At 38.2% G+C, this 135,666-nt stretch overlaps 2 protein-coding genes across 2 annotated transcripts; one reads left to right on the forward strand and one right to left on the reverse strand.

The window, feature by feature from the left end:
- The first annotated feature begins 7,329 nt into the window (after positions 1-7,329).
- On the forward strand, positions 7,330-10,566 carry LOC106656583. The gene is made up of 4 exons (XM_014377639.1): positions 7,330-7,534; positions 7,860-8,489; positions 8,549-9,388; positions 9,542-10,566. Exons 1-4 carry the CDS (start codon positions 7,330-7,332, stop codon positions 10,564-10,566), a joined length of 2,700 nt encoding a protein of 899 aa, XP_014233125.1.
- Positions 10,567-24,131: 13,565 nt separating this feature from the next.
- On the reverse strand, positions 24,132-116,583 carry LOC106656582 (RING finger protein 207-like). The gene is made up of 9 exons (XM_023462918.1): positions 116,525-116,583; positions 92,684-92,915; positions 82,803-82,951; positions 67,361-67,746; positions 66,562-66,984; positions 52,313-52,654; positions 31,884-32,118; positions 26,915-27,205; positions 24,132-24,694 (listed from the first exon to the last, which is right to left on the reverse strand). The coding sequence occupies exons 2-9, from the start codon at positions 92,896-92,898 to the stop codon at positions 24,132-24,134; spliced, it is 2,604 nt and encodes an 867-aa protein (XP_023318686.1). The 5' UTR covers positions 92,899-92,915; positions 116,525-116,583.
- Positions 116,584-135,666: the final 19,083 nt, after the last annotated feature.

A 135,666-nucleotide genomic window follows, 5' to 3' on the forward strand; every position in this document is an offset into this window, starting at 1 on the left:
TACAACACAGCACAGTGAGTAAACATGATTGTTTTTGGCCAAGTGAAAAAGTTTTGCGTACATTATTCAATTTATTCATACCTACCGGAATCATTCATTATTATAATAATTACGATATGAGTAAATCACATGAAATTTTAATATTTGTGTCAACCCCACAATATTCGTACGTAAACCTAAAAATTACCATTCCTTGCATTGTTTATCTGAAGTTTTAACCTTTTTCTTTTCTTGAGAACAACTTCCAGTGGGATCCAAGCTGGAATTTATATAAAAAAAATGCATTTTACGACGTTTTCTATTCTATATTATATAATATGAGATAAAGTGCAAGATGTACACAAAATTTGTTGGCAGTACTTAATATCTGTTTTAAAATCCGATTAATACCGGTTTTTTATTATATAGGTAGATCCCGCAGATACAGAAAAGCATAAAGCAGATGTTACAAAAAAATACACGATTTCAACCTTTATTTGACACACTTCCCTGGTATAGCGTTCTTGACACACTGGGGTTTTCTGAACCCTAACGAAAAAATCCTTATGAAAACCGATCTATTGAATATTTTTGCCTGAAATTTTGTTTACAAGTTTCTTATATCTTGATTTTGAAAACTGTATACCGTTGGTACTGATATATTAACAGTAAATATGTTTAAAAATACGAAATATCTAAAAAAGTCGAAAAAACGACTAAAATTGATTAAAATGTCTAACTTTTTTAATTTTTGATAAAAATGGCTAAAAATTTAGGGGAATTATCTTTAGATATACCACTTTAAGAAAAAAATAGTTACATATGCTACATTCCAAAAAAGGTATTTATTCCAGAGAATGAAAAATCAAATTTCTCGAAAAATCCCATATGTTATGATGTATACCAATAAACAATGTTTTTTTTTATATGGAGTAAACAGAATAAGTTACATATTTTAAAGTCAAGTTATTAAAAAGTTTTAACAATGATAATAATAATAATAATAATAAAAGTTCAGTTCCTTGAACAATCGTTGCATAGGATGAACAACCTTTCCTACTTTTTCTGTCCTCCTTTCTGGTGCAACTCACACATCGTTGGGGCGCCTCCAGGTCTACATTTATTAAACTGTTAGATCCTTTAACACCCTTATTTCAAATACCTGCAATCCCAAGCCGTATATCCAGTTGCAGTGTAACGGTAGCGTACCGTCTCTCTAAATACGGTTTTGCCAGGAAAAGATGCAACTTTTCAAGGCATTCAATATCAGTTACTTTGTAACTTTTGTTATCATTTTTTAACTTGCATGCGTACAAAATTCTTGCGTTGACAATCGCTTGGTCCAAAATACCAAAGAAATATCGCATGGGCCACCTGTTGGTTCTTCCAGCCGTAGTATATGAATGACAAAACTTGTCAAATGTGTCTGTACCTCCTTTATTCAAATTATATTATCTCACTATGTCTGGTTTTTCATCTGTTATATTTCTTATTTGCATGTGAGATGATTCAATGAGGACAACTTTATTACTTTTTTTTTGGAGCGAAAGAAAGAAGAGTTAACTCATTTGTATGAGCAAACTTCGAAGCACGATTACTGTTGTAAATAGGTTCACAAACCAACCGAAAATAGTACTCTGGTAATTGGTATTGCTTCATCTCTTTCCGTTATCTCAGACTTTTGGCTAAAGATGGAACTGCATTTATCATGTATGCAGTTTTGGCATCATTTAGACTAATAATTTTTAGTCCATACTTGTCTGGCTTATCCTTCATGTACACTCTAAAAAGACAACGTCCCCGGAAACTTAACTGCTCGTCAACAGTACATTGGTTGCTTGGCGTATAATTAGATTTACAATTTTTAATAAAAATATCCCAAAACGAACGAATCGCAGCAAATCGATCATTTTTGTTTCTCGTTTCACTATCATCAAAACGTAAACATTTGGTCAAAAAAGTGAACCGACTTCTCGGAAACATACATCTATAGAATGTTATGCCATTTTTCTCATCCCATAATCGATTGTCGTTAAGCGAAGTAGACTTTCACAGACCAGTATAATAAAGCAATCCAATGAAGGCCTTTATTTCGATCTCGTCCGTGTGATGATGATATTATTCTATTCTATCTTCGACGACAAGTTCCAAAGACTCTTGCTCAATTTTTTGGTTGGTATTTTGTACTAGAATATCTATCATATTTCCATCAAACAGACAACTCCAAAACTCTTCAATCGTACACGCATGTTCAGCGTCACCAGCTGGGCCAGGAACTATTTCAGGCAAAATTTCAGATAAACGATCTAAAAAAAATAATAGACGATAAATTTCTATTTACTTTTAGTGTCCATTTACGAAGTGTAATATACATCACGTAGTATAGCAAGAATCGTATAGAAATAATAAATGTATAAATAAACAAAAAGAAGGAGGGGATATGTTACAATACCTGATCTTCGAGAAGACATAGTTGTATCCCAGTGGAAGCCATTTTTTCCCTGTACCTTGGTTATCGGCCGTCTTCGTGCACGAGAATTGTTTAGGCGTTTGTTAAGACTAACGCCTTCCATTTCGACATCATTGTCTTCCTCACCTGCTGAAAAAGCTTCACTATCATTAGAGCTTGAGGCATCATCAGGTTGCTCAAAAACTTCCTCGCCAGACTCTTTATTTTCGAGCAGTTCTTCGATTATTCGGCGAGGTCGTAAATTATAAGCCATCTGAAATACGGATAAAACATCACACATTGACGAAAAAAAAATTAGACACTTGAAAAACAATATTTTTACTTGAAAATTTTAATTTTTACGTTAAAAATAACCGGAAATAAACTCATAAAAATCCCTTACTTTCAAACGTACTTGTCACACTGGGGTACAGGCGAGACCACTCAACTTCACTTGACAGTTGAAACGAGAATAACGGTCTAAGACTTTCTCCCATAGCCTGAAATCAAAGTAGTACCTTCGAATCAAATCCAGATGGCACGCCAGGTCAGAATTTTTAGATTTAGATACTTTAAATAAACATAGAAAAAGCGTGGGGTACATCGAACCCCAGTGTATCAAATAAAGGTTAAAGTGATCTATACCAAATACAAAATAACCCCGACATTTTGTATTGTTGTTTGTGGTACATCGTTGGATTTGATAAAAAAATCCTACATTGCTATAAATGATTTCACTTATGAATTTGTAGGCAGTAAATCAGGGTTTTCGGCTGTAGAAGCGTGCTATAAATTAGCAACTGTCCTTAAAAAAGATTTCCCTGCTGCTGCAACTCTTGTGTGGCAGTTTGTAGAATAATACTTTTTTAATAAAACTCCGAAGATGAGTGTATATAATTCGATAAGTACTTTTGTATCGAAACTTGATAAACATATTGTAAAACCACCAAAAATTCGGAAGGTTGCAGCGAAGTCCAGAAAAAAAAAAGCCACTTGATTAAAATTTTTCTATAAGTTCATTACCTAGCTTATAATTAGATTATACGTTGATAGTTTATAGCTTGTTTATAGCATAAGAAAAGTTGTGATAATTATTAATTTTTTTCATATTTAATTGTTTGTAAAATTTCTCATCTCTAACGATATGGATTTTTTAATAAAATATGCAGATATGAACGAAAACACCTTTTTAAATGAAACAATAAAACTGACCTTATTTTTGTATAATCAAGAAATGATACCCTGTAATGTTATAGATCAAATTATTCGAACTTTCAATAACTGGATAAGCAAAGTATATGTTCCTCTATTGAAAAGCAAAGTTACGGACATTGTTCAGAACAGTACCTCTAAAATTGATGATAATTTTATAGGTAATTTGAGTGTAATCCTATCAGAAAATAAGTCTCCACTTCAAAACTTTCTATTAAAGTATCAGAGATTTAAAATGTATTCGAAAAATAAATATTATTAAAGATCATGAGAATGTTAAAGTCGGTGAGCAAAGTTCAATGGATGATTCATCATCGAAAGTACTGACTGAAGAGAAAAAAATTGCACATATTCCCTTAGAGAATTCGTTGAAAGTTTTTTTGAAGTTGACAGAAGTTTTTGAAAAAAGTATGGCTTATATTGAAACGTTGAGAAAGGAAACAAAAGTAATATCAAACGTTATGCAAGGAAGTTTGTGGAAGACAAAATATGAAAATTTAAATAAACCAAACATGACATTACCTCTTGTTGAATTTTTTGATGACTTTGAGCCAGGGAACGGTCTTGGATCTCATGCTGGAGAACAAAAATTAGGTGGAATTTATATGTCTATGCCCTTTCTTCCCTTCAGTTCGTAATTGAAGAACATTCTTGTGTCATCAGTTTTTTACTCCAAGTACAGAGAATGTTTCGGCAACGTAGTTTTTTCAGCCGAAATTAGAGATTTGAATACTCTGTCAAGGAAAGGCTTAAGTCTTCAGATTAATGATAAAGTTCAAAAAGTATTTTTTGCATCTGTTCTCATAACAGGTGATAATTTGGGCTTAAATAGTAGCTGTGGTTTCAATCAAGGTTTTAATTCACTGAAAGGTTATTGGTGTAGATCGTGCAGAGCTACTAGAGAGGAGGCTCGATAACTTACCGAAGAAATTCCGGAACTTTTACGAAGTGAGTTAAATTATGAAGAAGATTTAGGTAATACAACCGGAGGAATAAAGTAAAAGTGTGTATTTAACGAAATAGACAATTTTCACATTGCTACAAATCAAATAGTCGATATTATGCACGATTTTTGCTGAATCAATCAATATCAAAAATCCTGACGGTTTTAATAATTGTTGAAAAAAAAATTCCTCTTTCAAAAGTAAATGAGAGAATAGAAAATGTTGACTACTGTGGTATTGAAAACTCGAACAAACCTCGGCCAATAAGTATTGAAGTAGCTGATAAAGTTGCTGTATCAATATTAGGTACACATACAAAAATAAAACTAAAACAATCGGCATCACAAATGCTTTGTCTTGCCCGCTATTTAGGTCTTATGATAAGAGACTTAATACCAGATGATAAAAAATGTTGTGAACTGTACATTATTTTGCGAAAAATAATCGGAATCGTTACATCGCCAAGAATAGTTGAATCAGAAACGTATCTACTCAAAGACTACATCAAGAAGCACCATGAGTTATATATCAAGCTATTTAAATATTTAAAGCCTAAGCTCCACTTTGCTACTCATATTCCAAGATTGTTACTTAAAATTGGACCAGTCATTCATTTTTGGGGCATGCCTTTCGAAAGGAAGCACACAGAACTCAAGGACATTGTAACTAGCATGAATTCACGACTTCTACGTCGGTCAATCTTCCTACGTCAATTTGTACTAGAATAAAATTATCATTACGTTTTAAAAAAGAAACATATGTTGACAATCAACAAGATTATATTGAAGATGAAAATCATGCTATAGTAAATGATAAAGTTTTCCAAGTAGGAACAATTTTTTTCAATGGCATCGACGAAGAAGACGGAATAGCACAATCTCCAAGCTCAGTAACATTGTAAAATTAGAGGACAAATTGTATTTTATGGTACAAAATTTAAAAACCATAAGGTTCGATGATTTTTATCATGGCTACATAATAGCTAGTGAGCCTATATCTGAACAATATGTGGAAGCAAATTTTTTTTCCGATTTTAAGATACCCTGCATTCATGATAAGAAAAATAACAAATTATTTGTATCTACAAGATACGATATGTAAATCGAACCGCTAGCTGTAAAATATAAAATAATAGGTCTTTTTCATGAAACGAAAATATTTTACAATATTTGTGTGAATTAATATCGTTTCGTTTTATTAGATTATTTAATTCTCCGTTCAACCCTTGAAAGTAAGTTGAAGAATTTGTATATACTTTTGATTAAATGCAATACGCATAACACTATCGCTATATACGTAACATACTTTATTGAATTTTTATTTATTTATTATACTTCATTTATATATGCGGCATTATTACCATATACACAAAGCGTGTAAACGATAATAATCAGAATCTTACGCTACGATCAATCATATTTGTCACATGCATACACAGAGCGTAGCTTCACGGTCCGACGTTCGAAATCAGACGCTACGACCAGTCGGACTTGCCACGAGCTCACACAGATCGTAGCCTAACAATCCGACGTTCGCAGTCTGAGGCTACGATTCGTCGTAGTCTCCGCTCGCGTACATTGAACGTAGCATCTCGCTACGCCTCTCGTAATCTCACACCTCGTCATAGCTGAATCTGAGACTTCGAAAAGTAATCGTAGCCGTGGGTTACGTACACGCGCAGACCATACTTACGATTTTTCTTCCGGTGTGTATGTTAGGCTCTGTATTAGAGTTGTAACAACTGCATCAACGACACCGTCGATACATTTTTTTACGTGATTAATGTATTCCTGTCACCCTCCCCACCGCATCAGTATCTAGAACACACAACACAAATGTTAATTTGAACATGGCGCACTAATTATTTGTTTTTCACAATACTATCACTGAATAATTTGTTGTTAAACTTGAAGTACGACGCCACGACTTTTCTGCTACACGTCAAAATTCACAGTTATGATAGTTTATTTATGTTTACGTTGTTTTTTTTACATTTCAGATCATAACCGTGAGTTTTGACGTGTAGCAGAGAAGTCGTACTTAAAATTTAGCAAAAAATTATTCAGTAATAGTGTTACGAAAAACAAATTATTAGTACGCTATGTTAAAATTAACTTTTGCGTTAGTGTGTTTTAGATGCTGATGCGGTCAGAAGGGTGACAGGAATGCATCAGCCACGTAAAAAGTTGTATCGACGGTGTTGTTGATGCAGTGCTCGTGGAGTAAGTTGACATTTTTTATGAGATCTCAAAATACTTCTTGCATATTTCACGAATAAAACATTGTTGCGCAATCATTATACTAATGCATAGTTGTATTAAAAACGATTATTTTCCATCTGTTCTTATACCCGATCGGCTGTTGCTTTCATTCCGACTTGCATTCCTTGAGTGCACTAACGAATTGAGAGAAAGAAGATGGAAAAATATTAATTATGAATGGCCGAAATTCACCGTGAGTTCAGGAAGTCACAACGAAGAATCCAAGATTGATTTTTATTTATTGATATATATGTGGCATTACACTTCGTGCTTCGCTCGAAGAGATTATACATATACTTGTAGCTTCCTGAGCTGCTCACCAGAGTTCACAACGCAATTTGATTTCTAAAATAACCGCCGACACGGGGCGCCCTGCGCCTCCTTGCCCGTGGGCCGTGCCGTATCCTCTCATACTTTTTTGCGTTGTCACTGGATTCACATCGTGCAACATAACCGCGAAATAATGAAAAGACCGGGTGAAAAAATGAGTCTACAGGAACTGAAGAGGAGGAGAAGAGAATTAGACGACCTTATACAAGAACAAACGAGTCAATCCGACTCGGACTCACAAGAGGACGATGAGGACTCGGATTCGTCATCTTCACTTGAAGACCCTGTCGAAGCTCATAAGAAAGATACACCAGAGGAGGAGGATAAGATGGATGATGCAACACCGAAAGTGTCTCTAGGTACGTACAAGAGTAGACAAACAGGCCTTGACCTGCTTACGCAGGACAGTAAGGAGATGCATAAAATGCTGAAAATAAGAAATATAAATATTTTGGCGATAGATTGAGACAGCGAGCTAGTGTAATCACGCAGCCGCCTCGTATATAATCGAAATCGCAAATATCTCATGTTAACAAAGAAATGAGCTAGTGTGCTCGCACAGCCATTCTCTAAGCAAGAGATTATAACCTGCACATACTGCGGCGTAAAAATAGACGCATATAAGAAAACGCGCTCGTGCACTCACACAGCCGTTTAATCGAATTATAAATGTATATGTTGCAGATCCACCTAAACAGGATAATAATACGGTCAAGGAGAAGCCGTTAAAAAAAGAACTAAAATTAGCACTAGGCGATGATCCAAATGAATCAAAAGCTCTGAGAAGCTCTATTCATTCTGACGTATTGAGAAGCCTAAAATTTTACGCAACAAAAGGACTCCCTGAAACTGAGTGTAGCGAGCTAACCTACAAATATGAAATCCCTGATGCATTCAAAACTCCAAAGCTTAATCCTCAAATCAAAGCCAGGATGAATGAAAAGGTGATAAAAAAAGATACATATAGAGCTGACGCGCAAGACTTGACAGCTGAGGCATTAACTGCATTAAGCGCAGCAATAACCATGGTAAACGACGCAGATGAAGATGGACTAGATCAAAATACATTCCTTGAAAGATTAATGGATGCTGCAAAGTTGCTTGCACAAGCACAGTACAAGCAATCACAGTCCCGACGTGCTTGTATCATACCAATTATCGAGTCCAAGAGCATCAGGGAGATTCTAAAGAAATCCAACATTGATTCTTACCTGTTTGGATTAGATCTTGATAAAGAAGTTAAGGCCATGAAGGAGTCTGACGCCTTATTCGATCACAAAAAATCGTCAACCAAGAACCAGGGAAACTTCAGGCGCCCGTTCGAACCCAGGCCAAATTCGAACACACAGGGCAATTCACATACAGGCGAACAGGGCAGACAACGGCTATTTTTCAGAGGGTCAGGCACACGCTTCCAGAGACGAGCTTACCAAAACCAAGGCCGGGGCAGAACACCAAGGAAATAATCCAAATAAATGATGTAGGTATTAATATTGGTGGTCGCTTGGCCTCTTTTTATGATAGTTGGAATAAAATTTCCAATAGCTCTTTTATTAATCAGTGTGTGAAAGGATACAAAATTCCTTTTAAGAAGGAGCCTCATCAGACAGGCTTTAAAAATAGATTAATAAAAGATGAAACAGAAAAGCAACACATAAGAAGGGCTATTCAAAAATTAGTGGAAAAAGGAGCTGTAGTGAAAACTCATAAAGAGAAAGCCCTTTTTCTCTCCAATTACTTTGTGGTACCAAAGCCAGATGGTACGTTTAGGTTTATACTAAACCTAAAAAATTTAAATAAGTTCATCAAAACCCAGCACTTCAAACTAGAAGATTTAAAGACAGCAGTCAGTTTAATTGGACCAAATGATCATATGCTGTCAATAGACATGAAGGACGCATACCTGACTGTGCCAATTTGTGAGTCTGATCAGAAGTATCTGTGTTTTAACTTTGATAAACAGTTTTACAAGTTCTCATCCCTTCCTTTTGGACTTTCTACTAGTCCATATGTATTTACAAAAATTATGAAACCAATTATGCAGAGGTTAAGGAGTATGGGTTATCTCTCAGTTATATATCTGGATGATATACTTTGCATTGGCAAGACATATGACGAATGTGCCAAGAACGCAAGTGAAACCATTAAATTACTGGAGAGTCTAGGTTTTGTCATCAACAATAAGAAAACAGGCTGTATTCCAAGTACCAGATGTAAGTACTTAGGTGTCATCATTGACTCTGTCGAAGGAACCCTTGAATTGACTCGTAACAGGAAGATGAATATTATCTCATACATAGAACAGATCTCACTTATGAGAAAAATAGATATTCTATCCTTTGCAAAAATTATTGGTTAACTTACAGCTGCCTGTGTTGCTGTACAATATGGATGGTTATACACTAGGGTGCTCGAAAGAAAGAAAATTCAGGCCCTTAGAAGCTCGGCAGGATCGTACAAGGGTCACATAATAATTTGCAATAAAATCAAGATGGAATTTCGGTGGTGGAAAGATAACCTCATGACAGCTAAGAAAATCTTCAGATATAGACCAACAGTTAAAGTTATATTTACAGATGCATCAGATGTAGGCTGGGGAGCCACGGATGGAAAAAATAAAATATGTGGCATCTGGAATAGTGTTCAATCAACATACCACATAAATTATAAAGAGTTGCTTACTGTACTATATGCTATTGAAAGTTTTACAGAGCAACTCAGATCCTCGCGAATAATCCTAAGAGTTGATAACTCAACAGCAATCGCTTACATAAATAGAATGGGAGGAGTAAGGTTTAAAAAATTCAATGACTTAGCAAGGAGAATATGGCAACATGCAGAAAAACGTGATAATTGGCTTACAGCCTCCTTTATACCATCTAAAGAAAATACAGAAGCAGACAGCCTGTCTAGATTGTCTAACTTGGATGCTGAATGGGAAATCTCAGACAGAGCTTTTTCTAAAATTAGTCAAACATTTGGGAAACCCGAGATCGACCTTTTTGCCACAGCCTCGAATAAAAAGTGCCTCAAATACGTCTCAAGGTTCCCTGATAAAAAAGCAACACAAATAGATGCTTTTTCATTTTCATGGAAAAACTTATTTTTTTATGCCTTCCCACCATTTGTATTGATAACACGTACCCTTGCAAAGATCAGTCAAGAAAAAGCTCGTGGCATTGTATTAGTGCCAGTCTGGAGGAACCAGACATGGTTTCCTCTCTTAACACAGATGACTGAAGGAGAACCTATAATCTTCCCACCAAATAAAAATTTATTATTTTCTGTCTGCAGGAAAAAACATCATCCCAGGTACAGGACTCTCTACATGATGGCAACAATAGTATCAGGAAGGCCTTTGAAAATGAAAAATTATCACAAGACTCCCTAGATATCATTTTATCTTCCTTAAGTAAGAGTACGACGAATCATTACAAGTCATCGATTGAAAAGTGGATCAGATTCACTAAAGCACACAACATAGATCCGTATAGCCCTTATCCTGCACAAGCAATAGCCTTTTTAACAATAAGATTTAATGAGGGTCTTTCCTACAGTGCACTTAATACCGATAGAAGTGCGATATCATTAATATCAAACAATGATATTGGTACAGACAAATTAATTAAGAGATTTATGAAAGGATGCTATCGAAAGAGACCACCAGCGCCTTGATACACCTCGACCTGGGACGTTCAAACAGTATTTAAGTATATAGAATCAATGGAAGAAAATCAAAGTCTATCCCTAGAACAATTATCTTATAAAACATTAATACTATTAGCTCTGGCTACCGCACAAAGAATGCAGACCTTCTCAAAAATTAAGATCAAAGACATTCATTCAACGGAAGACAAGATAATTATTCTTATTACAGAAATCATAAAAACGTCCAGGCCAGGTGCAAGTCAGCCAAAGCTGATCTTACCCAAATTTGAGGCAAGGCCTAAATTATGCGTGTTTGAATGCCTTAAAGAATATCTGAAAAGAACCGAAAATTTAAGAGAGGATAAAGAATACTTATTTATATCCTTAAAAAAACCACGAGTATCGGTAGGGTCTCAGACCTTAGCAAGATGGACAAAAAAGATGCTCAAGGTGTCTGGTATTGATACAGGAATATTTAAAGCACACTCAACTAGACACGCATCGACATCAGCAGCATACGATAAGGGTATATATATAGAAACCATTAAAAATACGGCAGGATGGTCAGAGAGGTCCAGGGTTTTTGCCAAGTATTATAAAAGATCAATAAATAAAAAGGATGAAAACACATTCATGATAAATGTTATGAATAAGTAATGTATTTTTTTATGTAAGTAAGATAATAAAGTATTATATTCAGATAAATCATTCAGCCTCCGGCTTTAATTAAAAAAAAAAAAAAAAAAAAAAAAAGACTCTGAATATCTACAAGTATATGTATAATCTCGAGAGCGAAGCACGAAGTGTAATTAAAGATCTTACGAACTTACCTGTAAGTGAAGTGCGATCCTAATTACACGAAGGCTTCGCTCGAAGAGATTATACTCCCGCCCATAAATTTTCCCATTCCCAAACAAATCTTTTCTTTTTATTTTTTTAAATTCAATACTCAAAAAGTATGAGAGGATACGGCACGGCCCACGGGCAAGGAGGCGCAGGGCGCCCCGTGTCGGCGGTTATTTTAGAAATCAAATTGCGTTGTGAACTCTGGTGAGCAGCTCAGGAAGCTACAAGTATATGTATAATCTCTTCGAGCGAAGCCTTCGTGTAATTAGGATCGCACTTCACTTACAGGTAAGTTCGTACGATCTTTAATTTCACATCAACTCTCTCAGTGCCACACACCGTGGCATTATTTAGTCGAATCGCTAAATTTGTAACTAGCTGTAAAAGTACATGAATCCTATAGGATTCATGTAGGAATTTCACAGGATCTTTTTTCAAGGGTTAAAAACATCTACAGGAAACTTTTTCAAGGGTTAAAAACATTACTGGCACTATGTAAAAACATTTCCTGCGATAAAAAAAGGGAGTCAAAAAATGATTGTCTTACTTGACAGATGACTGCCTACATGTTGTTGATATCAAGTTGTTTATTCATGAATGATAACATGTTGAATTGATTGTATCAGACTTGGAAAAACTTTAAACTAAGAAAAATTTTAATTTAAAATTGTTTTTATTTAAAAACATGTCTTGCTTACTTATAACAAAAATGACGTTTAAATCAAATAATTAGGATTTTCTTCATTGATTTATAATTGTTATTGATTGTCATAATCAGTTTTTAAGTAAAATAAAAAAAAGTAGATTGGTTAAATGAAAGAAAGCTCCATAAAAAATTAATTAGTTCTGCTTTTTTGATAGTATAGACTCTGTTGATTATTTTTCCTTATTTGTGAACGAGTTTCTTGTACTGCTGCTACTAGTGTTCGAACAGCTTCTTCATGACCTTCAAAACTATCGGCTTTTTTTATATTACTTAAGATGTCAGTATTGAGCGTTGAACGGTTTTTTTTCTTTTTTGAACGTGGAAATGTTTCCCATGATTTGATTTTTTTTAATTTTTGTGGAAATTTTTTGCCTAATGATGTATGATCATAGTGTAAATTAAAATTCGATTGTGAACTAGAGACATCATAATTCATCAAATTTGGAAAATCGCTTTCCGAAGCGTTGGTACTTATACTATCACAACTCAATCTCCTGTTAATGTCTGGTTTAATCATTAACATTTTGTGAGAATCATAAAATATGTCTTCCGAGTCACTTGTAGGAATGATATCTAAATTCATGGATTTGAGTTTTGTCTTGACATCTTTTTTTATTGTGGAATTCATTTGCAAAGATAGTTTATTGTTCAATTCCCTCATTTTATACAAATCGGAATTTTTTCTAAATTCACTATTTTCACCTGTAAAAATAAATAAAAGTTATTATTCAGATTGAAGAATTGAATTATTATTATTCATCTGAAATTGTTTCTGGCTTCTATGTCAATATACGAAAAAATATATGCAGCAATCCATTGAAGGTTATCCGAGTCGAATTTTATCAACAACAAAAAAAATAAAATAAAGAGATTAGAACAATTAAACACGACTAACAAGAAGAAACTTTAAAAATTTTAAATCTTTACAAAAATTTTTTAGGTCTTCTGATACGTAATGATGAAGCTCTCTACGCTCAGCTAGATCTATTGGGCTCAAAGGTTAAAAGGGGGCTGACTTATTTTCAATTTTTCTATTTACAGTATTAGGTTGTAAAAATGGAAAAAGTTATTTTTTGGATGACAGACATATCAGCCTTTTACAATACCTGCTAGATCCATAAAATAGCTAGATACATTGATACAAGGCCATAGATCTTCTTCGCTAAGTATTTGACACATCTAAGCTACCTATCGTAGAATGCCAAGTGTTTGCATGACTCAATTTAGTCCTATAAGCCCTTTTTTCTTTTCGATAGTGTGACGGAGCACAAGCCGTCAGTAAGCGAGTCGAGCACTCGCAGAAAATGCGTCGCGCCGAGACTGCCGCACGCGCGTATGTATGAGTGAGTGCGTGTGTGTCTCCCTTCTCTCGCGCGTTTTCAGGTAGATGATAAGCAGTGGCTCGTCGGACTGATGATGTGAAGCCAGGAGCGTGGCCCAGTATCAACACGTGCGAGAAGGACAGAAAAGAGCCGAGCAGACACCGGGCGAATTCCTTTCGCTACGAGGCAGGGAGATTAGAATACGCTGGCGAGTGAGGAGGCCACGCGAAAAGCCGAGTGATAGGAAGACGCAGGAAAACGCGAGCGAGTGCGTGAAGCTGAAATTGCGGAAGTGATTGCTGAAGTTGTCGTTGTGACGCGGGTGAGCAAGTGCCCGTTAGTGCCCGTGTGGAATTGGATACACGAGTCAGATCGGAGCCCAGGTGGGCAGGGCGTCTTGGAGCAGACTCGCCCGATCGGGCAGCCAGAATCGCAAGAGTGAGGTGCGCAGAGCCCGAAAGAGGACTGGAAGGCTGAACGAAGACAACACACGTTGAGGTACAACGAAGCCCGGACGCGGGCAGCAGTAGTAGTTGGGCCAAGAAGACTACACCCAGAGCATCGACAAGAGGTCATCAGTGCAGCAGCGAGGCGCCGAAGAACTTGGGGGTAATTGTAAGGTATTTCTAAGCCGTTGGTCGGCGAGGCTGCCGGGCCGCCCGTGTGTGTGTGTGTGTGTGAGCAAGTGTGTTAGTGTAAGTGAGGCCACGCGAGTGTCGTAGCGACGACACTGGGCCGATAGTAACGTGCGAGCAAGTCTCGGCCCTCGTGGGCGATCGGAAAGTGCCTAACGCGTGCGTAAGCGGCTACGGGGCCGTATCGTAAGCCGAAGATTGTAATTCGCGTATTATTTGTTATCGTTTGCCCTCGTGGGCCTTAAATAAAGATAAATCAATTAATCGTAAAGGAACGCGTGTCAATTCATTTCGCTTGACCTATTCGAGAATTTCAGGTATCAGAACTAAGCGAAGGAAGGTGAGTGAACGGGCTCACGGCTCGCCCGTGCTGGTGACGGGCCCAATATCCCCTCTGAGACTCGAGTCAGGTAAAGTGGGCCCCCATAAATAAAGTGCACGGCAGTCGAGCTGAATTACCGACCCGGGGTAGGCTGTCCGTCGCAATAGAAAAATGGTTATGATCGCAAACAAAATTTAGACATAATATAAACTTTAATTACTTTTAGATACAATTAAGTAAACTTTTATATTAAAAATTATCCAAAATGAATAAAATATTCTATTTTGAAAACATAATGAGTAGATATTAATTAGCTTTAATTGATTCATGAATTTTTTATTCATTTTAATTTTTATATTACACCGTCATGATTTCACTGTAATTTAGTATTGATGGCAGTGAACATATTCAGAAATGAAAAAACACACCACCACGTTTGTTCACCAATGTTATGTTGGAGGACGTTTTATCAAGCTTAGACCGCAGATACAATGAGATTTGTAAAAATTCAAAGATACCCTTTGCGGAGGTCATAGAGTGTACGAAGTTCTTGTTTAACAACGTGTATTTTTCGTTTAATGGAGAGTATTACAAGCAGATCGCCGGCTCTCCGATGGGATCTAATATCAGTCCTTTCTCTGATTTGGTTTTTGCTGATTTGGAGTCGGAGTGCTGGAGAAGACTGAAAGATGAATTTGACATCGTTCCGTTGTTTTCGTACAGATATGTCGACGATGGTTTCGCATGTGTACACATCAATCATGTTGACACCATTTTGAAGATCTTTAATGAACAAAATACACATATCAAGTTCACACATGAAGTTGAAACCGAAAATCATCTGAACTTCTTAGACGTGCAATTCATTAGGATTGGATCACGTATTGTCACCAACTGGTACAGAAAAGATATAGCGTCACAACGAACAGTGAATTTTAATTCTAACCACCCGAGAAATCTTAAAATTAACACGGTGTACAATCTGGTAGACAGAGCCTTAATGCTCTCAGATAAAAGATTTCATACAAGTAATTTACATGTGGTTCGTGACATCTTGCGTAAGAATTCATATCCCGATCACTTCATCGATAGATTTGTGGAAAAAAGAAGAATAAGCATACGTTGTAGAAATAATCTACGATCTGTGAACGGGCTGGATTCTCGTGATAAGAGTCGCTTGTGTCTGACGTTACCATACAATCAGCACTTCGTCAGGTACACATCGCTCTTACTAAATAAATACGGCATCAAAATCATTTCATCGATAAATAATAAGCTTAACGACATCATTGTATTAGGAAAAGACAACACGAAAAAGCTGGACCGTGTAAACTCTGTGTATAAATTTGATTGCAAGTCATGCGATTCAACATATGTAGGTGAAACTAAGAGAGCACTGAGGAAACGTATGTTACATAATCGATGTAACTGATTCATAGGCACACGCAATCGGGGCATGTACAGTGGAATCAGTAAGAATCGCGCGCACGGGCAATCGAAATTAGCACAAGGCACCCGAAAACAAGTGTCGCGCTATCGCGACAAAACATCTACACGGGTGATGTCTTTGGCGGTTCGTCGCTTCTTTACGATAATGATCACCGCGACTCTTAGGCCGTCGTCGCACGGCCGCTAGCACGCTCACGCATGTTATCAAAATTCGAGGTAACCCGGAGTTACGCATAAGCCGCGCTTTGATGCACGATGACCGCGCGTAACCCGCTGAAGAGGGCCATAAATTCCGTAGGGCATCGGGGAAAAATAAATGACGTGACGGCACCCACGGTGTTGCTCGAGAACAACAAAGTCCTCAAGTGACACAGATACGGCGGGATATATAAGCGCAGAGCAATTCAGTCTCAGGAGCATTCTTTTAGTCTTTGGTCTTTCGTCTTTCTCGTCTCTTTCGTCTTTCGTCAACCGTCAACGTACTCGAGATAGCCTCCGTCGATAGCCAGTCGTAACGCGGATAACCCTCGGCCAGTTCAACCAGTGACCACCAAGTGTCAGCCCAGCGGAACATCCAGAGTGTGGTATTGCGTGAGAGAGAGTGTGTATATTAGTAGTGCAGTGTGTGCATCTCGTCCTTCGCCAACCAGTGTACCCGCAATATCAAAAGTAAGGAATAAATGTTATACTTTGTAAATCCAATACCGACTTATTTAAGGGGCTATTCTACTTTGTCGGCCATAAAAAAAGGTATTTTCCGCAAATTTTTTTTAAGCAATCTATGACAGGTATCATTCTAAATCTTTTTGGGGTTGATAAAGGTAATATTGAAGTAAATAAAAAAATTTTTTTTATTAGTTTTATTATACATATATGTGTATAATGCAGTCATGTGTGCAGGCACGAAAAAAAACAGGTGCGCACTGTCCTACTGATTCAGCAATAATGAAACATCTGAAACACAAAATGAAAAAAGCCTTTTATTCAGTGCATGGTTGGCTATAGTTGGGACCAAAATTTTCATTTTTGGGTCAAAAATAACAAAATGGCGGCCGTATGAGCAAATGGAATAAAAAACGACCTTTTTTTTCTCGGTTTTTCCTTATAAAAAAATAGAAAAAATTTGAATTTTGACAAAATTTTGGTTCCAACCATACGTATATATGTAACAAATAAGTGGTTAAAATTTCAGACGAATCGATCCAGTAGTTTTTGAGAAATCACTGGGACCATATCGAAAAACATCATTTTGAGAAAAACGCGTTCAAAGTTTTTTTTTCGAATAGTTAAAAATTTGATACTTACGATTAATCAGCGATACCGGCGCTATACAGACGACCTTCAGATTCTTCATGAAATTGATTTTCATACATTCTGGTGTCTCTGCGGCTTGCTCTATCTTTCTGAGACAAGTCAGTGCTACGGCGGTTCGCTAAACGTATGCGCTGCTCGTCGCGCTTCTCAGCGTAAGTAGAGGCATAGGCTCTGATTTTTAAGTTTAGCTCATCCATCATTTTTAGCACGGTGCAAAATCCTTCATTGAAGATACAAGCAACTATTTGGGTTGCAATTTCAACAATTACACCACCGGAAAAAATATGTTTTGGTGCCATCATCCACACGCAATGGTTGAAGCTCTCGTTATTATTTTGCGTGTGGCCACCTAAACATCTTTGCAGCTAAACTTTGATTAAAGTTCAAAATCATCTACAACCACGTGCTCAGCGCTTATAATAAGCCTATACAGTACGTTACAACATCTGATTATATGTATATAATGAGCCAAGATTCGAAAAAAGGGGTGTAGCTGCCAGGCGTATTATACTGGTACAAGCGTACACGCGCACTAAGAGATGCGTGCCGTTGCAAAGAGTATACTTAGAAGGCTTTGATCATTCTGAAATTTGACACAATATTTTCAAAGACATTTACTTTCAAAAAATGAAATAAAAAAAAAATCGATTTTTTGAAATGGATAAAGTAGAATAGCCCCTTAACCTTCCGCCAGCAGTATCGGTAAAGTAGATTAATACATATAAACATATAAGGGCGTGTGTATAACGTTCAGTAGTAGAGCCGAAACACGTATCAGTGAACACAAAAACAACAAAGATCCGAAATCAGTAGTGAGACTGCACTCATTGGAACATGCACATGAGTTTGATTTCAAGAACGTCAGCATTCTGCATACTGAAAATAATTGGTTCAAAAGGCTCATCGCAGAAATGTTTTACATCAAAAAGAACGTCTCTGCTATTAACAAAAGAGAAGATACACGAGGTTTGAGCGTAGCGTATCGTGGCCTATTTTTGTAAATATGTTTATATACGGTCAATTTTGAATATAAGTCCTGATATTGTTAAATTAGTCTTAGTATTACATCGACTCGCAACATGGTATGTACTCGTTAATAAGAAAGTGATTGTAAGAGTGTTGTATGTTTATGTTGTAAGGAAGTAGTCCAGCACAGGGTCCCACGGTACTCCTTCCTTGTATAATATATCCTAAAATTCCTTCCGCCCGAGAGAGAGATCGAAAATAAGCGAGCCTAATGGTAGTGCGGATCGGCGCCAGTTTATCGATAAGCGCCGAATTTGCAGAGAGAGAGAGAGCTAAGTGCGTAGAAGGGTCTTGCGCGTGCTGCCTTATGAGCAGGAGAAAGCCTGTCAAGTGGAAAGGGAGGCCTATGATGACTGACGAGCCGACGAGGAGTTGATGAAGTGAACACTCTGTGTTGGACCTCGCGTGAAATAGCTTCGAGCTACCGACCCCTCTCGTGTGGGACCTGCGATGGCCAGCGTGTGTGAGAGTGAGTCTGCCGTCCTGGAGATCATCAACATCTGGCTGCCTTCTCGTCTGTTCGCGCTATTTTTGCAGTCTTCGTCAGGCCTAATCAACCACCAATAAACCATGGAGTCAACGAATGTAAGTCTCTCGATTCTCTCCTGCATATGCGCCATATTATAGTATTCTCAACACGCTCAGTCTCTCTCGGTCTTGTCCCCGCCTAGCCCAAACTCACGACCGTCGTATCTGCCGAAATAGCCGTGGTGGCCTTTTGCCGTTGTTATAATTGTGCGGGTGAATGTTTCGTGCCGAGCGAACAATTATCGCACATTTGTAATTCTTACCTTTCTTGTATTCTATATTCTTAGGCGTCACTATTGTGACTGGTGCTCTTTTTAATAAATAAGCCTAATTATTATTTATACCTTACATGATCGCGTGGATTATTTTTGGCACACCTTTGCTTGTTCCCCGTTTACAGGTCAACGGACATCTCGCCGGACAAGTTACCTGCCTCCCGAGGGTAAACTGTTACAATGTCTAAACTTGTTTGTTATAGCCTGAAGAGGTCTAGAATCATGCTAGACGAAACGTTGCAAAATAAAATTTGACGATCGACAAATTTCTTGTCGAATGACACACAAAAAAGTGTTGTCCTTATTGCCTAAACTGATTGACTAGCGAATGCTAGATCATTATTTTTGTACATTAAAAATACGGCAAATCGTGAACACGATGAAACAACTTACTGAAAAAACACAAGTTTTCTCCTCGTGGATTGAAATGAAAGAACACAAATAAAAAAACACAAGTTTTCTCCTCGTCAAATTCTTTTGTAAAAATCAACATTTCATTGGTCAATTGCCAACCTCTTCAGCATCATAGCAGTATAATAGCGAGGGACGCATGTATCACTATGTCGATTCTACGACTGACATGTCACATAAATATGTGTAAACATAAGACTGTTGGAATGTTTGAATCATACAAAAACGTAACTGTTGAGGAATTATATAAATAAACAATAAATAATTAGTGGATCCCACAATAAAACACTGCATGAGTGACATTAATTTATATTTGCACTATTTTCTTTATTTTCACTTAAATCACTCTTAGTTACTTCAAAACTGAGTAAATATGTTTGAAAAATTAATAACAATTATAACCCCTTATAGCACGATACGTTTTCGTAAGGTTATTAAAACGTTATATTTGAAGCCTTGGAACGTTTCAGAAAAATGTTTAAAAAACGTTTGTAGAACCTTCCAGAAATATTTAAATGTCCGCCCCTAAATTTCATTTCTGAACGTGTACAACGTAGTAGAAACGTTTTAAAAACATTCTGCCTGGAAAACTAAGCGGGTAATGCGATGTTACATTTTAACGAAAATAATTGATCAACGCGCTAATTTTTATTGATTTCCGAGTGAAATACTTAGATTTATTTTCCTTGCATTGCCGCGATGACCACCGATTACTTATGCTGATCTACCTAACGATGCTTGGTTTACTGCCGATGGTCAACAGTGGAAGATGCCGAATTCAAAATGATGCAATCGTTTAAGAGCTATGGTCGAAACTTACGACACGTATGGTTTACAACGTGTGCTCGATTACTTGCACTTGATACGCGAAAACATTTCTCTAGATTAATTATGTATTGTAATATAAAACAATAAAATAAAATTAAAAAAAATTCGGAGGTTGTGCTCTCCGGGAAAAAGACATCGGGGAAATTATCATTCGGGGAAATGAATTCGGGGAAATGACCGTGAATCTCGCACAAGACACACGCAAGGTGTAGATTAGACCGGGTCGTTTTTGCAAAAATTTTTTGTATCGCCTGGGCTCATGGCTGAGCTGAAAGTTCAAGGTTTCAGATGAAAAAAGCCGGGCTGCAGAAGTCAAAAAAGTGACTGGAACCGGTGTCGATAGGCTTTCGAAGTTTAAAAACGTGCTTCGGAAATTTAGCAAAATCGCTCTGAAAGAGGCAATCATATAATAGATTGCTAACATTGCTCAGGAGGTAAAATTTATGTCGACAAGACGTTTTCTTACGTATTTTTGTGTGTAGAAACGAATTCCGTAGTCAGTTTTGACCTAGGAAAACGATTTCATTGAAAAAAATGCACTTTTTCGATATCTTTATTCTGCGTAAAAAACAAAAAATCGTCTTGTAAACGTTTAAAAATGAACAGAAAAAATTTAGAAAATTTTTTGACACTGCTTAAGTTTAGAATTTTTTATGACGAATCCAATGGTATAAATAAGTATACACTTTGAAATTATTTTAATGCAGAAAAATACATCTTTATCCCAAAAAACGACATTACGAAAAATTGAAAAATCGAAAAGTGTATTAGTTTCTTCCAGGAAATGGCTAAGTAGAATCAACTATGGAAAAAATTGCATGAAACTATCTGATAGGTTCTTTTCTCACCTTTCCAACGCCGGTTTCAGAAGTTAAAAATTAGCAAGATTCGCTGAGATACAGCTATTTTTGTACGATGCATTTTTAAGCTTAAAATTCAATAATTCTGAGCCAGCTCTATTCATTTAAGGGGACACATACACCTTAAAATCCTTTTTTTTTCATATTAAAAAAAATTATACCTAAAATAAAAATTCAGATTAGTCAATTTTAAAGCTTTTTACTGACCCTTTAAAAAAAAAAATTTTCACCCCCAGATAGTAGAAAAGTGACTCTAAATTTACAGAATGTCCCCTTGACCAAGAAAATTACAAATTACATTGTATGGCTACCTATCGTAACTTTTAAGTTGAACCGATAACTTATTCAAGACTCAGATAGGCTCATTTTGTTTGTTGAAAGTATGCCTATGGTCGCTACCTCTGGCACAGATATCCAATAAGTTAGAACCATAATATTTGCATTAGACCAATATTTTTATTTAATTTTGTTTCACTTTACTTGAATAATCTCACAATTATAGCCACACAAAACCTTTAGTTGGTGCTATCACTTTGTCTGAGGTAGCGACCATAGCCATACTTTCAACAAACAAAATGAGCCCACCTGGGTCTTAAACAAGTTATTGGTTCAACTTAAAAGTTACGATAAGCGCACAAAAATTAATGAAATTATAAGTGTCCAGAAAATGCAGTTAAAGTATGAGCAAGAATTATTCATTAAAACTTTACTCCACTCATCACTGATAATATTAATCCTCCAAGATTGTTGACTTGAGCTATCAAACACTTTTTTCATCAAAATCACATGTACTAATAATTACTATCAACTAGTGTTAAGTACTAAATTCTATAAATAACAATGATTTAAAACAAAACTAATGAAGCCAAATTTTTTCAAAAATTTCACTGTGTTAAGGAGGCATTTTTTCACCAATTTTCTTGCACATATGTCTCACTTTATCAAACACGGATCCACGCCTCTTCTCAGCAGTAATTCGACCATCTCATTGTTACTCCAGTTTAGAGCATAGTGCAAGGTTATGCTGTCCAATTTATCTTGAGCATTGACTCGCACTGTCCGCTGCATAACATTGCAGATCTCGAATAGCATCTTCGCCAAGTCCACGACCTCGTTATTATCGGCTGATTTGTTTTTCTTGCAAATAAAGTGCAGCAGAGGCGTCAATCCGTCGATGTCGGTGGAGTTCTGATCGGCGCCTCTTCTCAGCAGCAACTCGGCCACCTCTTGATCCGCGGCGTCCGACCCAACTTGCCCCTGGCATCAATCCGTATCGGCTTGTACTTTTCGTCGCTGAGCTGGAACATCTTCGACGGGATATCGCAATAAAAAGTGTGTCAGTGAATCACAGACTGCGGACTGCCGGGCGCCGGCCAGTGCTGCCAGTACGTCTGCTGCGTATTTAGTTTGCGCTAACCTCTTTTTTAGACCTGTCACTCTTTGCATCGTATGTTGTTGTCTAAATCTGTTGTTTGATTTTGCAAAATTAATTAGTAATGTTAGTCCTATTAATGTTTATACATAGATAAATGTAATTGTTAGTCAACGAATGGTAAAAAAGAGAAAAAACAAAAGGATCTTATCAGATAAGTAACTATTTTAAATTTATTATACATTTCTATCCCAAACGATATGATGCTTTGTGATTGCTTTTATTATAATTACAGGTATTGAAAGAGGACAGAAGAAGAAGGTGATATTCATATTTGTCAACTTCTGTAAGAGACAATGAGAACGTAAACGAGGAGAACAATCAAGATTGAAGAATACATCTCTACCTATAACACAGGTAAAATAATCATATATTTTGTTATTTTACGTATATAAATATTATTGTTTTAATTATATAAATTTCTTACAGGTGAAAAACATTACAATTAATAACCGCCTGGAATATAGCTGTCATCTTCAACCTGCTCATGTCTTCTTTTACGCCTTTCTTGTCCAGCAGATTTTGAAGCTGACTGATCTCTGAGGTCTGAGTGATAAATTCTTTTATCATTTTCTGTGTGGAAGAATTGCACAGCATTTGTACCAGGAATAATCATCATCTCTTTCATGATATTATAGAGTGCCATTTTTCCACCATTATAGGTGGCAACAGCAATAGATGCAGCAATATCCAAGACTATCGCACCACTCCATAATTTTTTTGGTGCATACTTCCAAATCAAATTATTTAGAGACTCATTCGAATTTTGAGAATAATGACCAATACATCTGGAAAGAAGAGCATCATCTGACAATTCTACGTAGATAGGTTTAATGGAATCCATTACTGCATGTGGAAGAGAAGCAGTGTGTTTGTGTGATGCTAACGTGCCTTTAGCTTTTGAACTTTGCCAAGAGCACCAAGATTTTGTACCTTCTGGGCAGAGGTGATGTTCTGGCTCTTGATCAGTTGATCTTTTATGGTACCATGTGGCCCACACAGCTTTCTTCATATCATTTAAATTATTGTTTTCTCTTAGTGCTTTGGTGTAATAATTTGACAGCTGATCAATAGCTTTAGCTGTTAATCTATTTCTACCATCAATGGTTTTGCCATCGCTGAGGTGAGTTTTTCCAAGAGCTTTCTTTTTATTTCGAAGGTGTTTGCCCATCCTTTTGCCTACGTGATTAATGTCTTCTTTTTTGAATACTTTATAATTTTTTCCATATGGTTTGACTTCATCAATTCTTTTGTAAACTTTACAGTCTCCATCACCAATATAATTTCTATATTTGACGTCATGCAAGGTTTGTGAGCGCTTGAACATTTCTACGATGCTATCTACTTCCATTTGTCAAGCACTTCCAGTATGGTTAACCGTACAACTTTCTTGATGGATGTCAAACCACTCTTGGTACTCTGCAGTATCCTTATCTTTTTGTTCCCAGTGTTTACATGATTGACAGTATGCTTTTTTTGTAACAATATCTATTACTTTTCCAGATTTATAACCAATTAGAGATGCAGCACCTTGTAATGAAGTAAACCCTGGTTTGCGCCATGTACCATCTCCTGACACAGACAATCCATCATCTTTTTCAGGAGTGAGTTTAACTTCTTCTTGGAGTGCTTGCTGCATGGACTCGTTTGCAATATTTTCAGATGCTGTCTTAAAGGCTGAGTTGATGAGATCATAGGAATTTTGATTTACTGGATGTTGTAAATCCATTATTCCACAAAAGGTTTGCAATCCTTTCAACCCAAGACCATTTGCTCGCATTGCCACAACAGATCTTCTGTTGACTTCATAGAGATTTTTTTTCTCGCCAATTTTCTTGCATGAAGAAACAGAAGCAGCAACCGAACACTTGTGATTTTTACATTCCATGTCTATCATAAAACCAAGACCACGAGTTTCTGATTCAGAAAATTTCAATTGATATCCACACTTACAATACACATTGTTCTCCAAAAAAGGTAATAGTAATGAAAAATCAACTAAACGATATTGAACAGAGCTTTTCTCAATATCATCTAAAGATGAATTTTTAATTTTTTTTCTTGAAGCAGACTTTTTATAAATTTCTTCTTCAGTTTTAGATCTTAGCTTAGCATTTTCAAGTTTGATTGTCGCTGGTGGGGGTTTGAATTGATTACGTTTAAAAATGATATTTCTCTTTCGGCCAATTGACCCTTTTCTATCAGGATGACACCTGAGCCTTTTTTAGCAGGTTCCATAACAAAAGGTAATGAAAAACCAATCAAAAACACAAAAACTTCAATCAAAAACTAACCACAATAACAGCAATCAACTTATACTTTATTTTATAATAACATATACTTTGTTTTGTAGGAGGACTAACGACTGTAATAGAACGCAGTTTGAAAAAGGCGGTTACAAAGGCCGATACACAGTATTGCAACATTGTAGTACGAAATCGACTATCTAGAGGGCGTTCTTCGATGGAAAAATAAATTTGAACGATTTTCATTCTAAATATCACTAGTAACGATTTAAATCGGGCTAGTGATTTTTTAGTCATTTTTTTTAAATTTATCGTTGATCGCTGCATCACTAAATTTGATTTAGCTTCCGTAACTTTTAAGTATTTCAAATTCTGAGAACGGCGTTGGAAAGGGGAGGAAAAATGCTAGAGAATACATCAATAAAAAAAAAATCGATTTTTGAAAAATTTAAGGTGTATTTGTCCCCTTAATAACCAGCGAAGTAGAATATACGCTTAAAAATGCATCGTACAAAAATAGCTGTATCTCAGCGAATCTTGCTAATTTTTAACTTCTGAAACCGGCGTTGGAAAGGTGAGAAAAGAACCTATCAGACCGTTTCATGCAATTTTTTCCATAGTTGATTCTACTTAGCCATTTCCTGGAAGAAACTAATACACTTTTCGATTTTTCAATTTTTCGTAATGTCGTTTTTTGGGATAAAGATGTATTTTTCTACCATTGGTGTTTACTATGAGATAAGTGGACTGTAGATATTTTCAATAAAATAGTCAAAAATGTGCAGTTGTAATGAAAAGAATTTTATTATAATTTGTAACTTGAATCGTATGTAAAAAAGACAATAGGTTGGGAGATCAACACAACAGGCTGTGTAACGCGCTCCGACACTCGCAGCTAACTGCTCTCCGAAACCGGAGCGTCTTGTAGTTCCGGCGGAGAGGGGATGTGCTCCGAAGTCGCCAGGTAGTGCTACAATAGCGCCTCGGCTATGCACCTTGCGATGTGCATATTGAACAATTGGATACCATTGGATTCGTCATAAAAAATCCTAAACTTAAGCAGTGTCAAAAAATTTTCTAAATTTTTTCTGTTCATTTTTAAAAATTTACAAGACGATTTTTTGTTTTTTACGCAGAATAAAGATATCGAAAAAGTGCATTTTTTCAATGAAATCGTTCTCCTAGGTCAAAACTGACTACGGAATTCGTTTCTACACACAAAAATACGTAAGAAAACGTCTTGTCGACATAAATTTTACCTTCTGAGCAATGTTAGCAATCTATTATATGATTGCCTCTTTCAGAGCGATTTTGCTAAATTTCCGAAGCACGTTTTTAAACTTCGAAAGCCTATCGACACCGGTTCCGGTCACTTTTTTGACTTCTGCAGCCCGGCTTTTTTCATCTAAAACCTTGAACTTTCAGCTCAACCATGAGCCCAGGCGATACAAAAAATTTTTGCAAAAACGACCCGGTCTAGTGTAGATTCGTCGAGTGCAAAAACGGGAGAGCGAGAAGGCAAACAATGAGCAGATAGCAGAGCAGTCGTCAGCACGTACCAAGGCGCGAGAATCACTCGCAGGCTTGCACAGCACGTGAACGTGTGTGTGCACAAGCCGCGCATGTTTTCAATTTTATTATAATACATTTTTTACTATTTATGTTTTTATTTTAGAGACTTTAAGAAAGTATCGTATTCAAAATCATTTGATTTTTTTGAATATGAGAATTTCATGTAACATTATAAATAAGCAATTTGAAAAAAACACATTTTTGGATCTGTCATTTTGCTACTATCTTATTTCTGAGATGAAGAGTAAAAACTCAACCTTCAAAGTATTTTTAATTTTACATTAAATAAAATTGATAAAAGATTAAATGTTTTGCTTACGTCTAATGTCTTGATTTTTCTTCTGTCGATTTTGATTTTCACATAAAAAATGAGGAATATTTTTTTTGGAATCGTCATAAAAGAAAGTAGTTTCCGATGTAGTAATATTTGAAATTTTAGCTGCATCAAAATTCTTATGAGAAATTTGCGTGAAGTCATGTGGTAGATCTTCATTCTTTACGTGATTTTTATTTTCAACTAATCGTTTATCATTATAAGTATTTTTTTTTGGTTCATTTTTTCCCCCGTAAACGACGATATTTCCTCCTGAATCCAAAATAGCTTGAACTGCTGAAAAAACAATGTTCAATCGTTTATCGAATAAAAATTAGCTTGATGATTGTAATATAGTGACTACTTTGTAGCGACATTTAGTGACTAAGTCAGATAGCTCTCTTGCATGTACCACTTGTAACGGGGGAAGTTACGAGTGAAAGGGGTAATTAGTATTGCTGCATAAAATCACAAGTACTGCGTTGGTCGCGTTAGCGGCCGGGTCCGGTTACCTAAAAAGTAATAAGAGGGGAGAGTGCATAGGAAAGCAATCGACGCAAAAGAATTAAATTAAAGGAAAAATAATTATTATTGATAAGTGAGTGAATCAGGGAATTGCAGCCATGCTCAGAACGGCAATTTGGTGCAGTACCACGGCGCGCGAGTGTTTGCCTAAACCGGCGAATGCGAGTCGCAATGCAAATGAGAGAGAGAGAGAAAGTCGGTAAGCTGGCACTTACAATAGCTGCCTCCGGTTGCGATTCCCGCTGCCCAATCCACGACGATGGATTCCGGGCCGCTCACACACTCGCTCACAATGCACTCAAAAATGCACGCGTTGCAATCACTCAAACTCGCGACGCGATTTACAGCGGGCTAACAATATTCGTCGATTTCGACTTGCGAGTGTCGCTCGAAATCGGGCCCAGACTGTACTACCGTGTAGCTTCTCTGTTCGCACGCGTAAATCTTCGCCATGCGCTCGCGAGGTTCGCGCAGTCTTTTCCGCGCACGTGAATTTATGTCTCTTTCTCTCTCTCTCGTGCGATCTGCCATGGTCGCGCTTCTGCACCTGTAACAAATCTCATAATGAGTACAACATATTCGAATATTGGCTTTGGGGGAGAGAGACGAGATCCTGTCTGGATTCTCGTCACACACTCTAGGCTCAGACTTGTCGTGCACGCTTACCTGAACACACCTATACTCTAACTATTATTATATCTTATACTTAATAAACTATTATACTTAAAACTAATCTCGTATTATTAATTGCATCGATATACGGGATATCACATAATTGGCAACGAGGTTAACTAAAAAGTTATAGTTTCGTGCTGCAGTGAAAGTTAGTGTAGTTTTTTTTCTGGCTCTTTATTCGTCGATAGCCGACTTCATACATACCTAACTTAAGTGTTTATAGTTTGAATTATACTGAAACTCGCGATGAACTTTTTGAAATAATCGTAACAGTCGGTGTTCTTATTCGATTCCACATGGAGTTGGATAGTGGCGCAGAAGTATCTGTTATTCCGTATGACGCGTACAAAAAATGTTTAAATAAAATCGAGCTTAACCCTAGCTAAAGGTTGATTAAATATTTTGGCAATACATCGCTGAAAAGTATTGGAAAAATAAATGCTGAAATAACCTATAAAAACAAAACAGTTTTACACAATCTAGTTGTGACGGAGCAAAATAATAGAAAAAGTTTATTTGGCAGAGATGAAATGAACATTTTTGGTATGTACATATCAGGCATAGATAGTGTGCGTGAGACTTTGTCTCATGTTCAAAGTATGATTGACAAATATGCCTCTCTTCGATAGTAAGCTTGGCACACCGGCCAAGCTAGTATCATGCATATTGAGTAGGTACTTTCAGGTCAAGAAATAGGGCAGCTGAGTAGCAGAGCCGAGACCAAGATCGACAACGAATATAATCACGAGTCAGCAGCATGATGCGACACGACAATGCGTTGGTGTGCAAAAGTAGACCACCTGCCGCCATCTCGCGAGCGCCGGTGAGCCGACGCGAAACAGGCAGTAAGGAGTGAGTCCTCGTATCGACAAGAGTGATAGTGCAAACGGAAAGAGATAAGAGGTTAACTCGTGGCCAAGAGCATCGTAAAGTAAAGTAAAGTTTCGAGTGCAGTTTGAGAAGTGTGCAAGAGAAATAATAAGTTCACGTGCCGTGTGTTCCACGTGCACACGCGCGATAAGAGAGTCGGCGTTTGCACTTGATTTGCAAGGGCAAGCCAAGCCCGATTGCATCACTGCGTGGCCAAGAGAGGATAAGTGCTCGCTCGTCCAAGATCTCCCAGCCAGAAATAGTGAGAGAGAGAGAGACATAGTGTCGAGGCTGATGGCGAGGCTAGATTCGCTCGGCCAGAGCTCAAAGAACGAAGAGCATCGTTAAGCAATTTAGGATAATATTATTAACTAATCAGTAGCTTAGTCAGTTGCGTGTGTGCGTATTCGCGTGATTGTGAGTGTGATATTCGCGCCTACTGCGTCGTGTGTCGCGCCTTGTCGAGCCGCGTCACAGGAATAATTATCATCCCGCTGACTTAGTCAGTTATTGTAGTGAAAAGAAGAACCAGCAACAATGTAAGAATAGTTCTTTCTTGGTGAAAGTGTATGTCATTGTTATTGCAGTCACCGACGCAGCTGTCCTGCGAGACAGTTGGAGTCTTAGGTCAGCTGACTTGCACAACTGATTACTGTAGTGTGAATGTGCGAGTGAGAGTGAATAAATCGTTATATTTATTATTACTCGTTATATGTTCGAGTTATTATTTCGTGTGCCTTTCCCGTTCTAACCCACAAGTAGCCCAAGACTCCGGATAAGCCCTCCTTCAGATTGGACATACTTGGACATCCCATGGTCGGGTCTGGTCATGGTATGCCGATGGTTTCATTATGTTTGATGGTCCATTAGCAATTAACGCAACCTCAAGGTAAGTATAAGATCAACGTTGACTACTTCAAAATACAATTTAATAGAATATTTTATTAAAAATTATCAAAAATGATCATTAATGAACAAAATATTCTATTAAATTGTATGTGGAAGTAGTCAAAGTTTATCTTATGCTTAGCTTCAGGTTGCGTTGATGGCTAATGGTCCATCAAACAAAATGAAACCACATACAACTCAATCGTGTCATGCTAACACTTGGAAACCTACGACAGGCAGCTCAGAGACAACAAATACTTATTGCTGAAGGTTTTTAGACTTATGCCAATTAATTTAAGTATTTTTAAATATCTAACTTGACAAAGTACAGGAGTCCCTCGTATAACGCGGGTTCTTATAACGCGGTTTACCCTATAACGCGGTTTATCGATGTACTTTCAAATGGGGTATAAAAAAGGCTCTTATGCCTGTTTTCTGAAAAAATTTTTTCTACTTTTTCAGCTTAATCCTTTCATGTTTTGTAGTGTGGCCCCGAAAAGGGCCGATTGTTTACTACTTGGCACCTAATTCCTCCTCTCTGTATTCTGCTTGTTGTAGAGCTCCTTGCAACGCTGCTTGTCACGTTTTTTACGTGCAATGGGATCGGTGTTATTGGCTCAGGTCAGACTGCGCAGCGACGGAGAGTTGGCCTTAGTCGGTTTGTGGATCATGCCGATTCTCGAGGCACTCCTCGAACTGCCGTGGTTCCGCAACTTCACATAGTGGAGGGAGGACGTCAGTGGTAACCACGACAGAACGGGTCCTGTGACGCTGAGTGGCCTGCTGTTTGACAAAAATCCTCTCTGCCCTGGCGTACTTTGGATCGTCGTGTGGAAAGGTTCCTTTGGCCTTCAAGTCCCTCAGGTGGTCAATTACTCGAGCTATGGCCTAGCCTCGATATGACTGCTGTAGTGGGACTGCAACTATTGAGCAAAGTTTGACGAGTGAATCCCACCTCTTCGATTTCTTGCCTGAGGCCGGCCACCCCCGCTGGCTGGGATGCCCTTGGTCGTCCACGATGATAGCGGGAAAAGAAACTGGAGAGCTCTAGTCAAGAGTGAAAAGACATGCCAAGCTACTTATACAAGTACTCCACGATTCGGTTGTTCACGAATCCTTGCTGTATCATGTAGGTAGGCAGGGTAGAAAAGTGAAAAGGCTGGGTTGGCAATAATTAGATGTTTATTGAACAAAAATCCCTGGGCCAAGTTCTCTATGTCGATTCGGCTCTGGCTCAGTCCGAGAGGGGAGTGACCGTGGCGGCCAAGGCATCGGCGCGCGACATTGTAGTCGGAGTGGCGATGGTCATAGCTGCATTGATTGCAGTGGGAAAAACAAAGAATATAATTTCAGATCGTAAAGTAAAAAATTGTGATATTTTCACAGCAATCAATTATAAGAATAACAATTGACTATCGTATTTTCAATCCGATTTCATGTGAGTGAAAAGTGTAAGAACGTAAAGAAGCGTATACATTAATTGGATACGTAAGTTGGACTGACGAGTACTGCGTGGGTAATAAGGCCCAATGTCACTTGAGTGTAGAGTGCGAGTACCAGTACGAGTCAATTCGAGTGCGCTAGAGAAAAGAAGTTGATTCAACGGCGAAGCGGACCATCAGGATAATCGATGGCATATTCAACTCAGGAAAGTGAGTGGTGAGTCGGGCGGCCTAGCCCTTGCTTGTTGTGTTTGTAAATTATGTACGCCGACGCGCTTTGCAGGGCTACAATACAAGTGATAAATAGGATACGTTGCTGATTGGAAGTTTTATTCAAAAAATGTTATCCTATTACCCACCATTTGGTATAATTTCTTTCGTACCCAGCATTCATTACTTAATTCAGATCTTTTTAAAACTTGTTTTTTAATTTCATCGATGCAACAGTGAAATAGTTTTATATAGCTGAACCTCGGACATAATACTCATAATTTATTTTAAAAAAAATTATTTTTTGTCTTAGGAATCTTAACTATTATTGAATTTTTTATTTTATTTGATAATTAAATTTTTACCATTCGTATCATCTTTATCTTTAGAAGACTTAGGAATCAATGAGCTGTTTTGAAATTGTAAATTGATCAAATGATCTAGTAATATTTGTAAATGCAAATTACTTTCATTGTCTGTGAAAGTATTGGATGTACTCATATCCATAGTTGGAGTAAAGGTTTTGATGAAAGGTTCTATGTGGCTAACTGCAACTTGAAGCTGTTTAACTTCATTTTTTAATGACGAAATATCATTTATCTGAAAATAAATATGATTTTAATTACTACCAATCAACTATACAATTTGTAATTTTAACATTTTGTTTTTTATTTCTGGGGACATACTAAAATTTTTATTTTATTTTTTACTTGGGTATTTCTCACGGTTAGCAAGATCATTTGTGACAGTCAAGTTACGTTGTCACATGTCTCTCCCCTCTTCGGCATTAAGTCCGACTGTGACAGGATACAAGCCACTCTTGTACCTAACGCAGCAGCCGCAACGACGCGCGTGTGTGTACTTGTGTGTATACTAGAGAGAATCCGCGTGTCAAAGCACGCGAAATGGCCTATCTCTTTCTCCCTTATGGAACAAGGGCCTACAAATTGGTTACGTGACCCATTGGATCGTCTTGCGAGTGTCTGGAGCGCGAAATAGGGAGAGATACTCGGTGACCGTGAGAGAGTTAGCATCGGGAGCGTTGCTCCGAAATTCGACCGTGTCGCGAGATCAAGATACGATTGAACGCTGTAAGTGCATGACGCGAGATTCGCACGACTTGAGCGGGTATATAATCGACGCGGTTCGATCGAGAACGAATCGGTAAAATTGCGAGGAGTATTTCTGGCATTAGTTTCGTTTATAAATTACACGGAAAAACTTTTGACCATGTTTCACGCTCGAATTCTGAAAACGAATCTCACGCAAGTTTTACTGAACTTGTTTTGTGACCACCACTGAGCGCGATTCAGCCTCGAGACTGAGCATGAATTGTACTCGACTCAGAGCACGAATGTATCTCTATGTGTTCGAGCGTAAAACATGGTCAAAAGTTTTTCCGTGTAGACTCACGTTCTCTTTTCGTCATTGCGACTTCGCGAACCGTGCGGCCCATGTGAGCGAAGGGTCAATCCAGCTGCGACTACTACCATCGGCTATTGACGTCAATGCTGTACAACACCTGTGTTTTTTTAATTTATAAATGGTTTTTTATTGATTTAATAGATTATTATATACAATGTGCAGGAGTGAAAGAAAAAAAAACCATACAAAAAAATGCACTTGAGTGTCGCAGCATATACAGAATGTATCAATGATACTTCGCTGTACTAATATAAACTAGGATTGGGAAATAAATATGGTCCAGATTAACTGGTAATTTATACAAAGTATGCCAACGCAGGAAAAACACAGTGTGTGAAAAAACTGCAAGGCTTATGTGTTACAAAAAAAAAAAAAAAAAAGAAAAGGAGATTAGAAAGAGCAGGAGTGTGGTTGTCCAGGCGGGCGAGAGATTGTCATGGCACCGTGCTCTTCTCTTTGTAGTAGCTAAATTTTCTCAGTGCAGCTATGTCCGCCGGTAGTAAGCCTGGGTCTTTCGCCATCCGATGTGGCTCTCCGCTGATTCTCTTGTTCCGGCTGTGCCTTATTATGTTGTAGAATGTATGTTCCATGTTGGCTGATATTATAAGTGAGTTTTCATCGAGGAATTTGAAGGTTTCAGGCGGTGTGAAGCCTGATTCGCAAGCTCGTATGTGGTATTCATCGTTCGGAAAGAAAGGATCTGATATCAAGATGTTTGAGGAGACTTGCATAGCATTTTTTATATGATGTTTGATTGTTTTAACGATGAACGTTTCCAGTCTCGGTATTTTGGCTGCAGCGTAGACACGATAATTGCTAACTCTTTTCCTAAAGTCACTTTCCTCAGAGCGGTGTAGACCATGCAGGTTTGATCGGCGGATTCTTGTAGGCGTGGCTGGAGCCGTGTCATTATAATTTACAGAGTATTCTGTCGTTCTAGCTGGTGCATTGGTTCTTTTGTCTGGCAAGGAAAACATCGACGTAAAGTGGAAAGTGCATATCGTGTCTGTTGGTTCACCGTCTTGACCTTCGTGTACTAACCCGTCGTTAACAAACACTCTTCTGCTAGGCGTTGATGGTGAGGATCGCCCGTGTACGAACAGCGGCGTCTCCCACTGCTCTTCGTCGCTTTTGTAATTCTCCAATATAGCATTTGATATACGCCAACGACACGAGACTCCTGCGTGCGTATCCCCACTCCGCCACTTGGCCGCTGCCGGCTCGCGCGCCGACCGGCCAGCGGTATAAAAGACAGCGCCGATTCGATTCGGCACGCAGTTCCACTCCTGGACTTTCCGGAGTCGGATCTTGCTCGCCACGAGAGCTTGGCCTAGGGAACGTTAATAAACCTGAGTTATACACATATACTCAATCTTATTATTTCTCGCTCCTCTCCAAGCCTCCTTTCCACTTCTTGCGCTGAGAAGCTTCACTAGCGACCGCTAGGTGGCGCAGCGCCGGCACCCACAAGCTACTTATCCCCGCCAGGGCTTAAGTATGGGCCACTTCGAGCCTCGATCTTTCCCATTCAGCGAGTGCGGCCTGGACTTTCCGGCCGCAACTGACCAGCAAGGCCAAGACAAATTCATCGCAGAGTCACCGCAGCCAAGTTTACGAGCTCAACGGGGTTTCCAACCTTCTGTTGCAGAGTTGACTACGGAACAACATCGGATCTCGGCTACCACTTGATCCACATCAATCACCAACGAAACAATTTGGAACTTGTACACGCCAACTCGGCCTCGGTCCTTTTCAGGACCATCTCACGTAGGATTTCGAAAGACCTCGAACTTTTGCTAAAGATCGAGGCTAACCGACTTGTCAATTGCAGAGTGCGAACTCTGAAATTCTTTTCGGTTTCCAGCCTTTTCAAGGCTATCGTTTGAAAGCTGACGAACTTTTTGTAAAAGTTCAATTCAAACCGTCTTAGCAGTGGCAGAGTGTAAACTCCTAAACTCTTTTCGGTTACTCGCCTTCTCAAGGCTACCTTTCGAAAGCTAACGAACTTTTGTAAAAGTTCAATTCAAACCGTCTTAGCAGTGGTAGAGTGTAAACTCCTAAACTCTTTTCGGTTACTAGCCTTCTCAGGGCTACTGCTCGAAAGCTGACGAACTTTGTAAAAGTTCAATTCAAACCGTCTTGGCAGTAACAAGAGTGTAAACTCTTAAAACTCCTTTCGGTTCTTAGCCTTCTCAGGGCTACCGTTCGAAGGCAAACGAACTTTATCAAAATTTGACGTTCCCGCGTAACACATTCACTGGCAACTTCTCACCGTTGTTTGAAATCCATGTGACCTGTTGTTCTGGCGCATAAAGAGCACGGTCCTTTTTCGTGGCGTTACTATTATATTCAGCGTAGAATTCGTGCATCTCTCGCTTGGAACTCGGCAGCCCTTCTGCTGCTCGTACTCGATCATACATCGCGGCGCTATGTTGATCGAGTACCTCGGCGCTTTGCTTTTCGTACGTCTCAGCGCTACATGTAAGGTGTTGTGGCGTGGCCGATACGTATTTGTACTGATTGCTATGCACGACTGTGGTAACTTCTTGGTTAATCAGTACGTGCGGCCTGCAGTGCAAGCTATGAGTTCCTGGCCAATGTAATGGCGAATATACCGACATGCGACTCATCGTTGTTACACTCGGTCTTCTTGTCGAAGTCGACCTGTGCGTGAAGCGCGCGTTACTTGTAACCGTCGTCGATACACAACTTTATGAGTGTATGCTGGCACGACTGTGATGGCTCTTCTTCTTCTCTACAGGCTCGTGCGCCTTCTCGTGCTTCCACGAAATTGACCGACAGGCTCGCGCGCGCGAAAACAGCGACAAGCGTTCTGGCTGGTTCGATCGTTCGAGAACCTTCTTTTGTTTGCAACTTATTTCATTCACTCATCATTCACACTGATGCTAATTATAATCATTTGCCTTTCTTTTCACATTCCCCACAAGGGTGATGCCAATTGCGACACGGTGACTTTGCGATGCCCGGCCACCGCCGCACTGTAAAGGTCGCGAGCTCGAATAGGGCTAGAAACGCGATGTTCGAGGGAACGGGAAAGAAAGGCGAAATAAAATAAAACACAAACACTTATTTATTATTTACGAGAAATCATTTTTATTTATCAAAAGAACTGGCGTAATTATCTGGCGCGATCACGACTAGGCACACACACTCTCGTACACGACTCTGGCGCTATTTCTTTATCGACGATCCGACGTTCTGTCTCCTTGGCGATGATTCTTAATTAAGTAGACTCAGGCAATATGGGCACAGGCAAATCGTATTCTCGGCGGCCAAAGACCACAGTCCAAGGTATCGCGAACCAGCTCTTCGTGACTACAATCAATTTACGCGATAACTATTGAGTCGCTCTCAATGCTTCTCAAAAACACCAACTGCTCTCTCACACCGGACACGTCTAACACTTTTCAACACTGCTCGCACTCTCTCTCTCTCTCTCTCTCTCTCTCTCACTTAAATTAACTCGGGCCTCTACTCACTCGACACAAAGACTCACTCGTGCCTCTACTCACTCGGCACAAAGACTCACTCGTGCCTCTACTCACTCGGCACAGAAACTCACTCGTAACTCTCGTACTCTCTCGCTCGTGGTCAACACGTGAATGCCACACCGACGCAGCTCGTTCTCGCTCTCTGACGTCACGCGCCCTAGCGGCCCTAACTCCAAATTAGTTATTGTCCGGCGCGAATTACAATTTATGAAATACATCGGCTCTCTTATTTGCTCTTCTGGTGCTATATTCCGGCCCTGGCGTGGTTCGCTCATCAAAATCACTGCTCGGCTCTGACACGAAATTCTGTAGTGTCACAAATCATTGATATGATCATTTTTTTTAAATCAAGCTGTATGTACTCTCAGTATTTCTGCATGCTCTGACAAAGTAATGTCTATTGTGACATGAACTATATTTATAGAGCATAATGAAGTTATTAATATTAAATATTGTTAAAAAATACCATGTATTAGCGCATCATGGTATCAGTCTAACGCAGTCAAGTCAAACTGGCTAAAAAGTATTTACGCTTTTACTTTTCCATGTTTTGAATACCTCATCAATCAATAAAATTGGGCGATTGGACTATATTGGACTATAACTTGCGCATTATCGATATCGCAATTTACAAGAATTTACAAGAATATGTTTGATGACGCAGATAAATATATGTATGCGACTAGTAACTTGGATGAAGACTTGATCGCAACCACGTCTTCTGCTATCGATTTGGCGTCGGCCGGTGACAGATACGAAAAGTTGAAGGACGAGTTAGTGCGTAAATTCACTATCAGTGATTTAGAGAATCTTAAGAATATCCTGGGTAATGTTAGGAGGGGGGAGGTAGGATCTTCTTCAATGGTTTTCGAGCTGCATTTTAATCATTTTTTTTGAGCACATAGTCAAATGAATTTATCTATAAATTATATAGATTCACCTACCCAGTGAATGAAAGGTTTCAAAAAAGTTTGCTTAAATTTTGCTCAAATCAACGTTTTTAATAAATTAAAGGCTATTATTCAGATGGATTATAATAGTAAATGTCTTTTTCTAATGAATAGAATTTTTGCAGAATTTTTACTTTCGACTTTCATTAATAAAATAAGGAAAAAAATACACGATGCACCATTGAATAGAGCATTTTTACCAGTAAATGAAATTATTTTCAGAGTCATTTAATTAATAGTAATATATTCAGAAAATTGTTAAAATCTATGGAAATATTTAGTATTAATGCTCAATTATATTATAAAATTTCATTACCGATAAATTAGTTCAGTTTAATTAAATTATTTGTACTTTACGATACTAGTGGCATAAGTAACACTTTTTGGCACGGCGTAGTTTAGGACCCGAGCGCAGCGAGTAAAAAGTAAGTAAAAAGTAAAAGTAAGAGAGCAAAAAGTGTCCCTTATGTCACGAGTACCGTACAACATTTTATAGCACTGTGCTAAGTTCACATTTATGCCCCCTTTTCCGATACATAAGTAACACTTTCTGGTAAGGCGAAGTGAGGTTAGTGCACGAGCGTATGCGAGTGTGATGCGAACGCATCCGTGCCAGAATGTGCGACTTATGCCACCGAAAAGCGTTCCATAAATGTGAACTTATTTATAAATAAAGTTTCATTCACTGGTGCGATTTCAATCACTGGGGAGGTGACTCTACATTATAAATGGTTATGTGAAGAACAATCAGTTGAATTTTGAGCTGAAATCAGTGAAAAATAAGCTAACTATAGCAAATTTTCTGGCACAACGGGAAAAAAAAGATCAATTGCGGTGGATACTGTAACTGAAAATCTACTCGACCGATTCTTTCCGAATTTTTTTCACTATTTATCTACATAAATTATGAGGTTATGACGTCGAGATATCACGTTTAATATGATTTTTGAGTTTTTGGCATTATTTCGAAGTAAAAAAAATGACTTTTTTGAAAAAATGAAGGTAAAAATTAATCGTACATGTTGGTAAAATGCATTGAAAAATGCAAAAAGTTGAATTATCTCGTCGTCATACCCAATTTTGAGAGGTGATATATTATAAGAATTTCATTTATTGCCAGATTTGACGTGTAAATGTCTGATGGACTCGTCAGGCTCAGTCGTGGTTTTGTTTCACGCATTAACAGCGATAAGCTTAAAATTCGCAGCATGTCCGTGATTAATTTTAACTCAGACTTTGCCCATATTCTTAGTAAATTTCCGGAAGCAACAACACTTGCTTCACCCAAGCCCATAACGTGTACAAAAGTGTTTCATTATTTGAAACCGAGGGCAAGCCTATTTTTTGCAAGGCTCGTAGATTGGCTCCGGCAAAATTGGCAGCCGCTAAGGAATAGTTTTCCCAACCGTACAAAACTGGCATGATTAAACTTCCGTCAAGCCCTTGGGCGAGTCCTATCCATATGGTGCGTAAGAGGGATAATTCTTGGCGCATTTGTGGCTACTATCGCCGTTTAAATTTAGTTACAAAATTTGATGCTTATCCGATACCACGGTTGTTGAATTTTTCCGTTTCGCTGTCAGGTAAGTCAATCTTTTCGACGTTAGATTTGAAAAAGGCATTTAAGTCCTGATTCCAGTCAGTCCCGACGATGCCCCGAAAACAGCTGTCATTACGCCTTTCGGCTTGTTTGAATTTAAAGTCATGACATTCGGCCTCCGAAACGCCGTGCAGACATTCCAATGCTATGTCGACGCGGCGTTGCATAATTTGGATTTAATTCTTCAGGCACGAGCATGAAGAACATCTCGAGATCGTGCTGGATCTTCAGCAACAAATATCGTTGCAGCTTAATGTTGATAAATGTATTTTTGGCCGCAACATTGTCGATTTTATGGGATACGTTGTATCGGCTGACGGATATAAGCCCATCAACAAAAAAATTAAAGTTACTTTAGATTTTTTGCGACCAGTAACTATCGAGGAACTTCGGAGACTCCTCGGCGTCATTAATTTTTATCGCACTAGCCTACCGCGCACCGCAGAGTTGCAAGGCGCAATTGAATACATTTTTGACTGATTCTCGTGAGAATAACAAGCGTCCGATTTGATGGGATACACAAGCTGTCAAAACTTTTGATAAATGTAAGCAAAGTTTTAGCGACGCAGTTATACTATAGTTTCCACGAGCCGATTCGAATCGTCATTAATGCATCTGATGTAGCTATGGGAGGTGCTCTTGAACAGCAAATTGATCAGGTTTGGTTGCCTCTAGCTTTTTTTTCTTGAAAATTTAACTTGGCACAAACAAAATACTCCACATTCAATAGAGAGCTTACGGCGATAGTGGAGTCAATAAAATACTTTCATTACTACCTTGAAAGCCGTAAATTTACGGTCGTAACGGATCACAAGCCGTTAATTAGCTTCCAAACTTCATTACAGGGAAAAGCTCCTCCACATCGCGTTAGAAAATTGCTTTATTTGGCCCAATTCGAGATTAGCTTCGAGTATAAGCCAGGAAAGCTCAACGACGTCCCCGACGCTTGGTCGCGGGTGGAAATTGAGGAGTCTCAGCTTTCGCAAGATCGGTTCGAGAGCGAGTTTTTTCATTTGGATAGCATTAATATTCCTTCTCATATTAATCTGCAAAAATTACACGCCAAGCAAAATTATGACACGGAACTTAAGAGCATCCTCGATGACCCTGATCATGTCTTGAAGTTGCGTAAATTGCCTATTGGCCCTGACAAACTGGAAATATACTGTGAGCAACACGAGAAAGGTACAAGACCTTAAGTGCCGGTCGAGCTCAGAGATGAAGTTTTTGAGACTTTGCATTAAATTTCTCATGACAGCGCAAGAGCAATAAAAGGTCGCATCAAAGCACGTTACGTGTGGCCGAATATGGATAGGTTCATAGCTTCCGGTTGCAAGTCGTGCATTGGCTGTCAAATAGGCAAAGTCGGATGCCACACTAAACCTGTGCCGTTGCATTTTGATAATCCTGACACTCGCTTCGATCATGTACACATCGGCATTGTCCGTCCTTTGCCGAGTCGCGGTGGCTTTCGATTTTTGCTTACTATGATGGACAGATATATGAGATGGCCTGAGGCCGTGCTATTAAGGGGAGGGGGGTATGGTGCTGATTTATCGATTTTTTCAATTTTTCCCATTTATTTTTACTAGTAAAAAAAAATTTATTTCTACAATGTACATGTGAAAGTACATGACTTCGAGAGTATTTTGTGAAAATTTTATAAAAAAAATTGTCATTTTAGGACCTTTGAGAGCAAATCTACGAAAAAGTCGTGAAAATTCTGGTGAGACACGTAAATTTTCACAGAATCATCTGAAACGAACAATGCAAAATTACCCTATTAGTTTATCAGTTTTATCAGGTACTGACGCAGAGTTTTTTTCATTTATAGTGATTTTTCGAATTTTGACTTAATTTTGAAGTTCAAAAAAACGTTAAAATTGCGTCCAGACATGAAAAATCAACCTTTTTTCGGAAAATTTGTTATAAACAAAAAAAATGTTCGGAAAAATCGAAATATCTCGCCATCAGTACCTGCGCAAAGGGCTTATAAAGAACTGTGAAATTTTCGAAAGGATCAGTCGAATACTTTTTGAGTGACGTTTCTCACCGACTTGAAAAATGTTATTTCGAGGAATCACAGTTCAAAGATACAACATTATATGTCAAGATTTTTCAAATCGGTGAGAAACATAACTAGAAAAAGTATTCAACCTATCCTTTTGAAAATTTGCATAGTTCTTTAGAAAACCATTGAGCATGTACTGACATAGAGATATTTCGATTTTTCCGAAAATTTTTTTATTTATAAAGAATTTTATGACAAAAATTGTTGAATAATACACCTTTGATAGAGTAGATTAATTATTTATTTATTTCAAAGTATGAATTAACACAATTCTGAAAAACAATTATTATGCGAGAGAGGAGCAGTGTTGTTCGCTCAGCATATCGCTTAAGTCTAAAAAAAGGGGGAAAAGGTGAAAGGCACATACAGTGCGCGGCGCCCTCACACCAATACGTCGATAATTCCATTGTGGATTTCTTTTATATCAACAAAAATGAATTGACGTTAAATGCCACAGATGGCAAGTCTCAAAATAAAATTTAATACTAACACAGAATTATCAATACCAGGCCCATATAATAATTGAGAGCTTTCATGGTAGATGTCAAGAGCCTTTTTTTGCTGTTGTCTTCTTTAGACACGGCATGCTTAACGCTCGTATTTAGTTTTTCTTTCGGATTTTTCCATTCGTAATTTATCGGAATCACGCGTTCATTCACGTGAATTTGACCCCGTACTTATTCCCATATCTTGAAGCATTGCCAGGAGAGTAAAATTACCCTCTTTAAAAGTACATGCAGCTACATGAGCAGCAATTTCAACAATAATTAAAGTACCACTCAAGATTTTGGGCGTGATTTTCTAAATCAATTGATTCAGATTCTCATTGTTGTTTTGGGCCAAACCTCCGATGCATCTTTTTAAAAGTTCATCTTTACTTAGGTCTTCGTAAATAGGTTTTATAGCTTCTAAAACATCTCTAGGCAATGGTTCGTAAGAGTGTAGTTTTGGTTCTTTTGTAACGGCTTCTCTTTGCCATTTACACCAAGAATCTTCGCCAATGGGACATTTATCGTGCATTGGATTTACATCTATTGAGCTATAGTGATAGTAAATTGCCCGTATAGCATTTCTCATTGCTTGAACTGAATTTTTATTCCAGCGAATCGCAAGACCGTAATAAATTGTTAGTTTGTCAATCATTTTGCCAGTAAGCCTATTTTTTCCCCTAAAAATTTTTTTTTTTTTAATTGTTTTTCTATTTTCAAATATCACTTCTTTCACCGTATTTTTCACAAGATTGCGTAATCTCTTGCCCATTCTTTTCTGAATGTGTCCTACACATTCTTTTTTGTTTATTACGAAATTCTTGCCGTATGGTTTCGATGCTACTACTCCAGAATAGGTTTTCGAATCGCCCTCCCCAATATAATTTTTGTATTTGACTTGATGATCTAGTGACCGTTGAAACATTTCTTTTATGGCAGAGACTTCCATATTACTTGATGGTTCAACGTGATTAGCTTTGCAGAGACCGTTATTGACATGATTCTCCTTCCATTCTTCAAACTCCGCGCTGTCGAGTTTGTATTGCCAAAACTTACATTGTTGATAGTAGCCACTTTTAACACAAACCTCTAGAGTTTTTCCTGTATAGTATCCGATTACAGAAGCCACACCAAATAAAGAGGAAAATCCGCGTTTTTTCCACGTTCCGTCACCTGACACTGTCAATTCAGACGTATTTTCTACTTTATTTGCTATTGCTGTCGCTTTTTTTTTCTTCTACCATAGCAGAGGCAAGAAAATTATTCGCAACATTTTTAATATTTGCATTAATATTCTTAATATAATTATTGTATACCCCTCTGGTTACAAATGACTTTTTTATGTTCATAAGACTGCAAAACTTATCACAACCAGATAATCCAATTCCTAATATTCTTATTATAAAAGAGAATCGATAATTAATTACATAAGAACCACATTGAATTTTTTTGCTACAATGAATGTAGCGTGACTTGCAATTGGAGCAGCAAACTTTTATTTTAAATCCAAGACCTCCTTCTTCATGTATAAAAAAAGCTGATTTTACCACCGCAATCCACAAATTTAACAAAAGTTGAAAGACTATTAAATACTAATAAAAAGTTTATAATTTTATAAGACGTGTCTTCAACATCAGGCAAATTCAGAAAACTACTCAATTTTATTTTTTTCTATGATGCGCTCATCGATTCACTGTTCGAACGTTTTTTCGGAGGTTCTTTTCTTTTGGTCTGGACAATTGACAACCAGTAATTTCTCGTGCTTTCTTGTAATTTTTCTTGGCATTTTTATAAAATGCTAATAACTTTCAAGTTAAACAAGTAATAATATCGTTAAGTGTGTGTACAACTAACAAGGAGAGCTCTCCAAGTCCGGGTCACCGAATGCCCTGAAAAATTTTTTGTGATCTCCTAGTACATGATGATGATCCCCCATATAGTTAGTTTGATCCAATGGGCCCTATAACAATACTTTTACGCATGGTCAAGATTTGAATATTATTTAACGATAATAAATACCATATAATAGCCTATCATGGTATCAGGCTTAAAACAGTCAATTCCAACTGACTGAACAGCATTGTTACTTTGTGTTTTTCAAGTTTTTAAACACTTATCCAAAAAATAAACACTGTAGCTCAATTCTTATAGTATGCAAGTCTCAAAGAGCGGACCAATTTGAGCTAAAATTAAAGTACTTTACTATAAGTATTGATGCAAAAGAAACTTTTATATTATTAAACTCACTGTTCCTTCTTTTTCATCCATTTTTGACACTTTATTGATTATATTTTAAGTGCCAGATTACCTCATCAATGATGCTTGAAGTCACCAATGATAAAGATAAATAAATGATGTGATTTGGCGATGATACAATCAGTAATACTTCTTTTTCTTTTCCTCAATAACTTAAAATATAATCAATGAAGTGTCGAAAATGGATGAAAAAGAAGGAACAGTGAGTTTAATAATATAAAAGTTTTATTTTAATCTTTTGCATCAATACTTATAGTAAAGTACTTTAATTTTAGCTCAAATTGGTTCGCTCTTTGAGACTTGCATGGTTTACCAATTGAGCTACAATGTTTATTTTTTGGATAAGTGTTTAAAAACTTGAAAAACACAAAGTAACAATGCTATTCAGTCAGTTGGAATTGACTGTTGTAAGGAAGTAGACAGCCAGTACAGAGTCCGGCGGTACTCCTTCCTTTTAACCTTATCCTAGACCCGTGTCAAGAGAGAGAGATCCGAGTATCGCGAGCCCGATATGAGACTTGGATCGGCGCCGTTTACAAGAGCGCCGAATCCGTGGCGAGAGACGCGACCCGTGTGTAAGATCTGCGCGCCTGCTGAGGAAAGCAGACAAAAAGCTGTCACAGAAGGGAGGCCTGATTGACTGACGGGCCAACGATTGAGAGACTGTGCGAGCACTCTGTGCTGGTCCGCGCTCAGCGACGCTACTACTGTGGTTCTGCGTCGAGTTCGGTTGTGTGTGTGCGTACGAGCTACCTGTTGCGAATCCATCGTCGCCTGGCTTTCCTCTTGTCTGCCCTCGCTTCTTCTGCAATCAATTTGGCCTGCATCATCTGCCCGATAATCAGCGTCAGCAAATGTAAGTCGCCTACAACTCTCTCGCGTGCATGCGCCATATATCCTATTATTGTGTAAGCTCGATTTCTCTCGATGTCGTCATCGCTTAGCCTAAACTCACGACCGCCGTATCTGCCGTGTCTAGCCGTGGTGGCCTAATCTCGTGTGCGTATTGTATCGAAAAGATATTCTATGTCAAACGCGTGTTCGAAACCCTTACTTGTAATTCGTCGAATCATTTAATGTACAATATATTCAGGCGTCACATTCGTGACTGGCGCCCTTTCCTACAATAAATGCAGCCTCATTATTATTGTTACTTTTATACATGATCGAGTGGATTCTTTCGACACCCAGACTTTCCTCCTTCTTTTACAGCACATGATGATCTCGCCGAACCATTTTCTCGCTTCCCGAGGGTGAACGGTTACACTGTTTTAAGCCTGATACCATGATAGGCTATTATATGGTATCTATTATCGTTAAATAATATTCAAATCTTGACCATGCGTAAAAGTATTGTTATAGGGCCCATTGGATCAAACTAACTATATGGGGGATCATCATCATGTACTAGGAGATCACAAAAAATTTTTCAGGGCAATCGGTGACCCGGACTTTAAGAGCTCTCCTTGTTAGTTCGATACTACGGGGAGCAGTCTGCACCGGTGGTGAACAACACGCGGAAACAAGTAAATAGCTAATTTTGTGCATTTTCAGCAATATTCAAACGGCCCTACAGCAGTCAATTTGAAAGCAATCAAAACTTAAAAATATGCAAATTAAAGGTATTTTACAGACCTTTAATTTGCCTAGTTCAGAGTTTTGATTGCTTCCAAATTGACCCTTGTAGAGTCGTTTGAAACATCATGTTCAACATATTTTTCGACGAGAAAAATAATGGTAATCTTAAATTTGACCTTGATCATAACCTGTAAGCTACAGCGAACCAAAATTGATGTTTTGTACGGTAACCCCTATCTTTTATTGTAGATTTGAAAAGAACGGAAAATTTTATGTTCGAACACACTTTCAGTTTTTTTTTCAAGGTCATTTTATGCCATTCCTTATATGAGCATTATATTAGGTCATATAAAGGTCTTCTTGTGTTCATCACCCTTGAATAGCCATGAACATTTTGTTAATTTTGTTAATATCCCCCTACAACTTTTACAACATTTTTACTCAAATTGACCATAATTGCACCGTCTTTATCGCCGTTTCATTCGTATCGACATTGACCATAATGGTCAATTTTCCCTATTAGAGTCACCTACCCAGTGAATAAAAGCACTTTCTTAAATAAAAATTATTAATTGATTACGACATTATTCATGAACGACGAATTTTTATGCTATTCTTGGGTATTATTGCTAACGATTCGAATAGTTATCAGGTCCAGAATCAATATAGTTTAACGATAGAAATTAATTTACAAACGCATCGTTCGCTGAGCCGTAAAATACGGTCATTTTGTACATGATCGCTGAAGATCATTAAAATTTGGAAGATCCACTGTAAAAGAATGACAGCTCAAAACCTTTTATAATGGACTAGTTACCTTTAAAACTGTCATTTATATGTTAAACAATTGCAATTGCATTTCCAGTGAAAAATTAAGTTTTAACTAGAAAATTTCACACTTTTTCAACTTTTATTTACTGGTGGGGCGAATACTTCGCACTTGCCCAGTAAATGAAAGTACAAACATAAGAATATTTTGATTGGAGTTTTGAACCAATCCTCATCTATAAGGTCTTAAGATGTTTGTAAAATGGTTCTTCTCTACTCAAATGAAACAGATTTTTAAAAAAGATCCCTAAAAAATCTTTAAAACTTGTCCTACAAAATGAAAAATCATAACATGACCTTGAAATATTTTAATTATGTCATTTAACACAGGTGCCCTTATTTTAATCATGGCAATATGTCAATAAAGAGGGTGGTTTGGATGATAAATTTACGTTTTAGTTTCTTATTCAATAAAAAAGGTGATATATTACAGTCTATATTGATTATCAAATCAACGTATGCTTATATTTGTACATTCATTTACTGGTTTCGCGGCTTTCATTCACTGGATCGAATGTTTCATTCACTGGTAAGGCACGTTTTTTTTCATTTTCATGAACTTTTATAAATGAAAAACTCAATGGAAAATTCTGTAAAAATTCTTATAGGTAGAGGAAGGTATGAACTTTGACAAACTATTGGTTCGATTACCTAAAAGTGACTAAAAATATGCATCCAAGCTGCCTGAAAGCAGAATTTATCTAAACCTTTCAATCACTGGTCAAGTACTCTATATTTACATACTGGGACATTAGAAAATTTTCAATATTTTCCTAATCTTATATAACATAAGGAATCTAACAATTTTTCATTAAGGTGATGCCGAAGCCCCGATTTTGACCAACCAGCATTAAAAATGTAAATTTAAATAATTTAAATAACTCCACAGAGCCGTTTTTCGAAAATCGGTCTAATAAAAAAGTTATTTAAATATACATTTTCTGTGCTCGGACGGTTGAAATTGGGGCTTCGGCATCATTTTAATTCAGCTTCTCCTACATTTTTGACTGATTTTAATTTTCACATAAATGTTGAAAATTTTGTTTTCATAAATTTCCTAAGCTCATACGTAAGGCATTTAAAAAATTTTCAAAAACTTTTTTTCAATAAATAAAAATTTGAAATTTGAAACATATTTGAAAAAAAGAGGAATTAATATTGTATTTGAAAATAACAATAAATTTTCTTATGTTTATTTCCGACTGCTATAAATTCATAACAACAAACTTTTGATTTCTGTTTACAAAGTCTTTGTCAATTTGTCTTAAAATATGTATGGAACAGTGGAACCTATAATTTTTGTTAAAAATTTCTGCAGTTTCGAAAATCGTGGCAAAATTTCTGTTCCTATGTTTTAAAAATCTTTCATGGTATTGGCCATAATGACGAATTTCTCCGGTCATATTTATTGAGCGCAAGATGAGATAAAATTTTCAAAAAACTTATCATCCTTGTTTTTGCATTAAGAGTCAAAAACATAAAACTCTATGTTTAAATAATTATAAATCTGCTTGTGAAGTGGGTGGGAATCGGCAAATAAAAAAAAAAACAGTATATTTAAATACATATAATTCTATTTATTTTTAACATGCTTACAATTATACAATGATCGTATTAACGAAGAATAATAAGTGAATAAACAAAATGATTACAAAAAAAACCTTTAATGTCACAACAATTTCAATTAAAGTGAGCAGAAAACTATTTGAGCTATAAATTATTCGTTCGGCATCTGCCGTTGCTGAGAAGCTGTCTTGAGCTTGCAACTCTCAAGCTCTCGTTCGATATAACAGCCTGTGCGCTGCTCCTGCTCGACGAGTTGTAGTAACGGCGATAGAAGGCCAGGCCTTCCAACCATTCAACTCAAGGAGATGACTCGGCGTGCCGAAAACTCAACTGAGTTCTCCGGCCAAGCCAACTCCGAGTTGCGCGGCGACTCGAAGTGTAAACACTTCGCTACCACGACTCACTCGTCAAACAGAACAACTCGCAAGCAAGTTATCCCGTTCGATCAGTTGATCAAATCGTACACTGTCGGCGATGCATAAGTCGCCGATATTTAAGCGAGCCGTATGTGCGGGTATGTGAGGGGGCAGCAGTGGATGAGGCAACCACGCGAGGCAATTCGCACGAGTCTCTCTCCCTCTTCCATGCGTGTACATGCAAGCGAGCCTCACTCGTGAGTGACCCTTGCTGATGTACACTAAACCTACTTTAATTCCGTCCGGTCCGCAGAGTAGTGGAACGTGTATAAGCATAGGAATTCCGGCGTTCCAGCGGACAGAATTAACATAGGTCTAGTGTACAGAGCTCGACAAGAGATTCACTATTTGTCTCATTAAAAAGTTCTTTATTTTTCTATTAATTCTTCTTTTTCTCTTTTATTGAGTTCGGACATTTTGTCCTTTAGTTTGTTTTTGTTCTGTGTGTGAAGAGGTGCAGTGTGCACAGTGTGTTATAATAAAGTTTTGCCACAGGTCAAAGTGAACTTTAAGTGTATTCATTTAATCATCCCTGTCCTTATAACGCCAAATCAACGACCAATTCCAACATACACCGCGAGAGCAGGCTGGCTTATAAGCTCGCGGCCTTACTCGCTCGCATGCGGGTACTACGGTGGGTCATAGACGCCACCTAGCGACAGATATCTAATCAATCCCTGAATACTGAAAAATTTTCAAACCAATTTTTAAAAAATAAAAATTTAGTATTTACAATTCCCATATGTGGAATTTAAAAATTAAAAAAAAATTAATAATCAAACAGTGAATCGATGGTTTGTTTAAATAAATTTTCATATCGCATGTTATGTATGTAACAATTTTTCAATAACTTTCACTACTCCGATGATTTTTTATTTGAATTCTTTATTCATCTAGATAAGATGCTAGATGCTTCTAGTTAAAATAATAGTTTTTGTTAACATCACAAAAATTATTGATATTTCTTTTCTCAATAACTATTAAGTTTAAAAAAAAAGTTTATAAAAAAAAGTCTTAGAATGTGATCCAGGAACATTCTCAAATTTTTCAAAATTTTTGGGAGTAATTTTAGGAACCTTTACCCGTATTTTCCGGGAATCGGAATATCGTCTCAGAAAAATCAGAAAAATTTGAGGTTGTTTCTTGAATAATTCTAAGACTTTTTTGTTTCATAAACTTTATCTCTATAGTCAATAGATTTATGATATAAAAAAGAATGAAATTTGTAAATCAATTTTTTTTATTCAAGTGCTCATTTTGTTAAGAAATAGTTATTTATGTAACAAGTGCTCAAAAGGCGTTTTTAGGCACGAGTGTGCGGAAAAAGACACGAGTGCCGGCTATGCCGGCACCAGTGGGTGTTTTTTCCGCACACTGTGCGCAAAAAGCTGGGCACGTGTTGCATACAAAATTTTATGCAATAATAGGCGAAAAATACGTTCATTTAAATGAGGCGTTTTACTACACACCAGTGTCCAGAATGGGACATTTTACCGCACACAAGTGTCCAAAAATGCTTTTTGCGCACTAAAAAATGTGCGAAAAAAGACATTTTTCGTCACACTATTGCATAAAAAATGTTATTTGACAAAACTAATAATGGTTTCTCAAAGTAGAGACTGCAAGAACATGTATTACATATATTTTACCCTCATTTAACAATGATAAGTGGTTTAAAAATTGAAATTAAAAAAATGTGACCTCAAAAAACACGTTTTTTTTTTGTATAAATTTTGTCTTCCCCAAAGAGAGAAAATGTTTACGTGGAAAGGAGCGGGGATTTGGTGAAATGGGTTGTAGAGAGAAAGGTCTCGGTATTGAGTTGATTAGTTTTGTGGTTATATGCGTAAATGAACGATAAAGTGTAGATGGACGAGCAGATGGATAGTCAAGTCGTGGAGGGAGGAGGCTTTACGAGCCTCTTCCAGGCTCTCAAGAAGTATGAAACACTTTGCAAGGCATAATGGAGTGTTTGAAGCGACAATTTTTCTTGCCTGGAGGACTATTTGTTGATCACACCTACGCCTAACAGATAGCTAACTCAGAGCCAAGCGGTAAGAAGTTACAAGCGCTGCTTTTGGGATGCCCTGCTGACAAATATCACAAGATAAATCACATGAAAAATCACAAGGAAAATGGCGTGATTGATCATGCCAAAAAAATCACGTGATATTTCCGAAAGTGACGCTTCTAAAAATGATTCATCGACCCGTATTCACGAAAAATCCCACAGAAAACCCCACAGAAATTCCCGCAGATAATCCTGCAGGGAATCTGACAAAATCCTGCATTATTTTCTGCGGGAATTCCTTAGGGTAAATTCGTGCCGCAAAATCCCGCAGAAACTCCCACAAAAAAATGAAAGGAGCAAAGAATTGAAATTGCCTGTAAAAATTTCAATGATTTCGGAAGATGAAAAGGTCAAGATATTCAGGTGATTTTTTTTTTGATTTTTAAAAAAAAATAAACATCGTCAATTATTTTCGCATTTATGTATTCAATTATATACCCCGACGGAAAAAAATTCGTTGAAGAAAAAGTAAAAGTAGTAATCAAAACCATCATATTGAATTGTAAAATGTAATAAAATGTAAAAAAATTTAAAATTACTAGCGATTTCGGACAGCCAATGCATTAAAAAAGGCAGCATAAAATCACATTTGTTTACACTTTTTTACACTTTTTTACATTTTCTTCAATATGCTATGCACGTGTGATCGCATCGACCGCAGTAGGTGATTTTCGTGAAAAAAAATGTATTAATTCCCTTATAAAAATTTCCAATAGGATCCCGCGAAATTCCTATTGGAATCCTATAGGACTCCTGTAGGAATTTCGCGAGATCCTATAGGAAATTTTTATAAGGGTTTTTATGAATAAATTAAGACAAATTATGATGGATATGTATATAAACCGAATTCAGTCATCTCAGTGCTCCCCAGTACATCTATGATGATTTTATAATGCTTTCTGCTGCATTAGAGCGGGTTGACTTTATTTCACGAAAATCACTCGCTGTGGTCAATGCGATTACGTGCGAGCTTGACCGTGATCTCAAATTCATAAGTAAAAATTGTAAGATTCAAAGTTATTATTACCGAATTTTATGTTTTTTTACATTTTTTTACTTTTTCCATGTAACTTTAACGAGCTTGAATTCATAGGGTTTTAATCTCTCTAATTATAGGTAAACAAATGTAATAAACTGTAATAAAAAGTAAAAAAGTGTAGAAAAACGTATCACATGTCCGAAATCGTGAGTAATCTTATATTTTTTTACACTTTTTTACTTTTTATTACAGTTTACAATATTATTATGCACTTTATTTAAAAAAACATTTCCGCTGGGGTAGAATATATTTAATTGTAAGCTTTAGAGAAGTGAAAAAGTTTCCCGAGACCCGGGCTTGAACCGGGGATCAGTATAGTATAATATATTATTATAATAATATAGTATTACACTAATTGATGAATGTCTCAAGTAGTAGGGAGCTGGACTTGTAACCGACTGATCACTGGTTCAAGCCCAGGTCTCGGAAAACTTATTCACTTTTCTCAAGTTTACAATTAAAAATATATTCTATATCATTAAGTACGTAAATGCAAAAATAATTGACAATGTTTAATTTTTTTTAAAAATCAAAAAAAAAATCACCTGCAGGATTTTTCCACGCATATTACGTGAATACGGGTCGATGAATCATTTTTAGAAGCGTCACTTTCGGAAATATCACGTGATTTTCCATGTGATTTTCCATGTGATTTTCCATGTGATTTTCCATGTGATTTATCATGTGGTTTTTGTCAACAGGGTGTTATCGTAGATACAACGAATACAGGCATTTTCCAGATACTGCAGTCTCAGTTCCTACTTTGTGACTTATAAGATTTGTAAGCACAGCCGCCACGAATTCAAGGTACGGTATCATCTGCGCTTGGACGAGTCACTGGCGCAGATGACGGGACGAGAAGTTGCGGTGGTAGCGCAGCGAGTATAGTGTTTAATGAATTTGAGATGAAATGTGAGAGTCCCAATTCAACGTTAAGTTTAGTAATATATATTATTAATGAAAGATGCAATGAATCTTTATTAAATGAAATTACCTGAGAGTGAAAGACTTCTTTTTCCAAGTGTATTCTGCAAAGTTGCTCTTCCCAAAGTGCATTGAAAATACTTCGTAATCTTTCTAATTCAATTTGTTGATTATCTAACTGTTGATCTAATGTTTGACAATCACGTAGAATAGCATCATAATGTTTTTCTAAAATTGAAATATTTAATTGATATTTCACAGCTATATCTCGGTTCAATTCACAAACACGCTCTTTGATTAGTCTAAGTAGTTCATTGACTTTTTGAAGTTGAATATCAAAATTTTTACAATGATTATTAAATCTTCCTGGTTCTGGAACAACCTTAGATGTCGGATGAGCATCACATTCCATCTTTAAAATGAAATAATGAATTTTAAACAATGAATTTGATAATTGTTGAAAATAAATTATAAAAAAAATATCAAAAAAGTGTGTAAATAGTCATTTCTGAAATATCAAAAAAGTTGATAAAAAGTAATTAATAATCAAAGAACAAAAAATATAAATTTTATAGAAAAAATTTTGTTTTGAGCCAAATTTTTATATCTATACTTTATAATCGTAAGAATCTCCATATCCTATTTTCACATTTATTGAAGGGGAGATTCCCGTCGCAAATAATGAAAAAAATTATTTCCTAATTTTTTTTTTTTTTTTAATACTATAAATTTCATTCATTGCAGACCTTTTGAGTATTATTTCTTACATATGATACAACAAAAAAATTTTAAGACCTATTTTATTAGCTGTAGACGAAATTTGCAGAAATCCGGGTTGTTGGTGTTTTAAATTTTTCGCCAGGGTGTGCGACTGGTCTACAGTGATCTTTTTGATATAGCTCGACGCATGCAATTTTGCTTGTCGCGGCTAAAAAAGCCCTTTTACACGGCTGTACCGCAAATTTTATTATATTTGACATCGGTTTGACTAACGTCTGTAAACGACGTAAATATTTACATTTACGTATCGGCAGTTGAGCTTGTTTACACGCTCTTTGCTCGCAGATATGTCATTAAAGGTAAAGCGTACCAAACTCAGCACAGCACCGCCGACAAAGCGCTCTAAAACTGACGCAAGCTATGAAGATCTTATTGACGAACTGGAAGATGTCGCCCGTTTTACACCTCATACTACGATGAGCCTGACCAGCGAAGATCTAAAAAAGTTCTCGCAGTCCTTTTTGAAGAGCCACGCAACACTCTTGAACATGATTGCATCTGAACGAGTCACGGAAAAGAACAAGAAGATGCAAGTGGCTGTAAATTCGAGGTGTGAGGGTTTCTTCGCGGTTGTATGCGCTTATACTGCCAAGCTCACTTACCTGGATCTTGTAAACGATTGCAAGGAGGCTCTCGCGGCTACGTGCAATAACACCAACCAGGCAACGGCGGCGTTGCAGACTGAAGCAGTGAGGACTCAGTTGGCGAAGCCTAATGTGGAGTCTGCGTGTTGTCGTTTGTCGCAGCGGTCATATGCGCGAGCGACTTCTGACGAGGCCCCGAAGCGGGACATCTTGAATGCGGTGTCAGTGACCCGTGGCCGACCCATTGCCATCAAAAAGAGCAGCAGGATCACCGTTGGATCGAGGGAGTGCGAAGAAGCGAATTGACGCGACGCCCCTGCTGTCAAGGCAGCACTCGTGAGATCCGTCAATCCAGCGACACTTGGTGGTCGTGTGGAGCGAGTGCGCTACGGCCGTGGTGCGACGATTGTAATTGAGGGTGATGGACTGTGCGCGGATACCTTTAGTGCTTGCCCGGAGCTTGCAGCTGCAGGCCTGGAGGTCAGGTCGAGCTCGCTGCTGAACCCTCGTCTCATTGTGCACGGCGTGCCTGTTGAGCTTATTGGTAACGAGATCAGCGAGTGCATCGAGCGGGATATGCCTGGCACGTCGCCTATCAAGCTGGTTTTTTTATATCCAGCTGGTAATAAAAAGCAGCGAACATGCGTGATTGAGGTCTCAGCTGATACCAGGAGGTTGCTGTTGTCTCGTGGAAGAGTCAATCTACGTTGGCACTTCTGTCGCGTCGAGGATCACCTCTTCATCATGCAGTGTTTCAAGTGCTCAAGCTTCTCGCACATAGCTGCAAGGTGCGACAAGGAGCCTTGTTGCGCATACTGTGCAGGCGAGCATCTCTCTGAAGTGTGTAACTCGAAGAGTCAGCTCAAATGTGTCAACTGCGTCAGTGCTGGGCTCAGCGACTACTCGCACTCGGCCAAGGATAAGGACAGATGTGTCCTGCTGCGCCAGAGGATTGAGCAGAAGACCAATACTATCAATTATGGATAGTGCGACCCACACGCTCTTCAAGATCGGACACGTGAACGCTCAGTCGCTGAGCGAGCCTTGTCACTTTCGTGAGGTGAGGAGCATCATGGAGCAGCATGAGCCGCATATCATGGCGGTCAGCGAGTCTTGGCTCAAGACTCATATATCATCATGTGACTTGGACGTGCCTGGCTGCGTGCTTCTCGGTCATGATCGCATCAGTCGTGGCTGCGGGGGTGTCGCGCTGTACGTGCGCAGTGATTTGCGGTGTCGATGTGTGGCTTCGTCCGAGAGACCTAGGGCGTATCTCCTTGTTATGTTTTAGGTTCGAGTAAATAAATAAGTCCAGGTTTATTAATTAATAATAGTAGTTTATTTAAATGGAATGTGGTGTATTGCCGAGGCAAGCTCCAGTGAGCGACTGACTGTACAGAGCACACAGTCGTACAGTGCAGATAACATCGTGCGGAGCTCATGTCCCCTATTGTCGCTATGCGGCACTTATATAATCGCTGCGCGATACATTACACTCCTGAGGCCGGAGTTTCTCTTCATGCTTCTGGACGTGGGCTCAGTGGCGATACTGCTCGGCGTGGTTTACAGCTCGCCTAAGGCCGGTTTTTGGAGTGATGTCGAGGAGGCTTTGCTCGACGTTAACGTGCACTACGACCGCATAATTATTGCTGGTGATTTTAACATCAACTGGACGGAGCAGTCGTCGCCTCGGACCACGCTCAGCGACTTTTTCGACGCTTTCAACATCACGCCGGTTCACTTCGACCCCACTCATCATGTTGGTACGCCACACTCGACCATAGACTACATTTATTCTAGCGGACTGCCTTGTGTGAGCTCCTTTCAGATATACCAGTCTATCATCTCCAAGAATGACGTTTTGTTGCCGACGTTTGAGCTGAAAGTACAGAATTACGTTAAGACTGCTGTTGCGCGCCGTGACTTCAGGCAGCTCAACCCTCTGCGCTTCAACGCTGATTTGGGCTCGATTGACTGGGAGCACATTGCTCGTTTGCCTGACGTGGACGATACGGTCGAGACTCTCACCGTTCGTCTCAATGGACTGTTTGACGCGCACGCTCCTCTTCGGACGATCGTGCAAAAGAAGTGCAGTAAGCCTTGGTTCGGCGCTGGTCTTAAGGCCATCATCAGAGAGCGTAACCGGGCCTGGCGGCGCTATCGGCGTCTCGGCCGTCCTGACGACTTGGTGAGGTGAAAGAGATTGCGAAATCATCTGCACGATGCTGCTTGGAACGCGAAGACGGCCTACTATCGCGCAAGACTCACCGGATGCGCCCCTGCACTGGCCTGGAGGATTCTCCGCAGTCTCAGCGTGAGTTCTCGCACTCAGGACTCTTTTATGCTGCCGGTGGACGTGGACACGCTGAACGAGGGCTTTGTGCGTGCTGGTGGTCATGTTGCCGCGTCTGTGCTTCGTCCGAAAGTCAGGGTGGCACCGGAGGAGCGCCTGTATCTCACGGACGTCGACGCCTGCGAGGTTGTCGCCGCATTCAAGCATGCACGCTCTAATGCCAGAGGTGTGGATGGTCTTGGTCTGGACCAGCTGTGGCTCTGTCTCCCGCAGATGCTGCCCGCACTGTGTCAGATATTTAGCGCTTCGTTTCGTGCTGGTGTCTTCCCGAGACTTTGGAAGGAGGCATTGGTGCGCCCGCTGCCCAAGCGCTACCCGCCACGCGATGCGAGCCATTTGCGTCCAATAAGCATACTCTGATCTCTCTCGAAGATCTTCGAGTGTGTGGCCCTCAACCGGATGAGCGACTTCCTGGAGGAGCGGGACTTCCTCGACGCTTTCCAGTCCGGATTCCGGAGATGCCATAGCACGCAGACTGCGCTCATGCGCATCGTCGACTGCTTGCGTGAATCGGTGGAGCGAGGAGAGGTCACCCTCATGGTGTCCATAGACTTCTCTCGGGCGTTTGACATGGTTGACGGCGACTTGCTGCTCTAGAAGCTGTGCGCGCTGGACTTCTCGGACGCTGCCTGCGCCTGGCTGCTCTCGTACTTATCTGGACGACCTCAATGCGTGGTAGGACCTCGGGGCGAGCGATCCCGGCCCCTGTTCAGGACAAGGGGGGTCCCGCAGGGTAGTCTGGGTGGCCCTTTCCTATTTTCGCTCTTCATCAATGATCTACCCTCAGCCTGCCGACACAGCAAATACCATCTTTGTGCCGACGACTTCACTATCTGCTCGAGCGGCTCGGCTTCGGAGGCTGAGGCAATCATCTCGAGAGTCAACGAGAACCTTGCGCGCATATCGACCTGGGCAGTGGATAACGGCTTATCAATCAACGTGAAGAAGACCCACGCTGCTTGGATTGGTAGCCGTGGATACATTGCGCGCATGCGTTCAGTACCGACCTCGCCACTGATTCTTGATGGAGAGCCGATCAATCTGCGGGACAACATTAAATTGCGCAGGTCACCGCTACGGCAAACAGGTGTTTCGCCGCACTCGCTCGTCTGCGTCGCCACCGTGACTGTCTGCCGTGGGAGACTAGACTAATGCTGGTGAAGTCGCTGGTTTTTCCGCACTTGGATTATGGTGCCGGACTCTTGGCCGATTTATCTAAGGAGCTTACTACTAGGATGGAGAGATGCATGAATACGGCGCTGCGTTTCGTCACCGGAGTGTCTAGATTCAACCACATCACGCCGTCTTATGTCGCGTGCGGGCTCCTCAAGTATAGGAGACGCCGCGACTACCTCGCTTTGTGCTTACTGGCGTCAACACTAAGGCGGGGAGGTCCTGCCTACCTGGCCAGTCGTTTGAGCTTCGTCCATCGTGATGCCCCTGGAACACTTCGTCGGTCTCAGCTAGAGCTGAAAATCCCTTGGGCTCCCACCAGCTGCCTGCAGAACGCGTTCTTCGTACACACCTCCAAGTTGTGGAATGATCTGCCTCGGGACTTGCAAGCTCGGTACCGCGGCGAGACCTTCAGGACGTACCTTTTCGCCCACATGCTCGGATGACTTGTATTGACTACCATTGTGAAATTCTCTTTTTTTTGTCTTCCTTTCTTCTATGTTTTATTTTGCTTTCTTGACAAGAGTTCACTGTACACACGTATTTTGTTTTTTCGTTGTTGTGCTTTGTATATGTATATGCCTGTTGGTGTAATTTTTTGAGCCAGGCTACAGAGGGCCAGTCTGAGCCCTTAGCCGAATAAATACTCTACTCTATTCTACTCTCTCTCTGCGAATTCGGCGCTTATCAAAACCCGGCCTCGATCCGCATTACCATCAGGCTCGCTTATCTTAAATCTCTCTCGCGCGGAAGGAAATTAAGGATATTATATAAGGAAGGAGTACCGCCGGACCCCGTCTTGGACTACTTCCTTATAAACTATAAATCTAATCGTTACATCTTTCTTTAGAGCATAAACCTCTAAAAAGTTGATATACTTAATTTTTACGATTTTAGCATCAGTTCTGAAAATTGTGAAAAATACTGTTTCCAGGGTGAATTCTCCCTCATAACAAAATTAGGGAACATTTTTTTAACTTTTCAAAAGTTTATGTTCTAGAGAAAGTTATAACGATTAAAAAGAGATATGAAATATAAGGATCTGATTTGTAATGTTTTTTCAATCGTTGGCAAGATCTGAAAAAGTGATTTCGAAAAAAATGCGTTTAAAGTTTTTTTGATAAATTAACTTTTAATAGTACAATTTCGGTATCGATTTTATATCTTAAAAAGTCTTAGATAAAGTTTCTTGAGAATCCATACCTAGGGGTTTTGAACACTTTAACAATTCACAACCATCACTATTGTTTATTTTGCAAATAAAAAAAACGTGGTTTTTCGACTTGAAATGGTTTCCAAAGTCTATTTTTCACTTTTCTATGCCTTCGGATCATTAATATTGTGCGTTAGAGGGTTCATGTAATTTCATCGAGTACAGGGATTTCATTTGTATTATAACTCTATTCAGCAATTCCTGGGCCACATTGCAGACCTTCTGTCTCTGTTAAAAATTGTATACGATTTGATAATACTTGTTTATTTTATTCGACCTTCTTTAGACTCCAAACTACAACGTCTATTTGCTTGATCGATTCAGCTCATATCAATATTTTTAGGCTATGTAATTGCCTTTCCTCCGAACTTCATTCCCATGAGGTTCATAATCTTTACTTGAAAATTTTGTTCTTGGAGTAAATTGCCAAATTAAATTATCATAACTTTCATTGGCATTTTGTGTGTTGTTACCGAGACATTTCTTTAATAGATCGTCTGGTAAAATATAAAATTGTATACTTGAATCTAGTAGTGGTTTATGAGTATAAGGCTTATTTTTATTTTTATTTTTTAATTAATTACACAAATCTTCATTGCAGTACTTGTGTTGAGGAACCTCATATGTATATATTCTACGTTAATAACCAGCGAGAATCATTTTTTTTTTCAGATTTTCTACTGAATTCGGATATCTTTGAATGTCTAGGTTATAGAAAAAAGACATTTTTCGAATAAATTTTAAAGTTAATTTAGTTAATTTGGGAGTTTTTGGTAATAAAGATTTATCATTTTTAATCTCGGACGTTGTTCATCTAACCCTTTTCTTTGGCACTGTCTTTTCAGTATATTGATATTATCTGCATCTGCCACGGTTTACTTTGTGTTTTCTTTTTCAAAAATTTCAAATTTTTCTTTATTTCTACCAATCTTTGGTACATACGCTTGCCTACGTGAGGAGTACATTCTAATTTATTTATTATAAATTCATCACCGTAAGAGTGCGCATCGACTATATTCGTATACGTTTTACTGTCTCTATCTCTGATACAATTAATATAAAAAACATTATAGACATGTAATTCTTTTGATATTAGAAAAATTTTATGAGTCACATTCCACTTAACATGAAGATCCTGTGTAATTAGCCGAACACTCTTCTTTGTGTTCGTCATACCACATTGTAAAATCAACTTCATTGAGTTTCGTTTTATGTTGACTACAAGCTCAACAGAACCATAATTTAATATTCAAGTCTCACACTTTTCCAGAATATTTAACAACTATGGTAAATATACCAATTAATGATGTGGATCCTCTTTTCATCCACGTTTCATTTCCTGACACTGAGAGATTAGTAGGTGTACCTATTTAATTAGTAGGTATATTAGTACATCTTTATAATATAGTATAATATTAGTAGGTATATATAAGGGTCAGATTCAGAATTTTTCAAATAAGCCTGCTGGCGAGGTTCACGGATTTTCTTTAAATTTTGGTATGTTATAGTACATGATAAAAAAGTGCCAAAACTAAAATTCTGGACCCCCTCCCCCCTCCTATCCCCCTCCTCCCCTATAAACGTCAATATTCTATCAATATTTTTTCTGAAGGCCTGAAGCTATTAAGAAATCTGAAAAAATTCATGAAGGTATTTTTCAACAATTCGAACAATCTTGAATTTTTTCAGATTTTCCCAGAGCTTCCAGCCTTCAGAAAAAATCATTGAAAATTTAAATTATTGTATTTTCGGTGAAATGGTTCGATGTACCAGGCCGGAGTATTTTTTCCTTAATTCTGACATCAAAAAACGATTCCTTGAATTTTTTCAGAATTTTTCATTCATGCCGATGAAGCCTAGAGCTGAAAACCCGCTTTTTTCACGAAAATAATTTTTTTTGGTCGGTATGGAGCCTCAAAAAATCTGAATAAATTTTTTTTATTTTTTCCTTCATCAAAGTACATAATCTCTAATTTTTTCAGATTTTTTAATTTAAGGCGATAGCGTCTGGAGCCGAAAAACGTTATTTTTAACAAAAAAAGGTTCCTGGAACCCAATGTTTCAGGTAAAAAAATTTGAAAACTTTTTTTTAAATTCCTAATCATGAAATTACTGCCCTCGGGGGCTTACTTTACCTGACGCGTCGTCGGGTGATCCGCACCTGACCTTGGGCCTTATCTTGCCCACGTTATTCGCGCCAATTACAACCCGGCCGATATTCTCACATACAAATCATACCTTTGCCTTCCAGATACACACGTGCACGCCTCTACCGAATCCCTTAAAATTAATCCACTTTTATGCTAGTTAGCGAAAAATTTTGCTGTAAATCGTACCAAATAAATTAACACAATTAGACTCTACGAAAGAAATCATTTACACTGCTACGAAAATTGGTGGCGCAGGTTTTTATGATCTTAAAGAAGATAACACAGCTGAAATGTACGAAGAAGCTGAACTTACACCACAAGATCTTGAAGAAATGATCAATGGTGCAATGGACATTGAAGATAAAAAAACTGACGCTATGCCAAGCAAAGAATCAAAATTAAGTGACAAGGCCGTCAAAAAATTATGAGTTTAAGGTAGTTCCCTCAAAAAAATGACTATCGATAAAGGGTCTTGAAATTTTAACCACATATTATTGACAGTACTTTTCATATGTGTGAGAAATTTCAGGAAATTCAACCAAACAATTTCCGAAATATAATTAATCAAAGTTCGGTACTTTAACATGAGATCCCTATGCTAGCGTATCGAAAAGACGCTTTTTTGTGTGATTATAAAAAAACGCATCGATAAGTTCTTTTCAAAAACTAGGAGATGATTGTTCAGTATGTACTAAAACATAGCTCAAAAACTGGAAAAACTTAACCAAACGGTTTTTGAGAAAAGTTAATGTAAAAACATTGCAAAAGTAAAAATTTAAACTTTTTGACCTGAAACCCACTTTTTAAGGTTTTTAGGGTCATTTTAAACAAAACAGTGCTCTTGCAAATTTTCTCTAAAATCTATTGTTAACGAGCTATAAACGATTCAAATTTAAACAATTTCAAGCAATGAATCTTTGCGATTTTTTATTTCAATAAGCATGAACTCTACGAAAAATTTTTAAAGAACAAAAAAGTCTTAGAATTTATCAAGGAAAGCGTATGAATTTTTTCAGATTTTTTTTAGACATATGCCCAAATTTGTCGGTTAGGTCTGAGGGAACATCCTTAATAAATCGAAGCAATCATTGATTATTCTACAAAATTTCGTGGTGGCACTGGCGTTTTCGAATTGGTCGAGTTCCAATTCAATTTCGCACGTTTCTGCTGCTACACTTCTGCTTAAGACTTGGGCTGCCAGGCATACTTTCATTTTTTCATTGAAAGACTCAACATGGAGACGCTTGATCTTCGTAGCCAGATGTAATCCTTCCTTGTCCTGAAGATCTACTAGCTTCCGAATGTAGTCTCATGATATGATCTTCCCTTCACCATCAATGATGTTTCGTGAAAAAAGAGCATTACGGACAAGTTTGAGCATGTGGCAAGCATCGAGCGAAACGTAAATGCGCTTTTTGAGAATCGAACTATGAAAATACGAAATAGACGTATTACCGTAGATCGATGCTCCAAGCTTTTCAACCATATTGATATTAGATGAGGCACTATCGAAAGTAATGTTTCGCACGTCTATCTCGTGTACGCAGCACTTATCTAATATTTCCAAGATTAATGAGCTCTGCTGATCGCCGCTCAAAGAGTTTATCAGGTAGTATGCGGCTGGTATCTTGAAGTACCCATTTATACATACTAGCATAAAAACAAGAGCATTGGAAGCTTGCTCTTCATTATCTTGGCAATCAGTTGGTCGGCCAAAATCGACGAAGCCCTCAAATTCTCCTTCGATTTATTCCAACTGACGTGTCTCCGAATCGACATTTCATCAAGGCATAAATTGAAATACAATTTTTTACCATCGATGAGAGCATTTTTAGAGAAATCTTCGACAGTTTGGAATGCTTCGCGAGAAATTCCGGGTGGGTAGTTAACCGTCTGCAACCATGTACGAAAAATAGACGGACGCGACAGTAATTTGCTGAAAGGGGAGCGCACGTATTCGTATCCTTTTGGAGAATAAAAGTGCAACGTCAATGCAAAATTTTTCAACGCTTTCGGATACGAAGTATACTTTTTACCCTTCAGGACAGATTCGATCAACGATCGCACACCCAGCTCTAGCGACTTCTGGAAATTATATAAAGTTATTATTAATTATCTAGCACAGAATCAAGTATCGAAGAATTTTTTAACAACGTTGATTGAATTTTCTTCTGCCTCGCTTAAAAAATGTTTCTCTTTCAGCTCTCCAAGTAGATCTTTAGCGTTGTTGAGTCATTTTTTCCATCGATTTATTTTTTGATTCGTTGCACGGTTTTCTTTGCGAGCGTTCAAAATAAATTCACGAAAATGTTGCCATTTCGATTCTGAACGGAAATCTGTAGCGGTAAACCATTCAGTACGGTGATTTACAACGAGCTTTATGCGAATGGCATTTTCTGCCTTCTCTGGAGTTGCGTTACTGGAAAGGTCAATGTTATTGTTTAAAATTTTTATAAATAATTTTCTAGGGATTATTTTAAAATTATGATTGTACCTGTACGAGACATAGTCAAGTCCGTCTTCAACATCAAAAAAGGATGTAGACTCAATGTCCTTGCTGTAATTTTTTTTTTATGTTATTCTCAAGGACTTAAATTATCTTTTATCAATAGACATTATTATTGTTTTCATATACCTATCAAACTCGTCGTATTCGTGCAATTTGCTGGACGTAAAAAGAGAAGGTAGATCTTTGAATCGATCATCATTAATCTCATCTACTTCCATATGCGATGAAGAAGCCTCATTACAACTATCACTCGAAGAAGGGCAATCATTTGAATTCGGCATCATACACGGTCCATCGACAGATATTGACGAAAATTGCAAATTTTGCAAAGGCGCAGCAACGGACATTAGCGAAAATTGCAAATTTCGCGAAGGTTCAGCGACGGGTTTTTGCAAAAATTGCAAATTTCGCGAAGATACAGCACCGTTTCGAATGTTTCTCCGTACAAACCCTTCTGTCAAAACGTCAATGGCTTCGAAAATTAAATTAATCAATATAAATCATTTAGTTAACTAATTTATATCAAGATTCAAAACTAAAAACATATCGTGCAATATATGTTGCATGCGTAAATTTATACAAATATTCGTTATCACGTATACTACATGTAAAACGATTCAGTCCCCAGTCTAAAACGTAAAAAGAGCGAATAAGGGGCCCTGTTTATGCTAGCCTGTATACTGTTGTTGTTATTTCCGCGCATGTTATAAATACAGGCGGCTTTCGCTACGCTGTATTTACGTTTTCTGCTAGGAACCGAATAGTTTTATAGGCGTGCAGATTATCGTGATTGTGAGTCTCATAAGTTGTTTAACGGAACTACTTATTATATATATTGATGTCAGTTAACTCCAATCATTGTCTTAATCTTACATATGGAATGACCTACTTGGATCACAATTTTCTTGCGGTACACGGTACATTGTAGGACCGACCCATCGTTGTTTGTTTTTTATTTCAATTGAACGTGATGAATTAAAACAATTACGGGTACACGTACAAATGTTCGAAACTAAGTTTTGAGATTATAACGACAAAGAATAGCACTAAAATATTTAGTTTTACTTTACGAAATAGCGCAGTCAATAATAGATTTGCAAAATAGTAGTAGCATTAAGCTATCGATATCGTCTGCGATATCCTTCACAGAGGGGTGGGTGGGTGCGAAAAAACAAAAGACGTCACCGCATGCGAAATTGCATATGTGCCGCGCGATCAGGCTTACACATATATCATAATTCAAATAAAATTACAACAATTTTTTGAAATTAGAGTAAAATTTTATTAATATTATCCAGTTGTAATAATAATCCAATTGTAATAATAAATCCATTCGTAGTCAAAGATATATATTGCGAAAAAATGGAAAAAATAGCAATTTTTCTAGTTTTCTAATAGCTGAGGTTCGCTCAGAGAAACACCGAGGGGTCGGTGACCCCCATTTTTTATTGCAGATTTGAAAAGAGCGGAAAATTTTACGTTCAAATACATCTTCAGTTTTTTTTTTAAGGTTATAGAATTATATGTTCATGGTCACTTAAGGGCGATGTTGTATGCTAAAAGACCTTCATATAACCTAGAATAATCTCATATAAGGAATGGAATAAAATAACCTTAAAAAAAAACTATAGATATATTTAAACATAAAATTTTTTGCTCTTTTCAAATCTGCAATAAAAAATGGGGGTCACCGAGCGAAAAATCAATTTTGTTTCGTTGTAGCCTAGAGGCTATGTTCAAGGTCAAATCCAAGGTCACCATTGGTTTTCTCGTCGAAAAATACGTCGAACATGATGCTTTAAAAATTTTTTGGGGATTTGTAGGAATGAAAGGACACTTTAGTAAAGTTAAGCTCGAAATTGCGATTCTATTTTTAAATTTCGTTAATGATTATATTCTTAATTTGGCTGTAGATTTAGTTCTGAGGCACCTTTAAGCGCTTAAGGGGGCTTAAAAGATAGGTCTCGAGATGCTTCTAATCATCAGTAGTATTTGGAAAATGTTGCAGTATTTTGTGAATGTCCTCACAATAAAAAGCGCGTGATCATTAGACGGAGGAAAGCAAAAAAAAAATACGAAAAAATTAAATATTTCAAATGCCTCTATACGGAGCTAGGATGCAATATTCCGGTCAAAACCTACGTCATTTTTTAGCTTATTACACACGAAAAAATACCCTGGCGTTTAGGAAAAATTGGTGTTTCTCCGAGCGAACCTCAGCTATTAGAAAACTAGAAAAATTGCGATTTTTTTCGATTTTTTAGCAATATTCAAATGGCTCTACAGCAGTTAATTTTGAAGCAATCAAAACTTAGAAAAAAGCAAATTAATGGTCTTTTTAAGACCTTTGATTTTTTGAGAACCCTAAATTTTGATTTGCTTAAAAATTGACGGCTACATAGACATTTGAATATTGCTGTAAAGAAGCGGAAAAAATTAATTTAAATCGAATTCAAAAACCTTCAAGCGACTGGCGGCACGAGTTATCTCAATTTATATGAGCTAAAATTTTTCACAGACTATTTTTTTGGTACATAGATCACTTTTCCGTTTGGTCCGGGCAAAATAAAAAAAATTTTTTTTTTGCTTCCAGTCTAGTGTACAATTTGCATAATAAAAAAAAATATATTTTCACACATCATATTCATAATACAGGATATTTTCCAGAGTTGAAAAAATAATTTTAAAAGAAATATTTCTTGAAACATCAATATCGTAGACTTCAATTGGTCTCGAACCCTCGATCTCGAGAACATAAAGAGATCGCGTTGACCACACAGCCACGCGCACATTGCAGATGCAAGAGTATGTTAGTTGTATATAAGTTGTGACCCTAGGCTTTGGTTTGCATGCGTGTTCACGGGTGTCGCTTACCGCGCAAGCGCGAGTGTTACTCCACCCATTAGAAAGAGACAGACGATATTTTTTCTCTCTCTAAACAAGCTTCACTTCGTTGCATGCTCGCCCACTGTCTATACTTCTTATGTCTATGATATGCACTTTGATTTAATAATATGATATTATAAAATTCAGGAAATGCTAGGATATAGCCTGAAAAAAGTGCAAACTTGACACAATACCTTAAAATGTGCTTGCGTTTGTAGACATTCTGCAAATATGAAAAACTTTTTGTTTCCGTTCCAAACAATCTTTAGAAAATTTTTGGCCTTCTGTGAAACTTTTCCAGAAGCCTAAAGTTGACCATTTTAGCATTTTTCAGAAATTCATTAAACATCGTAAATATTTAAATAATTCTTAGCTTAGTGACGAGTAGCTCAAACGAAAAAATGTGCGTGAGAGGTTTTTTGTTGGAATTTCAATTTTGTTTCTGTTCAAATTTTTTTTGTTGAAAGTTCAATTACTTTCATGCTGAATAATGTATAAATTGTTACAATTGAAAGGAATCCTAGATTAAATTTACACAATCGTTCGCTAATACCAAAATCAGTTTCATATATTCAATTTGCATATTTTATTTAGCTCCCATAACAGGTGGTTGATAGATCTACAATTTTTTAGCCTTGTAAAATTACTTAAAAATTATTTGAATGTTTTACCTGTTTCATTCGTAGAGTATGTATTTTAGATTGTTTTTGATTTTGCTTTTTTTCATATTGATGAAAGTGTGTTTCCATATCCGTATCTGAGTCAAAATGAGATATGAAAGGATATAAAGCATTCATAAATTCAATTTTGAATTTATCATTTTGGCTTGTAAGAATAATAGGTATTTGTGGAAAATGTCCCAACTGTCCTACCCGATTTAACCGTTCCAACACAGTATGGGCTAATTCTAAGAACTGATACTTATCAGCAGTTGACATGAAAGAAATGCACAATCCTAAATGCATTTTAAGTATGGGAAGAATGCTAGTCAAAGAAGCAACCCTTGATTGCATTGAGCCTTGTTTGTCCTGGAATTCATGTAAAAGTCCATTCATGACTGCATCATGAGTCTTGTCTACTGCTTTCTTTAAATCCTATAAGCACATTTATAACAAATAGTACCACTTATCTATTACTTGAAAAAAAAAAATTTTATAGCACTGTGTGGCTAAAGTTCACGTTTTAGGCCCGCTTTGCCTTGACTGAAGCTGCTCATTATTGCACCGCGACGCTATTATGAGCACCTTATATCTCGCCTAAAGGGGGCCTAAACGTGAATTTAGCTCAGTACTATAAAAGTGTAAGATACTTATGACTCAAGTAGCCCATTCTTAACACCGCACTAGCACCCTCGCTTCGTTGGGGTGCTAACTGTGCCGTGCAATAACGGCTTGCTCAAGTCACACGTACCATAATATACTAGTTCAACACTTTTAAAAATACTACTTGGTAATTGTAAAATGTTCATACCTTAACATAAGTATCAAGCTTTAATTTAGTAACATTCATATTGCATTGAAGATTATCTTGTTGAGATTTCAGATCTTGAATTTCCTTATGCATCTCTGTTTGTATTTCACACATAGAATTAATAGCCCGTTTCATTTTTTCAGATATTCGTTGCCAAGCCGAATTGATATCAATGCAATGTAATCGTGTATCAGGTGACATTTCTCGAAAACAAGTTGCACATAGCATCACTTGATCACTTTGATTAAACATTATGTAAACTTCTCCGTGAGCTAAACATCGCTTTTGATTATCTCTTAAGCGCTTATCCATTACCAGTATTTGATGTCTTGAGAACATTTTTGCTTGATGTGTTTTATCTCTACAATTTGTACATAATGCTTGTCCTGATATGAAAAAGGATAAAATTAATTTTATTAGCTAATGTATTAAACTCAAAATTTATGTTTGTTGTATTCAAAATTATTTACAATTCTTTTTAATTGAATTTAGCCAACAGCAAGGTAAAATACACTACTCAATAAAATTATTGTGACGAAAAATTTCATCAAAATTTTGTCAATTTTCAAATGCTTATATCTCAGTCAATTATCATCGTATTAGTACGAATTTTTTTTGATTTCTTGGAAATTTAGATACACTTCTTCAGTACATAGATGAGCATGGTCACAACCACTATCTAAGGAATACATACACTATTGTTGATTCTATATTTATTATATCTATCTGAAATGATTCATTTTATATAATTTTATATGGTTCCTTGTACTAAAATGGTGAAATAGCTTTTTATAATGCTCTAATCACTTAGAAAGTTGTTGTGACCATGTTCATCTATGCACTGAAGAAGTGTATAAAATTTGAAGTGAATTCATTCAGTGGTTTGCTGGGAATTCTACGACAAACCTCATTTTAAGGAGGCACCTCCGCTGCAATGTTTTTTACATTAAGCGCGCGGAGCGGTAATGCATGGTTCAGCCCGCAACGTACTGCGCATGTGCTATGCGACTAGTTGCGAGCAGAGTAGCAGACTTGTCGTCAGCTTTTATGTACATCACAGCTCACGTGTAGCAACGATAAAATTCGATATTTGTGAATATTTGTATTATAATCATATTGATAATTATGAACGATAAAAAAGCAGTCTATGGAGTTAAGTTGCTTCGGGGGAAAAAAAGGGTCAATTTGCCAAAAAAAAGTTGTGCAAATAATGGAAAATATTCATGTGGCCGTTTCTAAGGCACATATATATATATTATATTATAGACAATTTAGAAATTGATGATTCCGTTGTAATGAGTAATTACCGTACAATATCAATGCTGCAAACGGAATTAAAAAAAAAATAATATGATTAAAATTAATAGAGCCTCCCTAGTTAATGATAAAAAAAACTATCAGCCGGTATGTTATCGAAAATGGCTAAGATGAGATTAAGTAAAACTGTTTTACAAAATACGTTTGAAACAGGAGGGCATGAATCTTTAAAATTATTGCTACAAGAAGATATTAATGGGAAACCTCGGATTACAAAAAATAAAGCAATAATTAATGTTATTTTAAGCTTATTTTCTACTGATAAATAGCATAAGCAAACATTTTATCATTTTATATTGTTTACAATATTTTTAAACTATAAGAATTTTTTAATTATATAATTGTTAAATATTCATTAACAAATTTATTTAAAGAATGTTAGTGTTAATATTTTTTTAATAAAAGACTTTTTTACAGAATTTATACTATTTTTTTTTTTTTGGAAGCGTATTTGAATTTCGCGCGCTTTCATGCGCACTGCATTGCTGCTGGCTGCTTCGGGTCTCACCACAAAATTGACCATATAAAGCAGATTATCTTCTTAGAATGGTCAGCTGCCCCTATTTTTTTCACAGGAAACGATTCGTGAAACTCTAACAAATCAATTGATATAACTTTTATGAGGATGTAGAATTTTCTACAAAAGTTATTAACGAAACAAGATCATTTCCTATACGAGTCTATGTTAAAATTGCAATTTTCGACAGCATTTTTCTCGGAAACGAGTTCATCTACCCCCATTTTTTTTCTTTCTACATAATTGTGAATTTTGGATTTAGAATTTTTATCAATATCGAAAGAGCCTCCTTAATTGCTTCGATCGGTAACCAAATTAACATGAGTGGTACCCACACCACGAGCACATACCTTTGATATGAGGATGGAAACATGTTCTCAAAGGTATGAACGACCACCAGTATTATTGTTGTGATTACAAAATTTCATTGGTCAGCAATTTTAGGAATATATAGCTTTAAGCTTCCTGTTATCCCTTAAGTTATGCTATTATCAAAAGATGATAGTTTAACATCTTTCACAACTTTCGTACAGTGTAGATTTTTATATCTACTAGTGGCCCTCATGCCATAATTTTTTATGTATTCTATGAGTTTCGAAATTTCACCCGTTCCATTGGCATAAGTTTAAAAATCAGCACACAATCGTTAGTTTTTCTTACACTATGACCATATCGATCTACACCAAAGGACACTAGGTGCTCTTATGCCTAGCTAGATAAAGACTTGATCAGTGCCAAACTATTATCTTTTCATAATGGCATAAGTTTAAAAATTGGCACCTATTATCGGTCACTATCTGCCGGTCTATAATGCTGCTCTCGATTACATCCAGAGCGAGGCCATCGGCAGAAATTACATAATCCTTAGCGATTCCTTGAGCGCACTTCTGAGTTTTCAATCGGATAATATCGGTGTCAAATTAGACCAAGTCCTGTTAGGGATAAAGAGCAAGTACATAGCATGGCTCAAAAATAACCGTGACTTTTCCATAAGGCCTTCTTGGATTCCTTCTAACATTGGCATTTGTGGTAATGAGAGAGCTGACTCACTCGCACGGATCGCCACCGAAATAGACCTCGGTGTATACCCGCCAGTGACTTTCTCCGACCTCATGACGTCATTCAAAAATTCGGCTTTAACTAACATTTTTACAGTGAACTTGCGAGATGCGGAAGTCAAGGGGACCAGGTTGTTCGACTCGTTCCACAACAGCAGCAGGACCAACTCATGGTTCAGAGGCAGGGCCTTGGACGGCTCCGTTATGGTCACCGACAACCGTATGCGCAGCGATCATTACAGCCTTGCCGAGTCTGAGTCTACAGAAAAAAATCGCTGCCAATTTATTGACAAAGAGCTTTCTCATAAAAAATTATATTAATGAAAGGGTTTGGTTATTGAAGGGAAAATTCGTATGCGACGGTATCATTTTTGTATACGAAACTTCTAAAAAACCTAGAGATTTCTTGAATTTCGTGTAAGATTTCCTTAAATAGACACTACTGAGCCAAAAGGGCGGGATGGCAAACATACATACAGAAATTTGTTGGTAATTCAATGTAGTTTTCAAATGAGTCTGTATATTCAGCGTCGGTCGCGTACGTGAACTGAGGTACAAAAAATGAATCTGTGGAGGTGAATTTTTCGCGTTCCCGAGAAGGTATGGTCGACAATTTTCGCGTACGTGAAAGAAGGTCTGGTTGAAATTTTTTGCGCACGTAAAAAGGGATTTGGTTGAGTCGTAATCAGAAAATTCTTTCAGGTAGGTTAAGTTGGAAGATCACCTAGTTCAAGCAATTTTTTAGATTCATGTTTATGCAAACCTGTTGAGTTATTGCTCAGTTTCGGTAGGTGAGGCGCGACTGTGTTGGGCGCTGGATGGGAGAAATGCCGTTAAGAAACATCGTGTCTGTGCGTATACCAGTTAGTTGCCGATCAATCAGCTTGTTCGGTGGGTCGAAGCTCGAAAAGAAGCCCATCCAGCTCTCATCAGAGTCGCGCGTCACTCGCTTTTTTCGCCGACTGACCATTACGCATAACCGACGATTAATTCGTTAATAAAGTTATTACGTTTTTGTTTAATTCATCGGTCGCAGTCTTTTATTATCCTACAACGGAACAAAACCCAAGTAACCCCAAGTAACCCAAAGTAACCCAATGGACCAGCTCAGGGTAACTTGGGCTTACTTTATCTTACTTGGGGTTAATTTTAAAAAATTTTACGAGCTGGGTCTATTAGGTCACTTAGGGTTACTTGCAATTGGGTTACTTTGGGTTACTCGGGTTACTTAAGTTACTTTGAGTTATTTGAGTTACTCCGGTTTACATAAACATAAATCTAAAAAATTACTCGAGCTAGGTGATCTTCCAACTCAACCCATCTTCAAAAATTGTCTGATTATGGCTAAGACACAACCCTTTTCGCGTGCGCGAGAATTTCACCTCCCCCATATGTTTCGAGTACGCGAAAAAAACACCCCTACGGATAAATGTTTTTTTACATATGTTCGTGTACGCGACCGACGCTAAATAGACGGACTCGTTCTGTTTCCATGATGGCAACAAAAAAAAACAGTGAAAATTCCGGCATTTATACGTGAAAAAATGAAAAAACAATTTCTTTAGAAAAAGAACAGTTTTTAAAACGATAAAAAAATTATGATTTTTTAACTACTCGGCGGATCCTGAAATAAGTTTTTGACGTTTCTTATGACATACGAATCCTTCAAAATAAGTCAATAAACATCTCGCTACGTGTTTCCGTTCAAAAGTTACACTTGTTCCAGAACGTCGGACGTACATACATACACACATAAACAGATACACCCACATACACCAGTATTGGGCCCGATACTGTGGAACGTTATGTATGACGCGATCCTGCGCCTCAACTTCGATGGCGATATTCGTATCGTCGGCTTCGCGGACGACATCGCAGTGGTGGCTGTCGCCAAGCATCTATGGCAGATCGAACACGACCTGAACGCTGCTATTCTACAGGTGCGAGGCGCGCTCCAAACTCTCAGCTTACAAACAGCTGACCACAAGACGGAGGTTCTGCTCATCACAAGCAGGAAAAAAGAGGAAACCATCACCATCACGGTAGGCGACCTCAGCATACACTCGTCCTCCTTTATCCGCTACCTGGGCCTGCACATCGACGCCAAGCTGAAGTTCGACCACCACCTCCGAACAGTCAGCGCGAAGACAGCCGGTGTGATCGGTGCCCTTACGAAGATCATGCCCAACTCTGGCGGACCCAGAAGAAGCCGACGCAAGCTGTATGCTCACGTCGTTGACTCCACACTCTTGTATGGAGCCCCCATCTGGAGCACAGCAGCACAGAAGCGAAACTACATTCGCCAGGCGAAGTCAGGCCACCGACGAGCCTGCCTGCGTGTGATCGGAGGCCGGCCGCATGTCTCTTACGAGGCCACATATGTCCTTGCCGGCATACCACCGCTAGCCCTTCTTGCGGACGAGCGAGCTCGACTCTACGGCCGCCACCGAGAGGACGCAGAGGACGAGGAACGCTTGGCAACGCACCGACTGATCCCAAATATCAGAGTGTGGACCTCACACAGCTCTTGACCGGGCACGGTTTCTTTAAACACCATAGCCGACGCTACGACCACAATCAAAGCGCGCAATGCCCGGTCTGCCCCTCATCCGCCGAGAACGCGGAGCATGTGTTTTACCACTGCCCGAGGTTCAGCGAAGAAAGAGAGAGGCTACAGGCCCAGCTCCACGAAGTCATGACGCCGGATAATAACACCAGGCTCATGCTCGCGAGCAAGCCGAACTGGCTCGCGGTTGCTTCCTTCGCCTACTCAGTCGTAACAAGACTGAGAGACGAAGAAACAGACAGAAGGTGACGACCGGACGATGCGGCTGGAAGAAGACGCCACCACAACCAAGCCTTCATGAAGCGCAAAACGCCAATCCCTCCACCCCCGTGAAGTTATGCCTAACTGCGGTTCCGACGGGGATGAAACAAAGGGAAATTGATGTGGATATAAGTACATAACCTATGTATCGACTAACCTAATGCTACATTTCTATTTAATGTAAATTTCTATTTTCTCTTTCTATTCAATAAAACACAGTTATACATCCAAAAATAAAAAATGGTGGAGTTTGGAGAGCGATGCAAGCAGGATGTGTTCTGATCGTGCTCTTACATTCTCGACATTATTGTGTCGATATACGTTGTGCCAAAGTGCTTGTGTGAATTTTACGCGTTCACGGTGGCGCGCCATATCGATGCATGTGTGTGTGCAGCTCCTCCACTGTGCAGACTTGGGCAGCCGAGGAGCACCAGCGAGCGTGCCAACTGAAGTGAGTCGCAACAACTCCAATTGTGTCATAGGAAGTTGGCTGCATAAGACGCGTTTAGCTAACCAACGAACGTGGTATTAAAATCATTCAAAACATGATTGTAAAAAATTATGATAAAAAATTGTATGAAAATTTTAAAAAAAATTTTAAAATGCAGGAAAATGCAAACCAAAACTGACACCTACGTAGCCCAGCTCGGGTATCATTTAAAATATTGATCTGTAAACTAGAGCAGCAACTCACCTAGCCCAGCTGGCTTATATTTTTTTAAACAATTAAACTGCATACCAAAGAATTAACTTACGTAGCTCAGCTTGACTATTACGTAAATATTTGAGGGCTTATATGCACCTTTAACTCAAAATTATTTTATTGGATTTATGAGTAGCATTTTTTCTTCCCTTTTAATTGCATTTTTTGAAATTCTAAAATTTTTTGCATTTTCAGGCGAGTAGTGTTTTGGCCACCTCTTGTAATTTTCAGAGGGTACCGATTAAGTTTTAGCAGCAGGGTTGCGCACACTTCTTCAAAACATGATTGCTCACGGTCTCTATTAAGGGTGAGACGATTGAACTCGCAGATTGCTCTGCATGAACAGTTAAACACTGATTCTTCTCCATTTTTCCTTTTTTGTTGAAATTGAAGTCATAACAGTACTGTTTGAGAGTGATCTATGAGGCCCCGACAGCTGGCCGTACCTCGGGGTGACACTCCAGCCCGATGACCTTTTTTCTTTCCCGGATACATCTTCAACAACTGTGGAATTGTCTACTTTGTTAATTTCTTTGGCTTTATTAAGTTGTTGCCTTGAAACTGTATGCTTCTTTTAATCATTGACGCGCACTTTAGTGATTTTGACCGATTTATCTTTCACACCGTATGCTAGTGGTGAATAAACTTTGATAATTTCTCATGGTCCAAGAAATTTTGGCATCAACTTGGTATTCACCGGGTTTCCTTTATTAGGCAATAAGTGATTTTCTTCTCATTGCCAAATCATTCACGTTAGAAGTTATCACGGGACAACCTTTATTGAAATATTCACGCTGTTCTTCATTCGCTCGATTCAAGTGTATAGTTTTACTCAGTCGTGTAAATATGGCAGATTCTTGGTTCAAACCAACTATCGTTCATTTGGTAGTACATTAATAGAGCTCTCTACCCAGGACCCTCTCGACCTTGGTGCTGCCACTGATGGACTATTGTTTCTTAGTGTACCTCGTGTGCCAGAGTACCTGGCCACCATTCTGCAGCGTGTTTGGCACGTGGCCGTGCGCTTCGTTTTTAGCCTCCACCGTGGAGATTGACTGGCGCTTTTCCTCGAAAAGATGGGCTGTGCCAGTCTCGAAGAGAGAAGATTTTTCCTGAGCGTGCAGGTGTACCGGGCTTTATTGTTGTAGCGTCCCGATTACCTCAGTGAGATGTTCCAGCGCCAGGATACGGGGGCGAAGCCGCAAACTAGGAGCAGTTCCCTGGCCCAATTGACAGTGCCTGACTCAAGCTCAGAGTTGCGGCGGCGCTCTTTTTCCATAATGAAATAGAATATCATGAAATAGAATATCGTTCGTTTGTCGTGAAATTTAAATCGTGCAATTTAAATCTAAATTTAACCCCCTCTACTAGCCTTTTCTGTGGCGGTTTTGTTTGTTTATATCTGTTTTTTATTGACCAATAATTTTTGTAAACCTTTGTAAAGTATTTGTTAGTTCACTATCTCTCTACTAGGTGGGCCTGAAGCCGCGATAGGTTTCATTAAAATGGCCACCAAAACTGATTGCACCACTGTTTAGTCGGTCAATCACAGATGAAAACCCCGTTCGAACCAAAATCCTGTTCAAAAGTTATACTTATTTTTCTATTTTCATCCAAAAACCTCTATTTATAGTCCGGACGCTGGCTCGGTTTTCGTAAAAATTTCCGACTCCACGGCATTTTTACACGTTTCTAGACGTATTTTGATGCGCTGAATCGATTTTTCGAGGTTGATTTTCTCGAATCAGGTGCGTTTAAAAGTTATAAACAAATTAATTGTTTAAACGGCCATATCTTGTAAAATATTGAAGATAGATTAAAACAATTTGTTCGATTACCTTTTGGAACGTCTTAAAATTTTCGTTTTTTGACGTACTTTCATTTATATTAAGTTGCTACGTTATTATAATAATTTATCCCATCGAAAAACGCGTATAAACAAATGAAAAGTACGTGACAGTCACTAAATTACGTCTCAAAACAGCTAATAATTGCTTTATAAACAATCATACTGGGATAAAAGCTATACCGAATTGTTGTGTAGGTTATTACCTTTAAAATGAGACGTCGATGAGCTCGATCGCACTAATACGAGCCAAGTTACGGGGGTTGAAAGATAAAAAAGGACGTATTTCTAGTAATTTTGCACTAAATATTGCATAACTTTTTTTCTAGTGGACGGATTTTCAATTAATTTAATGGAAATTCTTCGTCTTTTGAAGACAAATAAAATAAAAAACAATTGTTTTAATCTATCTTCAATATTTTACAAGATATGGCCGTTTAAACAATTAATTTGTTTATAACTTTTAAACGCACCTGATTCGAGAAAATCAACCTCGAAAAATCGATTCAGCGCATCAAAATACGTCTAATAACGTGTAAAAACGCCGTGGAGTCGGAAATTTTTACGAAAACCGAGCCAGCGTCAGGAGTATAAATAGAGGTTTTTGGATAAAAATAGAAAAATACGTATAACTTTTGAACAGGATCAGCTAGGATTTTGGTTCGAACGGGGTTTTCATCTGTGATTGACCGACTAAACAGTGGTGCAATCAGTTTTGGTGGCCATTTTAATGAAACCTATCGCGGCTTCAGGCCCACCGTGTCTATAGCGTCTAACAGTACATCATCAGTTTTGATGTCGATTTTATACATCACCACTGATCGCAAGCACATCTGAAAATTTCTCATTCAACACACTTTCGTCCTACGGCTTAATCATGCCTAGCATTGCACTCGGCTCTGACACATTAGTTCCCACCCCTGGGGCTGGACATTAGTGACGAACAAATCCTCGACACAGTGTTTGTCGCTGTTGGGATCAAGTGGTGCTTTAGAATGGAGGCTGTAGCAGCGTGCTGTAGCGGGAGATGGTTCGCCATCCACCAGAGCGCTTGTTTTCAAATGTTCATCCGAGACCATTCGAAACGATATCGTTTCCAGGTCTCGAAGGCTCGCAGGCATATCTGCACGAAGTCTATTCGGCATTGGTAGAGATGGTAAAATCTATCTTCGTGTCAAGTGGCCCAAGCCTGTTCATCGAGTCTTGGTCGTAGCTCGAGCGACGGCAAACACATTGGGTTATCCTAGGCCTATTGTCCGAAATCTGAATGTCTTTTTGCGAGAAATTTTCGAGCAAGATTTGTTTCTGGTGAAATCCCATGAAGCTCTAAAGGCGCTCAAGCCGCAGCCCTAGTGTCCCCAGTCGACAGGACCAATGTCGACAGCGTCTTGTGACTACAGACCACCAGAATCAGGATAAGCTGAGCTCCTGCCCCGACGTTCGATGCCTCTGATACCTACGATGACCTCGCAACTCAACTCAGCTCAACTTCCCTCTACTTTTACGCATTTTTCTATTTATATTTATACATGACAAAATTCCACATGTTTAATTATTATTCCTGCTATTATCGAATAATTATTATTCCTGTGGTCTTATTAAGATTCTTGATCTTAAAATTGCACTCACTCACTCTTTTTTCTAAATTCAGAATGGATATGAAATATGACGAAAAGATATTCAATAGGATTTTTTTATTCGAGTCAAGTTATGTTTCTTAAGCATCTATGATCTTGAAAATCTATAAGCATTGTACGTGTATAATATCAGATTTTTATATATTTATCAATATGGGTTCATAAATCATTTTTAAAAAGTTCCTAAGCAGAAATATCACGTGATTTTTTGGCGTGATTTATAACGTGTTTTCTCGTGTGATTTTTCATGTGATTTTGTTGGAATGGATTGGTAGGCGATATGGGGTCAAGTGAAATACAATAAATAAATCACTTTATATAAATCACTTATAACTACTCAACGGAGCAAAAGAACAAAAAGCACTGTCTATTTGTCACATAAAACAAAATTTAATAAATAGCTACGCCCTCCGCACATGAATTACTCGATAAGTTGGTTTTTATATTAACTATTAAGTAATTAAGGTTAATTAATTTTATTAAGTGTGTACACCTGTGTTTATGCCTATAAATAAAAAACATGAAAATTAAGGATTACTATTAAAATTTTTTGTTTCTGATGTTAAAATATGTTTTTATATGTCCTTTTACAACAATAATTATGTCTCAAATTCCTTTTATTATTAAAATTCATCCAGTTTTATAAAAAACCTGTGTTCTTTATTCCAAATGATGACAATTTAAATCTTATCATAAAATCACGGAGTAAAGATAGATAAAATTAATAAAATTAATCATATGTAGCTGGATGAAAAGTCTACATTTGCAATATAATAATAATTAAAATCTTGATCATGTACACAAATAATGATTGATATTGCCAAGACCACGATAGCTGAATTGCTACAGCGCCCGCCGGCTATAGGCGAATAGGTCCTGGTTCGACTCCAGGTCGAGTTATATTTTTCGTTCGAGTACATTTCTCATAAAAAATCGTTCTGAGTTCTTTAAATATCATCTCCGGATGTTTCTCTACTCAGTAGATAGTTTGCCATTAACATCGGTCAAAAATTATAAGTAAAAATCAAACGCGTTATGAAAAGAAAACGATTGCGAACTAGCAACGCTGAAACTGCTGAAAACGCGTATATAGAAATTCGAATATATCTTTTTCTTTTTCAGTCTGTTTTACTTGTTTTTGCTTCGACCTTGTCATTATTATGTTTTTTGTGTTGCACCGATGGCGTTTGCTTCGGCTTGTTTCGTATTTTCATTCGTTTCGACCCCTAGTGTCTTTTTTGTTTTGCCCGTGGAGGGTGTAATGAACATGTTGTATGTGTAGTGTATCTCTTAATCTTTAAATGGCCAGATGCTTCTCGGTAATGGTGATGATGTTATGATGGTATGTAAGTGATGACTCGCGTGTCATCGGTATGCGCCTACGTACACGCTTGGTTCACTGCGTTGCGCTAAGAGATTATCTCTCGCGTTGGAATGCGGTGTAGAGATTAGCTCTCGTTGCGCTCAACTGTGTTGCTAGTGATGCTGCGGCTTATCTGCTTATCAGTTGCTGCGGTATCCGCGCACTGATTAGTGTATAGTCGAATAATGAAAATAAGCTTGTTTTTCGCTTGTTTTGTCGCGATTGCTTCTAATATTGGAATGTTCGGAATTCTCGCGACTACTGATATGCACTTTCTTGTTTTTCATGTAAATTGTATTAAGTTATTAGATTTGAAAAATTATTTTAAAGTTAAATTTTTTATAGCTTTTTTATAAACTGTTGGGTGCGTTTTACGTCACCTGTTCCCACTACAGGGATGCCATTTTATTGGAGCGTTTCTTACGTGTGCCTCGCGGTTTTCTGAGCCGGGTTTGGAATGTGCGCGCGTAAGAATGGGTTTATGCTACGCGGTCGAGTACTCGAGTGCGTATGATCTCTACACGGCTCCAACGAATAACATGAGAGATTGAGGTAATTAATGTTTTTAGCGCGGTGAGTTCGTTCAATTTAGAACAGGATGAGTTATCCAACAGTTTAATTAATATAACGCAAAATTGAATGACTATAAATGCAAATAAACCAATTTAAATTCATGTAATATTAATGTGAATTGAATTGTGAATAAGTTGTGAATAAATCGTGCATATCAGAGTATATTTAGAAGAATGAATATTTCATTGAATACGAATGTCACGAAGTTACTATTGTGAAAATACAAATATGTTAATTAATAATCTTGAGTTCCGCGGTGATTCTTCTGTCCACTCGCTGATTGCTCTCAAATGAAGGCTTTATCAGTCGTAGTGAACGATGATGTTCAGAGATGAGATGAAAAATACGGGTATGCGTTTACCTGGGTCGGCGCCGTGTTGCACTGATGATTTGATGTGCTTGGTTGGCACGCGTCTTCGTACGAATTTCTGCGTAGGGTACGGATAGGTAAGCGAGTGCGTACTCGAAAGGATGTTCAATGATTTAGAATGATCGATCTCGTTTTGGCGTCTAGCGCGATTGATGCAGAACCTAAACTCCGATCGATGTATTCTATTGCGTCAGTGCTAGCGGTCTTTACTTGGTTGGTAAAACCTGATTCAGCTCTCCCGCATAAATGATAATTCTACAACTGCGCTCACGGCTTTCGACTGAGAAGTGCGAAACCTGATTCGGCTTGTGTTGAGAATTAGGAATGAAAGGAAGCTCCCTAAAGACAACTTACATCTAGACGGATGGCGTGGGTTCCACGGTCAATCCCCCTGGAAGGCACTTCACGATTGCACAGCGATCACGTGGATTCACTAATGTAGACCGAAGCACTAACAAGTTTCACTCGGTAGCGTAACTCCCGCACCGCGAAAATTACTAAAACTGAATATCACTTCGTCGTGAAGCAACAACAGCAAACAGTCACCGCGATTACCGATAATGCAATATTGTGTATTTATCGAAATGTCGGAGTAACTACGTTGATGTGAGCACGACACTAAATAAATTACTAAGTATCGTACCAAGAATACACGTCAAAATACTATTGAGTAGTAATGAACTAGTAATGGTGTAATAGTGAGATACTTATTAGAGCTGTAATGACTTTTTAATAATTAATAATAAGAATGTAATAAGAATAATGAACTGCGCCCTTGACCTGCCTTTTATAGGCGTGACGGCCGGTCACATTCGGGGGGCTCTCTCACCGCTCTTCTCTCTCTCTCTCTCTCTCGTCTTTCTCACAGAGTGGGGCTTGGTGTGGGATAGCTGCGATGCACGCGCGTCGAACACGTCAAGTGCGTAGGGGAAGCTCGCCTGAAGCTGCTCTCTTTCTTCGCTCGCGCGTCTCGTCCACGCGTCGAGTACTCGCTTAAACGCGAAAATCGCTTGGTGCCGTTGCAATAGATTGACTTGTGATTTCTAAGTCATTGACCGCATGATTTTGAATGCAAATTTTCACCAATTCTGATCCTTGGGGTCTCAAAAGTTTTGTAATGAAATTCTTTTCCACTTAAGTGTAACAGAATTTAAACAAAAGGCTTGGTAAAATTTTTTCATACTATAGTACAAAAAAAAATGATAAAAATAGCTATATTAATAACGCTTATTGCTATATTTGGCGATTAGTAGATTAAAAAATAACTAAATAAAAAATCTGCTACACTTAAGTAGAGAAGAATTTTACTACAAAACTTTTGAGACCAAAAGTATCACAATTGATTAAATATTACATTCAAAATCATGCGGTCAAGAACTTAGAAATTACAAGTCAATATTTATAAATCCTGGATGAATTTTCATAATAAAAGGGACTAGAGACATGAATTTTGTTGTAAAAAGACCTAAAAAAACGTATTTTAACATCAGAAACAACAAATTTTAATAGCTATGCTTAATTTTCATGTTTTTCATTTATAGGCATAAACACAGGTGTGTCCCCTTAAGGTAGTATCTCACCTTTAGGGTACTCTACAATAAAATAACATCATTTTGTCAAAATTTGACTTATGAATAAGCACTATTTTGCAACTATATCACAAATTTACATTTAAATATGTATAGAAATAGGCAACTCTTGCTTATAATCCTCGATATACTACTTAATTAGCAAAAAAATCTCAATTTTCTAACCTTTTTTTTTTAATTTTTCAGATTTTCACTAACTAATAGCTAATGAAGTGACATTCATTTGACGCAACTAAAGTCGTGGCCGTCGTTGGCTCATTTTATGAGAGCAATGACACACGGCTGGTGCAAAGACCGTCGAATCAATTTTTTGAAACAGTGTTCCATTCTCGATTTCCATGGGTCATAAAAAAGAGATTTAAAACAAAAAATTTGCCCTCGTAGGTCGATCGAGGCAGGTGCAACAAAAGTCGTGGCCGTCATGGGATTATTTTATGAGAGCAATGACACGCGGCTGGTGCAAAAAACATCGATTCAATTTTTGGAAATTTTGTTGAATTCTCGATATTCATGGGTCATGGAAATGAGATTTAAACAAAAAATTTGCTGTGACGAGCTCAAGCTTGTCCGCCAGAAAGGCTTAGACTTCGCTGACAGGGCTTTCGTGTCTGATGGCCAGGGCTAAAAGACTCGAATAGGTCCTTGTTACCGACGTAGCCTCTCGCGTCAACAAGGTCCAGGTTGTCCGTGAGGAAAGCTTTGTCATCGCCGACGGAGCCTTTTACGTCGATCGCACGAAAAAAGCCCACGACGGCCACGAGATTTTTCGCGCAAGCCTCGACGAGAGCAAGATTTATGTTTATAATCCCAATGACCCCCAATCCCCCATGACCCATGGATATCGAGAATCAAAAAACCTTTTGAAAATTTGATTCGACGGTTTTTGCACCAGCCTCGTATTGATCGTATTAAATATGCCCATCGCAGCTACGAATTGTTGTACTCATGCGTGAGTTGACTTTCAAGTTTTTGTTCATTTCATATTTTCATACGTTTGTTTTATTATTACTGTTATTTTGTTTACTCTCTGAATTTTTTTCGACTACTTTTGCCCAGCATGTAATGGCTAAAAGGACGAGTCCAACACTTAACGTTATCACTGATGGATGTTTTTTGTTCAGAAAAAAAAAATTTATTATTTATAGAGGTGGATAATTTTTGGATCAGCATTTGTCGGGGAATGCAGGCCTTTTTATCAATTTTAATTGACTCTATTCGATTATTTTATAATTCCAAAGCAAAAAGCATTTGGCGGAAAAGTTGCTCATTGTTGGCCGGCGTTGCTAAGGACGTTTTGCGCTGCACGCTGTAGCGTCGAAAAAAATTCGCTGTCTAAAAAAAATGTTATTAACCCTTTTTCGAAATTTTTTCTTTCACATGTTACTTTCATCGATTATTTATTGTAAACTTTGCTTATTATCGATTATACCAGTGTAATTTTATAATCTTCATACGATTCCCTTTAGTTTGATGTAAATAACATATAGTAAATAATGTCTCTAACTATTTTTAATTTAATCGTGAAAAGTGTTCACTTTATCGTGGACATACAATATAATGGGTTAAGTGCATAACTGCTATAAAAAATTTAAAAAAAGATGAAAGTTTTATAATATTGAAGTAAATATTCTTATATAATTACCACAAGTAGCACAGAAGAACATTTCATTTTTATCCCGTTTGTCGCAGTTTGCACATTGTGGGTTTTCTGCATTAGCAAATTCTACAAGTGTCTTCATTAATACATCTTTTGGAGGTTCTTTTACGTCATCCGAAAATTCAGTCAACTGCCTAAATAAATTTAAAAATAATTCGATTTAATATTTTTTTTTCGAATTCATGATAAAATCGTTACGCTTTTTTTGGGTGTATGTCAATAAGAATAAAGCGGCGATAAAGGCGGTGCCAAAGTCAAAATTTATTGAAAAATAGGCGGTGGGCGAGAGTATACAATGCCACACTTCTCGTCACCTAGTCGACGGTTCGCCGACCACTTTGTCGGCCTCTTCAGGTCGTCGGTCAAGTTACGAAGGTCACGAAGGTTTGTTACGAAGTGTTACTACATTTACTGTTTGAAAATTTTTTTAAAAGTCTAATGGTTTCAAAAAAAAATTTATTTGAAGAACTTAGAAATAATTTCAATCGGCTTCACAAAAAGTTTTCAGAAAATGAGAAAGTTAGTGATATTTTAAAGCATTTTTCTTCCGAAACTGAAACTGCTTTACTCAGTGCATTTAATGAATTTCGAAATTCGAGGAGGGATGAATCTGTGAATGTCAAATTTTGAGATGATTGCTTGCAGAGCATTCAAGTATTGTTACAATTTATCTGATCCGAGCGCAAAGGTAACTGGGATTTACACACACAATGTCTCTTTGAAATGTTGCAATATTTTTTTGCATGCAATAAACCCAATTGTGCAAGATATGCAACACTTCATCTTCTAGAAATGATTTTCAAATTACCTGGAGAAATAAAAGAGGAGTTTTTACAAGGAAAATTTGTATTACGATTTACTCCATGACCTTTCCGAGGACTATGGAGTGACATGGCAGTACAGATGTCTGTAATAAAAGAAACAAAAAGCGCTGACAATGGAATTATTGGGCTAACCAGAAAAGATTCTACAGTTTTGCGGTGGACAACTACAAGAAGTATTTTAGGACAGTATTCATCTGTTATGTCAAATCGAAGCAAATGCTCAGAAAAATATGACGTGAATAAAGAGTATATCCACGAGGGATCAAAAAAATCAGAAATGAGTCGAGACGAACAACATTTTATTTTAATCCATGATTATGTTAAGAATACTATGTCTGACCCATTTTCGTATGATATTAGACAAAACATTTTAATTAACATGAGCACTAGACTCGTGGCTACATCTGAAGTTAATAATAGCTGACTTAATGCCAAAGCTAATGGACAAGTGAAGCTTAACGATTTTATTTCGAAAAGATTAGATATGAATAATAATGAACTTCAGAGCTTTTTTAGTGCTATTCATCAAAATAATCTAAAAACGTTCACTGAAAAAAGTAAGAATACTTAAATATTTGAAGCTAAATTTACTTTACAAGCAAACTCTACACCGCGTCCTGAAAAGAGAAAAAGGCTGTGTGATTCACAACACGTAGAGTTTGTGTAACTCAACAATAATGATTTATTTACAATAATATTATATACACTATTTACAAATTCTATATCGCAACACTAATACAAGTGAGCCGCTATACGCGTGAACGCGAATAAGAATTTCCTATAACTTTAACCAGCCTCGACGATATCTGCTCGGTATAAGTTGCTAGATCGTCGCCGAGAGCTGTTACTTGCTTTATAGTTGCAAGGCTTAGAGCTTTATGAGTTGCTCCGTGAGTTGCCAACCGAAGGCTTCTGATTCTTCATAGTTCGAGCTGGCCCTTTTATAGCGCACAGCTCGCGCCAAAATAGCCTACCCCGGCACCCATCAGCTGATCTGTCAAAGAAGGGATACGATCAGCTGACTGGTTGTCAAGGCAGGGATATAACAGCTGATTAGCTGTCATAGTAGGGGTACAACAGCTGATTGTGATGGTGAGACATCAGCTGTTCTTCGTCGTTGCTCGTAGCGTCACAATATCTGCTAAGATTGTTTTTCAGAGAGTTCTAGCTTTATCAAAAAGTCGCAAAGACGTAGATTTAAAAAAAATGTTAAGTTTACCGCTCACATCTATACCTTCTTCTTTATTTAAATTTGATGGTAGCAAAAGATCCAATGTAAAATCAGAATTAATGCCCATCCTCGAAAAAGACGTGGATTGTTATGTAACTAATCAAGTTCCTATTTCGGAAGAATTTGGTATTGAAATAATCGACGGAATGGCAGAATTACACCGTTCATTTTCTGGATTATACTTGAATTTTAACGATTTGGAAAATAATATTTTTCAAAGAATTTTACACCGCTTGAAATATGCAAAGGAAGTACATTTGGTATTTGATCGTTACGATGATGCATTGGTTAATCCGAAGCGAGAAGAACGAGAACGTAGATACGACAAGAAGGAAATCCCATAGATATAACTGGTAACCGACCATTGAAAGATTTGTAAAAAGTCCTAGCATCTAGTGAAAATAAATCAAATCTCACAAAATTCATATGTAGCTATATAAAAGAAAAGTTCCGTTTGGTCGATGAGCCTATTTTTGAACATAAAAAAATATGCGTAGCTGGAGGATTAGAACCTCGAGAAAATGCTTTTTTCATATTATGTATTCATCTGATAATTATGTAGACTAGCCAGTAGAATAGTCAGGGTTTTGTAAGAATTTTTGAGAAAGCAAAAAATATAAAATAGGTTTCCACAAGGTATATACCAAGTATATAGAATGTATATACCTTGTATTTACAAGGAATGTACCAGATATATCGCTGGTCCTTGTGAAAAAAACACAATGAAAAACGCTATGAAAAAAAAACCTATTTGTAGAATGCCGTGAAAAAAAACACACCTCTTTGCAACGCCGTGAAGAAAAACACAGTTGATCGGATGCCGTAAGGTGTGTTTTTCTTCACGGCGTTGCAAAGAGGTGTATTTTTTTTCACGGCATCCGATAAGCTGTGTTTTTCTTCAGGGTGTTCGATGAGGTGTGTTTTTTTTCACGTTGCTCGATGAGGTGTGTTTTTCTTCACGGTGTTCGATGAGGTGCGTTTTTTTTCACGGCATTGCAACGAGGTGTGCTTTTTTTCACAAGGACCAGCGATATATATAATGTGTATACCTTGTACGATGTACATACCTAGTAAATACAAGGTATTTATTATATATATGTTAATAAAAACGTTATAACGTTTAATTTGAAAAATAATGTAATTGTGATGAATGTCTTCAGAATTTCGCTCGAATCATTGTTATGCTCTAGAATGAGCTAGGAAGCTCCAATCGAAATTTTGCGACGGTCAAAATTTATTAAAATTTAACAAGAAATTCGAAAAAATTTTTTCAAATTTTTTTAGCGGAACCTTTGGGTTCCAGGAACCGTTTTTGTTAAAAATAACGTTTTTCGGCTCCAGACGCTATCGCCTTCAATAAAAAAATCTGAAAAAATTTGAGATTATGTATTTTGATGAACAAAATGAGAAAAAAATTTTTTCCATATTTTTCAAGGCTTCGTATCGCCTTGAAAAAATTATTTTCGTTAAAAAATGGGACTTTTCGGCTCTAGACGTCAGAGTTCTGTCTGAAAAAATCTGAAAAAATTTGAGTTTATGTATTTTGATGCCAAAAATGAGTGAAAAAAAAAGATCGGGCTTTGTATTGCACCCTAACGCCTTATATGAATTTTCAAAATTTTCAATGATTTTTTCTGAAGGCCTGAAGCACTCAAAAAATCTGAAAAAATTCAAGGTTGTTTAGATTGTTGAAAAGTAAATTTGTGAATTTTTTCAGATTTTTTAATTGCTTCAAGCCTTCAGAAAAAATATAGATAGAAAATGGACGTTTATAAAGGTGGAGGGGGGTAGGAACCCATCCCCCCACCCCATATGGCGGCTAAAAGCCCGTGGGCCAACTTTTTGCATTGTTCATCGTTTAATAAAACCCGCATAGTGTGGCCGACTGGGGTCTACGATGAACCAAATGAAAGGTTTTGAGCTCTAATTTTCAAAAACATGTTATAAAACCATCTTCGGGTTACGTAAAGTGCCGTATGACTGCAAAAACCACGTGACGCGTATTTACGCCTCTCTATTTTTTATCTCGAAAACCATTGAGTCAAGGAAAAAAGTTTATTCAACAAAAAAGTCTTAGAATTGATCGAGGAACACCCTCAAATTTTTTCAGAATTTTTTGGATTGCATTTATATATGCGGAAACGAGAGGAAATCGAATTTCTCAAAATCATCTCCGAAAAATTCTGAAAAAATTTGAGAATGTTCCTCGATCAGTTCTAAGACTTTTTTGTTCAATGAACTTTTTCTTCAAACTCAATAGTATTCGAGTAAAAAAATACTTATCACTTTTGTACCTAAGATTGGTCGGCGGATAAATCCGATGAATTTACTGCTGATCGGACGTATCAACCAGTGTCCGCGACATCGTCGACTTTGTGGTGCCGCATCATTTTGAATTCGGCATTTTCCACTGTTTACCATCGGCAGTAAACCAAGCATCGTAGTATGGCAGATCAGCATAAGTAATCGGTGGTCATCGTGGCAATGCAAGGAAAATAAAGCTGAGTATTTCACTCGGAAATCAATAAAAATTAGCGCGTTGATCAATTATTTTCGTTTAAATGTAACATCGGATTGCCCTCTTAGTTTCTCAGGCAGAATGTTTTTTAAAAGTCCCTACTACGTTGTACACATTCAGAAATGGAATGTAGGGGCGGACATTTAAACGTTTCTGGAAGGGTTTACAAACGTTTTTCAAACTATTTTCTGAAATTTTCCAAAGTTTCAAATTTAGCGTTCCAATAACGCTATGAAAACGTACCGTGCTTTTAGGGTTACTTTACCAAGATTATAGCTATCATATCAAAATTATTAAATAAAGTTTATCTTTAACACTGCTGGTTTTTGGCAGAGCGAACAGATGTTCATTTTCATTTATTATTGATTTAAAGAATAAACGATTGGCAAGGTTTATACAAAAAATAAAGTGCACGGCACCACTCAGTATAATGTTAATGGTTCGTCCAAATACGATATGTGGAAAAATAAAAAAACCATTGATCATTTAATAATTTTAGATTGATCATTTAATAAATCCAGAATTGAAAAAAACATATTATTTTTGGAACGAAGTACTAAGCGTATAACCGATGTAATATTAATGCTAACAAGTTGTAATTAAGCTTTACGTGATCATCCTAAGCAAAAAGTTAATGATCTTGGTTTCCACAACAGATGCCATTTTTTAAGTATGATTGAACTCTCATCTAAATACATTGGCGTATTTCTTAGCTTATTAAATTCAAAAAATAAAAAAATAAATTATTTGAATCTTGAAATTCCAAAAGAACTGTTTAATTTATTATCAGTTCAGATTCGAAAAATTAAAAAAGATATTTAGAAGAGTGAATTTTTTTCCATAATACTAGACACTACTCAAGATCAGTGCTTCGTGATTTAAATATGTATTTAAGAAAGTTTTTTTACGATTTGTTCGAACTATTGATCCACGTGCTTGAGAATTGGAAATTGAAATTTCAAAAATACTTCAAAAAAATATAATCGTCACCCTAGCACCGGAAGGTATTGCTTTCAATTCTGCAGCATAAAGGTACTTATTCGTGCACAGAGGCAAAAAGGTAGCTTATTCGAGCACGGCAGAAAAACAGTTGCTTGTTCAAATGCAGTGGCAAAAAAGTTTTGGCTCGATGAATTTAGGTTGGCAACGCAGCCATATATGATAAAATTTTCTTTTAACATTCAACATTCAACATTTAATTTAAAGTTACGTAAAGATGTTCACTAGTTTCCTCTCAGAACTTACAAAATTCTCCACAAGTAGCAAATCGAGTCAATAACACGGTGAAAGTTATTTGTTTGCTCGCATCACAAATGGATGAAAATCTTTACAGCATCTCACATGTTTTTTTTCTCTTTTTTGCTGAAATACAAAACAGAAAATATGGCTACGTTGCCAACCTAAATTCAGCGAGCCAAAACTTTCTTGCCACTGCATTTAAACAACGTACCGTTTTGGTGCTGCGCTCGACTTAGTTACCCTTTTGCCTCTGCGCGCTATTAAGTACCTTTTATGCTGCAGAATTGAAACCTTCCTGCGCTGGGGTGACGATATACAGATACATACAGATACGTTATAGTGATATTCAGATGAAGCGTCATACGTTCATTGCTTAGCTGATAATCTTAATTTATCAAAAGACTATATTCATCAAAAGATTCTGTTAAAGGGACACATCTATGTTAAAACCTGTATTATTATATGAATTAAAAAACATGAAAATGAAATGTTAAAATTGAAGTTTTTGTTTTTGATGTAAAATTATGTTTTTTTAAGTCTTTTTACATTAGAAAAACTCTCCTTAACACCATTTATTATTTAAATTTGTCCAGTGAGCAACTGACTTATCATTACAAAGCTCTGTGCTGCATGAATCTGAAAGGAATCTTTGACCATTTTTAATCCAAGAGGTCTTTCAATTTTTTGAATCACATTCTCTTCCACTTCAGTGTAACAGATTTTTGATTCGATTATTAATTCATTCTACCAGTCCCAGTAAGAGGTGGTAAGAATTGCTAGCTTGGATTATAACATTTTTATTCACAAAATAATACATACATTTTTAAATTTTTAAAAGAACTTCAACAAAAGCATTAGCAAAATCTTTTGTAAGGTATTGGTTATATTTTTCAATACTAATCATTGGCTTTATGAAGTTAACTCCAAAATTAAGGAAACCCGAGCCTAAAACTTAGGTTTTTAAACAAGTTTTTTGAAACTTCTACTAAATATTTAAAAGCATCAAAGTTCCCATAAAGCCTTTTAGTAAAATATCCAGCAGCAGTTGCAGAAAATTTATTTTAAAATTAGAAGTTTGGACTGGGGTACGGATCTCCTTATTATTAACTGTAACGGTTTAATCTTACTTTTTAATACTACGTGCGCGAAACACGGATTTTCTAACCTTAAATCGTCAGAAAAGCCTAGTTTCATGCAAGCAGAGTTAAAATGTATCGTTTGCAACTAGTCCGCGAGGAAGTTGACTCACCCAAGAGTCTTTGCACCCTCGCTACGCTCGGGTGAAAACAACTCCTGGATGAGTCAACTGCTTCGCGCACTTGTTACAAAATATACTATACAGCTGTTTCCTTACACGAGAAATAAAGTGTAGTAACTTTAGCTGTATCGAGTATTAAAATTAATAAAAAACAATGACTTATTATGATAATGAATCACTTGATTCGAACTCAGAAGAGTTTTCATTATTTTCATTGGTTTCGTCTTCACTAGTGGATTCGTTCTTTTCCTTAGTGAACAATCTCTTAAAATATTGACCAAGATATGAATTTAATTTAGTCCCTTTTGGCTTGATTTGTATCCTTTTTTTATCTCTTTCTGTCATATTCGCAGAATCGGGAATTAGGTATTTCAACCTCAAGTATCTGAGGTAGCAGGTATGTAATACTGCTCTTTTACGTGGTGTCAGTGGCTTCCTCCACTGAGCGCCAAAGGCTCTATTGTTAAAAATGTTAACAGTCCATATGGCCTCAGCGCATTTTTGAACAAATTAACGTGGAGTCAAATCTGTATTAAGATTATCGTTTCATACGTCCTCCGTAATGGAAACTTCACACAGTAAATCGATTTTTTGATTGATTCACCAGTTTCATATTCAGCATAATTTTTCGAATTATACGATACTGGCTTCTTTTTAATTGGTTTAGATTTATTATTCTTTTTTGTTTTTGTAAAATTTTTAGTCTTATTTTCAGTATTTGTTTTAATGAGTGAATCTTTTTCTGAACTCTTTTCTTCTTCTTAGGCAGTTTAGGTGCCTCTTCAGGTAATATTGTAGCCAAGTTATGCTCCTCATCCTTATGTTAAATAAAATTTTTTTTAATAATGTGGCTTATCTTTTTGTGATAACACATCTCGCTATTTTTGCATTATGGGATTAAATTCTCCCAGCTTTTTCTGAAATTCATAATTCTGCGACATTAAATCTTGAGGGGATTTTATGTATTAGTTCTTCAACAGTAATTGATAAATCATCATTTTGACTTATACTTGTATTGGTATTCTTACTATCTAATATTGATTTTTGGATTTTCATTACTATTTCTACCATCAAAATTAAAATCAGAGGCTATGTTGACGCCAACAGCAGGAATATTAACTACAACAACATCAGCAGCAGTACCATTAACAAGAACACCATCAGCAGCACCACCATTAACGATCACACCATCTGCAGTAGAACTAGATCCTTCATCAAAATTCACATCATTATAATCAAGAATGTCTTCATCGTCATTATCAAAGCGTAAAGTAATTTTATCAACTTGACAAGTATTGTTATTGTCATTGTCAGACACACTCTCTTTTTCATTAACATTCTTCACTATATCTTTTACTTGAGATATAAGGCCTTTTTGAAGTATTTTTTACTTCCTGGAGAGAGCTTCTCACACATAAGACTTCAATAACTACTTCTTTTTTTTTTCCCGTTTTTGGGTCATCAAAGAGTGTCCAAAAGTTCGTTTCGTTTCTCAATAGTCGTTGCTCGAATCCATTACATTACGTAACCTGAAAAGTTTATTTTTTTATCACGGAAAATCAAAATAGATGTAACAATAGATAGCTTGATGAAATCAAAGAACGACCAATGGTTTGGTTAGTTGCGGTATGAATAAATGTTACAGTTGAACATTTCAAGGCGTTATTTCTGGAAGTTATTTTATTTACTTGTAAACTTTAGAGAAGTGAAAAAGTTCCCCGAGACCCGGGCTTGGACCGCTGATCGGTCGGTTACAAGTCCAGCTCCCTACCACTTGAGCTATTCATTGATTATACAAGAGTTATCGAAGAAGTTATATTAATGAGAAGTGTGAATGCATTTTTTCTAAGTTTTTTTAATATCTTATTATATTTATAGTATCACAATAGAAAAACTAGTTGTACAATATAATCACAATTTTAAAACCTGGCTTTCGCTCTTAATCTGGATGCGTAGTAGGTTAGGATTCGGACTCAGCGATGACTTTCTTCAGATAGTCGTGATTTTTTGATGATCGCGAGTACCCGAAGAAAGTCATCGCAAAGTTTAGTTCTGACCTAGATCCAAAAATAGGCTACCCGGATGATATTCTCGCACAAAAATTCAACTACCTGAAGAAGAACTATTTGGCATGATTTTCACATGATAATTCACCTGACTTTTCACCTGATTTTTTCCAGCAGAATTATTCAATTATCCTCGCGGATCAGTTGAAAATCAGTGACGATTTACTGACGAGACCTTACAGATCCTTCGAGTGTTCTAGCAAACAATTCCGAAATCCGCGAGGATTGAACAAAAATCAACGTGGATTATTCAATTATCAACGTGGATCAGTTGAACATCCGTGGTGATTCACCGACAAAACCTCGTGGATGTTTTGAGCTCGTGCTCGCGAACAAGTCCAAAATCCACAAGGATTAAAAAAAAATCAACGTGGATCAGTGGAAAACCCGCTGTGATTGCATTTTTTTCAAACCATGATTGATCCTCGCGGAATCCCTCTATAATCTATGTGGAATCCCTGTACGATCCACGTGGATAACTAATCCTCGTGGATTTCTACGTGGATATTCATGCAATTATTTTCAACTGGAAATAAATGCAATTCCTTCAAATCTCCAACAAACAGCAAAAAAACTCGCTCTTTTGAACCCTTTCATTTCTAGGGACAACTAAAAACATTTTATGTTCCTCTATAACACATCTTTTCCCAAACTTTCTTGAAAATTCACTGCTCACGCTTTGAATATTCATTATTAAATATGTTTAAAATTTCACCTAAATTATACTCACCCACAAATTGGACAACATATTTTAATCTGTGTACCATCTGAAATACAATTAAAGCAGAATGTATGGTAGCAAATCAGAAGACGTGGATCTTTGTAGTAATCATGGCATAAGCCACAAATTAAAGGATTTCTAGGAATGTCTTCGTCTATTTCAGGTTTATTTAGATAACTTTGACCCATCGGCATTTCAAAAGATTGCTTGATAGAACTGGCCATCGTATTATAAAATTTTTCTATAAATAAAAAACAAGATAACGAATAAATTATTTTTACTATTATTTTGTAAAATTATTTATCAAATTAGTAAGATAAAAAATCTTTCATGGTAAATCATTTTTTTTGTTTCTTTCTTTTAGTTAAGTTCTATCTTTATTACTGTACGAGTCTCTATGCAGAGCTGAAATTAAAATAATATTTATACAGCATTATAAAAAAGGGACATTTTAATTTGTTGTGATCTTAGAAATAGAATTGATTTCATACTAGATGTATGAAACGATCAGGATGATGCACAACGTTATATTTTACAATTCAAAAGAACAGTTTAATGAACTATTTATATGTGATAAAAAAACAGGACAATCAGTCAAGTATATTATAAAAAAACAAAATTAATTTAGAATAATAAAAATGAAAAAAATCTGTTCGATAAGAACTACTGCAAGAACTACTGCAACGGTTTTTATACAAATGACTTTTTTTTATTTTAAGGTGGAATTCCTATTGAAAATAAAAAAGGATCAATTTTTGTCCTTTAAAACGTTCTTTAACACGATAAAAAATAAAAATATTCGAATAAAATTTTAGAACGAAATTTATAAAGGAAATCAAGTTACGGCCGATTCTGCGAAGCGTCTAGCGTGTTTGATACCGACGTGCTAGTACTGAAAGATGACGCTTCGCAGAACAGAGCAGAAAGATGCCATTTGGCGCTTCGAGCTAAAACTATTAGTCCGATCATTATGTTCCATAACTCTTCTGAATTGTTACAACTTTCTCGAGGAACTAAACCGACTTAGACTCAAAAGTCGAAAAATCATCCCTAATTTTTTTGATGTGAAACATCTTTATCGGCGTTTGGCATGAAGAGTAAGCCAGTAAAAAAAGAGCGTCCATCCGTCCGTCCGATCGCGCGCAACTTTGGTAGTATATAGGGGAGAGACGGGCATGAGTGCCACCAAAAATTCAAACTTGCGTCCAGAAGCGAATTTTTAAAATTTTTCAAATCTGAAACTATCATAGCAAACGTTATATACCAATAACCTAGCATTAAGTATTGTAAAATTTAAATATAATAATTTAAAATGATGAAAATAAGACCGGAAAACGAACACAGAGACAAGCAAGAGCTGTCGCGTGAATGTATGTGTGAATGTGCGCAGCCGACATGCGCCGACGCGTTAGATCAGGCCCCCATACGTATGTATTTCGCGTATATGCACTCGCGTGTGTGCGAGCCGAATACAGAGAAGGCACGATACACGCACAGGGGGTGAAACCCGCGGCCTTCTTCAAAATGATACAAAGAAAGAAACATAGTCGCACGCTCAACCGCCGGTTCCCTTATCACCGGGAGTTTGACCTGCGGTTCACTTTAGAATCACAGCATGACCGAAGCTCCGAGAAGATTTGCCCAAATATGGGTAAATAGAACGGCACATGCTCGACCCGACGACACGGATCAACTAGCAACGAAAAAACAAGTAGCTTAGCTATTGAGGGAAAAACCACCAAGAGGTGCCCCCACCAAAAAGATGCATGATTTAGTTAGTATATAAGGAGCATAAAAATTTGGCCTCTAGGCAGATCATTTTATACAGTCGAGTAGGGCAAAGCTCTGGACAGATCATTCTTTACAGTCGAGTAAGGCGAAGCTCTGTGCGCGAACATTCGATATTTTATAATAGCGACTCCACGATATATTAAACGGACTTGAAATAAAACATACTAATGAATAACTATGAATTAAACATACTTGTATTTCGCGAGAAGCAATAGAAAGTTATTAATAGCGCACTAGCTTTTGTAACTGTAATTATACAGCGCGAGTGTCGAAGTGACTTATTGTATTCGCGAACGGTAAAGCTCGTGCGAGTGCTTGCACCAGCCGTCTACCCGTCGGACAAGCAGCAGCCAAGCCGGCGCCACCACCAACCAGGCAGCCGCTACCAGCTAGGTAGCCGTGACCGACGGCCAAGCAGCAGCAAAGCGACATCCTAGCAGCAGCCTAGCAGCAGCGACCAGGCGGCACTACCAGCCTTGAAGATCGACAATCATTGGCCGAACTAGCTTGTAAGTTATGTTTTAATAGTATTAAATTTTTGTATGTTCCCTCCCTTCTCAGTCAACAACAGAAACAATATTTAATTAAAAATAATAAAGTTATTACCCAATGCCAACGGGTATATAACACAAAGGAGAACTCAAGCTCTATAATATATATTAAAGTTGGAAAGCTAAAATGAATTTTCAATTTTTTATTGAATTTAAAAAAATTTGTCACAATTGCCCGTCTTTTTTCAATGGCCAGGAATTGTGGCATAGGAGTCGGGCACGAGTGTCAAGTATAATACACAAGCAAACAAAAATTATATAAAATTAGAAACAACTGAGATTTTAAATAATCCTTTAGTGGTATTTCTTTTTTTTCAAAAAGATTATTAGAAGCAAGTATGTCAGTTTGGACCCTGCAGTAATAATTAAACTTACTGTAATATAGTGACTACTTTGAAGCGACACCTACTAATTGAGTCAGATAGCTCTCTCGCATGTACCGCGCTAAGCTCAGAATTTTTCGGAACGCTGACCTGAACGCGCATACTCTAACCTTTATTATACCTATTATATTAATAAATTATTTTACTTAAAACTAATCTAGTGTGATCATTTAATCGATATACGGGATATCACACTTACCTATGTGTAAACAACTATGAACCTATGATTACCTATTATGTTAATGAAATCAGAAACTTTTTGACAAGTACACAAGCAATTAAAAACTATCAACGCTTTGCAACTCATTTTCAAATTCAAATAATTTTTCTTTGTAACTCAGACTATATTTGGTCAACCTTGGAATATAACACTTTATTTTAATTTAATTTTCTTCCTCCAGCGCATCTTCTTCTCTTCCTCCTCCTTTTTGCTGATGTAAATTCTTAGTTACTACTTGGAGAAAGTCATCGCCGAGTTCGGATTTCGACCTAGTGCATGAGCAGGCTACTCAGGACGATATTTGAGCGAAAGCATCACGACCTTCCGAAGAAAGTCATCGTCGAGTCCGTATTCTGATCTAGTGCGTCAAGCTGGCTACCCGGGACGATATTTGTGCGAAAACATCGCGACTTTCCGGAGACTGTGATCACCGAGCCCGGATTTTGACCTAGTGCGCCGAGCGGGTTACGCGAGATGACATTTCCGCTCCAAGCAGTCATTAGGGTAATATTCTCGCTTAAAACCTGTAATTTCGTGGAAAAAGTCATTTCGAGTTTCGAGTTTGATCTGGTGTCCCGACCGGGCTACCCAGGATAATTGCGAGAATCTTGATGTCGAGAGAAAAATCTACATGTATCGTTTAAAACTCATACATATCAAATCGATGCGCAGCATCTATACATAGATACATTTAGCCTTATTAATCAATCAAATCGATGATATGAAGTTGGCCGGAAAACTACGTGAGACAGCGTGAGACCACGTTTTGCGTGAGACCTTTTTTTCGTCGGGGATTTTTTCTTTTGTCATTCGTATTTAGATAATACTGCGTTTTTCGGAGACTATGAATACACTATTTTCGGTCACTTTTTACGAGGAATCGATTTACCGAATCAGAATTATCGTATGTTTTATAGATTCCAAAAAATAACGTTAGGTTGTTTTCACGGGTCCGGAAATCGCGATTCTCGCGAATATGAGGAGCGTGGAGTGACGCTGCTCTCGTCTGCCATACTTGCCATTCGGACCGTGACACGCGCTTCTCGATTATCATACAAGAAATACATGTACGTGTGAAAATAATATAATTTTTTACTCAAAAACAATTAAGTTTAGAGAAAATATTTGAAAAACAAGAAAGTCTCAAAATTTATTGAGAAACATTCTCAAATATTTTCAGAATTTTAAGAAATTTTTTTAAGAGATTGGAATTGTTGGCAAATTGAAAATCGTCTCCGAAAATTCTGAAAAAATTTGAGGGGTTTTCTTGATAAATTTTAAAACTTTCTTGTTTTTTAAACTTTTTCTCTAAGCTCAATGGTTTTCAAGATAAAAATCAAGTATGGTTTTTTATAAACATTTCACTTGAGGGACGCCATTTTTTCTGAAAAAGTAGATAAAAAAATTTGGGAAAATTCGCTATGATACTTCTATACCCATGATTACCTCTGATCATATTTATATCTTGAGTTTCATACTGCAACACTTCGAAAAAATTACTTAAAGTTGTGTAGCACCATACTGCGTATGACGTTACAATTGCGTACTCAACCCCGCGAATTTATACAATTTGAGCGGAAGAAAGAAAAGCGCAACACAAGAAGACACGTATAAACACACATACATACACACTGAATAGACGACACACACGAAGCCAAGCATAGCAGCCGATACTGATACATGATCGATAATTCGCGGCCTTAAGGATGCGCACGCAGTCCTTCCCAATGTGCGAGAGTCGCGAGCCGAAACAGCAGACGAAAAGAGTCACTCCTATTATTATCGCTGCAGAGTGCAGACATGTAAGCACAAAAAGATAAAACGAGCTATGGCGATTGTGTGTGCATGTCGGACATAACCAAGACGACGAGACGAAGCGGCCCAAACCAACCCGAAGAAGATGAGACGTCCTGAACAACTTGTGCAAGAAGAAAGAAGATTTTTTTTTTTTTTTTAACATCCTTTATTTTATACAATCTGTCAATCTAATGACAATAAGTATAATTTTTCGTATAAATGTGGTGTAGTGTGAGAGATTAAATCAAGGGTTCAGCGGGCATCCAGTGATGCCGCGCCGAGTAGTTATAGCTTTTTCCAAGGTACAATACTCAGGGAATTATACAAGACTATGAGAAGATGTAGCTCAGTCATTATGGTGTGTTTATGTACAAGAATAGGTTTTTCTGCTTTTTTAATCTTGATTGTTGAGTTTCGTTCTTGCTGGTCAGTTCTTTCGCAAGCTGGTTAGGATGGTTTAGCAGCCTCGCTTTATACCTTGTATAAAAGCGACGAATTTCTGATTTGACAGAGGGAATGTTAAGCTCGCGGCTAATTTGCTCGTTTGGAACATACCAAGGGGCCTGAACGATGTTCCGCAAGGTCTTCGATTGAAATCTCTCTATAACTGCAATGTTCGAGGGAGCAGCCGCACCCCAGAGTTGAATGCCGTATGACCATATTGGCTTGATTATAGTCAGGTAGAGGCGGCGCTTGTTGTCCAGGGATAATTGTGATCGTGGGCCCAACAGCCAGTACATTTTTCTGAGCTGCAGTCCTAGTTGTTTACGCTTTGCCCAGATATGGGACCTCCAAGTGAGTCTTCGGTCCAGGTATATGCCGAGATACTTTACTTGCTCGACCTGTGGGATGCTGACGCCTCTGAGGTAGACTTGTGGGCAAGTGTGTTTTTTTAGTGTGAATGTTATATGGTTTGATTTCGTCTCGTTGATGTTAATGCGCCATTTATCGCACCACTCTGAGATCTTGTTTAGGTGCGTCTGGAGCTTGTGTGAGGCTTCCGTTTGGCATTTGCTTGTGGTGAGTATGGCTGAATCGTCAGCGAATGTGGCTGTGAAGATATTCCTGGCCGAAGGAAAGTCCGAGGTAAAGAGCAGGTACAATGTGGGCCCCAAGACGCTACCCCGTGGAACGCCAGCCTCGCAGGGGCACAGGTTGGATGTGGTGCTACCAATTTTTACTTGAAAGACTTTATCACGCAAGTAGTTCTATAGTAGTTTGGCCAGACTGGGAGGCAACAGTGACTTGAGCTTGCAGATCAACCCCTCATGCCACACTTTATCAAACGCTTGTGAGACGTCTAGGAACACTGCATTGCAGTAAAGCTTTTTTTCGAAGGCGTTACCGATCTCAGCAGTCAGTCGATTCACCTGCTCGATGGTTGCATGCTTGCTTCTGAACCCAAACTGGTGGGGCGGTATGAGAGCTTTCTCGGTGATGATTTTATTTATCCTCGTTTGGATAGTTCTCTCAGTAATTTTCGAGGATATCGGCATGACCTGTATGAGTTAACTCGTGAGGGGTCTTTGCCAGGCTTCGGGATAACGATTAGCACAGCTCTTTTCCATGCCACAGGGAGGTAGCACAAGCGGTAGGTTGCATTAATTATGATGGTAAGGTGCCTGATGACTTTAGACGGAAGCTCCTTGATGAGCTTGCCACCAATACCGTCCCACCCTGGGGCTTTTTTGTCTTTTAATGTCATAATGATCGACATAACCTCTTTACAGCTCACGTTGGGGAACGATTCTTCGGCGTTCGGTGCTTTAGGTTCCAGTAGTAGTAGTTCTTCGTCTCTGCTTATCACCGCTCCAAGGGGTTGGAAGACACTGGCATAGAAATTGACAAACTCCTGAGCTTTCTCGTCCTCTGAGCGAGCCCAGGAACCGCTTTGTTTAAGAATAGGAGGAATATGTTCTAGTGGACGCTTCAATTTTTTGGTGGCCTTCCAAAGAGAGAAATTTGTAGATTTCTCTGGGGTGAGTTTTTCAAGATAGTTTTGTACGCTCTTGTTTTTGAAGTCATAGAGTGATTTTTTAAGCCCCCATGTGGCACGATTCAGGGCGGTTTTGTCTGTTTGAGATCTCGTATTTTGCCAGATTCTTCTTAATTTTCTGCTTTCTAAGATTTTCTTGACGATGAAGTTCGGTAATGAATACTGTTTGTTGTGAGCACCGACGGTTGATGTTACCTTATCCACTGCCGAGAGTATTTGCGTATTTAGGTCGAGAATTGCTGTATTAATCTCACTGGGGGTTTTAAGCGGAACGCTGCAATTAATTGAGCTCTCTAGAATTTGCCTATAAGCAGACCAATTTGTGGTTTTGTTGTACCGAGCAAGCTTGGCCCGAGTATGGAGTAACTGGGTCTCCACCAGGAGCAGTACTGGCGAGTGATCTGACGAGAGGTCAAGGCAGGATTTCGCGGTAATGTTTTGTTTTTTTATGCCTGAGACAACCGCAAAGTCGATTAGATCGGGCCTTCTATTTATATCTGATGGCCAGTAAGTTGGCTCACCTGTGGAGACTGTTAGGTACCCTTTTGTCGAGATGACCTCGTAGAGGTTGCGTCCCTTCTGATTTGGTGTCTGGAGTCTCGAGCCCCACCACGGGTGCTTAGCGTTATAGTCGCCACCAGCCACGAAGCGTCGACCGAGTGATTTGAAGTATTTGCTGTATTGCTCAGCCGAGATACTATGTTTTGGTGGAGAATAGACTGCTGAGATGGATAGTTTGCCTTGCAGGTCCTCGGTGATCACGGTTGTGGCTTGGAGGTATTCTTCACATATATTGCAGTCCTGAAATTGCTTGATACTAGTACTTATTAATATAGCTGAACCTCCATGAGCCTTGTTACCCGGATGATTACAACAGTAGAATTTGTAGTTTGGGATTGAAAGGTAGTTTTTAGAAGTAAAGTGAGTTTCTGATATCAGCACGATGTCGATAGCATTTAGTAAGATGAAGGCTTGAAGTTCGGATGCTCTTTGAGCCGGCCCGTTGCAGTTCCAGATTGCGATTTTAAGCTCCATTATGATTTATTTAATTGGCTTTGATTGTTGCCTAACAAGGCTGTTATTAGATTAACGAGCGAGTCGATGCGTGTCATCATTTGAATCATCAGCTCTTCTAGCTTATTTACTCTGGCAGCGATGTTGTCGTTATGATTATTGTTATTTTCATTTTCCGGTACGTTGCTTTTAGCGGCTTGAGCGATTGAGAATCCCGGCTTGATACGACTGCTGTCGAATGCTGGTTGGTCCATAGGAGGCCTTCCTGAAGATGTTTGTATGCTGTTTTTCTGACGAAGAGTAGGGAACAGCTTTTGTAGGAGTTTTTTTCGCGCCGGGCAGCCCTTATAGCTAGCCGGATGGTCCCCTCGGCAGTTTGCGCAAGTGGCTTCTGAGTTGTTTTTAGCGCGATTGCAGTCCTTCGAGTCATGAAATTCAGCACACTTAACGCATACAGGTACTTTATAGCAGTATTTCTTCGTGTGATCAAACTCTTGACAATTGTAGCATTGGGTGATGTCTCTTTTCTTGTTCGGTTGTTCGAATTTTACGACTGAGTTCAACAACTTAGTGATTTTAAAGATTTCTTTGTTGTTGGCGCCGTGTTCCAAGTCGACATAAAAAAGAGGCATAGCAATAAGCTGCGACCCGAATTTTTTCTCAATTATTGGTGATACGGATGGCCTTGTGACCCAGCGCTTCTAGTTCGTTGGATATGAGTTTTGTGTCGATGGATTGGTGTAAGTTTCTGAGTACCACTTTATAAGGTTTATCTTGTTTCCTTTGGTATGTGTAAAATTTGGTATTTTTCTGCTTAAGGCTTTCTATAGTGGAGAGATATAGTTCGGAATCTAGGAGCTGCACTCTCACCTGGTTGACTCTCGTAGTTTTTAGATAAAACTTGTCTTTGGCGATGGAATTTAGTAACTTGATGAGAGGATTTACATCTGAAATGCCGCAGACATAGATTGGTGGAGGCTTGTAGCTTTTTTCTTCTTTAGGGTTTTCTTCAGGAGTGATCTCTTCGGTAGCTACTTCATCGTTACCGGGTTGAACAAGGTTGCAATCCGACAGAGGGCTGAGCCGGTTAGATGTTTCGATCGTGTTGATCGTGTTGAGCCAGTAGTCCTTGAGTGAGGGCTGGCGTTTGTTCGGGTAGAATGCTACGGGACTGCTTCTGCCCCTTTTTTTGTTGACGTTAACAGTAGTGCCCTCGAAAGAGGTTGGGCCATCTGCTTCGGTAGGCATATTTTCTCTCGGTCTCTATTCAATCGAGACCGAGAGTAACGTTATACACTGACAATAACACAGTTGATGGCAACTTATGTTTACCATACGCAATCGACGTCCGAACAGTGAGGCTGTCGAACGAAAACTGAAGAAAGAAGATAGTAAGGTTGTTGTAAGATAATTGTTACCATGTAAGACGCGTCGAAGGGACTCGCACCCTGATAAGAGTCGTGACGGGCATGCGAAAATGACGAATGAATGACTGAATGGACGAACGACGAGACGCGACGCAATTACGTTCTGTGCGCCGATTATCGCACGTTGGTGCCCAGATTTATGTGACGAAACGACTTGTATCTATTTTCTCTTTATTATACTTAAATAATAATTTATTAATCATATTTATTCACTCAAAACGAAGTCTTTCATTTATTACGAATCCCGATTTTATGCCTTACAGTTGATTTTTCGCACTAATTTATACGTTTGTTTTTGTTTAAACAACAATAATTTTTTGACGAAACATCAAATCTTTAATTTGAGCCTGGATTCTGAAAGGGCATTAAATTTTACATAAAATTAGGTATGCGCAAAGTCTTTTTGCGTCTTAAAATATGAAAAAAAAATCATGTCGATTACGAACAAAAAATTTCGTTATTCTGGATGTGAATGGGTTATTAATAAGTCGTCATGTGACCCTAGTGCCCGACCGTAGGTGGCTCTCGGGCCCGGTTTGAGTACCTTCTTTATTTTGTTAATAACTTTTTTAATATTAATCGTAGATGAATTGAAAAAATGAAATTAAAGTTCAAGCTTCCAGCTTTCTAGTGATATAAATTTCAAACGCAAAAAAATGTTTTTTATTGCTTTGCTACTTCGTTGAAATATTGGTGACATTGGATTTTTTAGTCAAAAATTTTCAACAAATTTTTTCTATGTTGAAAAAATGGATTTTAAGAAATTTTTTTTCTCACAAATATCATAAATGATAAAAAGATTATGAAAAAATTTATTTCATAATTTTAAGTTAAAAATTTCATTTTTTATGGGGGTGCCACGGTTACCAGGCATGTTCATTACCAGGCCATTGCCCGCCTCTCTCCTAAGTGTCTAGCTACATCGAATTCGATGACTGCTTTCTGCTGCAACCGAGACTGGTCCCGCATATCTCTTACTCTCTCGTTCTCGCTCGCACGTATAACTGTGTTTACGTATACATGCGAGGCAACATAAAAGCATAAGCAAAGGCAGTCAGCGCAGCTCACGGACTTAACTACGTCGATTTGTCTTTCTCTCTCTTGCTTGTGAATATGAGACAATACGTATGTACAGCTGTCAATGCGTATATGACACAAGACTCTACGAACTATCGTGCATTTTTTTTAAATTTGATATTAATCAATGCATGTATTTATATCTGTCTATGAGTGTGTGATTCCTTAAGGAAAGTCGAGTTTTTATTATGTTATACAAACAGGTAACGATGATCGCTCGATGCGCTATGTGAATATTTTAAATCATCGTTAAATAATTTTGAAAAATTTTTAAAATACTATGATCTAAAATTTATGCGACGGACGGCTGACCCGGGGTGGGGAAAAGTAGCAAATCACCTGCCGTCGAATAAATTTATTCTGGGACCACCTTACCTGGGCACTTACTCTCAGAGGGGATATTGGGCCCGTCGTCAGTGCGAGCTTGCTGTAGACTCGCTGACTCACCGCCGAATTCCGGCAACTTCTGCTGAAAACCGCGAAAAGTAATGTCGCGAAATAAATAGGCTATGTTGTAAATTAAATGCGGTACTTTATTTAATTCGAGGCCCAAATGGCCGGAAAATCACTTCCAATTGCCCAACGGGTGATGATTTACAATATGACACGACGAGGCACAAGTTTGACCTGATCTTACTTCCGACTTTGCCCACTAGGGGCGCGTGTGACGCTCGCGTCGATCGCATCTCGTGATACGAGCCTAATCGGCCGAGTCAATATGGCCGCTGAGCGCGCGATCTATGTGACGATGTCGAGTGCACGTGTACCGACGCGACGTGGCACTCGAACGTTGATCTCGACGATGCGTTTCGTACTTGTCCGCGGGCGATCCGCCCTGATACGACCGGCCGGATGTCGACGTACACACACGCACACCAATACTCTGCTTGCTGCGTATGGCCGCTGCGATACTCGTCAGCCAAGCTTGAACACACACAATCACACGCCCGTGACCCGGCAGTCGCGTCGACCCATAACTCGCAAATAATCTTAAGAACTAACCCCAAATCTTCGGCGCCTCGACGTTGGATCGGCTCCGTTTCTCAGCTGGCTTTCGGCCCTCGTCCGGGCGTCGATGAGCACGTGCTGCGACGATACACGCTCTTACGCCCACGTCTGGGCGGCGATGTCCAATTATATCTGCACGTGTGCACTCGCTTACACAGGCCCAACTGGGCGAAACTCGCACTGGTGTACTGGCTTGCACAGGCCCGGTTGGGCAGAACTTGCCTTACCGGCGAACTTTCACACGAGCACACGCTTGACAACTAGCCCTCCAGGGCGATCTCGCACACGTATTTTTGCGTCGGCTTTCTGTATCTGCCGTCTCCTACGAGCACAACACGCGGTGACTTTTTACTTTCTTACTTTCGCACTTCGTCAGCGATAACCTCGAACTCTGCGCGATCAAAAAAATGGCTGCTGTGCGAAAAAACTCACGTGTCTCGACGTGTTGCCTGCTCGAGCTCTTCTGCCGTGATCTATTGCACGTCGGCACGTTTGCTCACGCGCAGCTGTCTGTCTCTCTCGCATGCGTACGCTGCCGCACGTGCCGAAGCGTCGTTGCCTGCTGCTGCCGCTGCTGCTGTTCTTGTCGACCTGCAAATCGCAAAATACATACACGCACACACACATGCTCGCGCGTGATATGCGAAAATTCGCGGCGCGACGCTTACGTGACTTGTGCCCCGTCACATTTATTAAGAATAAATAAGAAGCTACGAAACAGCTATGAAAACTAAATAATTACTCAAATCAATAAAACAAATCAAATTATTGAGAAACAATAAAAATTTGAGAAGAAATTGATGAACTAAATAAAACAATAATAAAAATGAGAAAAAATGTAAAAAAATATGAATGAGAAAAATCAGCTGTTTATAAACAGCTGTAAGATATTAAACATTTTTATCAATTAATTAAAGCATTAAAAGGTCAAAGTAAAATGAAATAAAACAAGAAAATTGATCACTCACATACGTAACAATAAAAAAAGTGAAATAAGTAAAAAAAAAAGAAATCCATGGACATGAATCAATACCAAGTTGTCGAAAGTGAGGTTAAGGAGAGCTGTAGCAGCCGAATTAACGTCTGATATAGGGTCAAAAGGACTTAATTATTTTTGATGTGTAACGTCTTATGGTTCGTTGGGTAGGCTAGTGAATCCGTGAAAAACGAGTGAGCGCGATAATCGTGGGTTTTTAGTCTCAGTAGCGTCTGTTTTCTGTGATTGGTCGACGCGGCAGTGTTGAGTGACTGCTTGATCGCTTCTGCTGCGACACGTACAGCGGTACTCGTCAGTAAGCTCTCATGTCCATAAGACGTACGATGTAGCGTACGATCTTAGCATGTGTTGTGTATCTCTGCGTTTCTGTCTCTCGTTGCGTTTTTATGCTTGTTGATTGGTCAAATAATAACTCGAGTTATAGTATAGCTTCGCGCACGTGTCTACAATCGTAAATTATAAATTTTAGTGTTCTGTTTTTTTATTCCTCTATCATTAGACTCCTTCTTCTCTGAAGGGCCTGCAAGAGGCTTAGAGCCTGTGCGCAGGAAGAGATTACTACTACCCCCCTCCCTACTGTCTCGCATTTGCCCAGGCCCGAAGACCTGTGGGGCAAGGGAAACCTGGGGGTATACGTAGTGCATATGCACTACACCCTTAATTGCAGGTGAACGGACAGAAGTTTTTTAACAAAAATTTTTTCACAAGAAGATATTTAAATAAGGATGGTCTTGACCACATTAGATGATATAATTGTTCATTTAATTTAAATATTTATTTATCACTTGACTCCCATAAGAGCTTACGTTAAGTGTCGAGCGTACGCCACCATTTTAGATGAAAACGAGCGCTGATTCGGATCCCAATCAGCGTTGTGAAAAGCTAAATTACATATGGCTGCCACGGTTTCGCGCTTGGATCGTTCTGCGTTATCGACGCGCACGCAGCGGCTAACAGAAGCGAAAAGAGTCATGAATATAACGATGCTGTTAAGGAAAATTAACACGTTTACATTTAAAAATGTATAGAAAGTGAAGTATAGTGCTACTCTTCCTTAACAGCGTCGATAATTATGAATAATGATAAATGGAAAGAAAATATAATTATTCTAAGAATAAAATGTTTATTCTAACATTCATTTGATACTTACAATAGAAATCTATTATTGTATATTTTTTTGTGTAAAAATAATGCATAATACGAATGTAAAATAAAATACTCTGTACGTAATCATTTGTATTAGCACAAAATACGACATTTTTTACGCATTTAAATCGAGGCAAAAAATTAATTAATTCGTACTAACAAAAATCGACGTGCTGCGTGCTGCTGGTCGAAGCCCTGGCAGCCATATGTAATTTAGCTTTTCAAAACGCTGATCCCAATACATAAAACAAAAATGACCAGATTCTCTTTTTGACAATACACATTCATATTCTTCATATATGTCTATTGTGGGCAAAGCCACCGCGGAATCACTAGTTATTTAATAAATTATTTAATATTTTCATCTATTTTGAAACGATTTTCAATTCTTATCCGATTACTCGGAGATACGTGAGGAGATTGATGAGAGTGAGAGGTACTCGTTGGAGGTCCCTAGGCCTCCAAGGTGGCAGAGAGAGGTTAATAATAAGACCCAATTGATTGAGGCAAACGTTTATTCGTTGCGTCGATGCAACTTGCTGATCAGGCGTCACAGCATACACTGATGTGACTGTGTACTGAATTGACAAGAGCAGATATTTTTTACAATTTGACCACAATAAGTAATTCATTTTTTAGTGCTTTGCACAATATTAACAATGATTTTTATAGATGAGTAATTTTATAGCTAAGTCGTATGACTAAAACAACAATTTTAGCACTGTGAACAAAAATAACAATTTTTTGAGGTACAAAAATAAACTAGTAGTTAGTAATTTAAACGCTCAGCGCAATTTCTTAAGCTAAGTACAAAAATTGAAAATTAAGTATCATTTCTTTTATCTTTAGTTTTAGTTTTAGTTTTAGATTTAGTTTTAGCTGCTCTTAGCTGAGTCGGCTTTCTTATTGTACTAGTGTTCCAAGTAGAATTTGACTTGTTTGGTTTTAGTGCTAGGTTTTTTATATACAATCTTGGGCAATCCCTTTGGTACCGAGTTTCTTTTATCACTAGTATCAGTCGGCTCTGATTCAACAAAGTTTTCAGGTACATTTTGCGTAAAATCACATTTAATATTTTCCTGATCGACAGTGTCGTCATATGGATTATTTTCTCTTACAAGTAAGTTTAAATCGTCAAAGGTCCTGAACAGGGGCTTCACACGTTAGGTGGAGACGGTCTTTAACTCCTCACGCCCTTGCTTATTCGTTATTTTTGAGCATGGATTTTAAAAGGACCAATATCGGGCGGATCCAGAGCTTTTTTAATTGGAGGTGAACGCAAGGAAAGGTGGGAGCAATAATTAAGATCTTTATAAACAAACAGTTGAGTTTCAGAGTGAAGAGTTGTCAAGACTGGCTTCACCTGATGCATGTGCGCTCGAAACTCAGGTAAAATGTTTGCGATTATTTTCAGCACTCTCGTCGGAAAAGAACTCACCCGGAAGACGAAGGGTAGTTCCGAAAATTATTTCCGAAGGACTATCATTAATACCCGAGCGGATGCGAGTTCTTAAACCTAACATTACAAAAGGTAGAGCTTCTATCCACGAATCTAATTTCTCGAAGCACATGAGCGCTGTTTTAAAATCTCAATGCCACCGTTCAATTAAACCATTTGCCCGGGGATTGTACGGGAGTCGTGTGAATATGATTCGAGCCAAGAATTTGGCAAAGATTTTGAAAAATGTCCCTCTCAAATTGCAGACCTTGGTCTGACGTGATGGTCGAAGGTGAGCCGTATCGAGATATACAGGTTTCCACGAATGCTTTCGCAACCGTGGACGCCCGCATGTCGCGAATAGGAGTAGCCTCAGGCTAACGTGCATATCTGCCGATCCTTGTTAATGCGTGGGAGTACCCGTGGCTTTCGTTAAGCGTAATTATGTCGATATGAACATGGGCAAACCGTTGGTCAGGCAAATTGAACTTAGCAGGCACCAATTTGTTGTGGCGTGCTATTTTGTTTTGTTGACAGGGAAGACAGGACTTACAAAAATCTTTAACGTCCTTAGACATGTTCGGCCAAACAAATTTTCTATGAAATAATTTGTTGGTCGCTCCTGGCCCAGAGTGAGACAGATTGTGAACAAGAGAAATTGCTTCGTGCCTGAGCGGCTTTGGAATATAAGGGCGAATAATGTCGTCACCAATCTCGCAATAAATGTGAAACACTTCGTTTGCATGATCTAGCCATTCCAAGCGTCGCAATTTGAAATCGAAGTCAGGTTGACTAATTATAACTGCGAACTCTTCGTCTACGCCTTGAGCTTCAGCGAGACGTTTCATCGAAATGTCGGTGGGCAGAGCAAACGCATCCACACGGCCAGCGTCTTGCGATGAGCTGCCCGTAACGATGCGTGAGAGTGCATCAACTACCGGATTGTCCTTACCAGACAAATATTTGATACTAGTAGTATATTGCAAGATAAAGGATAATTGCCTTTCTCTGACCAAGGGAACCTGTTCAGGCGGTTGAGTGAACGCGTATTGCAAGGGTTTATGGTCACATAGGACGTCAAAATCTCGTCCTTCAAGATGTGAATGAAAGTTTTTAATAGCAAGAAATATGGCCGTTAACTCTAAATCGTACGGTGAGTATTTCTTTTGCCCAGAAGTAAACTTATTTCAAAAAAAAACCTAGTGGTTTCCAACCTGACACCGTCTCTTGTTCAAGAGCTGCGCCGGTGATCAGCCGTAGCTTCGCATTCACTTGCGGAAACGAGAGAAGCGTCGCGTTGACTAAGGCTTGTTTGCTTTCTTTGAAAGCAAGATCGGCTGCTTCTGACCAGAGTATCGGTGTCGAATCTTTCTTTTTCACGCCAACTATGAGAGCATTCAACGGAGCCAAAATATGAGCAGCACGTTTTATGAATGATCGGTAAAAATTCAGCAATCCTAGATATCTGCGAAGTTCGTCGATGGTAGAGGGTTGCAGAAAATCCAAAATGGACTGAACCTTGTCATTCAAAGGAGAATAGCCAAGCTCGTTGATTTGATGCGATAAAAAACTTGCTTCAGGCTGAGCGAAAACACATTTTTCTAAATTGAGTCGGAGACCAAATTTTTGTAGCCGATCAAGCACAATTTCTAACAAGGAGACCTTCTCACTTTCGGGTCATGGATTTAACCTAAACTTTTTCTGGTGATTCAGGACAGTTAGAAAACATGCCCTGTTATGTTAGGTTGTTTGAATATGCCCTAGAAGTGTTAGATAATAAATAAACTTTAAATTAATAAAAATTAGCATATGAAGCGCAATAAATATTCATTTACTATCCTCACACTATTTTGGTTACTCATTTTAGACACCTGGATCTTGGAAACATTACATTTCATTGTTAAGAAGTTGTTCGATCTCACTCGTGACCCAAAACATTGCAATATTGTTGAATTATGACATTGTAAAGCGTTTAATTTCAATACTTATGGCCTTAAACGCTTCAAATAATTATTATTTTAATACAAGCACTGGAGATCCGACAAGTTCTTATCAAAACATTTTTCACTGACTAATTTAACACTTCAAATACCTACTCAGAGTTGAATTTTATCAATGATTTGATGAGGTAAATAATATTTGCATATAAAACCACTATCTGCCATGATCTCATGCCATGCCTTTGGGCAATATTGCAATGTTTTGGGTCACGAGTGAGATCCAACAACTTCTTAAAAATGAAATGTAATGTTTTCAAGATCCAGGTATCTAAAATAAGTAACCAAAATAGTTTAAGGATAAGAAATGAATATTTATTGCGCTTAATATGCTTAATTTTATTATTTTAACGTTTATTTATTATCTAACACTTCTAGGGCATATTCACACAACCTAACATAACAGGGCATGTTTCCTAACTGTCCTGAATCACCAGAAAAAGTTTGGGCCAAACCCATGTCCCGAAGGTGAGAAGGTCTCCTTGTAAGTGTTTCGCGTGATCCTCTTTGCTTCGAGATGCTATTAGCACATCGTCAATATAAACGGACAGAAACGGTCAATCGCCCAGGACCTCATTAACGTACCTTTGAAAGGTAAAGGTCTGACTAGCATTGCGGAGCCCAAATTGCATAAAGAGGAATTCAAATAATCCTACAGGTGTGATGAGTGCTGTTTTTGGCACATCATCAGGCACCATGGGTATTTGGTGAAATGCTTGATATTGCGACCACACAAACGAAAATCAAACGATTTTCGTTCGCATGACGAGTTCAAGGACGCAGCGAGCGAGAGAGAGAAAGAGAGAGAGAGAGACAGAGGAGAGAAAGCCGCGCGATAGTGTGAGCCCTCGATGTCACCACTCTCGCAGCGCAGCTCACGTGACTAAGCAATCACAACTCGCACTCATCACTCCCTAGTGAGAAGAAAGGGAAAATGAGAGAGCACCCCACTCACATTGGTTGAAACGCACGGTAAAATTTGAGTTCGAAGTCCAGCGCTTCAGTCTGTTGTAGCCCTACGATTAAGAATATTCTAATTCTCCTTATCAAGTTTTAGTTGTAACTTTTTTAACTTAATTTTTTGCATACGTCTCGATTCATGTGAACCAATCTCTCGCGACGCGTGAATTGTCATAGTTTCGAGATCGGGATCAAGTACACGGCACGAGAGTTTCCGTTTGTGTATGAGATTGCGCGGAAATTCGTGAAATTGTATCTGTCGACAATTGTGAGTGCATATCACAGCGCGAGTGAACAAGCAGACCGGAATCATTGTTAGTGGATTCCTGTGACCATAATAAAAAGTACCGCGAATCCGAAGACAATGTGAGTAGCAACGCCACCATCCCCTGTTTAACTTGGTGCCCGTCTCCACTAGACTGCATCTCATCAATTACGAGAGCTTCCGTATCAGGTCTTAGCAATTATTTAAACGCCGTTAGAAGCTCTCGCACATTCACTCTATCTCAAACTATGTTTGACTTCATCCGTGCTCAATACAAGGGAGAGACAGAGTGAACGTACATCATCCCATACTCGCGAGGTCTCTATCACAATTACTGTGCAGGGACCAAAAACCAAGCAGAAGCTGGGCCCCAGGAGCAGCTGTAAGCCAGTCTACTCCGCTGATGAAGGTAATTCAACTTTATTAATTTTCATCGATGGCATCAAATAAGTAGGCACCGCGTACAATCAGAAGTTCAATATTAGTAGAAAAGCAAAGCTGACCAAGCTTTGTAATACGAAGTAGTTAGTGAGATGGCTACTTCTATTTCAAGAAATCTCCGTAAAATCATGATATTTAAATGAGTACTGTCTTATTAAATCTTTAAGTAGTAAAATTAAAGTAGTTCAGTCTTTAGTAAAATTAAATCTATTCAGTCCATAGATGACTCAATAAATCGTTATATGATACTTTAAATTAACCTGATATTCACTGTCAATTTGTATGAAATCACCTATCCCGTGACGAATTTTCAATACTAAGAAATCACCCTCGCTACGGTATAAATTTATTTGGTTCAAGTTGAGGGACGCACGAAAACATTAATTTATTCGCATCTACACTTTGGAACGCGTATGCTCACGCACGCTCGCCTAGAAAGCTCGCGACACGATAAAAGTGCATCCCAATATAGATCAAGAGTAGAAAAAATTTTTCTTCCGTACAAAATGGACGTGAAGTCGTGGAGATTGGGGACGGGATAACGATTGGGTTTGGTTACCGAATTCAACTTCCTATAGTCACCACAAACTCTAAACTTTCCAGGTGTGTTCTATTTTCTTTTTTTTTTTTTTTTTTTTTTTTTTTTTTTTTTTTCTACTCCACCCCATTCGGACACTCACCGGTATCCGCCGTTAGGCATTGCTTCGGTGAGGCCGGGGTTAGTTGAGCATTTCTGCTACTTCTGTTAGTCGTTGTTTTCCATACATCCCCCATCCGTCGCATAGTGATATGCGACGATTAGGGGTTCAGGGACTCATCTTTATCTACATGGTGAACCTCCGATCCTGCACGCTGCCATCGTCGATTGTCGTATCCCCTTTTTTCAGAGCCGTCTGCGTGGTCACACACTGCTGGCATCTCCTCCTGAGTTGGACATCTTCTTTAGAACTCGCTGTCTAGTGCCATCTTGTGAGTGTGGTTCTCGCTTCTGCAGCCGATGGCAAGTCCGCCGCTTTGCTCTGTCGGCTACATCTTGGGAGTGTGGTTCTCGCTTCCGGCGCTACGCTGTGAGTCTCCGTGAGTTTTTGAACTCCTCCTTTTCTGTTGTCGTCTTGTGAGTGTGGTTCTCGCTTCAGGCGCCATCATGCGCTCCACCAGAGCCTTGGCTCTCGCATCCGACGCCCTCTTGTGAGTGTAGTTCTCGCTTCCGACTTCATCATGGAAGTGCTGTGCTCCATCTATTGCCAGCATTGTGAGTCCTCGCCTCGGGCTCCTACTTGTGGTTGTCCTATCGCTTCCAGCTCGCACAGTGATCGGGGTTTTTTACCGCTTCGGAGGCTGATGACATAGCCCGGGTCTTCTTTTTTGACTGGTACCCGCTCCACCTCAGGCACAGGCTCGACCACACCAGGCGAAAAAACGAACCTCGAAAATTCGTCCGGTGGGGATCGAACCCACGCCCTACGGCGTGCCTTGTATCAGCAGGCAAGAACTATACCCACTGAGTCAAGGAGGCCGATCCAGGTGTTTTCTATGGCACGATATGAATGGGTGAGGCCTAGGGGCTGTCTGATGGACGAACTATACCCTCCTCACGCCATTTCGCAAACTAAACGCCGAGCACGTTGTGCAATAGGCTCACCAGTGGTGGGCAAGGTATGAAAAACTTTGGTGGCTCTAGCACCAGCAATGGCCTGAGAGTTGAAAACCTGAGAATGTTTTTGTAAAATGTGTGCGAGCGGATGTGAAGGATCAACAATGCTAATACCATAAACTGATGCCGAAGCGAGATGACCCTGAGCAAAAAAACCAGTGATGTTATCAATTAATCTCTTATTTTTCAAAAGTGGTAAAAGATCAAAGTGAAAAAGTGCATCCACGCCGAAAATTGAGTAAGGCATATCTGCTAGCACGCACGACCATGCCATCTTACGCCGAAGCCCAAAATTCAAATCAATGTTACATGAGCCGTTCATGTAAGTTCTAATCTAACTGCCATTGGCTACATGCAATGTCATATCGGTGAGGGCAGAGTCGTCTGCATCACCTTTTGGACAAACTGAAATCTCTGCGCCTGTGTCAATGAGATACACAGCGCCAGAATTTAAGTCCTTGACGAAGAGGCGTTTTGAATAAGAAGTAAGGTAGCCCGGAACGCTAGCTTCGCACGCGCCCGAGGACTCTAGTTTTCCTGGTCTGTGCAATTGGGTAGGGGCTCGATGCCTTTTTATCAAGCTGGCCGACTCTATTCAGAGGTAATGGAGGATAAAATTCACTGGTTTGATAAAAGATGACACCGTTGTTATGGTTTTAACAATAATTTCACTTTAACTTTATTGGCTGAAATGGGGCTTAAGTATTGCGCAGGTTAGTGGGCGCCTTGCACTTACATCGACTCGTCAGAGAGAACTACGTGAGCCACGGAAGTCGCGTCGATCGCAGACTATTCGTGCGAAACATAGAAAAACAGCGTCGGGTACAAAAACTGAAGTCGCTGAGGCCCCCTGGCGTAAACATGGTTGTTACGTTTGTTTGTATACTTATCCTCCGAAGGACAAGGTGGAGTAGAGCAGAACTCCGCGCCCTTTCCATATTTACCGTGATAAAAGCATAAGTCCTTATTTGGACTATAACGCAATTTCGACTTTGACCTTCTCACGGAATTCGATCTATTATTATTCTTATCCGTAGATTTCAAACGCGAGGGTCTATCCTCTGATTTGTGTTTAACAGACATAGCTGCCACCACCGAACTCACCAACTTATCGTGGAGCTCGCCCTCAGAATAATGAGGAGAATCTAAGCAGGAAATCTACGAGTCACCTTTGGATGATTTTAGAATCTTATGCAAACGATCTGCTTTGGTTACTACTGCGGTGGCATTGGCACTAGTGACGGATTCGTCCAGCAGTACCACCAAGCCACTAGGCAAAAGCCTGTACCAAAGGAGCATGAGTGTTTCTTTAGGAACGTGATCTTTATCTAGGGCTTGCATTTCCATAGCAACTCCGAAGGTTTCTTATCACCGAGAGAATAACTTGTCTAACTGCTGATGAGCTGTTTCCGAATATTTCTTAATAATCTGCTCTTTTAGCTTAACGTATTTGTCAGTGGCAGGCAGCGATTTTATAACCGACGAAAGTGATTTACAAGTACTAGTACCAAGCCCTTTAAGCAGATAGCTGTACTTAGTTCTGTCTTTCGTAATACTTAAAACTTCGAATTCTTCCTTGAGCACTATAAACCACCAAGTAGGATCGTGGTACCACGATCAGAGGCTGATAAAGACCTGTAAGTGATATCGGGTTGTGTCCAAAGCTAGGAGTCGTAGAGGTAGGCCCCGGTAAAGATTGAGCAGCATTATATAATGTCAGCGAAAAAGGTTTCGCATTTGGGTCGAATCGACTGGGACTAAATTAAATTTAAATTCAGTGAGGTCTTAGTATGAACAACATTAGATGTGCTCGTATTCGTATTCGATTGAATTGTTTGATACACGTCCTGGGTCACATAGGTTACTGCTTTTATTTGCAGGATAATTGTTTTAATAATATACGATTAAATTATTTTAATAATAGCAAGCTGGGTCGTGGAGGTTACTGCTTTGGTTTGCAATTTAATTGTTTGAATAATAGCAAGCTGGGTCGCGGAGGTTACTGTTCTGGTTTGCAGATTTATCAAAAAAACATTACCGAGCTGGGTTTCATAGGTGGCTACTTTAGTTTTCATTTTCTAACATTCTTTAATATTTAAAAAAATTTTAGTACCATTTTTTCTAATAATTTTTCATATTCAAATTTTGAATGTTTTGAATTTCGCGCCCGGACACATGCGTGCGCAGCATAAACGATTCAAAGTATCGAAGCACCATTGCGATTACATGAATGTTACCTTTTATTTATTTTAACCGATGTATTCGTTTTACTAACAGCAATCAGAACTGAAATATTTACTGTTAAAGTTCCAAGTAGCGTTCGACAATTTTTCAAAAAACATTAACAAATAAAAAGTTGAGCATATTTTTAATTTCTGTATTCTTAATGAGATTTTTTTTCACTATCCAGCGATATATCATAAAGTAGTGTTCTTTCAATTCCTCCGCAAGCTTCACAAAGCTGAAAAGTTTTTAAAATTTTTTTAAAATTTATAAAAGTTTTCGAAACTTTAAAAAGTTTATTAACTTTTTTGAACATATTAATTTGAACATAATAAAGCATTCATAGAAACTATCAAAATACAATTTTTATGCAGGCGTGTACTTAAGGTGATGCCGAAGTATTTTAAGTGATGGCATCACCTTAAAAAAATTTTCTATAAGATAAACCGCGACATTTTTTCTGTCATTTGTAGCTTTTTCCCAAAACGGATGATTATGGCATAAGTGCTGTAACGAGTTTGGTTGACAACCCATAATTGAACCTGTTGATAATACTTTTTTTCCCACAAATTTCTTCATTTAGCGTCAAAGTTATATTTTTCGGTAAATTTTTTGTTTTTTCCTATCTAACTAACTTTTCTTTCAGCAAAAAAAAAGATTGTGACACGATCCGAAAACGAGTGCTGTATGTCGTATGAGTTGTATACCGATTGAGAAATGGTGTTAGATTATAAATGTTTCAAAATTATTAATATGTTAAAAAAACATAATTTTATGATGATAAAATCAAATGATATTCATATAAACTAAAATCTTATTTTTTGAAAAAAGTCAGTCTACACTTTTTCGATGATTTAGCTGATTAGACAGCTAATGGTTATAATAATTAATATTTTAGTTGATTTCTCAGCTGATTTCGCATAGTATGCTTATATTTTACATGTAAAATAAAAACAGTTATGGTATTTATCGAGTCTAAATACTTCTATTATAGTTAATTTATAACTATCAATATGAAAAAATTCGTTTTATTATTTAATGAATGCGTACAGCAAATTGTAATGCTGGTTATTTTTTATACTACGAAATTTTAAAGAAAATACTGTAAAATATGATGTAAATTGTAAAACACAATCATTAATCAGCTAGCTCAACTTTGTAATATTATCAGTATTATCATTATGAATGATTTTGAGTAAAATGAAATGCATGGAGTGATTATTTTGAGCTTTTCAAAGTATCTTTTAAGCAAACAATTTAATAATTTGGCAAAAAAAAAATTATAAAAACTTAAGACATTGAATAGTGCTTAATACTACAATTAGATCATAATAGTATAAAATAAATAACAGTATTATAAATACTTTCAGAAGAAAAAACGGTAAAGTCGGGTTCTAAAAAAATTTAACTTTTTTATGAAGTTATTATAATATCTTGAAAATTCATAAAATAAATGACGACTTACTAATGTTAAAATGAATAATGACTCTGGTTTAATATCAAATACATTTCACACCTATAAACTTATGCTGACCTACTTTTGGGGCTATACTCATGCGTTTGCGCGAGCTATCTTTTTTCTATCAAAATCATCCATCCTACCGAAAATTATAGGTTCTTAATATTAATTTTTTTTTCATAATGTCAAAAGTTAAAAAAATTACTTAAAACAACTTTTTAGCTAGATTATTCCACCATTTTTTCAAAAATATTTCTAGAATTTTATGATCATTATTTAAAAAAATTATTATTTTAGATTTTTTTATATGAAAAATATGTAACAGAAGCAATTAGGAAAATTTTATTAATATTTGATTCCTGCAATAAATTCAAATTGTTTTAAGGAAAACGATTTTGTTTCAGTAATTCAACGTATTTGGTACAATATATCCTTAAGAAAAAAAGTATAGAAATATCGTATGAAAATAAAATATAGGAAATTCCTATGGAACTTCCTAATAGTACTACCATAGTAGACTCTATAGTAACTATGAACTATAGAAAAACACTTTTAAACAAAATCACAATTTTGTTACTATAGGTAATTTTTATAAGGGAACTGATTGATGCTAGATGTAAAAAATTTAACAACGTTATCATAAAAACAACTATCATAACCGTGAATTTTGCCGTGTAGCAGAAAAGTCGCGGCGTCGTACTTTAAATTTATTTTACAACAAATTATTCAGTGATAGTGTTGCGAAGAATAAAGCATCAGTGGGCCCTATTAAAATTAAAATTTCCCTTATAAAAATTTCCTATAGGATCCCGCGAAATTCCTACTGAAATCCTATAGGACTCCTGTAATTTTGCAGGATCCTATAGGACATTTTTATAAGGTTTATGTTATGTGTTTTAGATGCTGATGCTTTGAGAAGGGGGATTAGGAATACGTAAAAAGTTGCATCTGTCAGTGCCGTTCATGTGGTGTTCGTGGAGTAAGTTGAAGTTTTCTGTAAAATCTCAAATTACTTCTTCATTGTTCAAACAATCATTATTACCATGCATAGTTGCATTAATAAAGATTTTTTTTTCATCTGTTCACATGTCTGATCTTAGCTTTCTATCTTTTTTTCGCGACCCTTACATGCAATCGGCTGTTGCATTTATTACGACTTGCTTTTTTTGGGTGTACTAACGAATTGAGAGAGGGTATCGATGAGTACAATGAAGAGTCCAAGATTGATTTTTATTTTTTAATACATATGTATGTATGGATTTATGAACTAATGCCCCGCAGTGCTATAAAAGTAAAAAATATAATTATTCTTAAACCATAATTCATTCATAGCTTAATAAAAATATTATGAACAGTAGAAATAGCCCAATTAACGCAGGAAGCAAGAAATATACCCATTAAACTATAATTATTATTTATCAATTCAGCTGAAACTCGATGGTTTATATTTTGTAAAAAAATCAGCTGACGTTTTGAACTGACAAATCATCTGATAATTCAGCTGATTCATCGCCTGATTTATCACATGGCGAATTACCTGATTTTTTTCTGCAAGGATTTTTCATTGTTCAATTTTCGTTATTTTTTCTCACACCATCCACATTAGTATTACTATGTTAATGAGACTATGAAGGTGTAACCTGAAGATGACGTTGATAAGGAAAGAATAAGAGGTGACGCAACCCTCACAATTTCTTACAATAAACGTCAAATTTCAATGTGTTTTATCTTTAATGTTTTGTTGAGCTTGTCGGCCTTTCTAAAACGATATAAAGATTTTACAAATAGTAAGTAGCTAATTAATCTACCTACATTTCAGCTGTGAGTAGCAATATGTGCACAATTATACACATGTAAAGAAGAAACAACATGACAAATTTGTCAAAATTTTGAAATAGATGTTATTTAAATTCTTAACGTCTTTTTTCTTATAGAATGTAAATGCTTTGCTTGTAATATCTATGATATTATTATCACTATCTCCGATACAAGTGTTACATTCCCAATACAGGGTTTATAACAAATAGAATGGAAGTGTTGTATATTTACTATGAATTATACTTTATTATCTGTGCTGTTACGAGGGGAATAGAATGGGATGGAAAATAATAAAATATATGATAGAATAGACTTACAGTTCGTTTATTTATTGATGGGTTGTAGTATTGTTAATTCCACTCTGCTCTCGCTACGTCGGAGAGTACACACTTGCACACTCGATTTACAATTGATACTTAAGATATACTTCACACTAGATTCTATTTTAAGACTTTAGTTTTTAATCGCGACAAAATACAATTCGATCAAGAGAGCAATCTGTCTAGATGTGTCTCGTACAAAGTTAGTTACAATAAGAAGGGGTGAGTGTTAGTTTGCGCCGGGTTATATACCCGATTTAATCTGCGCTTATCGGCAGGTGTTTCGCCACCAGTAGGCCTACGTGCGCGAGCGAGTTACCTCCTAGAGCTGGGCTTGCGAAACCACTCTTTGATTATGGGCCATTCACCCAATTATTTCATATAACTCTTTTCGCCTAATCTCGGCTATCGTGGCCTACGTGATCTAATGCGCGTATATCTAATGCTCGTGTGTGTACATCTTCCAAAACTGAATAATATTGGCTCGTCGATAGCCATCAGCTGTGTCATCAATACCTAGGTGTCAAGCGACCGCTCGTGGCTATGGTGTCGTGTGCATTTGTTAGTTTTCGTCTGCATAGTCTATCCGTTATCTTAGCTGTTCGGTCTAACGCGTGTCTATGGCATGGTGCTCGCGTGTCTTCCGATCATGTGGCGAGTGAGTGACAAGGTATTTTTATCAATACGTAGTCGCGTGCGTAAGCGCGCGAGAGTAAAAGGTCGATCATTTGACTATATCGCGATCGGAAATTTGACTATTCCGTTGTATAAAAGTTGCGTTAAGATAACGTAACACAAGTCTAGATATAACATTTTTATATCACCCTGAAGAGGCTGACAAGCTTAGCGAAACATTGAAAAAAAAGCACATTAAAATTTAACTTTTTTGTAAGATACGTCATCTCCGGGTTCTGCCTTCATAGCCAAATTTACATTATAAGGGTTAGGCTTGCGTCAGAAATAACATGATTCATATACAATTAGTTAAAGTGAGGAATAAATAAAAATAGTTTATTAAGATATACCAAAAATTACAAGCTAAGTTACTACCTGAAGGATTATGGCGCCACCACTCGAATGCGGCACGTGGACCGAAAAGTTAAAAATACGTGAAACAATAATGATAAGTCGAAGTTAAATTCAGTTTTATAAATATTTCGTTAACGTAGTATTCATAAATTCGTATCGGCTAGATAAAGAGCAATCAACACTCGCGAAAAATCTTGGAGGGACGCGGGATCAAATTGTAGTGCCAGAACCCGATAATACCGCTGAACTTAGGTTAGTTCTAAATAAGCTTACTCCGATTCTCTTTCTTCGTCTACAAATCTCGGTGGCTGGCTTCTTCGTATTACTGTCACGTCACCCTCATTTTATTATAAACAATTATAATATTCTTAAAAATAATGTATATTCAAACAACGATAAACATGAAATTTCACTCTACGAACGGACGCGCCAGACTCAATCGACGGGATCTGACGACATCAAGCTAAGTGAAAAACAAAACTATAAAATTGATAAAAACATCGAGTTCTATGAAAAGAACATCGAAATCTACACCTCTTACAAAGGTGTGAAATAGACACGCCATACAAAGCATTGATTAAATGTGAGGCGATGCCAATTTAGCAGGAAGAGCAATGAACTCGTAAAAATTAGCAAAAGCTGTCGTCAGGTTCTCACGGATGAGCAGGGGTTGACAGGTACTTTCTCCTATTTTTGTATGCAAAATCTAGTAGTATATATTGAGGACCCACGGAGGCCTCTGTGCGATTCGACTATCATCTTATTCGGTGGGCAGAGCTCACGTCACTTTGTACCGCGATTTTATAGCATTTAGACTTGTATTAAATTGTGCCGCGAGTCCAATGCGGAGTGTAATATGTAATCGAGACTAGTGCAGTTAGTGCAGTGCAGCCAACAAGGAACGCCAACCAACCAGTTGCAGAGTGAGCCACGATCTACACCGAGAATCGTCCACCAGGCTTATGTATATTATTTTTAATTAGTTGAGTAAGCCTAGGTGTAAGTTAAACTTTTGTATCTGCATGGATGAATAATATTGCATTGTAAATTATAATAACAAATAATAACGACTACTCCACTCCAAAACAAATAAATAACATCATATATACTTTCCCTCGTTGTCACCAGCCAGAATAAAATCAATAGAATTTATTTATAATAAATTGGCTCTCCAGCCGTAACATTACTTTGAAAATGCGACTTTGCGCACACGAGTTGCAGAAAGTAGATAGGTTCTTAATGACAGCTACAAGTCTTCGTCCTCGTCGCTCGTGTCGCGTGAAGTGATATCAATTGATGATCCATGCATAGTCGTTAAATGACTTACTTCTCGTCAGCACTTCTCACACGTCAATTTACTGCTGTTAGCAGAGCTGGTTCGTCATCTGGATCGTTGAAAAGTTTTCGTCTGATCGTTGATGCTTTGGTGCTTCAGTTGATTATTTATTGTGTCGTACTTATTTTGTGGTTTTCAACGTAAGTATGTTTTGATTCAGCTACCTGAGATTCGTCTTGAACAGTCTGCATGTATTCAGCTAACCTCTCATATTTCGAAGTGCGTCTGATTTATGTTTTATTGCTCTAATGCTGCTTTGTTTTGTATACGTTCGGTGGCAATAACATCCAGCGTATACGAAGACTTTAGGCTCGTTCTGAAAACAAAAACATTTAGCTACAAAAATTAAGTGTTCATGGGTCATTCTCCTACTTTTTTAAAAAAACGTGCGAGGCGATATTTTGAAAAAATATTTCCTAAAATTTTAGCCCGAAAAAAAATTGAAGGTGCCTAGTCCCAGTTGAAAAAAATTGCGTCGATTTCTACGTGGATTATCCACGCAGATACCGCGTGGAAAGTAAGTGGATTCCACAAGGAAAGTGCATTGATTCCATGTGGAATCTCCTTGGATCATTTTTGTAAAAATCTGCCAAGATTTTTCGATTATTCCTTGAAAAAGGATACGAGCGGGGAATTAAGTTTTTAAGAGATAACCGAAAAATCTTGGCAGATTTTTACAAAAATGATCCACGCAGATTCCACATGGAATCAATGCACTTTCCTTGTGGAATCCACGTACTTTCCACACGGAATCTGCGTGGATAATCCACGTAGAAATCCATGCAATTTTTTTCAACTGGGGTGACAAATGAGTGTCAAATAACGTGTTTTTTTTCTATTACTCTAAATGACTGACAACAGACCAAATTATTTTTATGATAAAAAATGCTCAACTTTTTTTGGACATTGCTTTCCGCAAGTCATCTTCAGGAGCTATTGAATAGGAGCATCCAAACGATGATTTTCCATATTCATTAATAATAATTGGCATTAAATTCCAAATCAACTGCATTATCACCTAAGTGCTCAATGAATCCAGAAGGAGAATCAATTCAATGATTGTGGAAGCCCCTTCGTTCTCGCATATTCATGGTTATAACATAATTATGTAGACAAACTGTAGAATAGTCTGTTTTTCTTTCATATTCATAAGTCCCACTGCAGCTCTGTGTGATGAACCGACCATTGGTTCTTTAGCTTACCCAAAGCGCTCTCAACAGTTTGCCTAACATGACTTAATCTGTAGTTGAAAACGTCCATCTCTAGTGTCATGTGGCGTATTTTAATAAAGGGTTTCATCAGATAGGTTTAGAGTGGAAAGCCCCCGTCTCCAACAAGATAAAACGGTGCTAGAATATTAGACCCTGGTAGTAATTCTGGTGCAGGTAAGGCTTGTTCATTGTTTTCAAACAGCTCACGTAGGTCACTGTTTCCAAAAGAGAAAGCATTGTTTGTTGAACCTGAAAATTTGTTTACATTAGATACAACAGATTTGAATTTTATAAGCCCACTGATTTCTATTGACTACCATATCCTCCTATATTAACCATTGTAAATCTTTGATATTTATCACAAATAGCCATCATCAGTATGCTGAAAAATTCTCCCATATAATAGAACCATGAATCCTTTTTTGCACTGTCACATTTAGCTAAATAACTATAAAGAGCAATAAGTTAAATTTTTTTTTCAAACCTATAATAATGCATATTATAATATTCTGTTATTTAAGTATGCCATACTGTGTGACGGTAGGCTTCCCCGGGTCTACCCTACAGACGAGCTTCCTCTCAATCCGGTCGACTTTGCCAGTGAAACGGCGTGCCAGACTAGCAATCGCTCGACGTCGACCAGAGTTTCGGTTATCGATATAGGTCTCGAATATCGATTGAGACCCACGGTGTGTACTATTTGACACGGTTTACACTATTTTTACGAGGATTCACATATGATATTAAATACAGACGTTCGGAGCAAAATAGTAATGCTGATTGTTTATCACGACTACCAATGGACGAATGTGACATCGCATGCGACGTTGTCGATTTAATGTATGCCGAATCGTGTAACGTGTTCGGAATCGACGTTTTCAATCTACGTGAACTTGTGTACGGCGATTTAAAACTACTGTCCATTGTTAATTGTCTTCATAAAGGCAGCACTTTAACAAAAAAATATACTTGGAATGTTGACCCACGAGAATTTTCAATCGAAAACGGCGTATTAGTAAGAATGCATAAAATTGTTATCCCGGAAAAACTGCGACAGCATCTACTCGACGAATTGAATGTGGGTCACTTCGGTATCGTTAAAATGAAAAACTTAGCCAGAAACTATTGTTAGTGGCCTAGTATGGATAAAGACATAGAAAAATTAGTGAGCACGTGTGACCCATGTTTGACTGTCAGCAATTACCCGGCCAAAGTACCCATACATGAATGGGAGCCGGCGGTAGAACCATTTAAAAGAGTACATGTAGATTTCGCGAGTCCTTTCATGAACTCACTATTTTTTATCCTAGTCAACGCTTATTCTAAATGGCCTGAAGTTCACATTGTTAAAAATATGTTGGCTGAAGCAACGGTAGGAGTGTGCCAGGAAATTTGCGCACAATTCGGGTTATCAAAAACGCTAATATCGGATAATGGAAAAACGTTTACTTCAGACAAATTTAAAAATTTCTTTAAAAACAACGGTATTGTGCAAAGGTTCTCAGCACCCTTTCATCCGGCCACGAAGGGTCAAGCTGAGCGTTATGTACAAACGATCAAAAATGCTTTATAGAAAATACAACCTAATTTACGTAACATTAAAAGTACTGTTAACAATGTTCTAGCTCAATATAGAAGCATGCCGCATTGTACAACACATAAATCACCAGCTGAACTATTTTTGGGGCGAAAAATGCGAAAAAAACTAGACTCATTAATACTCAAAGGAAAAGATGAAATCTAACGTAAACTCACATATAAAAGTTGAAAAGTTCGATTTAAATCAAAGGGTTATGGTGCGAAATCACATCGGTAAAACTAAATGGATCTCGGGAAAAATAGTAAAGTTGAGAGGTAAATTGCACTATGATGTTCAGCTGGACGACGGTAGAGTTTGGATGCGACATGTGGATCAAATGAATCCGTGTGGCGATAAGAAACAAAAATTAATGTGTGAATATTTGGTGCCGAGCGAGGAGCAGATAACATTTAAAAACGATACTCGTCCGAGCGCGGCCATAATAAATGAATTTGTTGAAAATGATAAAAATAACTGTCGTGAAGATGCAGTCGCTGCGAGCGAAAGCGAAGAAAGCGCCGATTCGGCGAGCATGAGTATTCGTAGTCCAAGACCCATAAGGAATAAAAAAAAGCCAGATTGGTATAGGGCGTAGTTCTTATTTTACAGGGGGAAATGTTGGGCCTACGACTAAAAGCGTCCACTCTGGTATGCCAGAGATAAGCGGAAAGTGCCGAAAGAGGGAGATTACGCGCGGCTCACCTCTCTGTAACGCTCGGCAGTCAGTAGCTTACAAATAAAGCAAGGATACACACATCACCTACAGCCTTCTCATTACTACCTACCCATACAAATATAACAATACGATTAAATATTTGTTCTGGCTTTCATAGATTTTACAGCGCTAGCATGTATCACATGAACGAACGTATTCGTGTACGTCGTGATACATGTCACGCCATTAATATTCAGTAATAATAGAATACAGTAATATTCGCGTTTGACGTGATCGTAGGTTTTCTCGATACCGAGATGACCGGCGCTCGTGATGTTGTGAGCGTCGCGCATGACTCTCTCTCTCTCTCTTTGTGCTGACGGCACAACTAATTCCCAGCCCTCCTTGCAATCGGTGATAAGATCGAGGAGCGGATCGTAACGATAGTGATATAAATTATTGCCCTCGACTCGCCAATTTTACAATTGCTGCGGATTCTGCGTGACATCTTGTCCGAGTCGCTGATGCTTTTGTCACTTTAATCGCTTACACCTGCGACGTATATTTCTTCGTTGGCTTCATATGGGCGCGATAATGCGTCTGGCAGATCGTGAACTTTGCCTCGCTGGTGTACTACTTCGAACTCCTATTGTTTCATCTCCAGGGCTCACCAAGCGAGAGCGCCAGTCGGATCGCAAAATTTGAAACGCACTGTGATCTGTCACGGCGATGAACTTGTACCCTTCCAAGTACGGACGGAGCTTACGTATTGCTCATAGAAGCACGAGAGACTCTTTCTTGCTAGTCGTACAGTTGCGCTTCGCTGATGTAAGTACACGGCTAACATGCACTATTGGGTGTTAACCATCATTGAACACTTGCGAAAGCACACCGCCGATTACGAACGCAGACGCGTCGCACTGGACAATCAACGGCCTCACGAAGTCTGGCCGCGCAAGCACAGGCGCTTCCGACCGAACTTTCTTCAGAGCCTCGAAAGCTCGATGCCGCGTGTCTGATCAAATCTACTCTTCGTTTTTTTGTAAGCTTGAGAAGAGGCAATTTCATGTGCCCGTCATTTAGTATGAACCTGGCGTACTAGCCAAGCATTCCCAAGAAGCGTCGCAAACTCTTCAGGGCTGTAAGCGCTGAGTAATTCATTAACGGTGCGACTTTCTCTTCGTTGACGCGTAGACCATCTCCGTCAAGTACGTACCATAGGTACTTGACGCTCAACCGGCAGAAACCAAACGGCTCGTACTCGGGCCCGAACAAAGCGTCAATAAGTCGCTGAAATGTCATCGGGGCATTCGTGAGACGAAAAGTGAGGCGAGTAAACTGGAATAATCCAGCTGCAGATACTGCGAATGCATATAAGGATAGTGCGGGATGCGAGGCCTGAATCGCGAGATGGCACTAGTAAAGCGAGTTTGAGTCCTTTACTCAAGAGAAGATGCTAGACAGCGATAAAGTGGCTCACAAGAAATCTTCTCACGAAAAGCACCGACAAAAACTGTTCCGTTCGGGATGTACGTTACTCGGACCAACCTGACGTCTTGCGGTGGACGGAGATTGCTACACCAAGGAGAACTCTAACAGAGCGATAGTCCCTCCCCGCGAAGTAATACTTAACGATGACTCCGCGGGGAAAGAACAGGGGCAGGAGAAGTGAGGAAGGTTTTAATCGGTATTAGTTGTGCACGATCAGTACACTACTCGAGTTCAACATATACCGAATTTCCTTTCTCGATAAAAAAAAAACTAAAAACACACACACACACACACACACCATATCGGCCTCCTTGGCTCAGTGGGTATAGTTCTTGCCTGCTGATACAAGGTGTGCCGTAGGGCGTGGGTTCGATCCCCACCGGACGAATTTTCGAGATTCGTTTTTTCGCCTGGTGTGGTCGAGCCCGTGCCCGAGGTGGAGCGGGTACCACTCAAAAAGAAGACCCGGGCTATGTCATCAGCCTCCGAAGCGGTAAAAAACCCCGACCACTGTGCGAGCTGGAAGCGATAGGATAACCATAAGTAAGAGCCCGAGGCGAGGACTTACAAGGCTGGCAATAGATGGAGCACAACACTCCCATGATGAAGTCAGAAGCGAGAATCACACTCACAAGAGGGCGCCGGATGCGGGAGCCTAGGCTCGTTGCGGACCGCATGATGGCGTCTGAAGCGAGAACCACACTCACAAGATGGCACCAGACAGCGAGTTCTAAAAGACGTCCAACTCAGGAGGAGATGTCAGCACTGTGTGACCATGCAGCAGACGGCTCTGAAAAAGGGAATACGACAATCGACGATGGCATCATGCAGGATCGGAGGTTCACCAAGCAGAAAGAAGATGAGTCCCTGAACCCCTAATCGTCGCATATCACTATGCGACGGATGGGGGATGTATGGAAAACAACGACTAACAGAAGTAGCAGAAATGCTCAACTAACCCCGGCCTCACCGAAGCAATGCCTAACGGCGAATGCCGGTGAGCGCCGAATGGGATGGAGTAGGAAAAAAACACACACACACACACACACACACATCGGCCCTTTTTCGGGCCTTTTTCTGCGATCTCACTCATCGCTACTTTTTGCCCGACTCTCCTCCCTAACTTTTGCTAGCCAATACACATCGCTTAAATATCCAAAATCGTGATCATTTCACCAATATTGTGCTACCCGACTATGTACGAGTTGCCAAGACGGCCATATGTATACACTATATACTAATCAGTGGCTTTTGTTTTTAGTTTTATTTGCGCCATTACAACGACTATTGTATTACTTATAAGTAAACCAATAAAAACTTGAAAAAAAAAAAAAAAAACACACACACACATCGGCCTCCTTGGCTCAGTGGGTATAGTTCTTGCCTGCTGATACAAGGTGTGTCGTAGGGCGGGGGTTCGATCCTCACACTCGGGGAATCACACTCACAAGAAGGCGCCGAATGCGGGAGCTTAGGCTCGTTGGGTGACGCATGATGGCGCCTGAAGCGAGAACCACAGTCACAAGACGACAACAGAAAGGAGTATCAGAATGTCATCGGGACTCGAAGCGTAGCGCCGGAAGCGAGAACCACACTCACAAGATGAAGCCAACCCGCCAACCTGGTCACTTGCCGGGCGGCGACAGAAGCGAGAACCACACTCACAAAATGGCACTGGGCAGCGAGTTCTAATACTTAACTCAGGAGGAGACGCCAGCCAGCAATGTGTGACCACGCAAAAAGACGGCTCTGAAAAAGGGGACTCGACAATCGAGAGATGGCATCGCTCAGAATCGGAGGTTCACCAAGTAGAAGATGAGTCCGTGAACCCCTAATCGTCGCATATCACTATGCAACGGATGGGGGATGTATGGAAACGACTAATATCGAAGTAGCTGAAATGCTTAACTAACCCCGGACTCACCGAAGCAATGCCTAGCGGGGGTTACCAGTAAGTGTCCAAATGGGGTGGAGTAGGAAAAAAAAACACACACTCACAACAAGCTCACCAGAAGATCACTTAAACAAAAAATCAAACATAAAAATCCCAAATTATGCTATTTAAGATGCTCAATACCCTTGTAAAAGAGTGCGTGAAGGCACCGCTCTCATAATAAAATCAGTATGTAACAATACGAACTTGAGAAAACAAGGATGATTTCTTACGAGCTACTGGAGTAAAAATCGAAGATGGTGAAGGTTATATAGTCTTTTCAGCTGTCTATCGCCCCCCTAGTCATGTTGTCCAAGAAGTACAATTCACAGCATATTTTAAAAAAAATCAAGAAAAAATCAATTTAATACAAAAATCTAAAATCAAACAAGTAAAAAGTTAGAAAACAAAAAAACAAAAAACATGAATCAAAAAAACGAGAAAATCATGAAAAAGAAAAGTCAGAAAATCCCAACACAAGCATCGATGTTTCACATCTGGTGCATTATCAATGCGTGCTTACTCTTCAAATCGTTCCCTCTCATTGAGTTAAGTAATCAGAGTAGTTTCTCGAGCTTTAGCGCACCAGATGTGAAACATCGATGCTTGTGTTGGGATTTTCTGACTTTTCTTTTTCATGATTTTCTCGTTTTTTTGATTCATGTTTTTTGTTTTTTTGTTTTCTAACTTTTTACTTGTTTGATTTTAGATTTTTGTATTAAATTGATTTTTTCTTGATTTTTCGAGTTTTAATTTGTTTTTAATTTTTTACTTCTTTTTTTGTTTCGACTTTCACTTGTTCGATTACTTTTGAATTCTTTAATTTTCTTAAATTAATAGTAAGATGTTTCACATCTTGCAGCTGTTCATAAACAGCTGATTTTTTAAAATTTTTCAATTTTCAATTTAAATTTTTTTTTACTTGTTTTTTACTTATTTTTTTGTTTCGACTTTTACTTGTTCGATTACTTTTGAATTCTCCAATTTTCTTTAATTAATTGATAAAGATGTTTCACATTCTGCAGCTGTTCATAAACAGCTGATATTTTTTTGATTTTTTCAATTTTCAATTTGTTTTATTAATCAAATTAGTGCATTGAGCTATTATCGTTCGTTATATCTTAATATAACATGATAATTTCGACTTCCCTTAAGAAGACACACACACTCATAGACACGTATACATACATGCAGTAATAAGTATCAGATTTGACAACGTGCATGATAGTGCATAGTCTCGCGACGTACATGCATAGACAACACATACGTATTATATGTATTAGCGATACGCATAAGCAAGAGAGAGAAAGATATCTCAACGCAGTCAATCTCGTGAGCTGAGCCGACTGCTGTTGCTTATGCTGTTACGTTGCCTCGTGCGTATATGTAAACACAGGCATACGCGCGTCGAGTCTCGGCAGCGGACAGCAGCAGAAAGCAGTTCTGTAGCTGGCGCGGCAGCCAATCACAGCGCGTAGCGCAAACCTACGCTGTATAGGCAGTTCTACTACCAAAGTTGCGCTCGCTCGGACGAACGGACGGACGGACGGACGGACGGACGCTCGGTTTTTACGGGTTTACCCCTGACACCAAACGCGAATATAGATGTTTCACATCAAAAGTTGGAGCACCGATCTTTAGCGGGTGGTGATTACAGTGCGGAACATCCATGGTGGGGCTCTCGTTTGCGGACTCTAGTAAGCAATAATGATCAATAAATAAAGACAACTGTTTCAACCGGAAAAAAACATGCTGGCCAACTGATTCGAAAATGAAATCTGATTTAATTGCCTTTGCTGTCAGCAAAGGCCTCAATACAAGAAAGTGCAGAGCATATTCTAGTTATAACTTATCATCTAAATATTCTCCCGTAAAAAATACCTCAAACTCAGAGATAAAACCAAAAGGAAAAGGATACCAGTTAGAAAGTAAAAACAAAAATTAGATCTTTTCATAAAAACTACATGAATAAAAATTTCAATCGTAAAGTCTCTCTAAAACTAAACTGAAAACTGCAACAGAAAATTTAAATATGTTTATTCATAAAGGCTTATCTGTCACTGCTTTAATCACGCTTACGAATGAACAGAACAGTCGGTGGCTCGGTTGATTAGAGTTCTAGTCACTGAGACAAGATCGTTCAAAGAGCCGTGGGTTCGATAACCGGCAAGGGAACGTGGTTTTTTTTCAGTGTCAGTGTCATTCAGTGAGAAAAGGAGCCAATGAGCCCCAGCCATCTCAGGGTAGGTTTTTTCATGGTAGGTGGTAGTAACTCCAGTGCATTAGAACGATTCTCTATGAAATCGAGCGGCCAAAAAATTTTTTTTTCGCAAATATGAATAACTTGTTTTCAATGTCAGATTTGTTTCCGTTTCATAACCCCACAAACCACGAAGGAATATGGATTTTCAATGAATAATTTACTAATAAAATTAATTCCAAAGAAGGCTGAGATGTTGATACATAAAGTCTGAAAATTCTATTAGCCCAAGTAAGCCCACCTAGTTGAAAAAAATTGCGTGGATGTCCATGGGGATTATCGACGCTGATTCCACGTGGATCACCTTTATAAAAATTTCCTATATGATCCCGCGAAATTCCTACAGGAGTCCTATAAGATTCCAGTAGGAATTTCGCGGGATCCTATAGGAAATTGTTATAAGGGGCATACAGGGATTCCTCAAGGATCTGACATTGATTTCATGTGGATCGAACATGGATCATGTAAAGAGTCCACGTACGTAAGCCTCGTGGATTTATGAGATATCCGCGTTGATTTTCGATCAACCCACGCTGCTTTCCACGGAAATCCTTGTAGATATACGGAAATCCTCGTTGATTTTTTTATCAATCCCCACGACTTTCCACAAAAATCCTTTTCCCAAGTTTTTTGTGGTGAAATCCTCATGGATTTTGAGTGAAAAAAAATCGTCAGGTGATTTTTTTTTAATTAAGAATTGTCAGTAATTTTTGAAAATTTACTTAATAATATTTATATTTATATTTATAGTTAGTTTATATTAATTATTTTTAAGATTTATATAAGATTTATTTACATGTATCTGTCGGTTACAAGTCCAGCTTCCTACCATTTGAGCTATTCATTGATTATACAAGAGCTATCCAAGCAGTTATATTAATGAGAAGTGTGTATGAATTTTTTTCAAGTTTCTTAAATATGTTATTGTATTTATCGTAACACAATAGAAAAACTAATTGTACAATATAATCACAATTTTAAACGGGCAGATTGCTCTGCATGAACAGTTGAGCACACATTTTTTTCCATTTTTCGTTTTTACCGAAATTTAAATCATAAAAGTACTGTTTGAGAGTGACCATTCGGTTCGATCGTCTCATCCGAGGTAGTGACCGTAACCATTGATGTTCTGAAGAAGTGTACGCGACCGTGGTGCTAAAGCTCAATCGGTACCCTCTGAAAGTTACGAAAGATGACCAAAAACACTACTCGCCAAAAAACGCAAAAGGAGAAAAAATTTAACACGTAAAGTATAGGAAAAGGGTTCACGAAAACAGCTGTATCTCAGGGCAATATCAACATTTTGGAATTTCAAAAAATGCAATGGAAAGGGACGGAAAAATCCTACTCAATAATGCAATAAAAAAATTTTCGAGTTTAAGATGTATGTGTTCCCTTAAACTGTTATAGGAGAACGTCGAATTTTGATTAAGTTCGTTTGCCTTCGAACGGTAGCCCTGAGAAGGCTAAAAACCGAAAGGAGTTTTAAGAGTTTACACTCTTGTTACTCCAAGACGGTTTGAATTGAACTTTTACAGAAGTTCGTTTGCTTTCGAACAGTAGCCCTGAGAAGGCTAGTAACCGAAAAGAGTTTAGGAGTTTACACTCTGCCACTGCTAAGACGGTTTGAATTGAACTTTTACAAAAGTTCGTCAGCTTTCGAACGGTAGCCTTGAAAAGGCTGGAAACCGAAAAGAATTGCAGAGTTCGCACTCTACAATTGACAAGTCAGTTAGCCTCGATCTTTAGCAAAAGTTCGAGGTCTTTCGAAATCCTACGTGAGATGGTCCTGAAAAGGACCGGGGCCGAGTTGGCGTGTACAAGTTCCAAATTGTTTAGTTGGTGAGTGATGTGGATCGAGTGGTAGCCGAGATCCGATGTTGTTCCGGAGTCAACTCTGCAACAGAAGGTTGGAAACCCCGTCGAGCTCGTAGACTTGGCTGCGGCGACTCTGCGATGAATTTGTCTTGGCCTTGCTGGTCAGTTGCGGCCGGAAAGTCCAGGCCGCACTCGCTGAATTGGAAAGATCGAGGCTCGAAGTAGCCGATACTTAAGCCCTGGCGGGGATAAGTAGCTTGTGGGTGCCGACGCTGCGCCACCTAGCGGTCGCTAGTGAAGCTTCTCAGCGCAAGAAGTGGGAAGGAGGCTTGGAGAGGAGCGAGAAATAATAAGTTTGAGTATATGTGTATAACTCAGGTTTATTAACGTTCCCTAGGCCAAGCTCTCGTGGCGAGCAAGATCCGACTCCGGAAAGTCCAGGAGTGGAACTGCGTGCCGAATCGAATCGGCGCTGTCTTTTATACCGCTGGCCGGTCGGCGCGCGAGCCGGCAGCGGCCAAGTGGCGGAGTGGGGATACGCACGCAGGAGTCTCGTGTCGTTGGCGTATATCAAAACTATTGCTTCTATCCGATGTAGACCTCATTGTCAACAAGTAATTTAAAAATACTTCATTGAGAATTACATGAATAATTTTTTTTTTTTACTCGAGTATTAATCTACAATCTGTTGTGAGACAATAAGTAAGATTTTTTTACATTTAATAGCGATGATTACATGTTATAAATATTTTTCTATCTCGCTTGCAACTGAGGAAATTTTTAAATCGTTTCTAATAATTTCGTTTGTAACAAACCAAGGTTCGTCCACCATTTGTCTTGGCTTGAAATCTCTCAACTATATCGATGTTCGATTAAGATGCGAGATCCCAAAGTTGAATGCCGTAGGTCCAAACAGGCTTGAGTATGGATTTGTAGACGAGAATCTTATTTTCAAGTGATAACTGTGAGTTCCTGCCCAAGAGCCAGTACATACTTCTCAGTTTCAAGTCCAGTTGTTTTCGCTTTGTCCAAATATTACTTCTCCAAGTGAGCCTTTTGTCCAAGTGCATGCCCAGATATTTTGTTTTGTCACGTTAGGCGATCAAGGTATCGTTTATAGATACAGGTGGACTGTTTTCTTTGCAAAGAGTGAAAGTGACACGCACTGACTTTCCCTCATTTACATGGATTCTCCATGTTTTGAACCAGTTTTGTAAATAAGATAGATAGTTTTGAAGCCTCAGTGTCGCTGTGTGTACATTTTTGTGCGTTGCGAGAGTAGCGGTATCGTCCGCGTAAGTTGCTACCGTTATACCGGGAATTTCGGGAATGTCAGCTGTATACAGCAGATACAGCGTAGGGCCTAAGATACTACCCTGAGGAATTTCTGCATTTATGGGACACAAACTTGATACTTCTTCATTGTACTTACAAGGAAGGCTCTGTCCCTTAGGTACGACTGCAGCAGCTTATTCAAGCCACTGTATAACGTTATTTCCAGTTTGTGCAGCAACTCTGCGTTCCACACCTTGTCGAGAGCATGTGAGACATCCAAGAATACCTGCTCTTTTTCTCCAGTGCACCCTGGATTGTTGCAGTGATACGGTTTACTCGCTCGATCGTGGAGTATTGACTTTTGAAGCCAAATTGATGATTCGGAATTAATTTTTTTGATTTAATAATTGAGTACAACCTGGCCAAGATTATTTTTTCCAAAAGTTTGGAAAAGACTGGCAAGAGGCTAATTGGTCTGTAGGATGTTACCTCTTCAATGCTTTTTCCTGGTTTTGGGATAAGAATGATCTGTGCCGCTTTCCACTGTGAAGGGAAGTAGTACAGCTGGATGCTCGCATTTATTGTAATAATAAGGAATCTTACTGCTACGAAAGGGAGCTCTTTAATTAATCTGTCAGTGATGCTGTCATGTCCTGGGGCTTTTTTCTGTTTTATATTTATTATTATACCTTACTATATATTTATTATATATTCTTATAACACGACCTCTTTTAGTGTTGCCACTTGTATATTGTTGTTGCACTGTTCAGCGCGTTGTGGGCAGTTCCAGCTCCGATCCTTCCCGGAGATCACTCTATCATTGGGCTTGAATACTTCAGTAAGGTGGATCGCGATGGTGCCTGGCCTTTTCCGCATCTGTTCTCGCCCAGTCAACGGATGGTTTTTTAATTGGCGGGTTGAACTTTTCAGGTCTCTCTAGGGAGCGAGTGGCTTTCCATAATGAATAGTCAGTATTTTCCATTGCAGTAAGGTTGAATAGGTATTGTGCGACGGCAGTGTTTCTCTCCATAACAAGCATCTCTTTTAGTTCCTTCATGGCCTTATTGAGTCCCAGTTTGTCGTAAGGTGATCTTGAATTTCACCAAATTGTCCTGAGTTTTCGTTTTTGTTCAATTTCGAGTTTGATATTATTTGGAATGTACATTGGATTCGGTTTGTCTTTAACTTTTGTGTTGCTTTGGTTTATTGCACACTCAATACTATTATACAGAGTTTTTACTCCTGTTTCAATATCTGTTGTTTTTAAAGGAATATTTCACATTGTGTGATTTCTCAAGTGCTCTTGAAATTTTACCCAGTCGATTTTTTGAGAAGTTTTTGTATTAATTAGTATCTGCGAGTGGTAATTTATAAGGATAGGTGAATGGTCAGATGACAGATCAAGACACGTGTTCGCTATGAAATACTTCTAATTAATTCCCTTGGCTATTGCGAAACCAATTAAGTCCGGCAATTTATTTCTGTCAGTAGGCCAGTATGTTGGTTCTCTAGTCGAGATAGAAAATAGATTATTGACACGCATCGCCTCGTACAGCTGTCTGCCTCTCGGTGACAGCGTCACTGATCTTGAGCCCCACCATCGATGTTTAGCGTTAAAATCACCACCGGCGATAAATCGGTGGCCGAGGGATTGGAAAAATGCCGAAAAACTGTCCCGAGGAATCGCAAAACCAGGTGGACAATAAACGGCAGATACTGTCACTGTCCATGTCGGTCTACAATTGTGACATTCGTTGCTTGTAGGTAGTCCTCGCAGAATTTCACGTTTACGAAGTGCCTTATTTGCTTTTTGATTATGACAACTGTTTCACCATGAACGCTGCTATCTGGGCGGTTAGTTTTATAAATACAGTAGTTAGGAATTTTAATATTTTTTTTAGCTGTGAGCCGGTCGCTGAGATAAGAATGATATTAATATCATGCTGGATCAAGAAAACTTTGAGTTCTAAACATGTACGATTTAGACCATTTGCGTTCCATAACGATATTTTTAGTTCGCTTGACATGATAATTTACTTAACAGCGCTGTTATTAGATTTAGCATAGAGTCAATTTTTGACATAAGATTTTCAATCATGTGTTCTTGTTTATTTTTGCTACGAACATGGTCAACTGATTCTTCGTCGCTCCATTGTTGTGTATCTATTTGTTGGTGTGCTTGTGTTTGACTATTTGCTGCCTGCGCGTATAATATATTAGGTCTAGTATTACTACCAGAGAATACTCTGGACCCGTGAGGGTCCACATTTTGATGTATCAGACTTTTTGGATGTTGTTTTATTATCGAATTCCTGGAATTGAGGTTTCTCCGTTCTCGGAAGGAGGTAATCGAAATACAACATAATCACAATTCACAAGTTAAGTTCGTTATTTATTGTTTGTATCATTAACACACTTGAACA

Source organism: Trichogramma pretiosum, unplaced genomic scaffold (genome assembly GCF_000599845.2).
Source record: "Trichogramma pretiosum strain Unisexual culture from Peru unplaced genomic scaffold, Tpre_2.0 scaffold108, whole genome shotgun sequence".
NCBI classification, from domain to species: domain Eukaryota; kingdom Metazoa; phylum Arthropoda; class Insecta; order Hymenoptera; family Trichogrammatidae; genus Trichogramma; species Trichogramma pretiosum.

What these genes read in the sequence shown, in the direction of transcription:
- LOC106656582 (XM_023462918.1), bottom strand. Translation starts at nt 92,898, where the DNA reads ATGGCCAGTTCTATCAAGCAATCTTTTGAAATGCCGATGGGTCAAAGT. An exon ending in GTTCTTCTGTGCTACTTGTG is followed by an intron (nt 67,747 to 82,802) that starts GTAATTATATAA and finishes TTTTCATATCAG; the next exon opens with GACAAGCATTATGTACAAAT. An exon ending in ATACTCTACGAATGAAACAG is followed by an intron (nt 52,655 to 66,561) that starts GTAAAACATTCA and finishes TTCATTTTAAAG; the next exon opens with ATGGAATGTGATGCTCATCC.
- LOC106656583 (XM_014377639.1), top strand. Translation starts at nt 7,330, where the DNA reads ATGAGTCTACAGGAACTGAAGAGGAGGAGAAGAGAATTAGACGACCTT. An exon ending in GAACCAGGGAAACTTCAGGC is followed by an intron (nt 8,490 to 8,548) that starts GCCCGTTCGAAC and finishes ACAGGCGAACAG; the next exon opens with GGCAGACAACGGCTATTTTT. An exon ending in CTGTATTCCAAGTACCAGAT is followed by an intron (nt 9,389 to 9,541) that starts GTAAGTACTTAG and finishes GTTAACTTACAG; the next exon opens with CTGCCTGTGTTGCTGTACAA.